This window comes from Schistocerca nitens, chromosome 1, assembly GCF_023898315.1.
Source record: "Schistocerca nitens isolate TAMUIC-IGC-003100 chromosome 1, iqSchNite1.1, whole genome shotgun sequence".
NCBI classification, from domain to species: Eukaryota; Metazoa; Arthropoda; class Insecta; order Orthoptera; family Acrididae; genus Schistocerca; species Schistocerca nitens.
The window spans coordinates 80259507-80403685 of NC_064614.1; the positions used below are offsets into that span (position 1 = coordinate 80259507).

At 42.4% G+C, this 144179-nt stretch overlaps 1 pseudogene; it reads left to right on the forward strand.

Moving 5' to 3' along the window:
* Window positions 1–73445: 73445 nt before the first annotated feature.
* LOC126207325 (5S ribosomal RNA) lies at window positions 73446–73563 on the forward strand (annotated as a pseudogene).
* Window positions 73564–144179: the final 70616 nt, after the last annotated feature.

A 144179-nucleotide genomic window follows, 5' to 3' on the forward strand; every position in this document is an offset into this window, starting at 1 on the left:
GGAATCATATTTTGGGATTTTCAATATGATTTCGGTAGTTAATTTTCCGTCCGCGGCTTATTAACGAGAAGATCATACACTGTTTCAAGAGTAAGTTACAAGAGGTGGTGTGGGATGATGTATGTATAGATAGAGATGCTATTGTGAAATTCAGTGTATATCCCTTGATAAATTTGTATCAAGATTTCAAAGTAACTTTTCCAATAAGTCCATTAAAAAAAGAAGTAATACATGCATAACTAAGGAAATTATTGAGAGGGAGATCTGTGTAAGTGCCACAATAAGTCGAGATCTGACCTTAGATTCTACAAAAAATACTGTAATTTTTTAAGGAAAGTCATTAAATTCACAGAAGTGTGCAGTATGTCCCGACAGGTGCTATCAGTGCAGATAATTAGGTTAAAATATATCTGATACTGTCAAACAGGAGACAGGATAGTAAGTCATTGTACAAAATACCATAAGAGGTAGACTAAATGACAGTGTTGTGACTCATAATTCACAGGAAAAAATTTGATTAAATTGTTCGGATGAAGAAGGAAGAGAATATATTAAAATGTCAGTCCACAAAACTAAAAGCAACTGGAAGTAGCCCCAACATGCTACACTGACATTAATGGAATCACAAAAACACTAAAAAAGGAGCTCATTCGGTGCTCATGGATTTTCAAGCAGAATTCGAAAAAGTCGTTCTAACTTAATAACCAAAGCCTATAATTATATGTGTATATTTTTCCAAACTGATTGGAGTAGGTAATTATTACACGTCTTTATTACAGAGAGCAGAGAAAAGATGTAAATTTTAATGCCCCATTTCGTTACTGACATCTTTTTGCCACAATTCAAAAAAGTTATGAACTCAAGAGTAGTCTCATATCTAAGCAGAAAATTAGCATATCACAGTTTCGATTCCAGAAGGGTTACTCAACTATTTAGTCATGCAGTCAACGAATATTATAAGCCTTAATTAATAAAATATGGCCAGTTAGAATTTTCTGTGATCTTCCCAAGGCGTTTGATTATCTAGAACATTTTACACTTTCAGAAAAATTTAAGTTATACGGCACTAATGACATTACACTCAACTGGTCTGAAAGGTATTTAACATAAAGAATGCCGAAAATTGTACTGAATAATGTAAACAGTGTTGGAAAAAGAGAAAATTTCGGTGAGTCCCACGGGTTTCAATTCTGGATACACTTCTATTTCTTAAATATGTGAATGGCGTTCCATGTAATTATCAATAACCATAATCAGTACTTTTTGAAGACAATACTGCTGTTGGAACAAATCCAATTAGGGAGAAAATAACAGAACAGTTAACTAATGCAATTTCTTGTAGAGTTATTAAGTGGTTCTCTGAACATAGACCCTCCCTAAATTTTAAGAAAACACACATTATTCAGTTCTTAACAACAAATAGAGCCATACCAACAACTGATATACTACATGAACAAACTCAGCAAACACAATGGAATGCTTTCAGTCTACAAAACTATAAGCATCTGGAAGTAGCCCCAACATGCTTCATTGACATTAATGGAATCAAAAATTTTTTTAAAAAAACTAGTAGAAGCATATTACCGTACTTATCAATAAATTAAATTCAGATACTTATGCTCTTCGTTTATTAGTCTTGGAAACAAACGAATCAGCCTTGTCATATCATATTTCACGTAGTAATGTCATATAGAATAACTGTTTGTGGTATCCCATTACTTAGAAAGAAAGTACTGATTGCATAAAAAGGAACTTTAAGAATTACATACAGTGCTCACCCCCTGTCGTCGTGCAAGTATCCCTTCAAGGAGTTAGACCTTCAAACTCCACCATTATGATAGATATATTCGTTAATGAAAATCGTCATAAGTGACAGATCACGATTTAAGAAGAATAATTATGTCCATACCTACAACACTAGAAGGAACGACCATTATTACCCGTTACTGAAGCAGGCACTCGAAAGGAGTTCAATGTGCAGCAACGAAAATTGTTGATTAACTGCTCAGTAACATAAAATATCTGACGTGTAGTAAAGCAGTTCTTAAATCTAACCTTCAGTCATTTCTCCTGGCAACTTCTTCTGTCCCATGGACGAATTTTTATTTTGGATATATCCCTTAAAATGACCTGTTACGCATTATTTTGACAAGTGAATCGAACAAATGATTCATGGAACATGTAACTAAGTGACTAACTTCCTAACTGCATGTACTTAGAACGTAGTGTCATTCGTGAATATTAAATACGAGACTAAGTAGTTAAAGCCCTGAAGAATTCACAATACCTTACACAATGCACCATGATCAAGCGCTGGAAGGACGGAATCCCATATGCTCTGAAAACCAACGTCGCCTCAAATCACGGCAGACAGTATGGGTGATTGTTATGGGCGAAACAACCGGTTTTCGGCTACACCGGCGTTTTCATCTCCAGTTTAAGCTCCCTCTTAAAACCGCTCCAAGTAATCGGTTTCTGAAATAACCTATTTTCAGTAGTTTATTCCTACTATTTCCAAAAATAAACGTAGATGTTTCACAAATGCTGAAAAATTTTACGGATCCCTCAGATTCTTGCTTTAAACGTTATATATTACGTCTGTGTTTAGTATGATACACTGATAGGTCAACAAAAGACTTCGAATTTTTTCGTCCTTTCACTTAAGCATTTATACTCAACTATTGCTTTTTAGCTTCTATATTCATCATATTCTTGTATATGAAGATGGATCACTGCTCACCAAACCGGTGAAATGGAAAATGAGTGTATCGAAAACTCGTGCCGCCATTTATGACTAATTGCTATAGGCAGAGCTCTCTGAAAGCAAATTCTCTGCATGGAAAGAAGAATTTTTAACATCTTCATTGCAGCCTATCGTGGTAACATCGTTTTTACACTTACAGAATAAAACCAACCATATTTCATGGTGTGATACAAAAAACAAGAGTGACGAAATAACTCATGCAAATGTGAAACAAAAAACACCACATATGCGGAAAAGTTAAATTGTGATTGCACGTGTTATGCAAGCGATAATCGCAGCAAATTTACATACTGCAAAGCCCGCAACATGCTACAACAGTGTCCAAAATGAAGTAAAACAGCCCACAGGAACAAACTTCTCTGGTGAAGTAACGTTTTTTTTTCCTGTTTTAAAGATTTTCTTTATCATTTCTCCCTGCACTGGTAAATATAACGACGCGTTTATAAACAGCGTTAGCCTTCAGATACCCTCCAACCTGTGTGTAATTTGCTAAACCTATTAAATGCTTTATTCACCGTAGGTAAAAGATCCGACATTGTAAATCAGTAGGTAAACAACAAGTCATTCACTTATGTACACTAACAAGGGAACCTCCCCATCGCACCTCCCTCAGATTTAGTTATAAGTTGGCACAGTGGATAGGCCTTGAAAAACTGAACACAGATCAATCGAGAAAACAGGAAGAAGTTGTGTGGAACTACGAAAAAATAAGCAAAATATACAAACCGAGTAGTCCATGGGCAACATAGGCAACATGAAGGATCATGTGTGCTCAGAAGCGCCGTGGTCCCGTGCTTAGCGTGAGCAGCTGCGGAACAAGAGGTCCTTGGTTCAAGCCTTCCCTCCCGTAAAAAGTTTAAGTTTTTAGTTTCAGACAATTATCAGAGTTCAGGCACTCACACATAATCAATTTCGCTCTCCAAAATTCCAGGACATGTTCAGATTTGCTTGGACTTATGCAGGATTTGACGGTCTACACACCGAAAAATTTGAAAACGTTAAAAACATATGTTTTGACAGAGCACAGAGAAAACTGTGCGAGTGTGAAACTGTTGCATTCATTTGTTGCAGTTTATGTGACACACTCTTATGTTTTCATCACTTTTTTGGGAGTGATTATCACATCCACAAGAAAACCTAAATCGGGCAAGGTAGAAGAATCTTTTTACCCATTCGCCAAGTGTGCAAGTTAGGTGGGTCGACAACATATTCCTGTCATGTGACGCACATGCCGCCACCAGTGTCGTCTAGAATATATCAGACGTGTTTTGCTGGATCAAATGTTTTCGGTTCCCATTGGAGAGGGCACGTCCTTTCGTCTACCAATCGCACGGTTTTGCGGTGCGGTCGCAAAACAGACACTAAACTTATTACAGTGAACAGAGACGTCAATGAACGAACGGACAGATCATAACTTTGCAAAAATAAAGAAAGTAAACTTTTCGCTAGAGAGTAGGCTTGAACCCAGTACCTCTCGCTCCGCAGCCACTCGCGCTAACCACAGGACCACGGCGCGCCCGTGACCATATTAGCCTTGATGTTGCATATGTTACCCATGGACTACTCAGTTTGTATATTTTGCTTATTTTTTCATAGTTCCATACAACTTCTTCCTGCTTTCTCGACTGATCTGTGTTCAGTTTTTCAAGGCCTATGCACTGTGCCAAATTATAACTAAGTCTGAGGGGGGTGCGATGGGGAGGTTCCCTTGTAAGTAGGAGAGAGAGGTGGGCTCTAACGCTTACACTATAACTATCATCGATGTCGATGGAACTCATTCTGATACGCAGAGGTATCGCTCAGGAATGCTCCGTGGAAGTCACCTAGACTTGTTCACAAAACCAGTAGAATGAGGGTTCTTATAAATGCTATTTACCTTTGGATGTTTAAACTCTGCCTTCAGAAAAACACAAAGTGTTTATTTCTCTATTTACGCACACATGTTCTGAGAGATTGTACCAACTGCCGTCTGTCTCGATTTATTTCTGAGACCACATTACTTCTCAAAAGCGGATTTCCACTGGTTGATTTGTTTTTATACTTTTTATCGTTTGACAGCACGTCGTCTTTTACGTCCAGTTGTGCATCTTTGGCGTGTTTATGTTTCTGTTATAATTATATGCACTGATCCTTTTTACACATCAGTCTTACCAGTTTTGACACGGTTTTTATACAAAAACGAAGTTTTAGAGAAAACGAATGTCACCGTGCTCATCAGCGTTTCCTCAAATCTCGTTTTTGTCTAAAAAATGTGTGGAAAAGGTGAGGTGAGACTGAAGTATAAAAACGTGTGCAAAACAGTGTGCATAACTACAAACTGAAAAAGGAAATACCCCAATGATGTACAACAGGACGGAAAACGCTATATAGTGTCAGACGATAAAAAGCGTACAAATCCGCGTTTCGTTAGTAACGTGGTTTCAGAAATATATCGAGACCCACAGAATGTGACACATAGATGACAAAATATGTTTGGAGAAATAGAAAAGGAAATATTTTGTGTTTGCAGAAGGCGTAGTTCAAAATTTCAAATTTAATTCGCCAACACGGGCAGAAATGTTAGTCCCAGTAAGATGATCATCTCAAAGCCATGCCAAACATCGCTTAACTCGTTTGAAAACTAGTCATAAATGTTACTTCGTTTGACTTATTTAGTTGCGTAACGTTTCTTACTCTAGGAGCACAGTTTCAGTCACTGTGTCGAATTAACATCTAAAGACCAAGCAAAATACTTAATGCAATAAACTGTTAATGTCTAAAAGAGGTTATCCAAAATGTCTGTGAAAATTTTTTCTTTCAAATTATCTACTCTGGTGTTATTGTTTAATTTTTCACTCCCTGCCTCTACAGGCAGAGCTGACTGTTCGAGTAATGAGCCTTTGAGCCAAAGTCTAATGGAGCTGGTAGTGAAGTAGAGAGAATAACAAATGGCCATTTCTGGGAAAGAATGTCACTTCTAGCATTTGCCTTGCAACCAAGGGAAACTTCCCATAAACCTCGATGAGGCCCAGGGGATAAGAACCTTTTTTAATTTAATTCTGGGACGACACGCCCCTCACAAAAGATATGAGACACCTGTGTATGACTTGATCGACATATTCCTTGCACCTAACCATACTTCACATATTGCCGAGTGGTTTTAATTAAAGTGCATCTACTCACAGAGATCCAGTCTATGCTTTAGTTATAATATGGCAGCCAAACGTGGTACATACTCTAATATAGATATTCTAATATGTTAATGCGGATCCGGTTAACGCTCGGGAAAAGAATCCAATTAAGGCCACCAGGTGCAAATATGGCTCTGTGAATGCAAAAAGATGTTTCTATATGTAATGGATTAGGCACGGGACTTGGGCAGAACAGGTCAAACAAGTGAGAAAGGCATAATTTTGATTATAATATTAACCGCTACTTACACAAGTTGTTCAATGCGAGCGCCGGAGACGTTGAAGAGATGCTTTATCCGTAAAACCACATGATCAACAGCTGCTCACAGCAGTTTCGGTGGAATCTGAGAAACGGGTTCCGTTATACTATCATTCGGATCCGGCAGAGACCGAACGTGTCCCGGGTAAACGTGTTCCCTTAGATGTACCAGAGCCAAAAATCACATGGTTTCAGGTCAGGTGATCTTGGAGATAACACTTTCCATGAAGGTTGCATTAAGTAGATCTTTCACTGGGTTAGCAACACGAAGTGTCGCCCCACATTGCATGAAAACATAGGTTTCCACACAGGTGCGCTCTTACAAAGCACGAATCATGTGCTGTACACGGGAGTCTGGGTGTATTCTCTTCAAAGAAGAAAGGAGAATAAAGGTGCTTGGGAATCTACACCACACATACGGTGACTGCAACGGCACTTAGTGCACGCTACTTAACAGTAGCCAAGTTTCATCATTTTGTGTTTTCACTGCGCCCTGTAGTCTAAAATGTACCTCGTCGCTACATAAAGTATTGCCCGGCCACATATCATCAACTTTGATAAATGCCAAAAACCGAACAGCAGATTCAGAACATTGCTGCACATCAAGAGGTTTCAGTTATGCACACTCTCGGTCTAGTACAGGGATCAGTGTAAAACAGACCGCATAGCTTCCCGTATTCTTGACATTGGATGGACAATTCCCATGACACTGCACGAGCACATACTTCATGGTCAGTCACAGCAACAGAAACCTAGTCAATAACTTCCACCGGAAAAGGATACCTTCCCCTTTCCGGCGCCACAACAAGCTCTCCCAAGCTGTCGAATTTCATTATCATCTTCTTTAAAACATTTAAAGACATCGGGCCTGTCCTCAGACCTTTCAGTAGGCGATAATTTTTATTGCAATCATGTAATCGCTGCCTTTCTCATAAAACAGTTTCACTAACAGTACACTGTCTCTCTTCTCAATAGACGTGCTGTTCACTCACGCTACGGTTTGTCAAATGGCATCGTGGGTGTCACACTGCTACACAATCAGCGTACAGCGCCACATTTGCGTCTGATGGTTACAATTGGCGCTAATTTTTTCGAGCATACATCGGTTCTCCATTAACCCATTAGCGTACCTATTTGGTATCACTGCCATACGATAATTACTGCTCAAAATGAATCTCGCTGCGTAGATAAACTTTAATTATAACAACCTGGTTATGTGTCCGGACAGCCCATACAAAGTTTCAGTGATTTTCATTCTCTGCTCCAAGCAGCAAAGCGGGTTGTTAGAGATACGGACCTATGACAAGACACGTAATTCTTTTCAGCCAGTTCTTGCAGTAGGCTAGGAGAGAGACAGACAGACTACAGTAAAATTAAGGAAGAAGAGATTTTCACTTCCGGGATGCGTCTGTCAACCAAGGGAACACTCGAAAAAATCATGATCGGAACCCAGGGCATCGCAATGTATTTTAATTTATTTCTGGGATAGTATTACCATTACAACTGTGTGCGTGTGTGTCTGCTTGCGTGCTTATCTGTTTCAGTCTCAGTGCGCTGTCAATTGTTTGTTGCAGGACTCTACACATTGCGTTGCACAATATTTCACTAAAGAACATTTTATATGGGCTGCAGGCAAATGGTATGGAAGAGAATTTAAGTGCTTGAGATGTGATGTTTTAGAATGATTCTGGAACTTAAGTGGGCTTGTAAGTAAATAAAGATCTCTATAAAATTTGAGATGAAAGAAAAGAGGGGAAAATACTGAAGAGAATAAGTGGCAGGATGGTTGGACATGTGTTAAGACATACGTAAATAGTTTCCATGGTGCTACAGGGAGCCATAGATGGCGAACACCGTGGGGAAAAAAATCGATGGGCGACAGCAGTAATTCCTGCTGCGAGATGAACAGTGGACAACAGTTCGTCATTCTGTGGTATTGCTGCTAGCGTCGCCGGGATCTTACTGCTGTTATGCGAATATCCAATCAATGGGCGCAAAATGACCATAGTCTCCACGTTGCACGATAACAACGGTTCCACGCTACTATTATCCGAAAGTACAGACGTATTGTTCGCTTAGCTGTCAGTATCGTAAAGCCGCGGTATTAGCTTGTTTGCAGCACGAAAGGTATCCACATGGACAGTGCGAGCTATGAAGTACGATGAACTGTCAAAATGCCGACCATTGTTGTGACTTTCGTTGAACGACAGCACAAAGGGTGAGAGAGCAAGCCGGCAGTAGTGCGTCTACTGACAACACTGTTCATAAAACAGCACTAAGAGGACTTTGCCGACGAGATCGATTTCTGTGCGCAGCTTCGAGATGGACATATTCGTATGTAGAGTCTCCGAGGAGAATGAATGCTTCATGAGTCCAGGATCTTACACAATGGCACGAAGCATTGGTACACAAGACGATCACCTCTGATGGATAGCAGCCATTACATTCCCGATGTTTTCAAGCAGATTGATGTGTCTGATCTTCGACACAGTGATAAATTTATTTTTCCTTAAAATAATGAAGATGTTTTAGAGCCAATACAGAGGCTTAGCGACAGTCATTATTCCCAGGCACTATTCGCGAGTGGAACAGGTTTGGAGGGATCAAATAGTGTAACCGAAAGTACCCTCCGCCACACACCATTAGTTGGCTTGCGGAGTATAATGTAGATGTAGATATATATGTCCATACAGTGCTGACCATTTCGGTTCAGAGGGAATTTGATTGTTTCCCTGAGTACCACCTTCTCCTGATCTCTCACGCACTGAAAGCGTTTGGTCATGGATTGACAAAGAGAGTTGAAGGAGAACGGAGTGATGCATCTGTATTTGTCATGTAGACTCATTTCTGGTCAGCGTGGTTGGATCCAGTATTGCTGCACGAGGCAACAGTTCTGCATACTAAATTTTGCATCATGTACACCTCCATCTCACCCACAGTTTCAGTCTTGTAGAGTGTGTACGCACTCCAAATAAAATTTCGTTTTTGGTCATCGATCCTGGTACTGAAGTTTAGATGGTTAACTTTGTAAAGAGGAAAAGCTGAGTAATCACTGTAAATCAGAATCGTGTTACCTGTTAAGAACACGTAATGGAGCTAAAATAAGAAAATAAATAACATAAAATCTCGGCAGTTGCGAGTAAGACTCACGCAGTGAGGGTTCTGTACAAAATTAATTATGTACGTACATAGTTCAAGCTTTCGGCGAACGGAGGATATCGGCAGTTTTCGCTTGTTACTGACAGTGATACTGGAAAGATATCGGTACCAGTGATTCCAAGACTTTGAAGAATGGTTCTGTTTTAAGTTCGAAATCGGATAACAAATGACTAAAAGGAACTTTTTTTTGTGATATAATTACTAAAAAATACAATTTCAAATTTTTTTCCTTTACTTGTGCTGAGAAACCTTTCATCTTGTCTAATTTAATGATTCTATAGGCTCCGAGGAATGAGTTTACAAGTCCCAAAATTTGTGATCTAGATGGCCGAATCTTTTGAATGCATTGACTTAGAAGCTTATATTTATTACACCGCCAAGTTGCTATAGATCTTAGTATGTGAGATAAATTTCAACTTAATTAACTACCCCTTACTAGAAAAACGGAGCTTAAAAGATGGAGAGACAAACAGGCAGATAACAAATGAGAGTTTCCAGTTCAAAGTTGAATAAGAAATGACACAAAGAACTTTGGTGTGGTATAATTACAAACTAACTATTTTCTGATCTTTTCCTTTCGTTGTACTGTGAAACCATGCTTCTTGCCAAATTTCATGATTCTAGGTAATCGGGAATTACCTGTAGGTTTTGGTGAGTGGGTTTACAAGTATCAAAATATGTTATATAAATGGCCGTACCTTTTGATTATATTGACTTAGAAGCTTCACACTTTTACATCGCCAGGAGACTGTAGACCTTAAACTGTGACGTAAGTTTTAACTTGATGCGTGTCTCCTTTCCTGAGACAAAGGGTTCTGAACAGTCGAACGGACGGACACGTAAAGAACCTTAATTAAATAGTACCTGTTTTTTAAAGTGTACAATAATGATTAATATTTCGTTTGCAGGTTTTTCTATCAGATTTTAATTTTAATTTTTTGTGGTAAGACCTTGTGGGACCAAACTGCTGAGGCCATCGGTCCCTAAGCTTACGCACTACATAATCTAACTTAAACCAACTTACGCTAAGGACATTACACACACTCATGCCCGGGGGAGGACTCGAACCTCCGACGGGGGGGGGGGGGGGGAGCCGCGTGGACCGTGACAAGGCGTCATAGACCATACGGCTATCCCGCGTGGCTTTCTATCAGATGATTGACAACTTTTGTAAATAAGAATAAATTAAAAAAAACTTTGACATGATAAATACGCTTCGTTCTCCGACCATTGAACTTAATTGAAGATTTCCAAGGTTCCTATAATTAATTTGAAGTGGTGGTCGTGTTATTACCAAATTCTAGTCCAGTCTCTTCCACTTTTGAGTATTCCCGTAATGACAAAACCGTTGATGGATATTTATAACAAACTTATCCGTTTTTGTGACATTCCACTGACTCGTAAACAGTGGAAGTAACTGACTGAGATGCTCATGTGATATTTAGAGGCCGCTTTTAACGGAACGGTTCCTTGGCACTTGAGTTGGAGCTGGAGATTTGGCGCTGGTATTGTGGTTCCACTACACATACAGTCCCCAAAACCGACGAAGACAGATCACACAGTGGGGATGTAGTGAAAGCTTGTCAGATGGACGCATCCTCCTGCTTCGTTCGCCACTTTACCGGTCGCTGTCTCCCGTAGTTATTAATTCAGAAGCACTACGCCCGCAGGGCTCTACAATCCTCGTGGCGCATCGAATTGCCAATGCTTTCAGGGACTGCTTGAGACGGTCGAAAGTCCGGGTGAGTTTAAAAAGTAAAAAAGAGAACAGGAGAACTGAAGCAGAATACACTCTGAGAATCAAAAGAATCAACATGAAATAAACTCTGTTGCTTATCTGAAAATATAACGGTAACACAAATGATAAACAGATTCATTGTCACTATTGTGGATGATGAAGAGCGACTACAGTTTTAATTGGCGGTTTATTTAGGTATGTTATGAAAAACGTTCTTTTTTTTTAAAAAAAAAAGGGTAATGGATATAACACTTCTCTCATAAACACCAGTTGAAAACATCCAAAGCAGGCTGAAGCAGCAACCATCACCATTGCATGTTACAAAATAACTGCTACAATTTACCAGTCGTTTATTTGTCGGTGAATTGTAATGTAAATCTGTACATTTTTTCAGATCACATGACATAAAAATATCCTTCCATACTCACAAGAAAACATAAAATAAAATTAATCAGAGTAACGTATTCGCTGGACAGTGGCATCCAAAAGTCCAGCCTATACACACTCACATGCTCTTGTGAGAAACTAGGAGAAAATTTGCAACCCGCTACGATGAACATACGGATGATTTCTGACTCAAAAACTTAAGCAAGTCCAATTTTGTCTCATACATCGCCCATCGCGATTACTCTGGTACACATTGCTGACAGAGGGTTACAGATGAATCGCCTTGAGCAGTTATAGACTTACATTTACGAACCACGAGTAAACATCAACTCAAGAAATCATTTATGAGTTAAATGAACCAATACAGAACATTTTCCTCCAGAATTTTCAAGACAACCTTGCACCAAAACAACTTCAGAAAATACAGTAATAAGACAGATTCATTCTCCTGCATAATTTGTTATTCTATCAACACACAATTACAAACAATCATGTCGGAGGAAAATCTGCAACTGAGCATTATACCACAAGTTGAAAATACCGCTACATTTGTAAGGTTCTTTTATTTAGCACACGACCGGTTTAGGGCTCTTATACGCCACTCTTCAGGTGTCGTAACTTGGTGCTGTGACTCCGAACGCCGCGGTGGAAGAGTGCAAGACGCGGTACAAGATGCTCTGCGCTCCTTGGTAGCACATCGCGTCTTATACTCGTCCACCGCGGCGTTCGGGGTCACAGCACCAAGCTACGACAACTGAAGATGGGCGTATAAGAGCCCTAAACCGGTCGTGTGCTAAATAAAAGAACCTTACAAATGTAGCGGTATTTTAAACATCTGGTCCCGGGTTCGATTCCCGGCGGGGTCAGGGATTTTCTCTGCCTCGTGATGGCTGGGTGTTGTGTGCTGTCCTTAGGTTAGTTGGGTTTAAGTAGTTCTAAGTTCTAGGGGACTTATGACCACAGCAGTTGAGTCCCATAGTGCTCAGAGCCATTTGAACCATTTTTTAAACATCTGGAATAAACAATTAGTAATTCAAGTAATGTACAAAAGTACCCTCTCAATCTTTTATTCACGAAATAACCATCTCACTCTATTAGTTTACCAGTAACCGTTGTTCGTTTTTGCTTTATACGAGGTTCGTCCGGAAAATACGTATAAAGGTTAAATAATGTCTTTATGTTACAAGTTGCTGGTGGGACTACTGCTGTAATCAATCCCATCAACGCTCAGTTAGAGTCAGAGCACTCTGCGTGAAGGTGGGAGTGTGTGGCAGCTTGTTGACAGTTGCCCTTTTTCACCTGCCGTCGGCATGAAGCTCTCTCTCATTGAGGAACAGTAAAGCTAGGCAAGAATGGCCGTGAGATTTTTGAGTGTTTGAAACAGGTTTACGGAGACAATTCTCTGAAGGAACCAACCGTGAACAAGTGGTTAAAAAGGTTTCGGGATGGCTGAGAAGAAGTGAACGATGACCCCCGCCCAGGACGCCCGTCGACATCGAATTCCGATGCAAACGTTGAACGAATTCGAGCTTGTGTTCTTAAAGACCGTAGATTGACAGTCAGAATGATTGCTGACAAGCTGTCAATCCCCAAAACAATCGTTCACGAAATCCTGACACAAAAACTTGAAATGAAGAAATTGTGTGCGAAAATCGTACCGAAGCTCTTGACGCCAGAACAGAAAGCAAAGAGGGTTGAGTGCTGTGAGGATTGGTTGGAAGCAGAGGAACGAGGGGACTTTCTCAACCGAGTCATCACTGGAGACGAGTACTGGTTTTACGAATTCGATGTGGAGCTCAAATCTCAAAGCAAGGAATGGAAACCAGCAGGAGAAGCGAGAACAAAAAAGTCGTGGAAATCAAGGTCCAATGTGAAGACAATGTTTATTGTTTTCTTTGATTCTAGGGGCATTGTTCACAAAGAATTTGTCCCTCTCGGCCAGAGAGTGAACGTAAATTTTTACGTTGAAGTTCTGACACGTCTCAGAGCTCGTGTGGCCCCTAGTTCGACCGGAGTTGGCAAAAGGGGGCAGGTGGATGCTTCATCACGACAATGCGCCCGCTCACACGTCGCTCGTTGTGCGCGAGTTTTTGGCCCGAAGCTCAATCACCGTGACAGACCACCCGACTTATTCCCCCGATTTAGCCCCGTGTGACTTCCTCATGTTCTCGAAATGCAAAATGATGCTTCGGGGGCGGCACTTGGGAGATGTGGAAGCCATCAAGACGGAAACGACACGGCAACTGAACAACATCAGAACTGAAGACTTTCAGTAATGTTATCAACAGTGGAAACGGCGTTGGCAGAAGTGTATCGCGTCTCAGGGTGAGTACTTTGAAGGAGACCATATTGTAATACCTGAATAATTGTCAAATAAAGTTATTATTCAAATTTTATACGTATTTTCCGGACAAACCTCGTACTACCATGGCTCCATAAACGCCAGCGTAATTCACGTACACACGTAGATCATTCAATGACCATCTATGTCCGTCACTTACTCCAGTAACTCATTCACTACATAATTATGTAGCAAACATTTCACTCTGTTTGTTCATCTCTACATTTTTGATCCGTATTACTTGTATATTCTCAACGTATAAATAACCCTACATTTTGTAATGTCGTCTTGCGTGCGTTACCAATGCTTGTAATTACTTTATTCTGCAATTTAATGCATCCGACGTCAAAGGCCACGACGTGAAAAGAGTGGTATGCAACAGCTTCATACTCTTTGTACTTACGTTTACTGTTAGCTTACTTTGAAACGAGACGCACCTTCATCCTCTCTCTCTCTCTCTCTCTCTCTCTCTCTCTCTCTCTCTCTCTCTCTGTGTGGGTGTGTGTTTGTGTGTGTGTGCTGGCAGAAATGTATCTTATCCGAATAAATTTTCCATGGATATCATGAGTTAATGCAATGCAAGTACCCTAAAACACAACGAGTTTCTCGTTTCAGACACATTGCTTTAACTAGCGCCTAAATTTTCGTTGTTTTCACCAGCACTACGATCGTAGCATCTACCTGCAGGTGCTACAGAAAATAATGGTACTACAGCATCTCCGTCCGATGATGAGCCTGCAGTGCCACTAAAGCTAATCTAATAAGTCGTATTTATTTCAAAAAGTCACTTCCTGTATATCATAAGTAAATAAACCGTCTTTAAAGGGAGTCTTTATTTCGATAACTCGCACTCACGAATGTTCATAGACTGTTACAATGATAAACTTGTCGCCAACGACGGGGTATTTTTGTTTGTTTATGTACCTTGTTTACCTGGGCTATGGGCTCATTGCGCCTCAATCAACACAAAACCTAGCATGTGTTGATGAGCAATTTGAAGTAAGATTTTCATGTGCGTTTTCTGCTCCGTGCAGACAGTGTCAGTGTGGTCTCACACCACGAAGACCTTGATACAGACTCACCACAAGTTACTATCCACGTGATGCTGCTATTCCAGAACATGCAACAGGCCATGGACGTAATGTTAGACTAGATTCCCGCCGTCAACACCATCAGCCTGAAGCTGTCCAACTGGCTATCCCGCGCTGATTCATTAATGGGGGAAGGGGTGGGGGGGGGGGGTGGGGGCAGCCGGAAGATCGGACCCTTGGCGAAGTATGTCGCCAGAACGGAGCAGCATTTCGTAGCCCATGGTATCACATGTAACACCCAGCAGTTCACAACCTTCTTGGCCTGTGCACGTCCCGAAATGATTTACTGCAACAACTTAGTCCTGAAATGGACCCAATCGACGTCTTAAAGACTTACTTACCATAATATTCCGACTCTCAAGTGCATGTTGTGGCGGTGTGGCATAATCTTTTAGCTGCCACAAGCTTAGTTGACAATCTTAAGTGTATAGTTAAACTGTAAGATTTTAACCCCAGTCTTTCGGTTCCAGTGTACTAACACGACAGGTAAAATAATCCTGTGAAGTTTTCCATGACAGAGACTTGATTCTTGTACATTCACCAGATGAAGGACTCCGTAATTACTACCTCAAACTCAAGCATTCCACGTTTACGCCTTGCCTCCCCATCATTAGGACTTTCGCACAGTCTCTGTTTTCATCAGCAATATTACACGACATTTCGCATGTGTTTTCAGCCCACTCGCCGACACGAGCACCAGCCACTGTCTTCACGGCATTCTGATTCACCCGAGACGGCCAAGTCCTAAACTCACCGAGCGAGGTGGTGCAATGGTTAGCACACTAGACTAGCATTCGGGAGGACAACGGTTCAAACCCGCAGCCAGCCATCCTGATTTAGATATTCCCGGATTTCCTTAAATCGATTCAGGCAAATTCCGGTACGGTTCCTTTAAAATGTCACAGCTGACTTCCTTAGCCATCCTTCCCTAATCCGATGGGACCGATGACCTCGCTATTTGGTCCACTCCCGGAAATCAACCAACCGACCAACCAAACCAGCAACCAACGTCCGTCGCCAGTAAAGGTCACCGTCATGAAGCAACTGCTTTGTTAACCACCCACGCAAAACAGTGTTGTTATCACCAGGCTAGATATTCTTCCTGTGGCAATACAAAACACAAGGCGGAATTTGGCCAGTCTTGCTTCAAGATGAATGTACATTACGACCGCACTAAGGCCCCTTCCTCTGGAGTTGAGGAGGTGCCTCAAGTACGCACTACACCATTTACATGTTCACGATATGCTCCCTGTACCTGATAGCCTATTAACACTTATGGTGGAAGTGGACACAGTTCCTCTCGAGTTTCACGTTGACACGTTTCTTCCACACCTATCATGAATTTTCACACTTATCGTCGTTTGGGCTCACCTCCGCTGCAGCAAGCCTCCAGACGCCTGCGGTCTGTCAAAGTAAAAAGACAATTTACGCTTTTCATTCATTACCCTCTATTGTCTTCAAGACACGCAACTTGCTTGTAAACACTGGAGGAGTTACAAACATGCTTGATTTTTAATTTAATGCTTTGAGTTTGGCAGAATACGACTCCACCACAACATTCATCCTTCAGGGGATAGCTGCTACATATTCGACCTATGCTCCATAAGGTCTCTTTCTTCTCATTCTGCCATCAGGGTCACGGACTGTGAGACTCATGTCACACTCCTTCCAACAGCCATTTCCCACTCCTTCAAAACACAGAATGTTCCATTCGCTCTCGGGAATAAGCTACAGTTAGAATTACAGCACCTCCGAGAAGAAGGCATTCTCACTGCAGTCACAAGCAGTCAGTGGGCCACTCCCACCGATCTTGTAGAAAATCCTTTCAGCTTGAATTTGAAGTGGCTTCAAGACCAGAATCAACGCTCAGTCTGTCACTGGTGCCTATCCCTTTCCGAAAGTGGACGACATTGTGGCTCAACTCGCGAGATGCAAGATTTTCGCCAACATCGATTTTCACCATTCTTACCTAGAGCTCCATTTGGACGAGGTGCCATGGAGCATTCTGATCGTTAACACTCCGTTCGGGATATTCCACTATAACAAGTTCCCTTTTGACATTGACAGTGCTCCACCTATTTTTCGAGAGTATTTGGAACAGCTGACACAGGATGCACCCGGTAAAGTAAACTATTACTATGGCATACTAGTCATCAATAAAAACGCAGAGAAATTGACTGCTTCCTCAGGTGGAATAACTTGGTCAGTTTCTCAGTGCTTCAGGAGTACGACTTGTATCACAATATATTCAACTCATCCAGGAACATCTAGTCCTGAAGGAAATTAAGCAACTACAGTCTGTGCTCGGCCAGCTTAATTATTATCGTAAGTTCATCCGACATGCCTCGGCCATTGCACAAGCACTCAATCAGTTGTTCCCCAAACATGTGAAGTGAAATGGGACTCCTGCCAGCGATGAAGCCTCCCGAGATCTCAAGTAAGCTCTGCTCTGTCTGACGTACCACCCATCAGAATGTTTAATTGTACCAGTTGATGCTTCTGATTACGGTTTGGACACGGCGTTATCTCACGAACTAAATGATGTGAAACGTCCTATTACATTCACATCCATCATAACTCAACTAAAGCCAAACAAAATTGGTGGCCCTGGCTATTGCGTTCTCAATCTAAGTGCACTACTGGCCTTTAAAACTGCTACACCAAGAAGAAATGCAGATGATAAACGGGTATTCATTGGACGAATATATTATACTCGAACTGACATCTTATTACATATTCACGCAATTTGGGTGCACAGATCCTGAGAAATCAGTAACCAGAACAACCACCTCTGGCCGTAATAACGTCCTTGATACGTCTGGGCATTGAGTCATACAGAGCTTGGATGGCATGTACAGGCACAACTGCCCATGCAGCTTCAACACGATATCACAGTTCATTAAGAGTAGTGACTGGCGTATTGTGACGAGCCAGTTGCTCAATCACCATTGACCAGACGTTTTCAATTGGTGAGAGATTTGGAGAATGTGCTGGCCAGGGCAGCAGTCGAACATTTTCTGTATCCAGAGAGGCCCGTACAGGACCTGAAACATGCTGTCGTCCATTATCCTGCTGAAATGTAGGGTTTCGCAGGGATCGAATGAAGGGGACAGCCACGGGTCGTAACACATCTGAAATGTAACGTCCACTGTTCAAAGTGCCGTCAATACGAACAAGAGGTGACTGAGACGTGTAACCAGTGGCACTCCATACCATCGCGCCGGGTGATACGCCAGTATGGCGATGACGAATACACGCTTCCAATGTGCGTTTACCACGATGTCGCCAAACATGGAAGCGATCATCATGATGCTGTGGACAGAACCTGGATTCATCCGAAAAATTACGTTTTGCCATTCGTGCACCTAGTTTCGTCATTGAGTACACCATCGCAGGCGCTCCTGTCTATGATGCAGCGTCATGGTTAACCGCAGCCATGGTCTCCGAGCTGATAGTCGATTCTGATACAAACGTCGTCGAACTGTTCATGCAAATGGTTGTTGTCTTGCAAACGTCCCCACTATTGACTCAGGGATCGAGGCGTGGCTGCACGATCCGTTACAGCCATGCGGATAAGATGCCTGTCATCTCCACTGCTAGTGATACGAGGCCGTTGCACTGCTTTTGGTTCCTCGTAAATCAGGGCCACTGGGGACTTGTACTCAAGACGCCAGTGTCACGTAAATATCTGCACTGCCGAAGGATCGATTCAGTTATTGCCAACATTGTGGTGGCATGCGAGATCTGTCAAAGCAAACAGGCTGCACACTTTCACAGATATTTCCCTTGACCAAATACTTCAGTTCCCTGTTCCTGACTCCATTTCATCTTTAGACACTCCTTCCTAGAATAACCATGATTTATCCTGGTTGCCATAGAAACCAAATTCCCCTAAGTTCGTCGCATGTCTTCAAGGTTACAAAATATCCAGACTCTGGACCAATTTTCTGCTTGGTACCGGCTATGCAGCCTCTGGGACAGATCTTTTCCACAAAAGGACTCATCGAAACCAATGACAATGGGCCTCAATTCACATCTTCCAAACTTACCTGTTTTGATTGTTCCAATGCCATTGCTCTAGGGCACACAGCGTCTTTTTCACCCGACATCCAATGATCTACCGGAACAGTTTGGTCGCATGTACAAGCTGCAGTAAGCGAAGGTACGCCCTCCTCACAAATTCGAGGAAGCCGTCACTCTGTTTTTGGCATCAAAGAGGCCCACCCACCAGGACGACGGCAGCCCGACCAAAAAGTTGTATGGACGTCACGATAACTCCGAATTCTCCATCCCTCATCCTACGAGCATTTCTTCTCTCCATCTGCGGCCCCTACGCCACATTTACTGCTATTGTAATAACATTTACTGCTCCCAGAATAGATGAAACACCTTTTAAGTGTAATAGTAAAGTATCCAGGGTCAAAGATGACATCTGGGAGTTGCTTTCTTCTGCAGAAATAGCCGCCGATGATTGTGGCAGAGGTCATCCATTTATTGGGACAGGTAGATGTACGACTATATAACGGTAGCGTTTGTCGCAACCATATCAACCAGGTGCTCCCACGATGGGCGAGGCATGACAGAATCTCTGACCAGAGAGTAGTTTATTGTTAGTTGTTGCTTGTCGCGAGTCTGCGCGAGTCGACAGTAGAAGTCAGTCTGCGCTTGTCTGCGCAAGTCGGCAGTAGTAGTCAGTCGGATACAGTAGTAGTCGGTCGGCTTTAGTACCGAGTGGACGGTAGTAGTCGGCGGGAGTCGGCATGCGTCGGCTGTGTGCTCTGCTCGCGACTCTGGTCAGGACTCTGGAGGATGAGTATTGTTGTAGAAGGTAAAGAAGCAGCCTTGCGAATAATTAATAATGTATGTTAATTGTAATTTAATTTGTTCAGAAAAAATGCCCCAATAATAATTTTTTTTATAAAGTAACTCTTTTAAAGAAAAGTATTCATTTCAATTTAAAGAATTTTTCCACTCTTTTGAAGAAAAAGCATTCACTTCAATTTAAAGAATATTTCCTATGCATTCCTTCCAAGAATATATATATATATATATATATATATATATATATATATATATATATATATATATATATATGTATATACGCCAGCATTGCACGAAACTGTGTCGATAGATAAGAGCAGATATAGATGCAGTTTTTATTGAGGTAAGAATTTTGCTTTTGTTATTCAGAATACAGGGCCGAAGGTCAGCGCTGCTGTCCTTATAAAATTTACCAGATATTATTATTTCTGTTGAGAGGTTCCATTTGGTTCATGGTTCATTATTTAATTAATATTATTGTGTGGTTTTTGGTTAATTTTCATTCCTTAATTTTTGTGGGGAGGTTACGCATGGTTCCATTTCACATTTTTTATTTAACATATTTTTGCTGGGAGGTTATATTTGGCTCCATTTCCATTTAACAAAATTTCGTGTGGAGAGGTTACACTTGGCTCCATTTTATTGTTCATCATTTAAAATTTCTGTGGAGAGGTTACACTTGGTGACCCTGCCAGGATCGTATTTCTTTGTGAATCTTCTGATAAGTAGTCATATATCTGCTCTTATTTACTTAAACGTAGTTAGCATTTGGCGCAATGCATTTACTAATTTGTCACTCTTTCTTCCACAGATCTTCGGCAATTTGTTGCTCTTTGTTATTATAGTGTTTGTTGGATTTTTCATTGTCTTTGTTTCATTTGTGAATAATTTTGATTTGTATAAACATGCCGTGAAAAACTAACAGTACATCGCGATGTACAATGAGTGAAATAGCCGACTCAAATAACTTGACCGATAGTACTTGCGACACTCAGTGTAATAATGACAGTTCCCCATTTACAGACAATCAGTGCGTACCGACCACTTGTAATGATTTTTATCCTAGTGATGAACAAACGAATTCGATTGTGTCCTCTGTTAATTTAACGACAATTGATGACGCAGGGCGTTCTGTTGCAATGAGCGCTGCCCAGCTGGACACACCCGGTTTGCAGGATTTACGTGACGAACAGACAAATTTTTCTAGTGAAAATGAACGGAGTAATCAGAGTACGAAAAAGTTATTTAATTCCGATTTAGGGACTAACAGTGCACATCCGATGGCGAACATTTTCAAGAATCACAAAATGACCGAATGGATACACAAAACGCGACAAAAGCAGATACGCCATCAAACTGCACAGAGAATAGAGTAGGTAATATTGGCTTGGATCAAATTATGGCAATATTGCTACAACAAAATGAAGATTCCAAACAATCGAGAAAAGAACAAAACGACAACTTTAAACAACTACTTAATGAACATTCCAAACAACAGAAAGAAAGACAAGAGAAGAATCACAAACAACTTAATGAAAAATTAGACAACAATTCCAAACAGTTGAATGAAAAATTAGACAACAATTCCAGACAGCTTAGTGAACAGATTGCAGCTGTTGCCGCGCAGTGTCATGATACTAAAGAACAGTTACGTGAGGAAATTGAGGCTTGTGCTAGGAAAAGTAGTGAAGAAATTAGATCTGTTGCTCAAGAATTAAGGGATATGCAAACAGCTACAAAAGAATCACTTAGAGGCGAAATTAGTGCAGTCGCTAAACAATGCTCTGAAAACACAACACAGTTACGCGAGGAGTTTAAATTAATGACAGCAGAACTTTCGCGCACACTGGATGCAAAAGTAGACGCGAAATTCGACCAACAAAACAGTCAAATTGACGAACGTTTTAATCATCACCTACAAAACAGTGATACGCGTTCCCGTAAATTTATACAGGAACAGAATAAAGTAAAACGACAAGTCATGGAAACAATTACTGCACAGAGAGAGGAAGATAAACGTAAATTGTTTGCGAAAGCAAAAACATACGTAGACAACAATATTGCTACAGTATCGGACGAAATTAATGCCATTAAACAGTTGAACACCGAATTGCGTGATGAAATTTCCGATCTTAAATCAAAAACAGATACACACACAGTAGATTTTCAAACAGTGACCGACAGACTCGAACAATTAGAACTAACACAGGATTCCGATGACATCAAAGCTGACGTTAAAAAATTGAACGAAACCACACGTAAAATACAAAAACAAATTAATGCTTGTGACACCAAAAACGATGATCAGGTAAAAATACTGACTGAAAAATATGATGAATTGGCCAGTCGCATTGACGTTATTGAAAGTAATAATGACAGCAAATCAGACGACACTTCACCGATTTCGTTTAATCAAACACCTGAATTCCAAAATCTACAGCAGACAATCAGTGAGATAGATTCGTCTAATAATACATTACATAGAAAATTGTCAACTTTACAGCAAGAGGTAACAGAGATGAAAAATGTTTCTGCGTTTAACACACCACAGCAGACGCCACTTTGCGAACATTTGTCAGACTCACACAGCGTGTATAATTTAGGTAATTTACAGAGAGTACGTGACTTAGATTCCGAACAGTCACAGACAAATAGATTCTCATACAATCGTGAACCTGTTCAGATATACAGAGACGATAATTTTGATTACAAACATTTTCTATCAGTGAGAAGATTTAAACTATTTAAAAATGACAGAACACAGATTCACCCCCTGGATTGGATACAACAATTTAGCTTTGCTTTTCCACCGACTTGGCCTGTAACGCACAAACTTGAATTTATTTGCAGTTTTTTGGAAGGCGAACCGGCAACTCGTATGAGACCGATCGCGAGACAATGCTACTCGGTAGAAGAATTTCAGAATGCTTTTCTGTCAGCGTATTGGTCGAAGACGACACAGCGCGGAATTAAGGATCAACTAATTAGTTTACCAAATTACGAGAACTCAAATTTTTCCACTGCCACGCAATTTTTTGAACACATGGTCCAACAAAACCAGTACTTAAGTGAACCGTACAGTGAATCTGCACTTATTCAATTATGTATTTCTAAATTACCACGATCATTAAGAGTGTCACTTTTAACGGGTCAGCAGAAAGAAAATATTTCGGCATTCTGAGATCTGTTACAGCTTTTGGAAGTGCAGCAATCGGATTATTCCTTTATAAACAAAAATTTTTCGTATAATAACCAAGGTCAACAAACATACAGCAATTACGATCAGCCACGCAATTTCAATAGTAAAGGTAATAGACGCTTTAGGAACGACAGCTACCAGAACTTTAATAACAGACAAAATTTCAATTATCAGTATCGATAAAGTTATCAGCAAGAGGAACCACATTTTGGTAACAATAGACGTTTTTCCCAACAACAGCAACAAAACCAACCGGTTAGCATACCTAACCAACAATGTAATGCACAAGGTCAATCAAACTTTAATGTTTCACCGCGTACACGTATAGCCTCAGCTCCAACAAATAGTAACGCGAATCAGTACGTACAGAAAACACACTATTTCAATTCCTATCGCAATGCGCCGTATAGAAATGACTGTCATGACAGACGTAAAAACAATGAGCACAATTTTCAGCGTACGTATAATAACAGTCGGTCTTATCAGCATCAAGAACTTCCTCCACAACATATAATCGTGAATGAACCAGACAGTAGGTATCATCCAGAGCGTAATACGTCTGGAAGAAATAACAGAACAGTTCAAATAGTCGAAATGCCACAGCATCCTCCCGAAAATAATAACACGTCAGATAGAATTTGACTAGATACTGTACAGGTTGCATCTTCCAGCAACGTAAGCAATACTTCAGATACACAGAATCTTGTTCACGAAAATGTTATTACTTTTGACGACATCCGAGACACTCTTTTGCAGGAAAGACCAGTTGTTCAAAAAACCATTTCACACCCTGTCATCGAAGTTAAAATTGGATCATCAAAATTTTCAGCAGTAATCCATTCTGGATCACCTATGTCAGTTATAAATGAAGAAACTTTCAACGAGTGTAACAAAGAGAATACCTATCCTACGTTACCATTAGGCAAAACTAAAGTGAAAGGAGCAGTATCTAGTAAAGGAGTAGACGTAAAATTACAGACACATTTATCATTTTGTATTGCAGGTCATACATTTCACTCAAATTTTTGGATTGTTCCGTTATTGACGACAGACATTATATTAGGTACGAATTTTCTGTTACAACACGATGCCATTATTGACTTTCAAAATTCCTATTTAATGTTGAAGGATGAAAATGTACAACTGGCTTTAGAATTTCAGCACTCTTTATCTGCAGAAGAACAAACAATTAATCGGACAGAGGTCATTTCTGCATCACGTAACATAGACTGTAATTCAACATTCTTCACAGATACGTACGTACACAACTATAATACTCCAGATGAAACCGACTATGACGTTATACAGATGATTTCTGATAAAGTTAAACAGAGCAGTGAAATAGAGACGACGAACGCACACAACTACACAAAATTCTTTTACAGCAAGCTCCAGTTTTTGACAACGTTCCCGGTACTATGTCCGGTTTTATGTATGAATTTCAAATTAAACAGCACGACACATTTAAAGCCAAACATTATCCCATTCCACATATTCACAGAGAATAAGTTAAGAAAGAATTGCAAGCTACGCTTGACCAAGGAATTATTGAACCGGCAGTTAGTCCGTACATAAACCCGCTCCATATTGTTAAGAAAAAAGATGGTTCACTTCGCCTCGTACTTGAATCGCGGCACATCAATGACATTATTATTAATGAAACAGATCGCCCACAGACACTAGAAGAGCTTCTACAAAAATTTCATGGTACTGCTATTCATTCCACATTAGATTTGAAATCTGGATTTTGGCAAATTCAGCTCCATCCGAACTGCAGAAAGTACACAGCATTTCTCTGTTTTGGTGACTGTTATCAATTTTGTAAATTACCGTTCGGTTTAACTATTTCTTCAGCAGCTTTTATTCGCGGTTTGAATACAATACTTCCGACAGAAATTAAAGACAGAATCACAACGTACGTAGACGACATTCTTATTGCAGAAGCTAACTGGTCTGAACACAATCTGATTCTTGAACAACTGTTGCAAACTTTTCGTGCACAAGGACTTACAGTTAATCTCAGTAAATAGCACTTTGGTAAAACTTCTGTAAAATTTCTTGGACATGTAATTTCAGCAGAAGGCATTACGCGTGACCCGGAAAAACTTCAAGCTCTACGTGACATTACTGTTCCTACGACGAAGAAACAACTACGCAGTTTTTTGGGTTTAATTAACTTTTTTCGTAAATTTATGCATTACTCTGCTTTAGATACCCCCAGATTATGTCAATTGACACGTAAAAACACTATTTGGTCTTGGGATAGGCAAGCACATTCTGAATTTGTGACCCTGAAAGAAGCCTTGTTGAATGCACCACTTTCATCGCACCCAGATCTTAACAGAAATTCTTCCATTGCTACCGACAGTTCTAACACCGCTTTAGGCGTACATATTTTTCAGGAAATTGAAGAAGATGGTTGTACAGTAATTAAAAACATCGCTTTTGCAAGTCGAATTCTGTCACCTGCTGAACGAAATTATTCTGTTACTGAACTTGAAACATTATGTGTTGTATGGGCTTTTACCAGATTTCGGCATTTTCTTTATGGAAGACATACGACCGTTTACACAGACCACAGAGGGATACAGTTTTTACTTTCGGCTAAATTTATACACGACAGATTAAGAAGCTGGAAACTTTATCTACAGGAATTTAATTTTACAATTGTTCACATTCCCGGCACACAAAACATTGTTGCAGATGCACTATCCCGTTCTCTCAGCAACAATCAGCAAGACATCGCAACCAACTTCTGCAAAGCAAATTTCAGCGTCATGTACATTCAACAAGTTGCATTTGAAAATTTCATTTCGTCGTCATTACAAGACATAGCACAAGAGCAGAATAAAGACAACGTATGGAAAGAGATTAAACACCTTTGGCAAGATAAGAATAATGTTACTATTAGAAACCATTACACTGTACGCAATGACATTCTGTTTCGCCGCTCTCATCCTGACAGCAACAATTGGTTATTATGCATTCCTGACAAACTTGTTAACAAATTAATCTGGTATACTCATTTAAGTTATGCACATTACGGAGCTAGAAAGTGTTTTCTTATACTGAGACAGAACTGTTATTTTACGAACATGGAGAAACGTATTCGACGAGTTTTAGCGTCATGTAAAATCTGCCAGAAAGCTAAATCAGACACGACTTCACATATTCCTCCATTACATCCCATTTTACCTGTTAAATTGAGACATATGGTCGCTGTAGACATTTTTGGTCCGATTCCTAGAACTAATAGAGGTTTTTGCTACATCTTTCTCACTGCTGAACTCACTTCAAAATTTGTTACCTTCACTCTGTTACGCAAAGCTACTGCTAAAACTGTTTCGAAAGCATTTGTAAAACATTTTCTATTTCATGTAGGGCATGTGTTGAAAGTAATTTCCGACAATGGATCACAGTTTCGATCTGCTATATGGACGCGTATGTTACGAGCTAGAAACATTTCTCCGATATATATATCCAGGTACCATGCTTCTTCGAACCCTTGTGAACGATTAATGAAAGAAATTGGTAAACTGTGTAGAATTTACTGCCATAAAAAACATATTGATTGGGACACACACATACTCTCATTCCAAGATGTAATTAATTCCATACCGAATGAATCTACTATACTATCTCCGTCTTTATACTGAAAAATGTTGAACCACCTAACAAAATTAAAGAATTAGTAACATTTCCTACATCTCGTCGACTACGACAACATGAAATAACTGACATTGCGCTGAACAACATCAAACGTGCCGCAGAGCGCTGGAGAAGACAGCAAAAACAGGTTTGTATATGCCGTGACTTTCACATTGGACAGAAGATATTAGTACGTACCCACTATTTATCCAATAAAGGAAAAGGTAGGTGCAGTAAATTTGAACTTCTATACGCAGGTCCATATCGGATTCGCAGCATTCCTCACCCCAATGTAGTACACGTCGAAACATTGAGAACCAGAAAAACCAAAGGAAACCACCACATATCGAACGTCAAACCATTTATTGAATGAAAATACTTTATGACACAGTAATGCCATTTCCTAATTTTCTATGACTGCTTATGCAATTATATTCACATGAACACTTACTGATGATTGTCGCATTTTTTCTTGGCAAGTGCCCGGCAAGGTAAGGTTAGCAGGTCGCTTTTCTTGTCGTTACACATTAGACAGTGCACATTTTCCAGATAAAATTACGTATCTTACGAATAATTATGCAATTCTCTCTAGTGATATATTAATTTTATCAAATTTTCTCTGGATTAAAGTCTTCAATTCTCGCCTCTATTAACTACTCAACATACAAGCTGTACACAAACAAGATCACATTTCTTGTCGTTATACACCGTAGACCGTGCATATTTTCCATATTTTTCTGTATGTGTGATTGCTTTCCTGTTTTCTTTGTATGCACTATGAAATGTTTAAGATATAACAAACACCAATTGACTTTAACATTTTGCCTTATTGTAGCTAAACATCGTGACTACTTTACTTTTTTTTGCTGCTACATTGTGATACACTGTGTACATTTTTGCTTTTGAACACTGTCGATGTTTTTGACATATTACGTTTTCTGTCATGCTATGCTGTATCCTCAATTATGTTACTATAAACCAGTTTTTATCTAATGGGCATATGAATTAAATGCAAGACATTAATCTTTGTTCATCATTTTCAGAAAGAAATAACGTGCAAACGAAATAAATTAAACAGAAATGGGAATTTCACCTTCGGAATGAACGAAAGAGGATGCAATACCTCGTGATGAAGAGTAAATGGATCAGAATTAACAAGCATTAACAAGAATATACTATACAGATCGTAGAATAGCAGTCTAAATGGCTCTGAGCACTATGGGACTCAACCGCTGTGGTTATCAGTCCCCTAGAACTTAGAACTACTTAAACCTAACTAACCTAAGGACATCACACACATCCATGCCCGAGGCAGGATTCGAACCTGCGACTGTAGCAGTCCCACGGTTCCGGACTGCGCGCCTAGAACCGCGAGACCACCGCGGCCGGCGATAGCAGTCTTAACTAATTTTTTCTTTCAGAATACGAGGCGATTGATGCAGGCTGTCAGACAGAACTACACATCTTAGTTTTAGTGATGAAATATGCTAGAAATAAGGAATAGTTGTATAATTAATAATGAAGTGACTTTTTTGCAGATGATAATGAATGGTGATGAATAATGATGAAGAATGTGCTACTATGGATAATGAAGTTTTTCTTTACAGGTGATGATAATAATGGAGTTACGGTGATATGGATAATGAAGCTTTTCTTTGAAGATGAAAATAATGATGAGGTTTATATATTTGCTGTTAGTTAAGAGATGCTATGTAATTATTTCAGTATTTGTTGTAGTTAATTTTGACAGTATGTGTTATATCGTATGGTATGATGACTGAAGGTTTTGGAAAGGACAGTTAGAGAACATATATATTTTATACACATTTCACTACCTGTTAATTCGAAGTTCATTACTTTTCAGCATAATATGCGTTTCTTCTTTCAGCTCAATAATCCATTCTGTATTTTTTCCAGGAGAAGCTTTTCATGATACTTACTAAACCTGTTATTTATTAAACCTGTTCTAATACTTGCATTTTTTTTACCCAGTTGTGTCTATCATTTATAAATGTGATCACATATACTGCCTTTGTTTCATAACCTTGCTACAGCTGACTGATGACGAAAGACATTATTACACATTTTCATTTGCAGCAATAACTCAAAAGCAAACAAAGTAATTACCAGTCCCAAATAATGCTACTAGTTTAATAGAGTTCTGAATAATACTGATCAGCTCTGAATAATATGTCACTTCAATAATGACTTCTGAATAATACAAAAAAAAATGCTTTGTAACTGGCTAATGAATGCCACTGTTTATTGTAATAAGATGACATATGATACCAATGGTTACTATAATTAGACTAATTATGTATAAATACTATGCCATTCATTAGCTCCTGTTTTCAATGATGACTTCTGATGTTTTGTAACTGACCAATGAGAGCCAATGATTACTATAACGAAGTGAATTATGCTAATACTATGCCATTCATTAGCTCCTGTTTTCAATGATGACTTCTGATGTTTTGTAACTGACCAATGAGTGCCAATGACTACTATAATTAACTGAATTATGTTCATACTATGCCATTCATTAGCTTCTGTTTTGAATGATGACTTCTAATGGTTTTTAGCTGGGCAATGAGTGCCAATGTTCTCTGTAAACAAACGATTTATGAACATTATTCTGTAATACTACATACATGGTACAGAAATGTTCAGTAACTGGGCGACGAGTGCCACCAATTACTCAAATCAGTTGTTAGACTAGTGTAATTCTCAGTGAAGATTACTATGTGACTTAATGTCCTTCACCTTCTGACCTATTTACCAGGAATTACTGCAATATCCATTTGTCCTGTCTATCCTCATGATCATGGAGCACTATATTTGGTTTTTGCACTAATTCTACGTTGGTCTACTTTACAAGAACATGTGTTGAGACGACATGCTGTCCACCACCTTGAGTGATGGAGATGTTATTATGGTCCCACTGTTTGGTGTACCTAGTGTATTACCAAAACGACTGCATGGAATATTATTACGACATTTCAGTGTCTTGGCTACACTGATTAATACTTCAAGGAAAAGAGCTTCAGATTGTCTCACTTGGTGTTGTGCTTCTGTAGAAAGACATGGACTTTCAGTGCAGCTGCGTGCAACCTAAAGTGCTACAACCATGACGCAATCCTTCCCATTCCTTTCCTAATTCTTCTAAAATGAAAAAGACATATAGAGTGCGTGTGCACTTCATTTCATTTGTTAACAAGATCAGCTGTCCTAAAAATACTAAAGACTTCTATAGTGCATGTGCACTTTATTTCACTCCTTGATATGTTTTTTTGTTGTAAAATATTAGAGAGTTTTACAGTGCGTGTGCACTTTTGCCATTTGTTAATATGATTTGTACTCATTGTGTATACATTTTGTGATTCCCAGATATGTTCTGTATTACAGTGCGTGTGCACTTTCGTCATTTTGTTAACATGATTTGTATTCATTGCATATACATTTTGTGATTTGCTGATAAATTCTGAACTACAGTGCGTGTGCACTTTTGTCATTTCTCAATATGATTTGTACTCGTTGCCTATACATTTGTGATTTCCTAAAATGTTCACTACTACCGTGCGTGTGCACTTTTGCCATTTGTTAATATGTTTTGTACTCATTGTATATATATTTTGTCTTTGCTTGATACCTTCTGTACTCAGTGCATGTGCTAAAAATGGCTCTGAGCACTATGGGACTGAACTGCTAAGGTCATTAGACCCCTGGAACTTAGAACTAGTTAAACCTAACTAACCTAAGGACATCACACACATCCATGCCCGAGGCAGGATTCGAACCTGCGACCGTAGCGGTCTCGCGGTTCCAGACTGCAGCGCCAGAACCGCGCGGCCACTTCGGCCAGCAGTGCATGTGCACTATATTTTATTTCATGTTCTGCACCTATATACATGTACATATTCTGTGATTGTAAAGTTAATTAATTAAGAAAAATTTGTTCCTCATGGCAAGTCCAATTGACTCACCATCGCTGCCAAATTTTTGCCCCCCCCCCCCCCCCCCCCCCGTGGAGGGTTATGTAAGGTGTATGCTTCGCCGGCGATGGGCGAGGCTTGACAGAATCTCTGACCAGAGAGTAGTTTATTGTTAGTTGTTGCTTGTCGCGAGTCTGCGCGAGTCGACAGTAGAAGTCAGTCTGCGCTTGTCTGCGCAAGTCGGCAGTAGTAGTCAGTCGGATACAGTAGTAGTCGGTCGGCTTTAGTACCGAGTGGACGGTAGTAGTCGGCGGTAGTCGGCATGCTTCGGCTGTGTGCTCTGCTCGCGACTCTGGTCAGGACTCTGGAGGATGAGTATTGTTGTAGAAGGTAAAGAAGCAGCCTTGCGCATATTTAATAATGTATGTTAATTGTAATTTAATTTGTTCAGAAAAAATGCCCCAATAATAATTTTTTATAAAGTAACTCTTTTAAAGAAAAGTATTCATTTCAATTTAAAGAATATTTCCTATGCATTCCTATATATACGCCAGCATTGCACGAAACTGTGTCGATAGATAAGAGGAGATATAGATGCAGTTTTTATTGAGGTAAGAATTTTGCTTTTGTTATTCAGAATACAGGGCCGAAGGTCAGCGCTGCTGTCCTTATAAAATTTACCAGATATTATTATTTCTGTTGAGAGGTTCCATTTGGTTCATGGTTCATTATTTAATTAATATTATTGTGTGTTTTTTGGTCAATTTTCATTCCTTAATTTTTGTGGGGAGGTTACGCATGGTTCCATTTCATATTTTTTATTTAACATATTTTTGCTGGGAGGTTATATTTGGCTCCATTTCCATTTTTATTTAACAAAACTTTGTGTGGAGGGGTTACAATTGGATCCCTTTTCTTGTTTATCATTTAAAATTTCTGCGGGGAGGCTACACTCTTCATTTTCTTCCCGAGTCGAACACACCTCTCCCAGAACTCTGGACGGCATAGCACAACCATAGCAGCCACGGTGTCCACACCCTCCGGTCTATGTTGATGACAGCTGTCACTGGGCCGAAAAATACTTTGGTGGACACCGACCACAGCCCAATGGGATCACGAGTCCCATGGGTGACCAACAAAGAGGCGACAGGTTCGTCGGCCATCGACACTGCAGTAGTGTAACAGTAGCCTAATGTGGATGGTTGGTTGGTTCGTTGATTGGGAGGGTAAGGGACCAAAGAATGAGGTCACAAGTCTCTCCACCGTCGAAGGGATTACATCAACAGACGACAGAGCTCCAATCATACACGCTGCCCAGTGCAGCAGGTGACAGGCGGGCTCCGCTAGAGGTCACCCGTCCCGCGGACATCTTTGCGTCCACGGGCCACGTGGTCACCAATTAGTTCCTCTAGTGTATCTACATAAAATGAGTATTTAGAGCGGGGAAAAGTCGCTCTGAGGCATATTCCATCTAACTCTAGGCCAGGCACCAGCAGCACCGGCCAAGGGAGACGCCAGGAACTGCCTACGTCTTCACCAGGACTTGGCTTCTGCGTCGGAGATGACCAAGAGCCTGGAATCGGCTGTCGCCTTTCAGTTTCTCATTGTGTTCTACTTCCTAAGGTATATTAAAATTTGTCTGTTTCATTATTACGCCCTTCATCCCTGAATTCGGAAGTGTATAATTTCAGTGTTAATTACGAATTTTTGCTAACTATTGTAGCGATTAACTTTTCTACAACGGAGGAGCTTTTTACTTCATGTACTTTGCAGTGTTCTCATTGCACCTCGATCGGCGTGAGAATTAGCACTTACAATCCAGGCGTTAAACTCTATTGGTCCAGGGGAACCACTATAAACCGTAATCTACATGGTGACACTCAAATTCGAAGCAAATCTTCCAAAATTCAAAATCAGAGTCTTAGCCAAACGCAGCTTGTCTCCATATGTATGAAATAGTTAAAGTCATACGCTCTAAGCTTAATTCAAGCAACTGCATACAAAACTGGTCATATATATTGCTGGTCACTATTTTCGTTTCTAGAAAAAATGTATACTCACCACGCCATGTTGGATGGTACTTTGTACCATCGATAGATACATTGAACATCCTATTCAGTTCGGGATTGAGTTAATTTAAATGGACTTCTTTAAACCTCCATACGCTTTATGATCTCTCTTATTCTCAAGACAGCTACTCGGGACAGACCATGAAGATAGAAGAACCAGTTCACTCGCAAAATTTCACCTGCATAGCATTTCGTTTCTTCCAGCTATTCCAGTTCTCTGTGATACACTTCCGTATGGACTATACCGACCTGTTGCATACCATCAGGGCTTTTCTGAATTTCTCCGACGCCAAGTCTTGCTCATACACAGCCCACTCGCTGGAGAAGTAATCTATAATTGATCGCAATAACATCACGTGTGCTTTCCTTAACAGACGCTCTGCACTTTTCTAGCGTACTGTCAACCAGTTTGTGCTTTCCCCTCAATTTCTATGCTATTGATCCCGTGTGTTGGTTGCATGAAATATCGCTTCCTAATATTATGCCGAGGTATTTGAAAGGTGTGCCAGGCTTCAAAGATTCGCAGTAATTTACGGTGTTTCAGAAATATTGATCCAGTTTCACATGGGCATATCTTCTGCATGAATGAGGAAAGGAACTTCGAATACATTTAAACTGAAAGTCTATCTTGGAGCCTTTTGTAAATTTTCCGAATGAATAACCGCCTGTCGTGGTCTACAACGTAAACTATGGTCACCCACTGGCTCGTTTAATTCACAATGAACTTCGAGTAGAGATGGTGACAACATGACAACAAATGATGTTCTCCAGTTCTGTAGGTGCAATTCAGTTACAACTGTGCGGCGTGATTTTCTGCAAAAACACTGCAGTGTACCTCCTACAGCTCAAGGGGCTTACGAATCTACACATTAAACCATTCGCCTTCACGATCACCTTACGTAGCGGTATAGGTATTTATTTTGTGAGGCTATTGGAAGACTATGTCAGTGTACCTCCCATTGCAACAGCAGTGATACATGAATTACGAGGGGCCTTCAGTACGTATTGCAACAATTTTTTCTGAGAACACGTTGGTTTTATGCAGGGTTGCGATTCGCTATATTATTCCTGACTCTTCTGGCTACAAAACCTTATTTTTCAACATCATCTCCGTCCAATGCAATGGCCTTACGCCAGCTTACTGGGAGGGCCTGTAATCCCGCATGCTGCCACTTTAGTTTTCGACGCCGCAGTCAACGTCTTGGTACATCAATAACCTCCCATCATCCACGAACTGCTTCCCACCGAGTGCATCCTTCATTTGGTCAAAGAGCTGGAAGACGGAAGGTCCCTGCAGTAGGAGGAAGAATAGTACAATGAAGTTTTGTCAGCTTCTCTCGAGTGCATAGATTTCTGTGGGGTCTTGTGTTGTCATAAAGAAGATGTTCGTTTGCCAGCCATTGTGGCCGAGCGGTTCTAGGCGCTTCAGTCTGGAACTGCGCGACCGCTACGGTCGCAGGTTCGAATCCTACCTCGGGCATGGATGTGTGTGATGTCCTTAGGTTAGTTAGGTTTAAGAAGTTCTAAGTTCTAGGGGACTGATGACCTCAGAAGTTAAGTCCCATAGTGCTCAGAGCCATATGAACCATTTAAATTTTCGCTTGGATTTTTGTGACGACGAACCCGCTGAAGTCTTTTCTTCAATTTCCTAAGTGTAGCACAATACACTTCCGAGATGATCGATGCACCATGAAGGAGGACATCAACCAGAATAACCGCTGCAGAGTCGCAGAAGACCTTCGCCATGATCTTACCTTCTGAGTGTGTTGCACTATCTTCTTCTCCGGAGGAGAGGTGGTGTAGCGCCACTCCATGAATTGCCGATGCGGTTCCGGTTCGAAATGATGAACCAGTGTTTCATAGCTCCACAAAAAGTTGTTACGATCAGCCTCGTAATGCGCAAGCAATTCCCAATGGATCGCCCTTCGTGGCTGTTTATGTTCTTGTAATAGGAGCACTCCAACTGGCTGACGAGTGCGTCAGCACTACCGACAGAAAAGTCCAGTTGAGCAGCGAGGTGTCATATTCTTAGTCGATCACCTCGAATAAGAGTGTTCACAAGTCCCGACATTGTATGAATGACAGCTGTATGCGGTCAGCCGGCACGCGGGAGAATCAATAGGTTTGTGCGCTTCGCCCAATGACTCGCCGTGCTTTTGTTAACTGCCAGGTCCCCGTAGTGATTCTGCAACCACTTATGAATATATCTGAGTGCTCTGTTTTCCCACCAAAGTACGATCAATCACAGCTCTCGACTTGGAATCCATCTCCATTACAGACCCTGTTTAGAAAGCTACATACAGTGTCGCCATCTATCGGAACTTCATAAAACAATAGAGGCTGAAGTGAAAATATTTCACGATATCACACAAAAAATTCCTCGTTTTTTCAACCGAATTTGGCCAAGAAAACAAATTATTGCAATTGTTATTATGCATTAATTACACATACCCCACATTAAATATGAGAGAAATTTTTCTGTGGTCTGGAGGCTACATTGAACAATTTATTTGGTCCTAAACACACCTGTAGTAAGTACCCAATGGTTATATATGCATACATAATTATATGCTTCGGAAATGGGGTGTTTCTTTCTAAAAAAGAAGTAATCTTCCTCGTAACTCAGAACTTACCTCGAGTATGTGTCTTTACTCGTGTTGAAGATATAGTCCTGTGAAATTGGATTTACGTCTTTGAAACACCTTCCATTTGCAACATGATACCTTCTGTTTAATGAGTCACGCCTGCAAAATACTAAAACGAATTCTTTACAGACGAATGGAAAAACTGGTAGAAGCCGACCCCGGGAAAGATGAGTTAGGAAATGGTTCAAATGGATCTGAGCACTATGGGACTCAACTGCTGTGGTTATCAGTCCCCTAGAACTTAGAACTACTTAAACCTAACTAACCTAAGGACATCACACACATCCATGCCCGAGGCAGGATTCGAACCTGCGACCGTAGCAGTCGAACGGTTCCGGACTGCGCGCCTAGAACCGCGAGACCACCACGGCCGGCGATAAGTTTGGATTCCGTGGAAATGTTGGAGACAATACTGACCCTGCGACTTACCTTAGAAAATAGATTAAGGAAAGGCAAACCTACGTTTCTAGCATTTCTAGACTTACAGAAAGCTTTTTACAATGTTGACAGAAATACTCTCTTTCAAATTCTGAAGGTGGCAGGGGTCAAGTACAGGGAGCGAAAGGCTATTTACGATTTGTACAGAAACCAGATGGCAGTTATAAGAGTCTAGGGCATAAAAGGGAAGCAGTGGATGGGAACGGAGTGAGACAGGTTTGTAGCCTGTCCCCGATGTTATTCAATCTGTATATTGAGCAAGTAGTAAAGGAAACAAAATTTGGTGTAGGAATTAAAATACATGGAGAAGAAATAAAAATTTTGAGGTTTGCAGATGACATTGTAATTCTGTCAGAGACCGCAAAGGACCTGGAAAGGCAGTTGAACGGAATGGACAGCATCTTGAAAAGAGGAAGGATGTAAGATGAACATCAACAAAAGCAAAACGAGGATAATGGAATGTAGTCGACTTAAATCAGGTGATGCTGAAGGATTGACGTAAGGAAATGAGACACTTAAAGCAACAGGTGATTTTGCAATTTGGGGAGCAAAATAACTGATGATGGTCGAAGTAGAGAGGATATAAAATGTAGGCTGTCATTGGCAAGGAAAGGGTTTCTGAAGAAGAAAAGTTTGTTAACATCGAGTACAGATTTAATTGCCAGGACGTCTTTTCTGAAAGTATTATATGGTGTGCAACCATAAATGGAAGTGAAACATGGACGATAAATAGTTTGGACAAGAAGAGAACAGAAGCTTTCGAAATGTGGTGCTACAGAAGAATGCTGAAGATCAGATGGATAGAGAATGAGAAGGTACTGAACAGAACTGGGGAGGAGAGCAATTTGTGGCACAACTTGACTAGAAGTAGGGATCGGTTGGTAGGACATTTTCTGAGACATTATGGGATCACTAATTTAGTATTGGAGAGAAGCGTGGAGTGTAAAAATCGTAGAGGGAGACCAAGAGATTACACTAAGCAGATTCAGAAGGAAGTACTTGGAGATGAAGAACCTCCCACAGAATAGAGCATCGTGGAGAGCTGCTTCAAACCAGTCTCTGGACTGAAGACCACAACAACAACTTTCTGTCGTTTACGGCTATCACCTTCAGTTTATTCACATTTCAAGTAATATGTCCTCTATTACATGAAGTGGTAAAAACCGACAACCTGCCCTTCCTTAGTCCGCCCCTTTAGCTGAATGGTCAGCGTAACGGACTGCTGTCCTAAGGGGCACAGGTTCGATTCCCGACTGGATCGGGGATCTTCTCCACTCAGGGAGTGGGTGTAGTGTGGTCTTCATCATCATTTCATCCGCATCCTGCACGCAGGTCGCCCATTGTGGCGTCGAATTTAATAAGACCTGCACCAAGACGGCCGGACATGCCCCGTAAGAGGCCTCCCCGCTAATGATGACAAACGCTCATTTCCATTTTTTGCCCTTTGTTACAATCATCCGGCAATGGAATGAAGTGTGCGTATGGCATTTCTGGCAGAGAGTCCCTTTCTGGGTAGTCCGGCCGCCTGGTGAAAGTCTTTATTTTATATGGCGCCATTTAGGCAACTTGTACCCTGACGATGACGAAATTATGATGAGGACAACACACACAACTAGTCCCGAGAGGATAATGTCACTGACCGGCCGGAAAACGAGCCCGGACCCTGTGATCGAGTGTCCGTAATGCTAACCACAAGAAAATGTTCAAATGTGTGTGAATTTCTAAGGGACCAAACTGCTGTGGTCATCAGTCCCTATACTTACACACTACTTAAACTAATTTACGCTAAGGGCAACAAACACCAATGGCCGAGGGAGGATTCAAACCACCGGCGGGAGGGGACGCTCAATCCGTGACATGGCGCCTCAAACCACGCGACCACTCAGCGCGGCCTAACCACAGCAGCATGAGATGCTGACGATTAGCAATGAAATTTTCCTATGGGCAACAGTTCCATCAGCGACTAGTTTGAGACCGATCCTGCCTTACCTGAGAAACAGTTTGTCTGTTTTGGCACCTTTAGATGTCATATTACGCTTTCGGCGAAGTAGACGATGTAACTGCTGCTTATGATGAACATAAGGAGGAACTCCATGTGATCGGGCAATGATTATGTGATACTTTGTCTAAGGCTGTTTGGAAATGCAGGAGGAGCAACCAAGTGGTTTTCCTTGAAGCCGCAAGGATACTTTGAGCCAAATCTCCTGCTGCTTCACGACTAGTTTATTATTTTAGAGCTTAAACATGTGTTCTTGCAACACAATGGTATTAGCAGCACGAATATGTTGATCTGTGCTTCAATCATTTGCAGCGATCCTACAAACAAGAGTGAGCTGCTGAGAATTTTTCCGGGTTGTATGGCCGTGGTCCATGGAACTCTTCAATTCCTGACGTTTTGTCCAAGGCTAGGCTGGACATCTTCGGATCTTCGGAGGTGCTCCTGGTTGTGATGAGTATTGCCGACTGACGAGTCAGACGTCGAAGAGGGGCCTGAATACCGTGGAAAGTGGGCATGGTCTGGATTTCACGTGATAGCAGAGATAAACCTCGTCAAAGATAAAGATTTTTTAATAATAGATTGTAGTACGTCAATGGCAAAAACTTCACACTAGGAAAAACAGACAAATCAACCGCGGCGAAACATGCTCTACAATCAGGTGATCACGTAGTGAAACTTTCGGAAACTGAAGTTTCATGTACTATGACGAACTGTTATCCACGGCTATATAGAGAAGCCATCGAAATATATAAACATGGAGATAATTTTAACAGAAAAGAAGAAATCATGAAACTCAGTGATATATGGACTGTGGCGTTACAGAATCGATGAGAAATTTTTATCTTTCACATACTATAATCGATATTTAAAAAATTTTTATCTTTGACAATGTTTATCTCTGCTGTCACGTGAAGTCCAGACCACGCCCACTTTCCACGGTATTTAGGCCGATGTTCGACGTCCGACTCGTCAGACGGCAAGACTCAGCACAACCAGGAGCACCTCTGAAGATGTCCAACATAGCCTTGGACGAAACGTCAGGGATTGATGAGTTCCATGGAAAACGGCCATACAACCCGGAAAAATTCTCAGCAGCTGAAGCATCCGGTCGTGGCAGCCTTCATTGTATGATTGAACAAGAGTCAGTTGTGCTCCACCCAGCCAGGGGGACAGTCTTTCTACTCAAGAGATTCTCGCTAAATGTGAAATATGAAACAGGCTATTTTCTAGTGAATCTTGCGCAAAAGGGAGCACGAGCAGCATCACGTTTTGGTGCTTTACTCGCTTTAAGAGAGTAATCGTCTTTGAAAATTAAAAAAAAAACCTTTTTTGCTTAAATGTTCCATACGATGTCTGCTTTGCCGGCCGCTGTGGCCGAGTGGTTCTAGGCGCTTCAGTCAGGCACTGCGCTGGTTCCTCGGTCGCAGGTTCCAATCCTTCCTCGGGCGTGTGTGATGTCCTTAGGTTAGCTAAGTTTAAGTAGTTCTAAGTCTAGGGGACTGATGACCTCAGATGTTAAGTCTTATAGTGCTTAGAGCCCTTTGAACCATTTTTTTGATGTCTGCTTTCTTGCAAGGTTCATCCCAACTTCACCTGAAGCTCCGTTATCGAGTTGCAAATCGATTTTTGAGAATGTGTCACCGATACCATTCACAACGGAAAAAGTAGTCGACATGTAATTTCATCGACGGTCTAACAGGCATTATAGAAACTATGAACGTTCTGTAACGAGCGATGACAGAAGTTGCCAAAGAGGCCTGCACGATCATCATGGCCACAAACAACATGGAGGACCTCATTTTGGATGTGGAAGGATTGCTGAATGGTCCACGGATCGATGACTAGGGGCACTTTTATCTTAATTACCAAATATGTAACCCAAAATTTTAAAAGCGTTTTTCTCGAAAGCGTATTTTTCAAATTTACAGGAAACATAATCTGAGAACGACACACACGGTTTTGGGTGGAATTTGATGCCGATGTTCTAAACTGAATTCTCTGTCAGCGTCTGTGGCTGTTTCGCGATGTTTTCTAAAGTCTGTTTTCGGTGCCCGGTTTTGTCTCGATTTTGAGAGCGAAGACAATGACTTTTGTTTCAGTACGTCATCATTCTGTTAGAGCTTAATATTTTTCAGTTATCCTACGTATGTTGATACAAAGCATATTTAAAATGACAAATGGTTCAAAGCACTATGTGACTTAACTTCTGAGGTCGTTAGCCCCGTAGAACTTAGAACTACTTAAACCTAACTAACCGAAGGACATCACACACATCCATGCCCGAGGCAGGATTCGAACCTGCGACCGTAGCGCTCTCGCAGCTCCAGACTGTAGCGCCTAGAACCGCTCGGCCACACCGGCCAGCTTAAAATGACATATACAATATTGTTTTGTTACGGGTTCAATTGTAGGGCTTCGGGATTTCCCGCCAATGTCCAGTGTTCCGGCTCCTAGAGGTTCTTCCACCTGGTGCAGCGGTTACAGGGAGCATTCGACGTGAACACGAAAATTATTTCATAAAGACAAACGTGTAAGGAATAAATTTATATCATCAGATTTAGATTACTTGAAAGAAATCATGAAAATCACCTAATTCTCAAGCGTTCAAAGATGGCAATCCCCGTAAGTAAATTCCTAGGGAGCTTTTTACCATTGAGATTGTTTACTTCAATGTGACCCATTTGTGAGTTCACAGTTTAAATCCATAGTACTTCAAAAAATTTCGACTCACAATACTTTTGTAACAATCACTATGTTCCGTATTTTTCCGAAGAGTGTTTCTAGCACAATTTATGAGTTTACATAGGAAGTGCAGCCTACAATATCGTGATGTTAGAACAATATTAACACGTAATAACGACTCACATAAATGAATAATGGAAACAGAATAATATAGTATCCTGAAAAAAACACGTTACATATCAATGATATTCGTAAGTGGTTTACATTATTGTTCTGTCAGAAATCGCAGTTCCGATGCAGTGGCGTCATCTTGCTGCCATGTGCCGTATATACTAGGAAACAAAAGTAAATTTCCGTAGCGCAGTTACTTGTAAAAACATTATCTTCCTGCAGTCTGAACAAACCACGCGTCTACACTCGTCCAGAATTCAACGCTAGGTAACAAGGCAATTTTACGAGCGATTACGCATATTATAGAAAGCACTGTTATTCCAAGCTTTCGTTGGAACATCGAGGGTCATTCCTTGCAGAAATTGCTGCCTTGTATTTTGATGTTTAATTAAACAGTCGTAGCACACATTTGAGCTTCTCATATGTCTTAAACGTCTTTCGGTGGCAACTCTGAGCAGGACCTTGTGTTTGCCACTTGCACTAAATTTCTATGTTAACATGCTCATGTACTTTGACCGTTTACGGATACGAAAATACACTCCACACGGATTCGCTTACATTATCTGCAGAAACTGAGGTCGCTCTGTTCCTCCACGACATCCAGAGGGCCGTGGTATAACAGCACCCAAGTTGCTGCTGTCTTGTATTTAGTTACAGTCTTCTAGCGTTGCAACCGTCCTATAAAGAACGATGTCGTCTGTGAACAACCTCACATAGTTCTTGACGCTATCGAATAGATAGTTTACATACGTCGTGAGGTTTAACAGATCCCTAACAATTTCTGTCTTCCGGAAGTCATTAAATACAGTTTAACACTGTTGCTTAGTGGACGAAACACGAACTTATCGAGAACCGGACCACCTTGGCAACTGGATTCAGGACCTCCTAGTAGATAGATTTCTACACGTCGTTATTAACGGGACAAAGTTGTCGGGAGTGAAAGATTATCTCAAGGAATTGTTAGGGATCTGTTAAACCTCACGACATATGTTAAGTATCTATTCGATAGCGTCAAGAACTATGTGAGGTTGTTCGCAAACGACATTGTTCTTTATAGGACCGTTGCAACGCTAGAAGACTGTAACTAAATACAAGAAAATCTACATGAAACGGACATCTGGTGCAAGAAGTGGTAGAAGATCCTCATAGTTTATAAATGTAGTGTACTGAGCGTAAATAGCGAAGAGAACCATAATTGTCTGCTTATATTATTGGCGATAAGTCACTGGAAGCAGTGACGACCACACGCAATATAAAAGTAACCAGGCGGCCTGACCTGAAGTGGAGCAACCTCATAAACCTAGTCAGGAAGAGCAGATTCAAGGCTGGGATTAGATGGGAAAAAGCTAGGGACATCCATAAGTTGTTTAATGAACATTCTTTCTTCCACCACATCGGCACGAGTGGACATGGCTAGGAAAGCATTTCGTTTGATTAATTGAAGGGGTGGTCGGATGCCCTTCTTGTCGCCATCCGGTCACCCCTCCACTCCCCCCCCCCTCTCCAGTACCATTACACGCACAGGACAGAATTATGGTACCCCAAGTGACTGTATGTGGCGATATCTTTGAATAAGTGAACGAAAGTTTTCTAAGCTTTAGCGAATCGTTTAACTCGGGTGAGGCCTGCGTACCAGCTGGGTACTCACCTAGTGGACTGTGGGAAACCGCCTAAAGGTTACATCCAGGCAGACCAGCACACTCACCCTCGTTGTTATTACACCGAGCGGATTCGATTCGGGGCCGGCGCATCTCTCAGTTCCGGAACCAGTGCTTTAATAGGACTGGCTATCCAGACGGATCAGTTGCTTACTGAACACTCCAACTGAATATTAAGAATTGCTCGTTAGTCTGAAACCCTTTCTAGGTGGGTTCAAGAGAGAGTATATGGATGGTTCAAAGAAGAATGATGCATTTTCTCGTGGGTTCGCTGAGTAAGGGTGGCCACGATACACACACGCTCCGCACTCTCCAGTGATGGAGGCTACAACGCAAGAGTTGTCTACCACAGAGAATTGATATTGTATCATATTATGTGTTAACGGGGGACCTAGAAACGACGGAGAGGTTCCGTCTCCGCCCCAGCTGTAGGGGTCCACAACCCCACGACCACTACCACAGGCCACTTCAACCCTCCGCCGCCCCATACCAAACCCAAGGTTATTGTGCGGTTCTGCCCCGGCGGACACCCCCCCCCCTGCCCCCCCGGGAACGTCTCACACCAGACGAGTGTAACTCCTATTTTTGCGTGGTAGAGTATTGGTGGTGTACGCGTACGTGGAGAACTTGTTTGCGCAGCAATCCCCGACATAGTGTAGCTGAGGCGGAATAAGGGGAACCAGCCTGCATTCGCCGAGGCAGATGGAAAACCACCTAAGAACTATCCACAGAGTGGCCGGCTCACCGGACCTCGACACACGTCCGCCGGGCGGATTCGTGCCGGGGACCAGGCGCACCTTCCCACTCCAGAGAGCCGTATGTTAGACCACTCTGCTAAAGAGGCGGGACAGAATTGATATTACTTTCCACATATTTCTTACTCCAGTGTAGTGAGCCGTGCGCGAGGTCATATCAATCCCCGCGCATGAGAAAATTCTTTACTTTGCACCGTTTAGCTACGGCCTGCTTGGCGTCACGAGTGGTGGTGTTTGGGCAGCTCCGCTACGGATTTTTAAGCACGCACACAGCTCCGACGCGAACGGTTGGCGTTTGGCTGTTTGATCGAACATTGATAGGTATCGTGGGTTGTAGCTCGTAGCCATGGTGGCTGAAAAAGTTTGCGTCGCGGACCGAGTCATAGCCTGCCGGGTGTTACAACTTATTGAGAGTTGGACTGCGAGAGTGTTGTTGCTGCCTTGGGTAGTGGACATGGCCACATGTACTGTCCATGACTTGCTCCGGTCTGATGCAGGAACGACGGTGAGGAACTTTTTTTTTTTTTAATGTTGGTCAGGATTCACCAGACAACACCTTCATGCCTGGGCAGTTACTTTTGAGTGTCGTTTGTTATTTTGGCATTAAACCGATACACAGCGCACTCATGGCAGTGTTTAACCGATGCGTTTGAGTGGATAAGCATCTTTGCGATAGGAATCTTGGAAATGACATAATTTCAGAGACTTTACTACTGTGTACATAGAATGAAGCAACGACTGAATATTTGTAGCAGGGCGGTAAATCGAACCCCGGTCTCCTGTATAGTAGGCATGTCCGTTAGCCGCTAAGCCATCTTATCACAGCTGATCGCAGAACTGCACAAATTATCCCGGCACGCCTCCCCACCCTCTCCATCAAAATTCTCAGTGTCTCTGACATTGTGTCATTTCATCCACAGCGTCTCTGAAACCGTATCAGTTCATTCGTATAAGTACATGCACCTTGGTTTCAGGCTGTATCCCCCATTAACGTTCGGTGCTGAGCTGCTAATTCAGAAGGTGGAAGGGCTTGGAAATTCTATTCGTGTGCTAGGGAGAATGTAAAGTACACTGGGACGGCAGTGAGTCTGGATTGAGGAGGGAGCTGTGCCAGAGTAACCGTGCAGTTGTGCAAACTGATGTGCCAAGATGGCTTAGTGGTTAACGCACCTGTCTAGTAGGGAGACGCAGCTTCTATTTCCGGCCTTGGTACAAATTGGACGTGTTCATTACTTTATGTGCGTGTCACTGAAATAGCAATTCCTTTTGGTGGCTTCACAGCCAAATATGAAACGTTTAAAGATTAATACTATTTTTTTCCACCCGGTGATTGATATTGCTTGGTGCAAAAGATTTTCTGCTTGCTTATCCAACTGCATACGGACACTTTTTAAAAATTTTTGGTATTTCCTAACGCTTCTGTCTATTCTGTATCGTGTCTGCTTCGCACACACACACACTCAAAACAATATATATACGAGGGTAATCGCAAAAGTAAGGTCTCCAATTTTTTTTACAAGTACAGAACTGTGATTGTGTGGCAGTTGGTGACACTGTTATGAGGAGTGCTTCATGCGCTGTGTGTAAACATGCGCCGGCCGGAGTGGCCGAGCGGTTCTAGGTTCAAAATGGCTCTGAGCACTATGGGACTTAACATCGATGGTCATCAGTCCCCTAGAACTTAGAACTACTTAAACCTAACTAACCTAAGGACAGCACACCACACCCAGCCATCACGAGGCAGAGAAAATCCCTGACCCCGCCGGGAATCGAACCCGGGAACCCGGGCGTGGGGCGGTTCTAGGTGCTACAGTCTGAAACTGCGTGACCGCTACGGTCGCAGGTTCGAATCCTGCCTCGGGCGTGGATGTGTGTGATGTCCTTAGGTTAGTTAGGTTTAAGTAGTTCTAATTCCTAGGGGACTGATGACCTCAGAAGCTAAGACCCTTAGTGCTCAGAGTCATTTGGACCAATTTGTAAACTTGCGCACGCCACGCTGAGGCACTCAGTCTTGGCTTGGCAGCCGTTGAGGATGGAGCTCCCGTTGGATGTTACCTCCAAGTGCGAATTGCGCGCAGTTATTCGGCTTTTGAACGCAAAGGGCACTGCGCCGATTGAAATCCATCCTCAATTGACGGAAGTGTATGGTGAGTCGTGAATGGATGTCAAAAATGTTGGTAAGTGGTGTGGAGAGTTAGCAGCTGGTCGCCCGAAATTTACGACGAACAAATGAGCGGGAGAACGTCAATTTCTGAGGGGACAGTATTGAAGGCTGAGCAAATCATGCGTGAAGATCGGCAGATCACCCTGGATGATTTCTGCACATTGGTTCCTGAGGTTTCCCGAAACACGGCTCATAGAATTTTAACGGAAACATCAACTACCGGAAGGTGTGCGCAAGATGCGTGCCACGCCTGCTGACTGAGGACCACATACGGCAACGAGCTGATGCTTCCCGCACATTTCCTCACCGCCTTGCAGCCGAACAGGACAACTTTCTGGACTCAATTTCCACGGGTGACGAAACCTGGGCATACCGCTTTACACCTGAGACCAAACAACAATCACGCCAGGGGCGGCATCCTTCTTCGTCAAAGCCGCGGAAATTCAAACAAACACAGTCTGCCGGTAAAGTAATGACAACCGTTTTTTAGGATCGGAAAGGTGTATTGTTGGTCGACTTTATGCCCACTGGGACCACAATTAACCCTGACAGGTACTGCGAGAATCTGAAAAAAAAACTCAAACGGGCAATTCAGAACCGGAGAAGAGGAATGTTGAGCAAGGGCGTACACATTCTCCATGACAACGCTCGCCCACACATCGCTCGGCAAACCGTTGCTCTCCTGCAACAGTTTCAGTGCAACATAATCACCCACCCATCCTATAGTCCTGACTTGGCGCCCATTGACTATCGCTTGTTCCCTAGGTTAAAAGAATATTTGGCCGGAAAGCGATTCAGCTCCGACGACGAAGCGAAAGAAGAGGTTCATAACTTTCTGAAAAGCATGGCGGCGAGCTGGTATGACATGGGCATACAAAAACTGCCACAACTTCTACAAAACTGCACAGACAGAAATGGTGATTATCTCGAAAAATATATGTTCAAGGTTCAAGCTGTAAACTGATGTAATCCGTTGTAGAAATAAACAGGTTTATGTACTTATAAAAAATAGGAGACCTTACTTTTGGGATTACGGAGTTAAGCTCTGTCGAGCTGGGCTAGCACATGGATGTGTGACCATACGGTCCGCTGAGCCCTGCTGGCAAGCAGGGTCTCCGGTGAGGCCAATTGAGGAGCTACTTGATGGAGAAGTAGTGACACTGGACGCAAAAGCAGACGGGAGACCGGTGTGCGTACCAGATGACCCTCCGTATCCGCATCCGGTGACGCCGAAGGGCTCAAGATAACACGGCGGCCGGTCGGTACCGTTGGGCCTTCAAGGTCTGTACGGATCGTGTTGTGCATTTCAGAATCTGTTTGAATAATGTCTCAGGATCTAACGATTTGTTTGCGAACTTAGCCTCTGTGGCGAACAAGTATCAAGGTGTTTGTAATTAAACAAATCGCTCTCTCGGATAAATCAACAAACAAATTTTCTTCGTATATTATTTTATTTTCGTTTAACACCGTATTGCGGCCAGGTCTTAGCTTCCTACCAGTTCATATACTTCTACTGAAATGACCACGAGGGGAGAATAAGATATACTAATGGACATATCTTGTGACTTTACGAGTAGTAATTTTTCACTTGCAAAAGAACAGGGAAGGGGGAAGTGACAGCGTCAGAACTAGCATCCGACACACAGAATACAGATGCAGCTGTAGATGTAAGTAAGGCGATAACCCAAGATGACTCATAGTGCGTTACCGCTCCGTCGCTTCAGCCAAACGTCTAATCAAAAGCGGTGATCCATATGTTGTAACTCAAACCACTATCTGAATCTTTTAGTAGGGTACTTGTGAACTGGGAGGCCAAATAAATATGTGACTAGCCAATAGTGTATCAATAGCCGCGTGACAGCAGCGAGTTAAGTTAGTCTACTACTTTGCAGAACAGCTGTCTTAAAAACATGCGCGATCAAGTCTGCGCTTTTCTCCATCAGTTTGTCAGTTTGAAAAGTAGTCCTCCCTTGAGATAAGAAAATTCATGTACGAAATTTTCCCAAATCTTGGTGCTAGTGGCGAAGTAATCAGAAAAAACCTTTTTGGTTCACTGTATAGTCGCACACCTGACTACCAGTTTCGGTACCAAGTACCATCATCAGGGCATCTCTAATGCGCAGTCGTCAGGCTAGCTTCCGAAGCAGGTATATCGTGTCCTAGTATGTAGGGCTGCTGTTAATAATTCATTCGTTTTCGTGGTTTTATATTTATGAAAGTATTCGTGTACAGATATGATTGATGCACGAATAGAACAGAAACTTACACACTTTGTATTATGCCCACCAGTTGGCTTTGACAAAATGGCGACAAACAAGAAAAGAGTGTTTGTATGTTGGAATTTGCGAGGTGTGTACCTGTAACAACAGTGTAACGTATATTCAGAAGGAATTTAATAAAGAACTGTCGTATAAACTGTGTTTGCATCAACAATTTAGGGTCATTATAAACTGAAAAGTACCGATCGACCAAGTGCGGCAGAGTTGGAGAGGATGAGGGTCCGCACAATCCACGAACTTGGAATACCGTAGCAAAGGGCGGGCAAGATTTTGCGGCGGCGATTAAATTTCAAACTGTACCGTCTGAGCTCATGCGACAATAAAAACAGGAAGATTGTGGCCGGCGCATTCAGTTCTGTATAACAATGAATGAAATACTTGAGAATAGACTTTTCGCCATCAAGCTGATATTTAGTAACAAACCAATCTTCCGTTCATCTGGAAGATTATTCGCCACAGTATGAGAAGAGCGTGGGTCGCAGACAATGCTCATGAAATTTTGGTGCGTGAACAAAATTCGTCGAAGGTTAGTGCTTGCTGTGTTATGTCACAGACGAAGCTGTATGGGCTGGTTTTCGTCTGTGAGAAGATTGTGGCCGGTATCTCTTACCTTGATATGTTGCAGTTGTGGTTGTTCCCACTGCCTGGCTGTTGATCCCGAGAACTTCGTCTTGCAAGAAGAAGGGGCACTCCCTTTCATTGGAGTCTCGATGTTGTTGCCACCTTAACTTTAGCTGTGATCTGGAGTGCGATTTCGTATGACAGCGCGAGCACTCTCGATGTTATCCTACGCACCCACCCTGTCTGCAGATTTGTATGTCAACCTGGTAATTCGACCTGTTGTTTTGCGATTCATTAACAGCAGTCCAGAGCGTGTTTTCCAACAGGATAATTCTCGTCCACATACGGCTTTTGTAACCCATATTTCTCCACAAAGTGTCAACATATTACCTTGATCTGCTCCATTACCAGATACGTGTGCAGTTGAACACATGGGGCATCGTCGGCCGACAATTCCATTGTCACTCACCGACAGCAATAGGCATTAACCGCGTCACAGAAACTGACATCCGGCACCTGTAAAAACAATGCATGCACGTTTGGGTGCTTGCATTCAACATTCTGGTGCTTCCACGAGTTATTAATGTACCAGGATTTCTTATCCGCAATGTCTCACCTCCCGCTTATTTTGACCTGTAATCTTGTAATGTTAATCACTTACGTATGTTACCTAGCAAATGGATTTTTTTTTCATTAAACCGGGTCGATGACCAACCGCCTGTGCATGTATGGCTAGTCTTTTTTTTACCACAAAAATGCTTTTGTCGTACACCCAACGAGGTTTTCTGGTCTCTTAGCCATCGTGAGTGGCCGCAAGTTTGGTAACTTCCGGCCCCCCTCCATGTAGCCCGTCCCTGCTACGTGGAGGTTGACCAGTTTCTGCGTCTTTCACGTATTTACTATTGGATGATATCACATTTTTACGTACATACATTAACAGATTTGAATACCCATATGGAATACACTTACTACCTGTTTTACGAAAAATGCTATGAAACAATGAAAAGAAAACTGAAACATAAATTCATGCAGGCAACTATTACATCTAACTTACCATCTATATATAACCTATTGGGGACTTGTAAGGGTGGTGTTGGAAATTCTGTAAGGTGTTCAGGAAGGGTCTGTCTGTCCCCGTCTAGCCAGCAGGGGTTAGAGGGCTCGGAAAGTACTTCGAGCCATCCATTCCCTGCCCGCAACGCACGTTTAAAACATTAGTCGTAATTTTCTATATTTAGTTGGGGCTGAAGCCAGGCAAAGTCCAGGGTGTTGAGAGTCGTTATTGTGTTAGACTGAGTGACGTATTATTAATATTATCAGAGTTTGTGTCTGCCTCAATGTCTATGACATTCTCTTCGTCAGAGCTGGTAGTCGCCCATGGTTCCATATCCTGTGTGTGTTGTGTCTGTGGTCGCAATCTGTGGTACGGCCTTGTTTGATTAAAGATTTTGCGGAGTGCCTGGGATACTTCGTTTGTCACCCGGTTAATTTCCTGCCATGTGTTCTCATTCCTGCTAGCTGTGTTTATGTCATCCAACGTTTCTATCTGTAGTCGTGTAGGTGTTATGTCTTCGGTATGTAATGGGCAGTGAAAAACTACATGTTCTGGTGATCCATTTACGACACATATACAGTTGTGACTAAGGCCGAGTCCCACGCGTTGGAGGTGCGCGGGGTATGGACCGTGACCCGAGAGAAAGTGAACCATGCACCTACTTGGGTTAATATGTTTCTGATGTTCGGGAAAAATTGATAGACTCTGCGGCCCTTGTTGTCCATGTCCCATTCTCTCTGACATGTGTCCACCCTCCACTCAATAAGTTGGCGTCTATCATTCAGGTTGTGCCCTGTGATCTCTGTCAACTTGTCGTGTCTTCCTTTCTTTAGCCAGTACATGGCCTCCCTCGGTCTGATTGTTAGGTCAATGGGAAAGATTCCTAGGACTGCACAAAGCGCTGCCAGTGAAATGGTAGCGAAGAGCCCTGATAGCCTTACCAGTGGGCTTCTTTGCCCCTTCCTAAATGTGTTCCTGTAGGTTACTATGCGCCACCTATGAGCCCATGTACTGGCCGAAAAGCAGACAACGGACACAAAGAATGCACAGTGATAGGTCCTGAGTGTTGGCAGTGGTAGTCTGTACTGTGCGGCGTTTAGTCTGGCGAGTTTATGCATTATTTTAGTCACTTTGTCGGTCATAACTTTTATGTGTTCGTTGAACGTCAGTCTTTCATCTAGGTGTACACCTAGGTACCATGTTACGTGTTGTCTATGTTCTAATTGTTTATTTTAACTGTCAGATCTATTCCTAACGAACCTTTCAGTAGAATGTAGACTGTTTTGTGCAGAGCCATTTGTAGTTTATTGTTTATTGTGTAGCAAAGGGATTCCCGAAATTTTATTATTCTATATTAAGTACTTTTGGTATTGCGATTTTTTTCCATTAGTGTATATTTCAATTTATTCTATGTTCCTGCCAACTAATCGGTTGATATTTATTTACTTTTTAATGTGGTGTTCCAGTTAATAGCTCTTCGTTCTTTTCTTCCTCAAGAAAATGCTGTCCAATGGCACTACATTCGTCATGATGTTCATGGATTGATTGAAAATCGTGGCACGACTTGCTGTACAGCCGACTCGGTCGCGCATGTGAAATAGCGAGGCTATAGTCATTTCAGTAGCCGTTTTGGAGTTCTATATAAATATTTCGTGATGACATTCACTACCTATGTACAAGTGCGCCAGGCAATTAGCCCACACCCCTTTACCTCTCCACAGCCTTTGTTTCTCCTTCTGGGCATCTCGTTCCAAGATAAATGTAAACATCTTAATTTACTGTAAGTTTGAACGTGACAAATATGACATTTGCGTCTCGTGAGCTTTGTGCCATATTGTGTGAATCAGGCGTAGATTACGATCACACATTAGAAAAGTGTTCCTGCTAGAAAAGACATATAAGCATTAGTTAGCGTCTCAATTAGATAATGAATTGACATCATTTAGTTATAGTGTGATGAACGCAGAGGAATTATGGGCTAAGTTTAAATAGATTTGCAAATCGTTCTCTGGAGAATAATGTGCCTAGTAAGGGGTTCAAGGACGTGGTTTAACGATGAAACTCGGAAACTGCTGAGGAAGCAAAAGCTGTTTCACTCTCTGTTCAAGAGAGAACGCGCGAATGATGGCCTGCAAAATTTAGTAGTGATTTGTGCGCCTACGAAAAAGTCTATGCGAGAAACATACAACTATCACCGTCATACCATAGCAAGATCTGAACTTTAACTACCAGTTGGTTATAATTAAAGTGCAGTTACTCAAAGAGATTCATTGTGGGCTTATTTATCTTGTGGTAGCAAAACCTGGTAGATATTCTTATGTGTTAATGCGGAACCGATTTATTTTCGAATAAAACCTATCCACCTTTCACTGGATCATAGTCTGAGCCTTTACAGCACAGATCTGATTTGGTTAATGTATCGTTCGTTGGCCCGGTCACTTCTATTGTCATCCGTTTACCGGATTCTTGTCTCCCCATGTAATTCTCAACATGCGTGTAACCGTTGCTTAGTACCCCTCAGCTTCTGAGATACTTGCATTGAAATTGGGTGTATCATTCGTGAAAATCGAAACCGGTACTAGTCACTGACTATAAATTTTCATTTTAAGAATATCATAAGTTTGAGTTTGAAAACTCCATCCCTTTCTCATTCCATTGTTTAGTTTAGTGTCATTCAATTCAGTTGCTGTCTTCATTAGCCCTAAGTACAAAAAATTCGTCAACTATTTCTGTGATATCGGCTTTGAATGTGAGCCGTGGCGGCTTTCTCGCAATATATCGATATCTATTCTTATCATCTTTGACTACCATGTTGGCGTTGGAACGCAGCGGCCTCTGGTGTGGCGGCTCCGGGCGTGCTGGCGCGTTTGGTGGGGAGTATAAGCTGAGGAACGAAGCTGTAACGAGCTTTCTGTGGGGATTCTACGCTATGGCGTTAGCTGTTAACGGGCGAGCAATATTTGGGTCATGTAATCCCGTGTATGTTATCGAGTACCGACGTGGTTTGTGCTGTGATTTGTCAGAGGAGCGCCGAGCTATGAGGGCAGTATTTACTGCCAGTTTGGTCGGTCTTCCTTCTGTTTAACATCTTGGGTTGTCGGGTGTTCTGCACGGTATTTCGGTAGCGAGTAACTCGTTACCTTCATAAGGTGCGACTGTCTAAGGGCGGACCTGATGAAGGTAACGAGTTACGCTACCGAAATATCGTGCAAGTACGACGCTGATATCAGCCAGAACACCCGAAAACCCAAGATGTCATTAGTTCGACAGGAAAGCCTCAAGAATTACTTCCTTGTGTTTGTTGGATATGGACGCCCGTGTCTGCATGGCATCCGAAGGGCAATGGGATTGCAAGATCTTTTAGACATTTTACGAGTACAGTGATTCATTGGCTGATATCTTATTATAATTTGTTTCATGTGTCAAACTTACGTGTCAGTGCTGCTGGTGAACCTTTAGCCAATGTAAAGCGCCGTATTCCAGAAGAAAGGTTATTTGGAAGGTTGGTAGTGTACATTAGTATATGCGTTACCTGTTCTTGTCCGCCTCTCATTAATTTTTCTTATTTTTGAAGTAAATGATTGGTCATGTAATTCTCAATTGGAGGAGCAGTGAAATGTTTAGCATTACCAGTCACCACGAGTTTGGATTCTTTACGCCAGAATGTGTGTCGGTCTCGCTGTTTTATTGGCCTATTTTCAATCTGCTTTTTTTCTGCTTTCCTTGAGGCTAGTGGTAAAGGACTGCTATTTAAGAAATTATAGCGAGTGATGAAAAAGTCAGTATAAATTTGAAACTTACTAAACCACGGAATAACGTAGATACAGAGGTAAAAATTGACACACATGCTTTAAATGACATGGGGTTTTATTCGAACCAAAAAAAAGAACGCCCCATTTGCTAGACACGTGAAAGATCTCTTGCGCGCGTCGTTTGGTGATGATCGTGTGCTCTGCCCCCATTTCGTTATGCTTGGCCTCCCAGATCCCCAGACCTCAGTCCTTGCGATTTTTGGCTTTTGGGTTACCTGAAGTCTCAAGTGTATCGCCATCGACCGACATCTCTAGGGATGCTGAAAGACAACATCCGACGACAATGCCTCACCATAACTCCGGATATGCCTTACAGTGCTGTTCACAACATTATTCCTCGACTACAGCTATTGTTGAGGAATAATGGTGGACATATTGAGCATTTCCTGTAAAGAACATCATCTTTGCTTTGTCTTACTTTGTTATGCTAATTATTGCTATTCTGATCAGACGAAGCACTATCTGTCGGACATTTTTTGAAATTCTGTATTTTTTTTTGGTTCTAATAAAACCCCGTGTCATTCCAAGCATGTGTGTCAATTTGTACCTTTCTATCTACATTATTCCGTGATTTATTCAGTTTTCAAATTTATACTAACTTTTTGATCACCCGGTATATAACGTCCGTTCTACTTGAATGACTCAGATAAATTTTAGTCTGTTCTAGGATGAATTTATCTGTCCGAACCGCTGTGGACTAATGCGTGTACGGATATGATTTGAATGTCATGCTAGTGTCCTTGTGGCCGCTTTAATGGTTTGCTAAAAAAAAATCCTGATACTACTATCTTATGGCCGAAATAATTTATTTAAAAATACTTGTACTTGGTTTTTTTGAATCTTTGGTTAACTTATTAAAAAAGCTGTGGAGTTGTCGTGGTTTCCGATAAGAGCTCAGATTAATTAAGTGTAGAGTAGAGTTATTTATTTGATGCACTACTGTGTGTTGGAATTCTGTCTAATAAAATTATTTGTGGTGCAGGGAACTGTCGTTAATAACCATTTGTACTCCACTGTAATTTGTAATTCTGTCAGAGACAGCAAAGGACTTGGAAGAGCAGTTGAACGGAATGGACAATGTCTTGAAAGGAGGATATAAGATGAACATCAACAAAAGCAAAACGAGGATAATGGAATGTAGTCAAATTAAGTCGGGTGATGCTGAGGGAATTAGATTAGGAAATGAGACACTTAAAGTAGTAAAGGAGTTTTGCTATTTAGGGAGTAAAATAACCGATGATGGTCGAAGTAGAGAGGATATAAAATGTAGACTGGCAATGGCAAGGAAAGCGTTTCTCAAGAAGAGAAATTTGTTAACATCGAGTATAGATTTAGGTGTCAGGAAGTCGTTTCTGAAAGTATTTGTATGGAGTGTAGCCATGTATGGAAGTGAGACATGGACGATAACTAGTTTGGACAAGAAGAGAATAGAAGCTTTCGAAATGTGGTGCTACAGAAGAATGCTGAAGATAAGGTGGGTAGACCACGTAACTAATGAGGAGGTATTGAATAGGATTGGGGAGAAGAGAAGTTTGTGGCACAACTTGACTAGAAGAAGGGATCGGTTGGTAGGACATGTTTTGAGGCATCAAGGGATCACAAATTTAGCATTGGAGGGCAGCGTGGAGGGTAAAAATCGTAGAGGGAGACCAAGAGATCAATACACTAAGCAGATTCAGAAGGATGTAGGTTGCAGTAGGTACTGGGAGATGAAGAAGCTTGCACAGGATAGAGTAGCATGGAGAGCTGCATCAAACCAGTCTCAGGACTGAAGACCACAACAACAACAACAACAACACTCCACTGATGGTACGTGTTACCTAGGATCGAGCCCCACTTACGCACGCCCCGTCGGCTTGCTTAGCCGGCTGTTAACGCCATTTTCAGTGCATATGCTCGGCAGCTCTCGCTGCTGTTTGTCTTTCGCGCTGTTTCCCCCAACCGTAGGTGCACTACTTACTGTTGCTGCTGAAGTTTGGGTTATACGTCGAATAATTCTGAAATTGTACCCATTAGCTTGTGGCCTTGACGTTAAGTAAATTCTGATGTGTGCTGCTAATTTGTTGTAAATTAACTATTCAGGTGTTACTGGAAAATATGTTAAATATTCAATTGATGTGTGTTTCTCGTTTAAAGCGTATCTTGCCAAGATATTGGTTTTAGATTGTTTTTCATTGTTCCAAATATGGCTTTAGGATTTTTAATCAAACAAATTTAATCACGTTGTTTTCCCACCATTTGTTAATTAAGGCCTTCCTGATGTGTACCGCTGTTTACATTTACGTCTTCCTTTATTACGACTTTACCCTTATGTCATTGTGTATCTTACATAAGGCGTGTCTTGCCTTAGGGAATATTAAGTCGTCGTGGGTTAAAGTTGACTTTAAATTCTCTGTGAATTATTTAAATTGGCATTGAATTTTAAACGAGTCTCATAGTTTGACCTTTTAATTAATTTAAAAATGAGCTTAATTGGCTTCTAAGCGATTAAAACTGTGTAAAATAAATTTGTTCTGCAAGTGAATGAAGTGTGTAAAATCCCCACTGGTCCAACCCTTTCCGATTTTCCTACCTGGCTGAATTAAGAGGCAGTAATTATTACCATTTCAGAATGAAAAGGTTGCCTTTTCGAAGTACTGATTGTACATGTGAGATGTATGCCGGCTTCTGTCGATACCTGACGAGAGCGGAAAAAAAGTGAGGATTTTAATGCTGCAGCGGTCGCGTTCTACCTGCTGTTTACCGGTGTGTGGAGCAACGTGAGGAAAAGAATTTTCAAGCAGTGCCGTCCGGCAGTGTGCTGCATCGCTTACATTTACATTGAAGCGCCAAAGAAACTGGTATAGGCATCCTTACTCAAATACAGACATAATGTAAACAGGCAGAATACGCGCTTCGACGGCAACGCCTATGTAAGACAACAGTGTCTGGCGCACTTGTTGGGTTGGTTTCTGCTGCTACAGTGGCAGCTTATCAAGATTTAAGTGAGTTTGAACTCGGTGTCGTAGTCGGCGCACGAGCGATGGGACACAACGTCTTCGAGACAGCGATGAAGTGGGGATTTTCCCATACGAACATTTCACGAGTGTACCGTGAATAGCAGGAATCCGGTAAAACATCAAATCTCCGACATCGCTGCAGCCGAAACACATCCTGCAAGAACGGGACTAACGACGACTGAAGAGAATAGTATAACGTGGCAGAAGTGCGACCCTTCCGCAAATTTCACAAGCTGCGACTTTGCTGCAGATTTCAATCGTGGGACATCAATATGTGTCAGCGTGCGAACCATCCAACGAAACATCATCAATATGGGCTTTCGCCGGCCGAAGTGGCCGTGCGGTTAAAGGCGCTGCAGTCTGGAACCGCAAGACCGCTACGGTCGCAGGTTCGAATCCTGCCTCGGGTATGGATGTTTGTGATGTCCTTAGGTTAGTTAGGTTTAACTAGTTCTAAGTTCTAGGGGACTAATGACCTCAGCAGTTGAGTCCCATAGTGCTCAGAGCCTATGGGCTTTCGGAGCCGAAGGCCCAGCCGTATACCCTTGATGACTGCACGACACAAAGCTTTTCGCCTCGCCTGGGCCCGTCAAAATTGACTTTGGACTTTTAATGACTGAAAACATATTACCTGGTCAGAAGAGTCTCGTTTCAAATTGTATCGAGCGGATGGGCGTGTAAGGTTGTGGAGGCAACTCAAAAATCCACGGACCATGCAAATCAGCAGGGGACTGTTCAAGCTGATGGAGACTCTGTAATGGTGTGGGGCGTGTGCAGCTGGAGTGATATGGGACCCCTGATACGTCTAGATACGACTTTGGCAGGTGACACGTACGTAAGCGTCCTGTCTGATCACCTGCACCCATTCATGTCCATTGTGCATTCTGACGGACTTGGGCAATTCTAGCAGGACAATACGACGGCCAACACGTCCAGAATTGCTACAGAGTGGCTCCAGGAACACGCGTCTGAGTTTGAAAACTTCCGCTGGCCACTAATCTCCCCAGACATGAACATTATTGAGCATGTCTGGGGTCCCCTGCAACTTACTGTTCAGAAGAGATCTCTACCCCCTCATACTCTTACGGATTTATGGACGGCCCTGCAGGATTCATGGTGTCAGTTCCCTCCAGCACTATTTTAGACATTAGTCGAGTTCTTCTGTGTGCTTGCAGGGGCCCTATACGATATTATACGTTTACCAGTTTCTTTGGCTCTTACGTGTATAACCTCTGCCGCGAAATGTTTAAACTTGGCTGCAGCTTTACCTGTGATTCTCGGCCATCTCGTAAGTGCAGCATTATTACGCTGCACTTGTGAGCCCCGATTTGCTAGTCTGAGCCAATGGACCATGTTCTGTTGAAGACCATTTTTCATTTTACCTTCCCTGCCCACGTTTTGGCAATATTATAAGTATTTCTGTTGAACTTTGTTTTAGGTGGCTTTTGTTGTGGTGAAACCAGGTTGTATTCTCGTTACTTTTCAGGAGTCTGTTAACATTAAGTACTAGCCAACTAGGCATTCATGTTACGTAAGCTCACTATATAAGTACCTTCGTATTATTAAGTCAAGTGTACCACCAAGCACAGGTTAACAAGTGATTATTTTTGGCACGCATTTCATGTATTAATGCGCATTGAATGGTTAATTCGGTGTCCTTTGATACAAAGGAGCTGGTTATGAATTGTTGTTTCTTTGGAAACCTGTTTATCAGTCTTCCTACTAACTGAGTGCTTAAACCCGTAGCTGAAGTGCATTACTTTATTCTTTTATATATATAATTATAGGCCTATTTCGCTTACGTCAATCTGTTGTAGAATAATGGAACATGTTTTATGTTCTCGTATTATGACGTTCTTAGATAATACAAATCTCCTTCATCATAACCAACATGGATTCCGCAAACAGAGATCATGTGAAACTCAGCTCGCCCTATTTGTCCAAGAAATTCACAGTGCCGTAGACACTGGCGAGCAGATTGATGCCGTATTCCTGGACTTCAGGAAGGCATTTGATACGGTTCCGCACTTACGTTTAGTGAAAAAAATACGAGCTTACGGAATATCGGACCAGGTTTGTGATTGGATTCAGGATTTCCTAGAAGAAAGAACACAACATGTCATTCTTAACGGTTCAAAATCTGCAGATGTAGAGGTAATTTCGGGAGTACCGCAAGGAAGCGTGATAGGACCTTTATTGTTTACAATATACATAAATGACTTAGTTGACAACATCGGTAGCTCCGTGAGGCTATTTGCAGATGACACGGTTGTCTACAAGAAAGTAGCAACATCAGAAGACTCGTACGTACTCCAGGAAGACCTGCAGAGGATTAATGAATGGTGCGACAGCTGGCAGCTTTCCCTAAACGTAGATAAATGTAATATAATGCGCATACATAGGGGCAGAAATCCATTCCAGTACGATTATGCCATAGGTGGTAAATCATTGGAAGCGGTAACGACCGTAAAATACTTAGGAGTTACTATCCGGAGCGATCTGAAGTGGAATGATCACATAAAACAAATAGTGGGAAAAGCAGGCGCCAGGTTGAGATTCATAGGAAGAATTCTAAGAAAATGTGACTCATCGACGAAAGAAGTAGCTTACAAAACGCTTGTTCGTCCGATTCTTGAGTATTGCTCATCAGTATGGGACCCTTACCAGGTTGGATTAATAGAAGAGATAGACATGATCCAGCGAAAAGCAGCGCGATTCGTCATGGGGACATTTAGTCAGCGCGAGAGCGTTACGGAGATGCTGAACAAGCTCCAGTGGCGGACACTTCAAGAAAGGCGTTACGCAATACGGAGAGGTTTATTATCGAAATTACGAGAGAGCACATTCCGGGAAGAGATGGGCAACATATTACTACCGCCCACATATATCTCGCGTAATGATCACAACGAAAAGATCCGAGAAATTAGAGCAAATACGGAGACTTACAAGCAGTCGTTCTTCCCACGCACAATTCGTGAATGGAACAGGGAAGGGGGGATCAGATAGTGGTACAATAAGTACCCTCTGCCACACACCGTAAGGTGGCTCGCGGAGTATAGATGTAGATGTAGATGTAGATATTGGTCTTAAACTGCCTTGGTAGCTCTAATTGCTTAATTCAATCTGTAACCCTAATGCTCAAGACCTTTAATACCTCTTTTAATTTAATTTCAAGTGATGGTTGGTTCAGAGTGTTAAATTAACTTTAAACTATTATTTGAAGATTGTGCCAAATTTCTTCGTGGAGGCCTCTAGAAAATAAAAACAATTATTTTTGCTTCTCCCCTGCTTCATACTGTTCCTAACACGGTAAATAACCTTTACCTTGTTAACATTATTATTTTGTTGCTGTAATATGTTTTCAGTTCTGGTCGAGCGTGTAACTCGCATTGCATTACATATAGATCTTTGACTTTGCAGCATCTTGTGCGCTACCATTACTCTTTGGAATTAAGCTGCAGAAGAGGTAAACAAAACAGTATCGTCAGAAATACAATGGTGATTCAGTTAAATTTCATCAACAAATCTACGTTTGCGATTATCCAGTTCAAATAAACAACATCTTCCTTTAAGTCTGATAAAAATGCTTCATGCATTAACTTCACACAGCTTCTTTATCATTTCTGAATTTCGCCCTATCCTTTAGGAATGATCCATGTGTTAAATATGTTAATTATTTAAAATGTGTACGGCGATTATTTATTAAAGAAGTCTCAGTAACTTTCATTTCATTCGGAAGTTTTGTACTTGTTTCTCTCATGTAGCAGTTATATTTCTGTGTTCTGTGGACAAGAAATAAATAGTACACCAGTTACTATTTCAGTTAATTTTTTTCAAAGTGACACGCTTGTAATCTCCAGAAAGTTTCTCTGTTTTCATACAAACCAGTGTACTGGTTATGAAACTGCTTCTATTCTCTGTGTACCAGCATTTTGCAGAATCTGTTCTCTGTACGTACGATGGCCGCAAATGTTTGCGATATACGGGAAAATATTAATTCGCACATTTTATGTCTAACATTCGCTAAAACTGAATATAAATACACTCATTGTGTTCTACGGTATCCATAATGAACAATATTCAGTTTCGTTAAGATATTGTCAAATAAGCCTCACTATTCATGGATAACGAAAATGAACGACCCTTTATTGATATAGCCACTAAATTCTTCCAATGTCATCGTAGAGTTTCTAGTAATACAACAAATACCAGGCAACAATTTTTATAAATAATCGTATTACAGAAACATATTCAACGGAAACAGACTTTAGGTGTTTATCGAAGCAGATGCGAAAGTGAAAACGTAGTTTTGCACAACCGGTGGTCCGTTTAGTCTATAAGAAGGCAGTATAGGCAAGTGCCCCAGACTTTGTGCTCTCCGCATACAATAGATTCATTATCCAGTTCAGTATATATTAAGCGGAGTTACGAGAAACGGTGCCTGACTTAATTAAAAATCTGTAGAACTAAATGGGGTAACATCTTCTGTGCTGGTATAGAAGAGGATATAATTTTGTAGTAATTAAACAGCAGTTAAATTGTCACGTTAGTTTATTGTCATTAATGGCTTTTACTAGTAGCTGTTAATCAGGTTCAGTGAAAATTTCTACCTCTAGTGACTTTCTGTTGTGTGTCTCTCCAGGACAGAATTCACTGACGTCCAAAATAACGTAGTAGTTGGTGATGCTGTATGTGAATCCGAAACTTCGAGTCCATGGACAAAACGATATTAATAAATATTTGGTAAGGACTGTAACAAAAATTTATTACGATTACGAGAGAACATTCCGACAATAATACAATAATTCGCAAAAAATTAGTTTCATGAAACAGTAGAAAGAGATTACCGACTGAAATAAAATGTCATATAAGCCAATGCAGACTCATTTACGATAATTTTATTTTATATTTCGAATATGCAGTAATATGTGTGTTAGCTTCGAAAATTAACTGACTTCGTTTTTATAGCCTTTGAGAATGTATTCTGCATCAGGAGGAAAAACCGTAATAACGGAAACAAAGCGCAGACCTTGGCATAATGCCCATAAAACCAATGTAATCAAGGATACAAATATCCGCGACGAAAGTATCCGCTGTATCTACATGTATCTACATCTATATAAATACTCTGCATGCCACCGTACGGTGCGTGGCGGAGGATATCCCGTAGAACTTCTAGTCATTTCCTTTCGTGTTCCACTCCCAAAAACCAAGGGAACAACTACAGTCTGTACGTCTCCGTATGAGCCCAGATTTCTCGTATCTTGTCTTCGTGGTCCTTACGCGAAATGTACACTACTGGCTATTAAAATTGCTACACCAACAAGAAATGCAGATGGTAAACGGGTATTCATTGGACAAATATATTATACTAGAACTGACATGTGAATACATTTTCACGCAGTTTGGGTGCATAGATCCTGAGAAATCAGTACCCAGAATAACCACCTCTGGCCTTGATACGCCTGGGCATTGAGTCAAACAGAGATTGGATGGCGTGTACAGGTATAGATGCCCATCCAGCTTCATCACGATACCACAGTTCATCAAGAGTAGTGACTGGCGTATTGTGACGAGCCAGTTGCTCGGCCACCATTGACCAGACGTTTTCAGTTGGTGAGAGATCTGGAAAATGTGATGGCCAGGGTAGCAGTCAAACATTCTCTGTATCCAGAAAGGCCCGTACAGGACCTGCAACATGCGGTCGTGCATTACCCTGCTGAAATGTAGGGTTTCGAAGGGATCGAATGAAGGGTAGAGCCACGGGTCGTAACACATCTGAAATGTAACATCCACTGTTCAAAGTGCCGTCAATGCGAACAAGAGGTGACCGAGACGTGTAACCAATGGCACCCGGTACCATCACGCCGGGTGATACGCCAGTATGGCGATGACGAATCGAATACACGCTTCCAGTGTGCGTTCACCGCGATGTCACCAAACACGGATGCGACCATCATGATGCTGTACTCAGAACCTGGATTCCTCCGAAAAAATGGCGTTTCGCCATTCGTGCACCCAGGTTCGTCGTTGAGTACACCATCGCAGGCGCTCTTGTCTGTGATGCAGCGTCAAGGGTAACCGCAGCCATGGTCTCCGAGCTGATAGTCCACGCTGCATCAAACATGGTCGAACTGTTCGTGCGGATGGTTGTTGTCTTGCAAACCTCCCCATCTGTTGACTCAGGGATCGAGGCGTGGCTGCACGATCCGTTACAGCCATGCGGATAAGATGCCTCTCATCTCGACTGCTAGTGATACGAGGCCGTTGGGATCCAGCACGGCGTTCCATACTATCCTCCTGAAGCCACCGATTCCATATTCCTCTAACAGTCATTGGATCTCGACCAACGCGAGCAGCAGTGTCGCGATACAATAAACCGCAATCGCGATGGGCTACAATCCGACCTTTATCAAAGTCGGAAACGTGATGGTACGCATTTCTCCTCCTTACACGAGGCATCACAGTAACGTTTCACGAGGCAACGGCAGTCAACTGCTGTTTGTGTATGAGAAATCGGTTGGAAACTTTCCTCATGTCAGCACGTTGTAGGTGTCGCCATCGGCGCCAACCTTGTGTGAATGCTCTGAAAAGCTAAACATTTGCATATCACAGCATCTTCTTCCTGTCGGTTAAATTTTGCGTCTGTAGAATGTCGTCTTCGTGGTGCAGCAATTTTAATGGCCAGTAGTGTATGTTGGTTGCACTAGGATCGTTCAGCAGTTAGCTTCAGCTGTAAATTTTTTCAATAGTGTTCCTCGAAAAGAAGGTAACCTTCACTTCAAGGATTCCCGATTGTGTTCCCAAAAATATTTCCGTAATACCTGCATGCTGCTCGTACATACCTAGCCACACGGAGTGGAAGCGCGGTTTGAGGCGCCATGTCACAGATTGCGCGGCCCCTCCAGCCATAAGTTTCAGTCCTTCCTCGGTTATGGGTGTGGGTGTTGTTCTTAGTACTAGTTACTTTGGTTCCTTAGGAATTCACAGACATTTGAACATTTTGAACATACCTATAAAATATATGGCATGTCGCCTCAGGACCTGTGCAGATCTCAAACGCTCGAGCTGTCCTATATGCGGCCTCCTTTGCAGATGAAGCACACTTACCCAAAATTCTCCGAACAAACAGAAATCGATCATTTGCCTTCCCTACCACGGTCCTCAGATTCTCGTTCTAATGCAAATCGCTGTGCAACGTTACACCCAGTTATTTCAACGACGAGACTGTGTTATGTACCAAACAACTAATGCTGTACTCGAGCATTACTGGTTTGTTTTTCCTGCTCACCTGCATTAACTCCCTTTTTTCTGCACTCAGAACTATCTGCCATTTATCACACCAACTATAAATTTGGTCTAAGTCGTCTTGAATTCTCCTTCAGTCACTGAATGACACAAACGCATCATCAGCAAACAATCGCAGATTGTTGCTCACCCTATCCGCCAAATCATTTATGTATATAAAACATGGAAGTGGCCAAATCACAATTCCCTGAGGCACTCCTCACGATACTCAGTCACGTAATTGTTTTGTTTCCATCATGCAAAAATTATTTCATATTTCTGAAGTAGTTTTAGTGGCATAGGGTTCTGCGTCTTTAACTGAAACTTTTGTTTCTCTCAGGGTTACATACTGTAGTTTTTTTAACTGCTTAATTCTAAATTATTGCCAAACAAGGCCAGCATGCAAACACATTTTAATTGTCTTGTGTAAAGTGTAACGCTTAATAAATAATCATATAAAACACGGGATTGTTGAGAAGTACTTCTGGTTTCTTACAGTGAAAAAGTTACAATACATGGAAAAAAATTACACATAACCGTGAACAGAACATCCGTCCAAGTTTCGATTCGTTATACGCAGTATGGGGTAGTAGCAATAAGGGGCAATATATAGACAAATCGGCGGCTTCGCTCTGCCACATCGAATTTGTTCACGCGCATAGACAATGAACGTGGGAAAATACCGTATCCAGCGAAGTGTGTCCATGTCCTATATGACTTTTCGTTTTTGCACAGTCGCCTTCCGAATCCCTGAGTGTACTTAGGAATTACTGTGTATATTTCATCCAGTCCGACTAATATCCCCACTCTTCTGGTTGTCACCGATCCTTGCAGGGCATCGGATCTATAGTTTCTCTTACTCTATATTTGCCCAACTCACAGGAACGTGCTTACATTCCGCACCCATAGAGGAAAGCCGGTACTTCACCGACTTTAGGCGGGTCGATCACGACTGCATGGTGGTTCGTGTGCTGGACATTTCCACTGTTGATTGGCTATTGCCACTATATTGTCGTATGATTCCATGTCGTGGCCAAGTGGGAAAGTTCTCCTTTGTTCCTTCTACTTCTGAACGTTTCCTGCAGTGCAAAAAAATGGTTCAAATGGCTCTGAGCACTATGGGACTCAACTACTGTGGTCATCGGTCCCCTAGAACTTAGAACTACTTAAACCTAACTAACCTAAGGACATCACACACATCCATGCCCGAAGCAGGATTCGAACCTGCGACCGTAGCGGTAGCGCGGTTCCAAGCTGCAGCGCCTAGAACCGCTCGGCCAATCCGGCCGGCTTCTGCAGCGCGCGGCTGGCTGTTAACCGGAAGTTAGCCTAAGTGAATCAGTTTCGGACGCACGACATCGAGAGCTGTCACAGAGAAAGAGCTTATTTGGCGAGAACTTTATGTTAATATTGTGTCTGGGTATCTCACTGGCACTGAACAATTACCGCTACTTCACATGCTTAACATTTTATGTGTGTGGTTATCAGTTTTATTTGTTGTGAGTGATGTTTTCCTTACGTGTGTGTGGGTCGAATGTTAACAGTTCAGTCCTGTATTAAATCTTTTAAATTATCATCTCAACTGCAGACCGTTTACAACAATTTTGTCTATTTTAAGTTGTTATTATTTCAGGAGTTTCAATCCAGAGACAGTTTCTGAAGCACTTAACCATAGCTCTTGTGCACGTTTGCTGTAATCCTTCTATGTTCAAGAGTAAATAATTGGTATCTCCTGTGTTTTAGTAATCAGATTGTATCACTTGTTTAAGCTGCCGTTTAAACGTTCTAGATGCTCATTTTAACTGTGTCACTGCTTTCTGTTGTACAGGGTGGACGAGAATTTCCCGTAAACCCTAGTATCCATTGCTAATTGATTTGATTTGATTTATTTCATCACGACTACTTACTTACGTATTAAGAGATCAATATGTAGCGGGAAGAGGTAGAAGGCACCGTATTAAGACTTGTCCAAGCTTTCCAAGTGATTTATTGTTTCCAACTACAGTGCCCCCATCCCTCTCCATCTGGGTCACTGGGTCCCACAATGCTGAGGACACCACTTAGCTGTCTGCAAAATGGCTTGGCGCGGAATGGCTGCCTCAGTGACCCATGCACACACTGCTGTGTCCTGCCTTGTACGGCAGCAGAGTTGCATTGTTGTCATGATGCCGGCAGTTGACTCAGTGGTATGTGTTCCTGCCAACTCACAAGGGGAGGCCGCCAATTGTGAAATTCAGATTCGATTCATACTGCGCGTAATAAAAGCTCATGGCCAGAGGTTTAATGTGGCAAAGCACCAAGATGCACTTCTCAGCCGTTGTCGAGAAAATCGACAGTTAAAAGAAACCGTTGTGGTGAAATACTCTCTACGATTAATGATTTTCTACAGCCTCATAGCGCAGCGGTAAGCGCCGGGGTTCAGAATCCGAAGGTCGCCGGATCGAATCTCGCGCCACGCAATATTTTTATTATTAGTTTTTTGCAATTCAAATATATATATATATATATATATATATATATATATATATATATATATATATATATATAAACTATTAATGAATTGCTTATGCATGTTGGTGAAGGCGGATCGCTCTCCAATTGTACCGCCTCCATTTTTTCGTTTGTTCAACAGGGTGTACCAAAGCTGTCCCGTCCGCACTGATTTTCGACGATGTTATAAGTTGCGCTAGGGACCGCATCTACCTTCTTTCGAAGTTAGCAGGCAACTACGCTGTTATGGGGCTGCTCGTTTCGGCCCATTCAACATCTGTCCTTCAAGTGTAACGAGCGAGTAACGGAGTTTATATTTCATACCTGCCACAGCAAGTTTGTGTTCGTGAGGTCTCTATTCTAATTCGAACGTTTGACTTACGCTATACGTATTCGTTTCTACGTCTTCCGTTAACTATACGTGGTTAACATTATGAAGACAATTAATAACATTTGTGAAATACAACTTTGTTTGCGGAAAACATAATGATGTTCGAAGTCGCCAGTTTTTCCACGACAAATGACTTTCAACAACTTATTGTATGCATAATTGTTGCAACTGATTGCCGGGAATTTACAAAAAACAAATACTAAAAAAAAAATTTGCATGCAGCGAGATTCGATCCGGCGATCTTCGGATTACGAACCCGAGCGCTTCCCGCTGCACCACCACGCTGTAGAAAATTACTAATCGTAGAGAGTATTTCACCGCAACGGTTTCTTTTAACTGTCGATTTTCTCGACAACGGCTGAGAAGTGCATCTTGGTGCTTTGCCACATTACACCTCTGGCCATGAGCTTTTATTATGCGCAGTATGAATCGGATCTGAATTTCACAATTGGCGGCCTCCCCTTGTCAGTGCCGCTTGGTGTGAGCCACAAGCAGCCAGCAGCATGCTTCTCGCCAATGTTGCTAAGATAGCAGCGACAACAAGCGCCTGTGATCCGGAGTCCGAATCTGTGGCCCCCGCCTTAGGAAGCCTCCAGCGGGTGTTGGAAGCTAGGACGACTGCCCACGGTAGCAAGCCATGGAGTGGCCCGCTGCTGGTTGGCTATGGACCTAACACAGCCTCAAACGGTCGAACCGGCGACCCGCCATGGACTGGAATGCTGGCGCCCCATCTGCTGCTGTTTATAGCTGGTGGTGTGACATGCCCCACTGTCCAGGAGAGCTGCCACACTTGAATGAACCCCATTAGAGACCAGCACCTATTTATACGTGGCTGTGCACCTGTGTTTTCCCATATACGAGGTGTGGCTAGAAAAAAACCGGACTAGTACTGGTGAAACAATAAAACGAATGCAGTAAGGCTGAAAATCGCGTGGCCTGTTACGTGACTCTCGCTCCGCCTACTGCTCGAGTTTCATCTGCCTCCTGCACTCAGTCTGCCCGTGGCGTCTGTTTTAAGTAGTTGACGTTTTGTCTGTGCGTCGGAAAATGTAGAGTGTACGGAAAGAACAGCGTGTTAACATCAAATTTTGTTTCAAACTAGGAAAATCTGCAAGTGAAACGTTTGTAATGTTACAACAAGTGTACGGCGATGATTGTTTATCGCGAACACAAGTGTTTGAGTGGTTTAAACGATTTAAAGATGGCCGCGAAGACACCAGTGATGACACTCGCACTGGCAGACCATTTTCAGCAAAAACTGATGCAAACATTGAAAAAATCGGTAAACTTGTTCGACAAGATCGCCGTTTAACAATGAGAGCAGTGTCTGAGTTAACAGGAGTTGACAAGGAAAGTGTTTTTTCTGACAATGGTCTGCCAGTGCGAGTGTCATCACTGGTGTCTTCGCGGCCATTTTTAAATCGTTTAAACCACTCAAACACTTGTGTTCGCGATAAACAATCATCGCCGTACACTTGTTGTAACATTACAAACGTTTCACTTGCAGATTTTCCTAGTTTGAAACAAAATTTGATGTTAACACGCTGTTCTTTCTCAACATTTTCCGACGCACAGACAAAACGTCAACTACTTAAAACAGACGCCACGGGCAGACTGAGTGCAGGAGGCAGATGAAACTCGAGCAGTAGGCGGAGCGAGAGTCACGTGACAGGCCACGCGACTTTCAGCCTTATTGCATTCGTTTTATTGTTTCACCAGTACTAGTCCGGTTTCTTTCTAGCCACACCTCGTACACTGCTTAACGTCACCTACTCATAACACGCTAGGTTGGCCAGTGGCCCCTTCTGCCTGTGATTTGTGACATGAAAAACTGCTATGTAAACTCTTTCAGCAATTTGACGGTCCTGTGGCCTCTATTCTACTCCGCAACTGTTGGTATGCGTAACTCAGTGCAATCTGGCCCACACCTGGCCGTAACTTGTGCTCAGAACATTGCACCCAACTAATTTCCCTCTTCCTAAACGGTTGTGCCGCTACAAATATATAGGTACGTTCCCCGTCACGCTGTAAACACATTTCCATAGTCCTTCATGTTCTTCTTGACATATTTTTCAGCATATCCAGTGTTATAGTGCGAAATGCACAACAACATTGCGCAGTTTTTCGTTTGTAGCATACCTACGTGCAGATACTTTTGCGTTAATGATTCACCAGAAAGAATTGTCAGGTGTGGTGAGGTCAGGACTTCTTGGCCATTTGAAGGGAGCTGGTGTTGCTGATGAACCACGACTTAGATTAGATTTTGATTAGATTTACTTTCATTCCAATTGATCCGTAGTGAGGAGGTCCTCCAGGATGTGGAACATGTCAGAAAAACAACTATACATGACAAATATTTACAACTAAAACAAATAAGCTAATGTACCATTCCACAGGTCCCAAGTGGAATGATCGTCATTTTTTAATGAACACTAAGAGTCATTTTACAAATACTAATGCACTTGCAGAAGTTAGATTATACTTACACACACACACACACACACACACACACACACACAAAGTTTCAATGAACACATTACTGCACTGAAATTGTGCAGAAGTTATGTTGTACTTATATACAAATCAGTTGGTTTTACTAAGAAATTCATCAATGGAGTAGAAGGAGTTGGTCACCAATAAATCCTTTAGGCTTCTCTTAAACTGAATTCCATTGGTTGTTAAGCTTTTTATGGCTGCTGGCAATATTATTCATCACCCTTAAAAGTGTTCATTTGGGAACTTGCGCACTGCAAGAGCGTCATAAGAAGGCTCTTCGCCTTGTTGCAAACATATGCATGCTGGAAAGCCCCTTTCCTCAAGCAGAGATATTAATCGTGTTTGTAACATGTGTAAAAATTTTCCGCTAGTCACAGTCCCTTAACAAAAGTATGGTACAAGTAGATGTTGAGCTGTCATTGCTGCCCATATCATTACGCTAGACTGTGTAATGAGAATTCTCTTTGGCCCCAAAGACAATATTTCTAGCGCTTGAGCTGCGATATATGTCACATTCATCTGAAACGTAACTTTGGCACAGTTCATTGCATTTGGAAATTGAGTTAACAAAGGACAGTATGCTAAAACGCGCTAATACCGCTCTGTATCCGTTAACTCTTTAACGAACGTCGATCGGAAATGTCTGACCTTACGATCTTTTTTCGTGTAATCTCGCACTGTTTTCTAGGACGTTTACAAGTCGACTTCATAGGATAAAAGCGCAAGTACGACTTTCCCAATCCAGAAGCGTTCTCTTTCACCGTGTAGCCTAACTATGTCTTTCCTGGATTGCTCCCTTAATCTTTCTCACTGTCTCCCCTGTATGTTGTCGTTCTCGCACAAGTCACTTGTCACTAAGCTCTCATCAATAGTGTAACTATGGATGTTGATATCTGGCTTGCCTACGTATTGAAACTGGATTGCGACTGTGACTGTGAAAACATGCAAACATGAATTCCATCAATTGATAAGAAGTAGCATAACCACCAAACATCATCAAATTTGATACTAAACAGGGTTTATAGGGATACAGGAACTTCTCGCCCACACTGCAGGTCTGCATTACTTGTTATTCTGATGGTTATTACTATCCCAAGGCTCCAGTGTGCTGGTTTTGTCAATAGAGGCAAAGGTGGAAAAATGGGCTCCTGCTGGTATTATGGGCCCCTACATATTTGGAAGTACAGGCCACGAATTCTAGCGGAGAGCACATGAACTACTAAAACTAGTTGCCAAACTTCACTGTACAGTGCGCAGACGTAGTAGCTGTCATGGTTTGTGAGTAGTTGTGCTGTGAATTTTTTCGCTGTCATCAAAAGTTTGAAAGGTTAGTGTTTACTTGAATAAAACTCAAATTTCTAACATGTTATTAGTAAAACTAAGGTAAGGTACGTATTTGGCTTGCTGTTGGGATACCGTTTTACGTTAATTAACGTCGGTTGCGAACCAAACTAACCGTAGGCAAAATCGTTTTTCCCAAGATGGCGAGGGTGAATATATGGGCCCCTTTTGCTGCTGGTATTATGGGCGCCGTAAAATCAATCAGTTTTTATGGGACCATTTACAAATATTGCTACTCTTTATGTTTCAGATGCCTCGAACACATTTTTTACCCCCAAAAAAATCGAAACGGCAATCGTGGGGCAAAGCAAATATGGCAAATGCTATTGTAGCTATTAAAGAGAAAAAAAATGGGGTTGAAAAAAGCGGTTAAAGTGTTCTCTGTCCCTCGTTCTACGCTCCAAAGGCTTTCCACCGGCTTTACCACAGGGACTTGAGGACGAACTGGTTAAATTCTTCTCATTATGGAATCCAAATTCTACGGCCTTACCAGAAATGACGTCAGGCGCGTGGCCTACCAGCTTTGCACAAGAAATAAAAAGTTGGTGTTTCTGTCCCTGATGTTGACGACGCTGTATGTCTATTTTGTGAAGGGATTTTTTCAAAGGACGCAAAAGATGAACTTTGGGTCCAGTGTATAGCCTGTGAGATGTGGGCTCACAATGAATGTGCTGGATGCGAAAAAGATGCTTATGTGTGTGACTACTGTAAATAGGCTAGGCGTAGGCTGTGAAAATCATCCCACCAGTAGACTAATTAACAATGTTCAGAGTGAATCTTTCTTTCATTATACAGAACAATTTTAAATGGTTCAAATGGCTCTGAGCATTGTGGGACTCAATTGCTGTGGTCATAAGTCCTCTAGAACTTAGAACTACTTAAACCTAACTAACCTAAGGACATCACACACATCCATGCCCGAGGCAGGATTCCAACCTGCGACCGTAGCAGTCGCACGGTTCCCGACTGCGCGCCTAGAACCGCGAGACCACCGCGGCCGGCCAGAAAAATTTAATAAATTTTTTTTTCAAATTTTTGTTTCTTTTTATTTGAAACAACCTTGGGGCCCATATTACTAGCACAAATTCTTGACACAGCAAAATGCAGAGTATCAGGAAAAAAATAAAATTTTGTTTTAAATATTAAAAAGTTGGACCAAAACATGTCGTAACTATTGCAGGACATACTAGAGAAATGTTTTATGTTAATTTCAGGTGATTATACTGAAAATAAAAGGTGTTATATAAAAAAAACAGAGTGGGGGCCCATTTATCCACCTTTACCTCTACCAGTGAACCAGACATACTCGTTAATTTCTTGAAGTAAAGTTTGTTTGATTTATTCACGTAGGAAAACCGTTTTATTGTTTGTTAATGTCCGCCTGCTTGGCTGAGTGGAAACGTGTTTGCCTCTCATGTAGCGGGCCCGGATTCGATTCCCGGCTGGGTAGAAGGTTTTCTCCGTTCGTGGACTGTGTGCTGTGTTGGCCTCATCATCATTTCATTCTCATTACCGGCACGCAAATCGCCCAATGTGGCGTCGACTGAAATAATACTTGCACTTGGCTGCCGAACTTCCACGGATGGTGCCTCCCGGCCAACAATGCCATACGCACGTTTCATGTTTATTAATTTTATCTTGTCTGAAGTAACGTTCTTTTATATGTAAATGTGGATATTTGTTTTTCAAGGAACTATATGCTTCTTACCTTGGGTAGACGAAAAAGCTAATAAAGCTTTGTCCTAATTTCCTGGTCAAAATTTTGAGGGTAATTTTATAAGTCATGGGAACTACTGCATATCATGCGAACACATGGCATCGCTCTAATCACAGTAAATACATTCGAAATCCTGCCGTAAACAGCACCGAAATCAACAGACAGATTGTTAGCCCATGGGAGGATGGCTCGGTACCAGCGAGTGAAACCTTCATCGTTAGCTTGGCCATGCTACAAGATGGATGTCAGAAGAGTGCAATATAGAAAATACGTTAAAACTGCCTTTCTCGCTGGCAGAAATGCTACTCATTGTGATTCGGAAATACGAGCAGCTGTGGGTGATAGTGAAAAACCCGGCACTGCTGGATAATGCAATCATACTGCATGATAACGCTACAGGCCACACAGCAGACATCATCACGAATTGAGTACAGCTTTGGAGCGTGAAATTCTCCGCCACCCACCCTACACACCAGACCCCAGTCTATGCAACAACGACCTCATTCCGTATCTGAATGAACCGTTGTGTGGGAAGTGCTTTGCAAACACGGCGGGTATGGTATTCCGGTGACTAGTGGCACACACATTGATGGCAATGATTATTGCATTCAGCGCCTTCCCCGTCGTTGACAATGCAGTTTGGATACACTGGGGTTGGAGGACAGTAGCTGATGTTGACTTATTTTTGTCCCAATTATACTCGTGCACTATAAATTTACAGAGAGTTCCAAGGCGTGTGTGGCATTTTGTGGTATCAGGTGGTAACACGCTACGGGAGTCATGGCAACTGACCTGCAAGTTATCGTGAGACACCTATAGCGGTCGTGCGGGATCCGGCAGACCCAGTGGAGCACATTCGCTGAGCCACACCTCAGTGGCTCGGTATCCCTAGTGCCCCCTGCCGCCACAGTATAGGAGGGCCAGTGGCAGCGACTCAGTCCACCGGTTCTCGGAGCCACTTCGCAACAGGATGCTAAGCAGAATTCACTTAGTCGCTACTCTGACTCCATCGATGTTGGTGTTTTAATGGCTGGACTCCGTTCCTTGTTATGTTATTTGAAATGCTTCGTTCACTTGGAGAAATATAAGTTAAGTAAACCTGTCATGTTATCTTGTTTGCAAACCATTTCTGCTTCTGTTCAGCTTTCCTCTACTTACCGTTGTGCACCAGGTCTTACTCAGCATATTTCAGCCTTTGCTTCGACCTGCTGTACTGGAACCCTCTTGTATGATTTTGTATGTCTATCCTTGTGATTGGAGCTCTGGGGGACTTTAGCCACTCACTCATGTATTAAAATGAAGCACCTTACGCCGTCCTCATGATGTCATTTATTGTATAGCTACCAGTTTCGGTGCTTCAGTGCACCATCTTCAGACCTTAGCTAATGCTGAGTATTAACACCATCTGTATACATGATGCATCAGTGGAAACATCTATATCTAGCTTTCGCAGACCACCTGTGATTGTCATGTTGTTTGTCCAACCATCAACTATCAATTCAAATGGTTCAAATAGCTCTGAGCACTATGGGACTTAACATCTGAGGTCATCAGTCCCATATAACTTAGAACTACTTAAATCTAACAACATCACACACGTCCATGCCCGAGGCAGGATTATTCGAATCTGCGACCGTAGCGGTCGCGTGGTTCCAGACTGTAGCGCCTAGAACCGCTCGGCCACACCGGCCAGCAACTATCAGTTCAAGGTGGTGTTAACACTCAGCATCAGCTAACGCCTGAAGATGGTACACTGAAGCATCCAAACTGGTAGCTATACAGCAACAGACATATAAGGACGGCTGTAGGTGCTTCATTTTATTACCTCTTTTATGTTGACGTTCAGATACACACACCTCTACCGGTTCGACGCCTATTGTGGAATTACCATGTTGTCTCATTATTGTCATATTCCATAGTTACCACGGAGCAACGGCCTTGCCGCAGCGGATACACCGGTTCTCGTGAGATCACCGAAGGTAAGCGCTGTCGGGCGTGGTCGGCACTTGGATGGGTGACCATCCAGGCCGCCATGCGCTGTTGCCATTTTTCGGGATGACAATTGAGGAGCTACTCCACCGAATAGTAGCGGCTTCGGTCAAGAATACCATCATAACGACCGGGAGAGCGGTGTGCTGACCAAACGCCCTTCCTATCCGCATCCTCCATTGAGGATGACACGGCGGTCGGATGGTTCCTACGGGCCACTTGCCGCCTGAAGACGAAGTGCTAAATAGTTTCCATGGCTTATCGAATCACCCTCCTGTTCCTGGCACCTTACCGCTTACCAGTCTCCTACCTATCAGTTATCACCATTGTACTCTCCCATCCGACCCTCCCTTCGCATCACCATTTATAGAACATAATTTTCGCTCAGAGTACAGCGAACTGGCACAAGGAAAGAATCCGACAATACCGCTGTGTCAACATGGACTTTGGTTAGATGTACTGGAAAACGAGGCCACAGAGAGTTCGTCAGATCGAAGCTGCAGACGTCGATGTAACGTTGCTGTAACGCGATTGAGCCATTAGTGGCAGCGTCCGGTCTCAGCCGGCTGATTGCATAGATCACGGGCGCCGGATCTCATTTACGGAGCCGCCGCGCCTGGAACGTGCAGCAGATACGGCGCGCTGGAGGCGGCTGGGGCGCGTTGCGGCTCGCCGAGACGTGAATACAAATCGCGGCCAGCGCCGGCCACCACTTTGGCAAACAGTGGTGGCGACTGCGGTGGGCGGCGCGGCAGTTCGTTCATTTGGCGCAGTTGGGTGGCGGCGGCGGCGGCGGCGGCGGCGGCGGCGGCGGCGCCTGGCGTCTCGCCCTGCGCTAACGATGTGCACACAGCGCCGCGCCGCGACGCTCGCCGCCGCCGCCGCCGGCAGGGCCGACTAATCCGCGCGCAGACGGCGTGCCATGCGGGCGGTGAGGCGGGGGGATTCCCCTTTCCCCTCACACTCTCTATCGTGCTGCTCCGCAGAAATTACTCCAACACGGCCTCTCCAATCTCGCGGCGCTGCGCAGCTGTCGCGTGGGGTTAATTAGCGACATCGGTGAGGGAAAGCCGGCCGGCAGTGGTGAATGGCATCAAAACAAACCAATCTTGTCATTCTTTCGAGGAACCGGGATGCAGTAAAGCGCTATCCGCAAGACCCACAGACTCTCAAAATTTCTGAGGGAATCGGCCAGCGTACATTATTTCATAACTGTAGGGCTTAAGTGTAGCAACAGAGGTTTTATAACAGAAACCGCATCACTGTTTAAATAGAGGGTGAAGAAAAAACGCTGCACTTGGCCGTCGGCACGCGATTCCTCATCCCAATTCAAGATAGAAGTGTATAAAGCAAAATGTTGTACCGTCAATAGGTTTAAGAGAAATGCGACGTAAAAGACGAGGCTCTGGCAGTATTTAACTGCGTGCAGTGTGGCCAAGAACAGGTACCAAGAACTCTGTACTGTGTCAAAACTGTCCCTTTAGCTCATAGAGAAGGGACAGTGCCCTGGAGAACGAATACGCTGACTCGTCAATGTTCGAGTCACGTTTACGATCAATATTTCTTTTCCTGTTGGAGCATCAAACTTTATCCAATTTACACCTCCATAAAGCAGTATCTCGTATATTTGTTTCTGTTACTGTTATGTTCATTTAAACATTAAGACATAACATGAAGTTCTTACAAATGGAAACGATCACATTGGTTCATCCATGACACAAATGCAGTATTTAATAACATTTGTAATTATTAACTGTATACATCCAATTTGTTATAAAAATTTAAATAAAGTATGTTTCATGTTTGTAAAACCAATAGTTAAAAAGGTTTTCTGTCAAATATCCTGCGTATGATATATGTCTGAAGAACGATATTTACATGGACAAATAAATACATAAATCCAACAGTAAATAAAATTGGATTCACCGTCTTTATCTAATGAGGCAAAAAAAATACAATAGGTACGCTACACCAGATTGCATAATGCTACACACGTATGATGTCTAGGCTTATTTTCAGCAAGTCGGTACATACACGTAAAAACAACGTTTACTTTACAGAAGATGTTCGAAGTGACCACCTTGCATTTGCAAACACTTCGCCACTTGCTGGCTCATCCTTCACTGGATCCCACGCAACACACTGAATCCACCGCTGCCGAAGCGGCATGCACACGATCTATTAGCTCGTGTACATCCATGGGTGGAGTACTAAACACTTGTAGCTTTAAGTGTTTCCACAAATTAAAGTCCAGCAACGTGAAACCATAGTTGCCAATGCGTCAGGCGTAGTACTGCAAAGAAAAATTCGATGCAGGGGGACATTCAACTTGTCCGGCAATAGATAAGGGCCCAAATACACACCTCCCATGACTCTAGCGCACAGGTGTATGCCAAAGCGTGCCTGAAAGGCACATTCACGGTTGACATGTGGGTTATAATGTGACCAACAATGGCTGTTGTGAAGGGCGAAAATTCCTTCACCAGCGAAACTAGAGTCATCAGTCCATTTAACGTTGTATACAGAACTTTCGTTATCTTTCACTCGATGCAAAAGTCATACACGAAACTGTAGTTGTCGAATGTGATCTTCTGGCCGCTGGTGTTGAGTTAACGTGTAATGATATAGATGCAGTTCTCCATCGTGTAACACTTCAAGAAGAAGTCTTTGATACAGCTGGAAATGCTTTCCAGTATCATTGGTACTCCGCCGAGGTGACTGGTGCACTGTTTCAAGAAACTCATACTCTGTTTGTGGAGTACGTCTAGTCCATGGACGACTTTCAGTCCATTACTTGTGGACGAAGGTTCTGGTCTGCCGAAGGTGTTGCTCCAGGCGACGGAAACCATTCTTATCAGCATGGTGCTTTTCGTGGTACCATGCAACATACACACGAGTAGCACCTTGGTTATTGGATGCACCCAGCACCGTAAGCAAATCGACGCTTTCATCGTATGAGTACACCATAGGAAATCCGCCCTACAAAACCTTTACAGGACCAGTTATGGTTAGTAAACATATGAATGCAGATTAATTGATCCCACTGTCATGCAACAGGCTATTTTCACGTGCCAAAATGATGTCCTGCTCATAAACAACGAGAACCAGGGAGAGGACGTCTAAAGACAGACAAGGAAACACACAAGGATTGGAACCACAGCTTTATTATCGATGTGGGAAAATGTCGTTTGGAAATTTGTGGAAAGGGCTTATGGGGCTAAACTGCTGAAGTCATCGGTCCCTAAGTTTACATACTACTTAACCAACTTAAATCAACTTACGCTAAGGGCGACACACACACCCATGCCTGACGGAGGACTCGAACATCCGCCTGGGGAGGAGGAGAGGCAGTAGGGGGGCGGGGGAGTCGCGAGATCGATTCGATGTGGGTTTGATCTACCAGCAGTCTACGAACTGAGCTACGACGGCTGGTACGGTAATGCCGGGTAATAGACATTCCTCTGTACGTCCTGTGCGCTGCCCGATGCGACAGTGTAGCCAACTTATCGTTTTCATACACGTGTTTTCAAAATGCACACGATTTTGGTAGATAAGCTTTGGTCTTGAATCAGGATGAAGAATGGCTTGCCGATCTCCAAGTGCTGCATCTTTTTCTTCACTCTGTATGTGTGCCGGAGCTTGGATCGTACTTGCAACCTTGACTCGTGTCAATTGCCATTACCGAATACGGTATCCAAACACCACTCACAATTTCTCCTCTCTACTTCTTTTCTATTAGTACTAGTCATTCATTTTCTCTAATTTCGTAAGTTCTCCTGCTTACTTTCCTGGTCTGTCACCCCTTGTTGGAATGACATCGTAGGGGAACTGTACAGTCACTGGTTTCATCTTCCATTCTGCAACGGAATGTGCACTGTTGTGAAAGTTCCCGGCAGATTCTCACCAAACTAGAGTCTGGAAACGTCCGTCTCGGTCGTTGAAACTTGGTTCCTGTAGAAACTGGACATTCTGGATTTTGTGAGTTTTTTGTTTGTTGGTTAATTATGACTTTTAAGAGTAGAAAAGAGAACAAAAATAGCAGCACAGTATGTGGCAGTCGATGACTGAACACGAGTACTAGTGGGTCACGCAATTCCGACTATAGAAAGCAGTACTGTCGTGCGGCGCGAAGCACAAGCAAACTAAAGAAAGCAGCCTTAACGAAGTGAGAAAATTTATGACGGTAATAAACCTTACATTCAGAAGAAGTAGAATGATAGCCCATACAAGTAATAGTCGATATCTAAAGTTTCAGAAGTCCATGTGTAAAAGTACAGAGGAAGGACAGCCAATATTGTGTCTTAAGGGTTATCGAATCCACATTTGAAAGATACTACATATAAGAGGCCGAAATGAGCACACGAGATTCCTTGGTACAAGAATTATCGAGGACGTCCAGTCTATTTGCCGCAATTCTTGCTCGGAAACTGAAAAGCTCTTGGATAAACATATAGCTAATTTAGTACGTCACCCATCGGCGTAGAGCGCGCTACGTCCTGAGTGAAATTACTGAATATTAGCTAGAGAACTTCTAACTCTGAAAATATTAGAGCGTGACAGAAAGAAAAGAGACATTTGATAAAAATCCTACTTGTAAAGTATATAACTTACAAAGCTAAGAATTTTCACGTGGTTACTGAAGATTATAAGAAGCCATACTGCTCCTACACCATTGTGGTAGAGGAGCCCTTTGTGTAAAAATCGTGGAAGCTGTTGCACCCAGCTATCGTAAGGCTTGCTTCTCGGCATCTTAAGAAGAAAAGAAGGGAGGAAAGAAATTTAGTGTTAAACGCCTTTTCGATGATGAGATCATTGGAGCGACAATCTCGGATTTGGGATGGATAGGAAAGCAAATGGGCGGTGCCCTTTCAGAGGAGGGATTCCGGAATTCGTCCTAAGCGGTTCAGGGACACCTAGGAATATCTAAAACGTGATGGCCGACTGGTGACTGTAAACCATATCTTCCCGTGTACTGTCGAGGAGGAGAAATGGCGTCAAATTCTGAAATGAGCTACACCCATCTCTTAATGGCAGTCCTTCTCACGGATTTAAGAATGTCTCCTTCTTCCCGGTCTATTACACCAAAACAAATCGTTGCTCGCTCGCTAACAGATCGACTGTCTATTACAGAGACAGTCAATCTATTAGTGAGCAACGATATGCAAGCGTTCGTGGGTCTGTGATTTACAGGAACGCCGCATATAAGGAATCGTTGCCTGATGTTGAAGGGCGGTTCACCATTCAGCGTATACGCTCGAAAAAAGGCTGCTCTGAATGTAACGATAGACCACAAACTCCCTCAAGGTGTACCATGTTCAACATCTTTTATCAGGTTCTTGTAAATCGATACACCGAGCATCGCTAATGATGCCGGTGTTACTCGAACACTTCGTACCATCTAGAAGAGAGGTTCTGTACACCCACTTTTGCAATTTAATGGAAGAGTACAACTGCAGCACAAGTCTAAAATAAATACCACATTTAGTGGTCTTGCTGGTTTACGAAAATCTAAAAGTATTACACATATTACGTTGGCAAGTATTTATGTGACGAGGAGAACGCAAGTGCCATCAACCGATTTCCTAGAAACGTCGCTCAGTGGAAGAGGGGTCAAAATAAGCGAACACTTCTCTTGAGTTTTCCGTAGATATTCAACCAATTTCGAGGTAATTTTGTGCCTCTTGGCGAGTTAATAAGCCAGTAGAAGTGGAGAGCAGAGCAGCTAGCGTCGTGACTATCACTTTTGAGTTCCATGTTCGATAACCGATTATTACCTTTATTTTTGTTTTTCATCTATCCTTGTCCGTAGAAGATAATTATACGAATGTTTTCCAGTGTACATCGAAGTAATGTTGTCTGTACTCATCTACTAATTGTATGTCTGGTGAATAAATTTAAAAAGAACAAAGAAGATACAATATATGAAGGGAAACATTACTTGAAAATATTTTCGGTAAAATTCTTGTACTGTATCTTGATTTGTAATCAATTGCAAGCGCCAGTTTTCGGAAAATTGATCCGTTATGCTTGGTTCGCAGCAAAATTTTTGCCATCACGTGAAATGTTCAGCAGTGTTCACGTCGTTTCTATCCCAAGTGAGATTCATACGAAAAACGTCACTATGACAAATCTACCTTTTTACAATGCTTTTTGTAGTGTTACTTAAACATCGATAGTTGGCGTTCCGATATTATCGATAATAATTTTTGGAACTATCGATATATCGATTAACTATCAATTGCTTTGGGCAGGTATTTCAAATTAAAAATAGCTTTCTAAGAATTTTTATTGCTTAAAAGACAACAATACAAGATATACAAGTCTTATAAAAAGTAAGGTATTTTAATTCTTCTCATTTAGTCTGTTGCGTTTTTTAAGCAATTATATACACTGCCTTGGAGAAAACCCTCTCTGCAGGAACTGAAGTCGCTGGACACCATAAAAATTTAATGGCCATTACACGCAACATACTATTAGTTTGTGCACAATATTCTAATACAGAAGCATGGTTAGACGTATCAGTAGACGTATTAGCAGTGCTCATGGATGCTTCTTTTTCAAGTATTATTCTTGTAGTTGATGCGATGATAGCAACATACTCTTTCTCAATTTCTTGTGCAGCCTTCTCTGCCTCTTGAAATGTCCTGAAACAAATTTTTTAAACCTAGGATCCAATAATGTCACAAACATATAAACAGTCAGTGTGTTAAATGGTTTCACTCTTTCATTGACTGATTTAATCAAGGAATCTAAAACACTTCGTCCTTCATTAGTTGTTAAGGTGCCTTAAAAGTCCGAAAACGTTTCAGCAATACCTCGTATAAGAGGTATAATTAAGGAAGCAGTGCTGTATGACTCCCCTATGAGATTGTTGTTGTTGCTACTTTAAAAGGTTCAAGAAGGTCTATTATCTCTTGTACAGTTAAGTAATTTTCTGCTGTGAATGTAGGCGATGCTTTTGTAGTTTCATTGCTCGCAATCTCAAGCTCACCTCGTGCTTCCAAAATGCTTTTGAGCATGTGGCATGAGCTGTTACATCGAGTCGGCACCTCTTGTACCAGTCTCATTTTTTTTCCTCTGCTCATTTTTAACACTGCGCAGTTTGTCACTGGTTGATATACGGTCGTGAAAGAGTGTCACAATAGCCTTTGTTTTCAATAAAATTTTGGAAAGTGCTTTTTCCCTTAAACAATCTTGTACTGATAAATTGATGCAGTGGGCAAAACAGGGTGAATGTCGAATCCTTAAGATTTAGGCAGCCTTTTTGTAACTGCCGCGTTGTCTGTAACCATTACAGCTGTCTTATCAAGGATATTGTGTTCTAGTAAGATTTGATTGATGACCTGAAAAAATGAAATGTTAAAAGTTTCCTGCCAGTATGTCAGAAATTTTGCATAATGTTGTCAAAAAATTTCTTTCTCTTCTGCCTCTTGCTATCTGAAAAATTACTGTCATGTATAAAAAATAATTTTCATAAAAATTGGGCCAATATATTAATTGTCGATGTTACGTTGAGCTTCAGCGTATTAGAAAGCAGGAAGAGGAAGAAGAAGAGGAGGAGGAAGGTCACCATAAGGAATAGGTATGTGAGAGAGGACGCGTTTACTGGTCTGTCACGTAATTCTCCTACCTCAGGTATGCATGCTTTCTGATGAACTACAGCTAATACGGTATAAACTGCACGTGGAAATAACAAGTTGAAACTGCATTGAAGAGATCAAGGGTGACTTCTTCACTCATTATGTTTTTCCTTGGCTATGTTGACACTCAGTACAAAACAAAAGCCGGCCGTGGTGGCCATGCGGTTCAAGGCGCTGTAGTCCGGAACCGCGCGACTGCTACGGTCGCAGGTTCGAATCCTGCCTCGGGCATGGATGTGTGAGATGTCCTTAGGTTAGTTAGGTTTAAGTAGTTCTAAGTTATAGGGGACTGATGACCTCAGATGTTAAGTCCCATAGTGCTCAGAGCCATTTGAACCATTTTTGAACAAAACAAAAGGATCATCGCTCGACTGCAATGCTACAGTTACTACGTCTCTGAGGTCGGCAGCACTTGTGATCTTAGTGCAGTAGACATAAAGAGTTTAGCTCGTAGAAATTTTGTTAGGTGTTTCGGCTTTCGTTGGTGGAAGCGCATGGAGCGGTGTAAAGTGAACAATACGGTATTAATGAAGGATAATGAAAGGTGCGGCGAGAGATAGCAGTGCTGGCACCTTCACCCATCATACCAATGTATTCCTATAATATACCCGCGCCGCTCAAAGTTTGCACTTGACATAAACTGATAGATAGCGTTTCAAATGGTTCAAATGGCTCTAAGCACTATGGGACTTAATATCTGAGGTCATCAGTGCCCTAGACGTAGAACTATTTAAACCAAACTAACCTAAGTGCATCACACACATCTATGCCCGAGGCAGAATTCGAACCTGCGACCGTAGCAGCAGCGCGGTTCCGGACTGAAGCGCCTAGAACCGCTTGGCCACAGCGGCCGGCTGTAGATAGCGTTTCGTCGGCTTCACTGTAGTGGCGATACAATAGCTTCAATTACACAATATCTGAGAGTTATCTATTACCACTGGAAAGTTCAGATTCGATTAGTAGGGCTTATATTTACTGCTTGCTATGTTTAGTCGTTTTTGGCAAATATATGCATTAATATTGACGCTGTTTTATAAGTACCTAAAGTTTTAATTCTGTTCCGATTCGCTAACACAATGGAAACACTTCCGCATAAATCGCCACAAAAGCAAGTTGTTTACATACTCGGAAGACAGCAACACAGTAATTGTAACCCTACTGCCAGCTGATTTTGCTATGCTGTATAAATTTTGGTTCAGACGATGTTCGAGTTCGCATTCGTTTCCCACTTGCTAGTCTGCTATTCCACAAACTCTCAAGTGAAAACTTTGGGCGCAGAAGTAACAATATTTTGAGAAAGCACATTATAGAAATATCTACGTTAAATGTGTTGCTTATTTATAGTAATGAATAAGAAAATACATTAAGCTTGTTGTAACGTACTTATTCAATGATTTGTTATGGTTGGCAGCGTCCGTAGACAGAACACAAATGACACGACGGCTTCAGATTTCTGTCGACAAGAGCGGTAAAGGGAAGTGGTGGCTGGTAGTGTGGTGGGGGGGGGGGAGGGGGGGTGACACTGGCAAGAAATACAAGTTACGTCGACTTCACTTATATCGACATGTACCGATCACAAGAATGAAACGAAACTCAACATGGCACTGACGAACTAAAGAAAGAAACATTTTAAAAAATTTGAATTACATTTGCACAGATTCTGAGTTGTGATGACCAGCAGTTATTGTCACTTTTAATACGGGTGAGACAAAGTTTTCGTGTGTAATATAGTAGCAAGTCCAAATTTTCCAAATGTCCGTTGTAACACTAAAAAAAATTACATTTTCTAAGGCCTTTCTCTAATTTATTTTTCATCTCTTCCTATAGTTTTGAGATCAGTTAACGTTCAAATGTGCCTTTATCTGGCAACTCATATCTGCTGGCTACGGCGTAAACAACTTTTTTCAAACTCTGATGGTCGGAAGTTCTGTACGGCAGCATATTGATAGCAATCATTTGTGCATAAAGAGTATCAAGTTCTTTTTCTATTTCTGAACTGGCATCGTACAACTAACTTCTGTTAAAATAATTTTTTACAGAGCTTATCGATTCTTTTGGTAGCACCTCTTGCACTTCATTTAGCTCACAACTTGACCCCTCACCTTTCAATTCTATTATTAATTTGTGGTTCCTAGTTTTTCACCACGTTTCTTTGTAGTGGTCTCTTAAATTAATGCTATTCACTGATCATTTTTATAATCTTTAATGCAAGTGGTACACTATAAAAACTGACTATTATCGCCTAATATCTTGAAAATATTCCACACAGATGATTGATTTGTACGGTTCATTTTCAAAAGGATAGCAAAGAACTCTGTTTACGCACCTCTTACAGAAACAAAATAATCTTGGAAGCGCGGAATTTTCTCAACCAACAGAGACTATCGGTTCCGTGTGAAAAGTACTGACCGTTTCATGTCGGCATGATTCGGAACACTTCTTTGCTACTGTGCTCTTTGTCTCACTGCTGCCAAAGCCAGTGATTCAACAGTTGTGGCACTATGGTTGCGTGGTGAAGAATAATCCTGTTGCTGTGTGGCGTTTAAATAATGAAACGACTGACGAAGAAGACATTGTTGGCACATTGAGGCCACCTCCTACGATAGAGGCAGAATTCATCCTACTGAAGCTCGAAAAATTGTTAATCAGGTTACAGAATGATGTAAACTCGTAAAAATGGAAAAAAAATAAAAATAATGGTGAGCTTATTTACCCGCTGCACAAGTTTCAAACAAGGGGTTTCAATATTAACGGGCAAGAGCTCAAGATATATCTACAGGATTTGGAGTTTTGCAAAAACATTCCTGGACATTCACAGTCAACTCTTGGAAAGAAGAGATTAGTTTTGTCTCACATCCACTGATTTCGCCCGAATTACTTATGTGTATGCACTGCAATGCTGTGAAAGCAGATATCATGCAAATACAGTTGCCCATTTTAATGATTGTGTCCAACCACCATACAAAGAAAAAAACTTGACCCTCGATAGGTTGAGATTCTACTATATTCAGTTTTGCCGGAGCTGGTGTGTCCTTGAAGAAACAAGCTCCGCTAGTCGACCACAACATCAGCAACCAACATATGAATGATATTTGTGCTTCTGCAAAAGCAGAAGTGACGCAGGGGCAATAGGATTGCTTCAGTGTTTTGTGTTTCCGAATCACTTTACAGGTTAAGGTGTACAACTGAAAACACTTGTAAGTACAATGAGGACTCAGAAACGGAAGATACCAGTAGCAGGTGTGTTTAGTTAATAACGACAATAATTGTATTTATTTTAAAATGCAGTACGTACTACAATCAGAAACATATAACAAATCCTTAAAACGTCATTTTTTCCTTTATTAACTGCGTTGTACTACAACACCCTTATTTGCATTTGTGTTCCTTGCTACAACTAAGTAAGTTCACACATTTAAAGATGAAAATCAGTATTATGCACATTCACGAATCCATGTCATTTATGTGTGTAGTTTTTACCATAAGCATGTGATCGGTACGATTGTAAGTAGGCTGTTTTTTTTTATATTGGTAACGCCACGTATCGCTCTGAATGAAAAACACTGGCTGTGCTGTGTGCAGTCTGTGGCTAGTTTGCATTGCTGTCTGCCATTGTAGTGTTGGGCAGCTGGATGCGAACAGCGCGTAGCGTTGCGCAGTTGGAGGTGAGCCGCCAGCAGTGGTGGATGTGGGGAGAGAAATGGCGGAGTTTGGAAATTTCGAAGACTGGATGTCATGAACTGCTATGTATATTATGATTTTTCAACACTATTAGGTAAATACATTGTTTGTTCTCTATTAAAATCTTTCATTTGCTAACTATGCCTATCAGTAGTTAGTGCCTTCAGTAGTCTGAATCTTTTATTTAGCTGGCAGTAGTGGCGCTCGCTGTATTGCAGTAGCTTCAGTAACGAAGATTTTTGTGAGGTAAGTGATTTGTGAAAGGTATAGGTTAATGTTAGTCAGGGCCATTCTTGTGTAGGGATTTCTGAAAGTCAGATTGCGTTGCGTTAAAAATATTGTGTGTCAGTTTAAGCACAGTCATGTATAATTGTTCAAAGGGGACGTTTCACGATATGCGCACGACCATGAGTAGTCATCACTGAAAGGCAAACAAGAAAATTCTCTCTTTCACAACCACTCCCCACAGCGACCAATCTATTAACAACAGAGTTTATAAACAACTTGGATTGGCTAAGGTACCACCACATTTCTTGTTGATTAAACACCTCCATACAATCTAATTTCCCTCTGCACTCCAAACGCCATGGAGGTAACAGGAACCGACAATTTTTCAGGCGCCAGTTGAAAAAGAATTACGTTATAAACGATAGGACTATCGATACTTAAACCAGACTCCGTTAGTGACAATAGTGCAGATAGTGCACTTTATCCATATTTAGTAACACTAGGTTGTGGTGTTCGGAATTTTTATGTTTCGAAAGCTTCTACAATCAATATCATCCAAGTGAATGCACCAAACCATCTAAAAGAATAAACATAAAAATAAAGTATTAGAATTAAGAACTGATATGCGGATGAAATGTAAGAATTTAAGAAGATTGTGACCCCTGAAAATATCATATATTATATAATAAATGTATGACACTTATTGTGAAACCCTGTTGTAATTTTACAATTCATATAACGCACTTTTATGCCCTAACTTGATAAGAAAATTTGCTTAGTAACATTCTACAGTGAACGATAGAGAAATGAAAAAATAAAATAAAGAAAAACACTAATCGGGCTTCGAACACGGGGCGCAAAAGTGAAAGACCACCACGGTAACTACTGCGCCACCAGTTCTGCTAAGCTTATACCGCACTGAAAGGCATCTGCATTGCGCTGAAATTTTGAGGGATCGTTTTTCAGAAACGGGCGAGTGTTTATGGATAAGCCGAGAGACGAGTTCTTATTTTGGTTCTTCTCCAGCTGAGGAAAGTTGCTGGGAGGATGGATTATGGCACTTGCCGTGTTCTCCCCGTGGACGTATGCAGCCCAAAGCCATGAAGAGTTTTGAAACTGAAAATTTATTTAGAGAACCCCGTATGGTTGGTCATATTCCGCGGCCTCCTCAAGAAGCTTAAAAAATTAGGGAACGTATTATATCCTTATAGTATTGGGAAGCTGTAACTGACTCACGATTTATAAAACATGTTAACGTTATGTCCTCCAGGATACAGGGTTGGGAGTCAGGCCTGCGCAGAGATGACAATATCAACATTTACAGAGGACGACAGTGTGAAATACGTGTATCGACATGCAGGGCTGCGTGCTCGCATTGTCATTAATGAAAAAATAATGTACCTGATAAATCCGATTTGTCGCCAAAGTTTCGTCGCCGGGAACGGAATTGTCAGGATTACGAGCGTTACTCTCGTGTAATGTTAAGCTAGGTGTGATTTTATCCGTTTGTGATGGACTCGTGCCCACTGAATGGCACCCGAAACGGCTTCTGTCGTTCTACGTGCTGTGCTTAAGCCCGAAAATTCTGATGAACACTCTTCTTGTATGACCTTGTGTCATATTTTAGATATAAATAATCAATGACTGACTTTAAAGTTATTACGAAGACAGTGAAAGGTTTTTTTTATATAAATCGTTTTATTTTTTTCGGAACATTCGCCTGCGAACCAGTCTTGGGATCATGCTTTTCACTCTAACGTTCGTACTCCTAAAACTATGTTTTGGAGGGTTTCAACAGCGTCTTGAGCTGATGAAATACGCTGTAGCTCAAATGGTCGTTTGTTGTACGGGAAGTCGTTAAGACATAAATCTGCGCTAGATGGACAGCTGTAATATTTATTTTTGAGGCTATCGGACACAATTAAGGGCAAACCTTACAGGGAGAACACACTTCGTATCTAAATGATTCTCACCATGTTGCCCCCCGCCGGTGTGGCAGAGCGGTTGTAGGTGCTCCACTCTGGAACCGCGCGACCGCTACGGTCGGTGGTTCGAGTCCTGCCTTGGGCATGGATGTTTGTGATGTCCTTAGATTAGTTAGATTTAAGTAGTTATAAGTTCTAGGGGACTGATAACCTCCGACGTTAAGTCCCATAGTCCTCAGAGCCATTTTTTTCATCATATTGCCTAATACGAACACGTGTCCCTTTTACTTTATGAATATTACGGTTCCTCAGTTCTAAATCGGAAAATACGTAAGCTTGAAAGAATAAGCTTTATTGAGCTTTTGGCACGTAATACATCCAGGTAATGCCTACGTTCATCCACTCTTGTATGAAAAGTCACGCAAACTCCACTTCCGTGCTGAAGTTCCATTGTTGCAACATGTTTCCTTGTTAATTTATCACGTTACCACTGTTCACGAAAGCAGTTTCATAGCTGTCAGATAGTAATATGTCCCGAAAATGGAAGTTACTGACCAACAAAGACGATGCAGCTTCATTGGCTGATTTCGTAAGCAATTATGTGCCCCTTTCCGAGATTAAATCGAATCCCTTTCATCTAACAACAAATGTAATATTTTTAATCTCATTTTTATCAAACTCTTCACACTATATATACACTACGTAACTGCACTTGACTGCTCCCTACGAAATTCTTATGACTTAGGCATTGCTGATCTCAATAGCGAGACACCATCCTTTCAAAAAATCTAACAAAAAAAGAAAGTGGGTGTGCACTCAACTCAGAAACCTCCAGGAAACAGAGCAATGTGCAAGGAGTATAGTTTACTGCATAATAACACCAACGATACTAATATTCCTAATACAATGAGTCGTGAGTTCGATGTATTTCACCGTTAAATAATGTACCGATCACCGTTCTGTTTGACATCTGACAGTATCACGATGAAGAGTGCTGCTAAGCTTCCGGTGCTTTTCCCTTATTTAACTTGTTGAGTACCACGTGGCCGCCGGCAGAGCAGCAGAGTCTCACACCCCATTTCGTATGGCCGCCGGAGACCACAAGCTTCACTCTGTGTACTACAGTATATCTTCGCATGACGGGTTCACAGTACACTCATAGTCTCATACCATTTCTTGATGGAATGTATAATGTGACTTCTAATTACGATCTAGGTTTAGAGATAAGTTTAGCCGTAATCGCAGTCGTGATTTCTGACAGTTCGACATGCAGCAGATTTCTTGGAACTCTGAGCATTAATCCGTATTTCTTTAGTGAGCTGAAGACCGTGTACAGGAAACGGGGCACAATATCTTGCGCTACGGTCGCAGGTTCGAATCCTGTCTCGGGCATGGATGTGTGTGATCTCCTTAGGTTAGTTAGGTTTAAGTAGTTCTAAGTTCTAGGGGACTGATGAACTGAGATGTTAAGTCCCATAGTGCTCAGAGCCATTTGAACCATTGAACAATATCTTGTTCGTCTTCTAGGAGCCAACAAAGTTCACCACAATTTCACCGTCCAGTATCAGAAAACATTAAAGGTCAGTGTCAGACAGTTTTTACAATGGAAAGATAACAGACATAGAAAACTGCGAAAGAGATGTCAGGAGTGTTACCTGATGATTTATGAAACTCATGGAAGGTCTGGAGGTTTGAGATGAATGAAGAAAATAGGCGCATGCTGTTACACCTCTCCCCACTTTATCAACGAACACAGCGATTACTATTACCTGCATTCGCAGTTCCACTCGCCTGCTCAATAAGCTGTGTACCGTATACTTAACCGTTTACTTTCTTTTCGTTTATAGCTTATCTACTGATTACAACTAGTTTTGTAAACTAATCTGCAGCAGTCAACGAAGTGCCCAATTTCACATGTTACATTGAATAGGTACACATTACAGGTACTGTAACCTTTTTTTTCAAACTTTTGGTCTGTCAGGGACTTGTATGAATAATGATGGAGTTAAATAGCTTTAATTAACGTGATTTTGAATTTATTTGCAATATGAACTGACCAGTCCTTGCCTGTCCTTTCCTGATAGCGCGTCCGCAGGTGGCTAGTATTATGCACATAAATGAATATTTAGTGGAAACAAAATAACAAAGAATGTAGTCGGCACAGTGGCGGAGTTAAGGGGGACAGCTTCAGGCGTATGACGAGTCGGAACGAAGAGAAAGCCTGTCAGTTCGTGTGACGGTAGGTGAGAGATGTATACTGCAGTGTTGCCTACAGAAACGGCGCTGTGAGATCGAACGGGAGGGTTCACTCAACCGTAGCGCTCTCGATGGCAATAACATAGCAAGCACGAGTAAATCGGAGCACCCAGTTTTTCTGCCTGTATGAGAAAATCTTTTCCCGTCCGTGCGAGGCGGTGAAACTGCAAAATGTTTCGTGTGTAACAGGTAAGTGCAGAGTATTAAGAAGTGTAATTTACAGCGCCATTATTCTGTGTACCACGCGAATGAATATAAGAAATGTCATGGAGAAGAACGTGACGCAATAATAACCGGAATTAAAGGAACATGCTGATGTGGAGGACAATCAAAGTAGCGAAGGATTCATCCGTATGAGGTACAGAACAGCACTTCCTGTAGCACAGAAAGTAAGGACGCTTACTGAAGGAGATTTTGCGAAAGAAGTGATCGTGATGGCCGCTAATGAAATATATCTGTATTTGGAAGACGACCTTGAAAGAGTAAGTGTGTCTCCTAAGACTGTTATGCAACGTATTCAGGAAATAGATACAGATATCCAATAGGAAGTAGGTGTTCGGCATGTAGGTTTGTGTATTATTCCTTAGCTGTCGGTGAGAGGACATTTTCAGTGGTGTTGAAAGAGCTGTTGAGAACACTAGCCTGAGTCGGAATAAGCTTGTTTCTGTCACTAAAAATGGGACTCTATCTATGATAAGAGCCAATGCTGGATTAGGCTGACAACACCGTTTAAAAAACGTATGAAAAATGTTCGTGGTGCTCTTGATCTCGTTGCAAACCATTGCATTCTTCACCAAAAGAATCATTGCGTCAAGTATATTGAAGTTAAAGTTATAGTGGAGACCCTAATACAAGTTACAGATTCCATCAGGTCAAGAGACCTTTGAGCGCACAGCTCGTGATCTAGTGGCCAGCGTCATGTCTCTGGATCACGGGGATTTTGTCTGCCCGGGGACTGGGTATTTGTTTTGTCCTTAACATATCATTATTATCATAGTTTTTGACAGTGACGAGATTGGATTGTGTAAAAATTGGGCTGTGTAAAAACTGGGACTTTGTACGGGAGTCCGCAGCTCGTGGTCGTGCGGTAACGTTCTCGCTTCCCGCGCCCGGGTTCCCGGGTTCGATTCCCGGCGGGGTCACGGATTTTCTCTGCCTCGTGATGACTGGGCGTTGTGTGCTGTCCTTAGGTTAGTTAGGTTTAAGTAGTCCTAAGTTCTAGGGGACTGATGACCATTTATGTTAAGTCCCATAGTGCTCAGAGCCACTTTTTTTTTTTTTTTTTTTTTTTTTGGTACGGGCGCTGATGACCGCGCAATTTAGCGCCCCATAAACCTAACACCATCAAGAGGCCTTAGACACAGAAAGTTTAAGACTTTTCTCGAAGAATGTGGCAGTCAGTTTAATGATCTCTCGTATCATTGTAATGTCCGCTGGTTGACCAGGGGTAATCCCGCCGGGATGGCCGAGCGGTTCTAGGCGTTACAGTCTGGAACCGCACTACTGCTACGGTCGCAGATTCGAATCCTGCCTCGGGCATGGATGTGTGTGCTGTCCTTAGGTTAGTTAGGTTTAGTTAGTTCTAAGTTCTAGGAGACTGATGACCTTAGAAAAGTGAAGTCGCATAGTGCTCAGAGCCATTTGAATTTCACCAGGGGTAAGGTGTTAGATGTACTCTTTGAGTTAAGAGGCGATATAGTATTATTCTTGATTCATCAAAATCAACCTGTTTCTCAGTTGCTAGAAAGAAACCTGGATTTGTGTTGTACCTTTCCTTGCTGATTTAACAGGTCACTCTTGAACGATTTCAATGCTTCACTCTAAGGCAAGAAACAACTGCTGGCTCGAGATGCTTCGCATTTTCTGAAGTCATCCTAAGTGCCTACTCCAGATATTAGTCTCACTGGAGAATATGTGCACATCCAACAAAATTTTCGCAACAGTTTGAAGCCAGACTTCCAAATGTAGATACATTGTCTACTATGTTTGAGCTCTTTGCAACGTCATGTTCAGAGGTTCTCAGCAACGTTCCAAACAGATATCAAACGGAGCTGTGAAATTCACAATGTGATGATTCGCTGAAGGACAAACATAACCACTAGGAGCCGGCCCGGGTGGCCAAGCGGTTCTAGGCGCTACAGTCTGGAACCGCGTGACCGCTACGGTCGCAGGTTCGAATCCTGCCTCGGGCATGGATGTGTGTGATGTCCTTAGGTTAGTTAGGTTTAAGTAGTTCTAAGTTCTAGGGGACTGATGACCTCAGCAGTTAAGTCCCATAGTGCTCAGAGCCATTTGAACCATAACCACTAGGAAAAATTGACTGGTTTCTACAAGAATGCTTCCTGAACAGATTTCTTAGGTTGTACACACTTGCCGCACGGATATAATGTATGTTCGATCCGACATGTGTGCAAACAATTCTTCTCTGGTATGAAACTAGCAATGTCCAAATCCCGAAGACTACAAATATTCGAAACATTACGTGATAACACTGATAAACTAGTTAAATAAACACGAAACAGAAAATGCCGGAGAAGGCAATTTAACTGTTCTGTAAAGCTCTCTTCTAAATTGTAACGAAAACGGTATCATGTTCTGTTCTGTCTAAGTTATAACGTGAGTGTGCTTCTCATTCATCTACAGTGTTGTATACATTTTCACAGCATAGAGCCGAAATGCAGTTCTTTATAATCTATAACCGTTATTTAATTGAAACAGTCAGCACTAAAATTATTGTATCCAAGTCTTTAGTTGTGTCATTATCACCCGATCCGTTTTCTCTCTTTCCTAAATTGCTGCATCTCACTGGCATCTTCCCCTGCAGTAGCTGTAGAAAGGGCGGTTACTTCACATGCTTTACTCTTCTTCCATACGAGCATGTACAACGGTATGTGCTGATGTCACACCGGCGTTACTTGTCGTCCCCTTTCGTACATTGTTCATTCATAACACAAAGAAGAAATATGATGGACTTACATGAAATCATTAAGCGTGTGGAGGTTTTGCACATCAGAGTTAAAACATTAAGACCGCAGCTAAGGAAAGTTAAGATTGAATGAATAGGGAATAAATTTGGCAGATTCCCCAATTAAGTCAGTTACCTTGAGAGCAGATCTCAAGTCCAAGAGCAGGCTGTGCGTTACCATTAAAATACTTCTGCGGTGCTGATATACTGCTCGCTACAGTTTATCACCAGGTCGACTACCACCCACATATTGTCAGTTGGAAGTAAATACACTTTTGATGCATTCAAGTCATATTGACACAATAAATTACACTCCTGGAAATTGAAATAAGAACACCGTGAATTCATTGTCCCAGGAAGGGGAAACTTTATTGACACATTCCTGGGGTCAGATACATCACATGATCACACTGACAGAACCACAGGCACATAGACACAGGCAACAGAGCATGCACAATGTCGGCACTAGTACAGAGTATATCCACCTTTCGCAGCAATGCAGGCTGCTATTCTCCCATGGAGACGATCGTAGAGATGCTGGATGTAGTCCTGTGGAACGGCTTGCCATGCCATTTCCACCTGGCGCCTCAGTTGGACCAGCGTTCGTGCTGGACGTGCAGACCGCGTGAGACGACGCTTCATCCAGTCCCAAACATGCTCCATGGGGGACAGATCCGGAGATCTTGCTGGCCAGGGTAGTTGACTTACACCTTCTAGAGCACGTTGGGTGGCACGGGATACATGCGGACGTGCATTGTCCTGTTGGAACAGCAAGTTCCCTTGCCGGTCTAGGAATGGTAGAACGATGGGTTCGATCACGGTTTGGATGTACCGTACACTATTCAGTGTCCCCTCGACGATCACCAGTGGTGTACGGCCAGTGTAGGAGATCGCTCCCCACACCATGATGCCGGGTGTTGGCCCTGTTTGCCTCGGTCGTATGCAGTCCTGATTGTGGCGCTCACCTGCACGGCGCCAAACACGCATACGACCATCATTGGCACCAAGGCAGAAGCGACTCTCATCGCTGAAGACGACACGTCTCCATTCGTCCCTCCATTCACGCCTGTCGCGACACCACTGGAGGCGGGCTGCACGATGTTGGGGCGTGAGCGGAAGACGGCCTAACGGTGTGCAGGACCGTAGCCCAGCTTCATGGAGACGGTTGCGAATGGTCCTCGCCGATACCCCAGGAGCAACAGTGTCCCTAATTTGCTGGGAAGTGGCGGTGCGGTCCCCTACGGCACTGCGTAGGATCCTACGGTCTTGGCGTGCATCCGTGCGTCGCTGCGGTCCGGTCCCAGGTCGACGGGCACGTGCACCTTCCGCCGACCACTGGCGACAACATCGATGTACTGTGGAGACCTCACGCCCCACGTGTTGAGCAATTCGGCGGTACGTCCACCCGGCCTCCCGCATGCCCACTATACGCCCTCGCTCAGAGTCCGTCAACTGCACCTACGGTTCACGTCCACGCTGTCGCGGCATGCTACCAGTGTTAAAGACTGCGATGGAGCTCCGTATGCCACGGCAAACTGGCTGACACTGACGGCGGCGGTGCACAAATGCTGCGCAGCTAGCGCCATTCGACGGCCAACACCGCGGTTCCTGCTGTGTCCGCTGTGCCGTGCGTGTGATCATTGCTTGTACAGCCCTCTCGCAGTGTCCGGAGCAAGTATGGTGGGTCTGACACACCGGTGTCAATGTGTTCTTTTTTCCATTTCCTGGAGTGTATTATGTCTACATTATTTTACATGATGCTAAACATATTAAAATGAGTGCATCCCACGCTGGTCAGTTTACAACTCTACATAACATTCAAACACACATATTACACTAAATATTAGCGAAGGCGTGATATGGTGTGATCATGCCCAGCATATAAATTAGAAAATACAAATGAAGGGCCTTATATGAACAATCGCTTCATTATCAAAAGAAAGGGCAATTTCCTGCTCGTCTACCTATGCTCTTGGTTTTTATGTGGGGTTTACCAAAGCTGAATCACAGTCGTCCCTCCTGGTGATCTGTCTCAATCAAACTGATAATTTTGTACAGAAATGTCTTACATACTGAAAACAATTACGTCTAGGCCAAAGGTAAAGCGTTACACATCATGACTTTATGGCAGCAATGTGTAGATTTCCAGTCCGCTCACTTTGAGGGTTTTTAATCAAATTGCCACTCTGGATACAGTTAAAACCTCGACAGAATTCACTGTGGAGTTCGAGTCCTGTCTGACATACTGCTTTGACTGGGGCAGTATTGGTTTACAATAGCATATTTATAAATGTTTTCGCTATCATTTTATAAATGAGTGAAGTCAGTAAATCTATGGTTCACAAAATATCGTGCTACACTGCATTGAAACGTGGCGTTGAGAAGCACAATTTGATGTTCACATCTATTATGTAAGTTCATTACATACCATTGTGGTATTTTTGTACGTAATTAAGGTGAGTGACTTTCTGAAGCTGCGATATTTAATCAGGATAGTACGAAACTCAGAACCGAAAGAAAAGATAGGCAAGGAGATTTTGTATCATCCAAACTTGTCGCAGCATCTCTATAAGACATTTTCTGGTTCACAACTGTGAAAATTAAGGTGTAGTACAGGTTAACGGTGCATATGTGGGGTATATGTAATTGATTGACCAAGTCATACAGAATAACAGATGTTTACAGACAGGTGTTAAAACTGTTAAAAATAAAACTGAAAGAAAAATCCAATAGTCCACTGTAGCTGTATTCATTTAAGTGGATTAGAGACTTGCCTCTGGTTTGGTCACGACATTGTACTAATTAATGATAGATACCATAACACTAAAATAGTGTAAGTTAACGATCAATTTATACAAATAGTTGATTAATGCTTGTATTTAGGGCTGTTGAAGACAGTGACTGGACTGACAAGAAAGGGACATAAACGCAAGATAATCAAATTACATGCTGTAAGTTATCAATTACCAGTTTTAAACTACGGGTGTGAGACATGTATTTTAATGAGAAAATCATGCAAAAAAGCAAGCGAGCAATCGAGTGGTGGTTGTTGACGAAATAGTCGGGTAGATGAGAAAACAAATAGGCTAATCGAGGAACGGATTGGAGTAAAAAAATGGCTCTGAGCAGTATGGGACTTAACATCTGAGGTCACCAGTCCCCTAGAACTCTGAACTACTTAAACCTAACTAATCTAAGGACATCGCACACATCCATGCCCGATGCAAGATTTGAACCTGCGACGGTAGCTGTTCCGCGGTTCCAGACTGAAGCGCCTAGAACGGCACGGCCACACCGGCCGGCGATTGGAGTAAAATAAATACTTTTCATTGCAAGGAAAATGAAGCAGCAATGGGCGGAACATGTGGGCAAGCGAATAAGTGTAAGAGAGATCAAAGAAGATCTTTGCAGAAGCCAATAGGTGAGGCCGCACCGAAAAGACGACCTAATGGAAGATTCGTTGATGGCATCAGAAAACATGCAGGAACTACGTGAAATTTATAACTGGATTTCTTAATCCACTAAAACATCTGCAACCGAACTCTTCGCTATTTATCGATTGTATACTACAGAAACGCCAAATTTTAGTAACCGACGAAATTTCTTTGGACTAGGTTTAGATTTTGGACTGGGTTAAGACCACCCAATATGAAGGACATATGTATCATATTGCAGTCACACCCTACTTGACAATGCTCCAGGTTCCTCTGTGTCTACATTGGTCTGGTGTAGACTACTTGCACACTGATTAAAGTGTTATTGTTGTCTGCGCGGAAAAAAAAGAAGAACGTTGTAAAAGTTTCATTTGCGCGTCGTGTAGTGGTTAGCGTCACTACCTCTAGTTCATGGGGAACTGGGTAAGATTCCCGGGCGGGTTGGACATTTTCTTCGCTCGTGAACTTGTCTGATCATTTTATCTCATCTTCATCGACGCACGTCTCTCCAAAGTGATGTCAAAGGGAAAGACTTTAACCAAGCAGCTAAAGAGCCACTGACGGATCCCTGTTCAACAATGCCATACGATCATTTCAACTGTATTTTAAGATTGATGACTTGAAAAAAATAACTGCTAAAATTTCATTATAAGGAACATCTGATACTGGAGTTACTTGCAAAAAATTGAAAACATCGTCATTTTATTGTTAAATTTCATACCGAAACTCCGTTCTCAAAGGAAAAATTGTTTATTAGAGATTCAATTTCGTAGCTTTTTTTAAATTTTTTATTTTAATGAAATGGAAAGTAAACATTACGAGCTATGTTTCCCGTCTGTCAATTTCTTTTTTGTTTTTAAACTTATCATGTAACTGGTGTGACAGATTTGATGTGGCCTGCCCCAACTTTCTCTCTTGCGCCAACTTCTTCCTTTCATTTCCACCCAAAGTCTTCAGTTACTTGTTCAATCTGTTTCCCCCACAGTTTTTATCCTCTATAGCTGCCTACGGTACAATGGTGGTTGTTCCCTGATGCCCTAACACAAATTCGATCATTAGACCCTTCTCCTTGTCAGTGTTTTCCAAACATTACGTTACATTAATATTTGTTCCACAAATCATGAATACGACATTTCGTAATAATGTGAAACGTGTCAGCTTAGATAGGTTTTCATTGTAAGGCGTATGCTTCGCCGGCGATGGGCGAGGCATGACAGAATATCTGACCAGAGAGTTATTTATCGTTGCTAGTCTGCGCTTGACCGCGCGAGACGACTGCAGTTGCGTGTAGCGAGTCGGCAGGGACAGTTGCACTCTGTCTGCAGTAGTGAGTTGTACTGAGTCTGGTGTAGTAGTCAGTCGACAGTAGTAGCGAGTGGACGGATGTACTGAGCGGGCGTCAGCATGCGTCGACGGCGTGCTCTTCTTGTGACTCTGGTCAGGATTGTGGTGGAGGATGAGTATTGTTGTAGAAGGTAATGAAGCAGCATTGCGCACATCTAGTAATGTATGTTAATTGTAATTAATTTGTTCAAAAAATGCCCCAATAATAATTTTTTATAAAGTAACTCTTTTTAAAGAAAAACATTCATTTCAATTTAAAGAATACTTCCTATGCATTTCCTCCAAGAATCAAGATTAAATATACGCCAGCATTGCACGAAGCTGTGTCGATAAATAAGAGCAGATATAGATGCAGTTTTTATTGAGGTAAGAGTTTTTTGCTTTTTTTATTCAGAATACAGGGCCAAAGGTCAGCACTGCTGTCCTCATAAAATTTATCAGGTTTAATTATTTCACAGGGCCGAAGGTCAGCGCTGCGGCCCTTATAAAATTTACCAGATATTATTATTTCTGTTAGGAAGTTACATTTCCTACATGGTTCATTAGTTAATTAATATTATTGTGGGTTTACTTGGTTCCATTTTGCATTATTATTTTATATATTTCTGCGGGGAGGTTACACTATCACATAAAAATTAAGGAATGAAGATTGATCGTAAACCCACAATAATATTAATTAACTAATTCACCACTTTTTGCGCCAAAGCCAGATCTAGCCCACAATAGTGACGATCACCCTTTCTTCTAATGTTGTAGCTGCGCACTTCGCTATTGTTTTTGAATTGGGAAGGGTTTTAATAACAAATATCATTAGTGAATCTATGTATTGCGAAGGTACTATCAAAATCCTGAGTTCCTTATTTAAATGTCCGCAAGGTGAGCTTGGGTATGCTCCAGCTATTATTCCGATTACACACTTTTGTGCAATGATAACTTTCCTCTTAATGATAAATTGCCCCAAAAGATGATACCATATGAAAGCAGTAAATGAAAATACACATAGTAGTGTAATTTACTGATATGTTTATCACCAAAATTTGCAATAACCCTAATAGGATAAGTAGATGAACCAAACCACTTCAACAGATCATCAGTTTGTTTCTTCCAATTCAATTTCTCATCAAAGCACACTCCCCCAAATCTTGAATGTTCTGCTTTGGCAACAGACATATGTTCGAAGTCTATATTTATCAGTGGTGTTATGCCATTTACTGTACAAAATTGAATATACTGTGTTTTCTCAAAATTTAGTGAGAGTCAGAATCCGCTAAGGATTGTGTAACAACTCACCTGCCTAAGCAATTAGTCCTTAAAATGGATGGCACAGAAGCGTCGTGCCTATACTAGTCCGTCCGCAGCTCGTGGTCGTGCGGTAGCGTTCTCGCTTCCCGCGCCCGGGTTCCCGGGTTCGATTCCCCGCGGGGTAAGGGATTTTCTCTGCCTGGTGATGACTGGGTGTTGTGTGATGTCCTTAGGTTAGTTAGGTTTAAGTAGTTCTGAGTTCTAGGGGACTGATGACCTTAGCTGTTAAGTCCCATAGTGCTCAGAGCCATTTTTGAGCCTATACTAGTTAATCAGTCTAACAGTCATGGTCGGTCCTCGCAGCCGGAAGCGAAGCCCTGGTGAGTAGGATGGCAGCGGTGAGCGCTCTACGCGTGAGCCTGCCTGGAGCCACTGCCGGTGCAGATCTTGCTGGTAGTAGCAAATACTCCAGCGAGGCCCTAGAGGGTTGACGCAGAGAAGGGTTTCGTTTGAACAGCCGTTGCACACGACTCAGTCGATGAGAGACCATTTAAATTTTTCTGAAAGACATTGTTTGCAATTTCCTCAGATAATTGTTGTTTGTTGGGTATAATTACTATATTTATATGTATTATTAGCTAAGAGAACCAGCTTTTCATCTTCATGAATATAGAGCAGCAAGTCATTAATATACAGGGCGAGTCACCTAACGTTACCGCTGGATATATTTCGTAAACCACATCAAATACTAACGAACCGATTCCACAGACCGAACGTGAGGAGAGGGGCTAGTGTAATTGTTTAATACAAACCATACAAAAGTGCACGGAAGTATGTTTTTTAACACAAACCTACGTTTTTTTTAAATGGAACCACGTTAGTTTTGTTAGCACATCTGAACATATAAACAAATACGTAATCAGTGCCGTTTGTTGCATTGTAAAATGTTAATTACATCCGGAGATATTGTAACCTAAAGTTGACGCTTGAAACCTCCGTCGTTCAGTTGCGTTTTGTAACAAACACGGGCCACGGTCGGCGAGCAGCATCTGCAGGGACATGTTTACGATGACGACCGTGTTTACGAGTGTCTCTGTAGTGCACTGTTGTGGTTTGGTCTAGCTGTCGCAGTGTCCGCATGTAGCGCTTGCTGCTATTGTTATTCTGCATTCGTCTCCGCACGCAGACCAACTGTAGTACACCGTGTTACCGGACGTCTGTGATAGTGTAGTGTTGTAGGAACTGTGACCATGGTGTATTCGAACTCTGAAAAGGCAGAGATGATACTCATCTATGGCGAGTGCCGACGAAATGCAGCTGAAGCCTGCAGGGTGTATGCAGAACGGTACCCGGACAGAGAGCATCCAACGTGCCGCACATTGCAAAACATCTACCGCCAACTGTATGCAACAGGTATGGTCGTAGCACGCAAACGGGTCCGTAACAGGCCCGTCACAGGAGAAGCGGGTGCAGTTGGTGTGTTAGCTGCTGTTGCCATGAACCCACACATGAGTACACGGGACATTGCGAGAACCGGTGGACTGAGTCCAAGTAGTGTCATGCGCATACTGCATCGTTACCGCTTTCACCCGTTTCATGTGTCGCTACATCAGCAATTACATGGTGATGACTTTAATCATCGAGTGCAATTCTGTCAATGGGCATTAACAGAGAATGCGTTGCAGTTCTACCTGTTTACCGATGAAGCGGGTTTCACAAACCACGGGGCAGTGAATCTACGGAACAAGCATTACTGGTCCGTGGACAATCCTCGCTGGTTCAGACAGGTAGAGCGACAGCGACCGTGGACTGTAAATGTATCGTGCGGAATCATTGGCGACCACCTCATTGGTCCTCACTTCATTGCAGGGGCCCAAACAGCTGCAACATACATCGCGTTTCTACAGAATGATCTGCCAACGTTGCTCGAAAATGTCCCACTGGAAACGCGTCGACGTATGTGGTATCAGCATGATGGTGCACCTGCACATTCCGCAATTAACACTAGGCTGACCCTTGACAGGATGTTCGACCGGCGTTTCATAGGACGTGGAGGACGCATAAATTGGCCAGCCCGTTCTCCTGATCTTACACCTCTGGACTTCTTTCTGTGGGGTACGTTAAAGGAGAATGTGTACCGTGATGTGCCTACAACCCCAGAGGATATGAAACAACGTATTGTGGCAGTCTGCGGCGACATTACACCAGATGTACTGCGGCGTGTACGACATTCATTTCGCCAGAGATTGCAATTGTGTGAAGCAAATGGTGGCCAGCACATTGAACATCTATTGGCCTGACATGTCGGAACACACTCTATTCCACTCCTTAATTGAAAACGGAAACCACGTGTGTACGTGTACCTCACCCCTCATGGTAATGTACATGTGCGTCAGTGAAAAAGACCAATAAAAAGGTGTTAGCATGTGGACGTAATGTGCTGTTCCAGTCTCTGCTGTACCTAAGGTCCATCACCATTCCCTTTGGATGCCTATGTAATCCAAAATACACACGATCGAACAGCGGAGGAGTGGTACTCAAGCGTCAACTTTAGGTTACAATATCTCCGGATGTAATTAACATTTTACAATGCAACAAACGGCACTGATTACGTATTTGTTTATATGTTCAGATGTGCTAACAAAACTAACGGGGTTCCATTAAAATAAACGTAGGTTTGTGTTAAAAAACATACTTCCGTGCCTTTTTTTATGGCTTGTATTAACCAATTACACAAGCCCCTCTCCTCACGTTCGGTCTGTGAAATCGATTCGTCAGTATTTGATGTGGTTTACGAAATATATCCAGCGGTAACATTAGGTGACTCACCCTGTATATTAAGAAGATTAAGGGGCATAAGATTAGACCCTGTTGTGGATACCTTTCTTGATAGCTCCCCAGTCAGACGACTCTGCTGATTTTTGCAGGCTCTCTGTGCTTTTAATTTCAACCTTCTACATTATACCAGTTCAATATGAATTAACCCGCTTGTGCACTGTCCCACTCATTCCACAACACTTAAAGCTTATCAAAAGAGTTTCATGATTCACACAGTCAAAAGCCATTAAGAGATTACATAATATCCCAGTGGGTGATGTTCGGTTATTCAGTGCATTTAATATCTGATCAGTGAAAGCATATATAGCATTTTCTGTTGAAAATTGTTTCTGAAAACCAAACTGACATTATGTTAGTACCCCATTTTTACAAATATGTGAAGCTATCTTTGAATACATTACTTTTTCAACAATTTTGGGTAAAGCTGTCTGAAGTGAGATTGGGCGGTTGTTGTCAGTTTGATACCCATCCCCTTTTTTAAGTAATGATTTAAGAATGACATATTTCAGTGTAAACCGAAAAATGCCTTGTTTCAATGAGCTACTACTAATGTGGCTGAGAGGCTTACTTAACTGTTGGGAAAAAGCTTTTATTACTCTGTTGGAAATGCCATCAATTCCAGTACTTTATTCGCAGGTTCTGCGGAAAGTGTCCTCATTTCTTATCATATTAGTTCACCTAATTTTCAACATTAATCTCTAGCATCACATCTCAAACGCTTCGATTCTCTCCTTTCCCAGTTTCCTCACTGTGCATAATGCTCTTTCGCACAACGCTGCGCTCTAGATGTACTTTTCCTTCTTCTCCAGATTAATGTCAATGTCTGATATTGTTAGTTGCCTGAGTATTAATCCCATTTGTAAAGCTGTCTTCTATTTCTGTTATTACTTCTTCTATGTATAGCCTGAACACTAGGAGCGATAGACAGCACCCATGCCTCTAGGTTTTCCAGATCGTCAGTGTGTTTCTTCCAATTCAATTTCTCATGAAAGCACACTCCCACAAATCTTGAATGTTCTGCTTAGGCAACAGACATCTGTTCAAAGTCTATATTTATTTTTATGTAACTATTGTCTATTACTCGAATTTGCCAATACCTTACACGTATTTTTCTGAGAATTTCAAACATCTTGTACAATTCTACCTTGGCCAGCAGTTTTTCCAGGTTTGTAAAGACTAAGAATGTGTTTTGATTTTTCATAAGTCTTGCTTCCATTATCAAACGCAACGTCAGAGCTGCTTGTAGGTGCCCTTACCTATCCTCAAACCAAGCTGATCGTCACCTAAGGGAGGCTCACTTTTCTTTTCCTTTATCCTGTATATTATTCTCGTTAGCAGCTTGCATGTTTAGCTAGAAGTTTTCACGCTTGTCTGCCCTTCCTGCAATTGTAACTGCACCGACGACATCTTTTCTGGAAGTCTGATGGTATATCTGCAGTCTCATATAATCTGAATAGTTGATTGCTTACCAGTTCGTCTAATGACTTAAGAAATTCCGAAGTAATTTCATCTATGCCTTCTATCTTATTCAACCGCAAGCCTACGAAAGCTCTGCCAAGTTCTGACTGTAAAGTTGGATCCCCTATTTCTTTCAAATTGACTTCCATTTCTTCTTCTACTACGTCAGCACCTACTTCCTGCCCCTTGTATAGGCATTCAGTGTATTCTTTCCGATAGGCTGCTCCTTACAAATCAATTTAATAGCATCACTAAAAGGTTGAGGAATCCCTACAAACCCTACCTTATATGGACCCTTACGAATTTTAATATACTCTAAAACCTTTCGCTCTAATAAAGCTAAAAAAGCCACACCAATTAAAACACAACTAACCAATAAAAGAAAATTCAAAACAAACATAAATAAATAATAACTTCTGTTTCCTGCAAATCCTATAACATATTCTCATTTCGAATATAATAAACTTTCTTTGGACTGGGAAGCTTATGTGCACGTATCAACATGGTTTTAAAAAGCATCGCGTTTAGAAAGCATCATTCGAGCGAAACAAAGCTAGCCCATTTATCTTTTTCTGCTATAGAGACGACTATGGATGAAGAGCTACAGGCAGGTCCCAGATTTCTAAATGTCCGGAAAAGCATTTGGCACGGATGCCCCATTGCAAGCTATCCGCTCTCCACTCTACGTTTAGTCGTGGAATTTCTCTTGCATCCTAAATGTTTTTGCTTTTACGTAAGCGGCCTTCGCATTTGCAGTGGTAGGAGACATGGAACATCGTATAGGTCCGACCAACGACACTGAGTCAGAAAATAGTTTCTCACTTAGTAAATACTTCACAATTTGCACTGATCAGCCAGAACATTATGGCAACAGACCTATTATGGACAGTAAAACCGTCCAGGCGATAGCTGCGTCACCTGGCGATGTATGACTGCTAGTCAGACACATGCACTGTGCATAGAGTATCAGGGAGCGTGCTGTCCGCGAGCAGAATGGGGAAGGAGCGAGAACTACCTGAGTTTGACCGATCGCAGATTGTGATGACGCGGGGCTCGGCTCGAGGAGTGCTCCGTTAGAGGAGTGCTGGGGTAGGTGACTTCAACACGAAATGAAACCAAGGCGAAATCACGTGCAGACGTCGTGGGGTTGGGAGGCCACCCCTTATTAGATGTCGGGTGTAGCAGGCTGGACACACTGGTAAAACAGGATGGGCAGCTAAATGTGGTGGAACTAACATCAGACTTTAATGCTGAGAAAAGTAGAAGAGTGTCTGAACACACAGTGCTCCTAACTATGGGTCTCCACAGCTGACAAGCCATGCATGAGCCAATTTTAACACCACAGCATCGGCAGCTACACTGCTGGCCACCGTAAATGCAACACCAAGAAAGACAAGAGGTAGCACAACAAGATTTATTTTGTAGATAACATGTTGACCAAGTATCAAATGATTACGTTTACAGACGTCTGTGACATGTGGTTCCTGCCAGAATCAGTAGCCAGAGTAGCCGCCATTGTTGGAGATCACCGCTGCCACACATCTCGGCATTGAGTCAAAGAGACGTTGGATGTGTTCCTGGGGTACAGCAGACCAAGCAGCTTCCACACGTTGCCAAAGATCATCTGGTGTGGCAGCTGGGGATGTAATCTGGGTCACTCGTTGAGCAACCATGGACCACATGTTTTCTATCGGCGAAAGATCCGGAGAGCGAGCCGGCCAGGGAAGCAATTCAATCGAAGAACCTTTGGACAATGCGTGCCACGTGTGGTCGTGCATTATCCTGTTGAAATATAGCTGTGGCAGAGCCCTGAAGGTAAGGAAGGACAACCGGCTCCAGCACCTCGGATATGTAGCACCGGCTATTTAAAGTACCGGCAATGCGTACTAGAGGCGTGCGAGAGTAATATCCAATGCCGCCCCATACCATAATACCCGGTGCAAGACCAGTGTGGCGGTGCATAATGCAGCTGTCCAGCATCCTTTCTCCACGGTGTCTCCACACTCGAATCCGACCATCGTGGTGCTGCAGACAGAAGCGTGCCTCGTCAGTAAAGACAACGTCATTCCATTCTGCCGTCCACATCCGTCTGTCATCACCCCATTGGCGACGGAGACGTCTGTGGTTCTGCGTCAATGGTAGACGAAGCAATGGACGTCTTGCGGACAGACCACTCTGCTGTAAACGGCGTCGAATGGTACGCCCAGACACTGGATGATGCGTTACAGACGCAATGTGCTGTGCTATGGTTCGGGATGTCACTGAGCGATCCGTCACTGCCATGCGCACAATTTGCCTATCAGTACGTGCAGTGGTGCACCGAGGTGAATGCGATCGACCACGTCGGTCCGTCGTACCCTCCTGCATCCAACGGTCACATATCCGCATTACAGTTGTTTGGTTTCGTCCAACACGACTAGCGATTTCTCTGTATGATAATCCACAATCTCGGTAAGCCACTATCCTTCCTCTGTCGAACACGGATACTTGATCAAAAGATGTTCGCTGTTGTCTACGATGCGTAACTGATCGTCTTGTGAAACAACCACAAGGTAAACACACGTGCCGAACGTACACTCGTCGAAATCGCCAAGCCTTAAATGGCGCTATGAGGTGGCGCCACAGGCGCGCATGAAGTGCGTCTGCGCTGAAATTCTAATCAGTTGCATATCTCATCGCTCCAAACCCATGGTGTAAATTTCACTTGATTCGGATGCTTCCTGCAGGGTGTTGCATTTACGGTGGCCAGCAGTGTATAACTGAAATTAGCACGTGGCAGACCGTTGCATTGTCTGATAAATCCTGACACCTTCATCATGCCGATGGGAGGCCGCGAATCCATCCTCTTCCAGGTGAACAGCTGCTGGACGTCTTTGACGGTGGAGGAAGACAAGATGGCGGCGGCTCGATTATGCTCTGGGGAACATTCACGTCAGCATCCAAGGCTCCAGTGTAGATAGTGCAAGACACCATGACGGCCAAGGAGTATGGTACACTGATTGCAGAACATATAGACCCCTTCATGACAATCATGTTTCCCGACGACATTGGCATTTTTCAGGAAGGCAATGTGCCGTGTCACAAACCCAGGAGTGTGACGAAGTGATGCGAGGAACACAATGGCGAGTTACTACTGATGTGCTACCCCTCCAACTCTCCACATCGGAACCTGATCGAACACACCTGCGATGTGACAACATGACATCAGAGCTCATTGCTTCCTTCCGAAAATTTACGGGAATTCGGTGACTTGTGTGGGCAGATGTGGTGCCAGCTACCTCCAGCGACCTACCAATGCCTCGTTGGTTCCATGCCACGAAGCGTAGCCGATGTTATCCGTGCCATAAGTGGACATACCGGCTGTTAGGTAGGTGGTCATGACGTTCTGGCTGATCAGTCTAACTCGTTTGTTCTAAAAATTTGCTAAACATTTGTTATTGCTAAACATTTGAAGGATTAGAAGTAACAGCCTCAGGAAGAATAATAGTTACTATCAATAATGAAGTTATCTACTGCCGGTAGAAGACTTAAAAGCGCGGGAGTGGAGAGGAGAGGGAATTCCCGTTATTAATTGTATTACTATTCCAAAGAGATATTCCCACGTTAAACTATCTTCTACAACGTCATAAATAACAATTTCGTTAATAAAGAGAGTCTGGTTCCCTCAAAACTATTATATACGTTGTACTATCACTGCTTTACTGCGTAACACTACCATGTGCATGCTTTTCATTGACCGTTACAGTGAATCACTTATGTTAACAACTCATTGCGCGTTAGCGGTACGAAAATGCAAAATAGGCTCTCACATTCCGTTATCTTACAACGAAATTTAATTTTGAAACGGAAAGGCACTTTCGCTCAGTTAATGTCACAGAGATCTTTCCTGGCAGAGGGCCTAATGTTTATCTTAGCTTTCCGAATGCACTACACACATAATAGTGCAACATTTGTGACAGAAAATCAGAACAAATAAAATCGTGGCTGGATGTTTGTTGTTCTCCGTCTTAATCAGATAATTTCTATGCATTGCAGCGTGTTCACAATAAGTGGCCTCATAAAACTGTTAGGTCCGCACATATCTTTGCTACACCCACATAAACCTCTGCAATTCAGTGTCCAGCGCATGACTGACGATTCGTGATACGGCTATAGCCGGCACTTCCAGCTACTTTCACGAATAGAGAGGAAGAATGCGACTGTATACGAGGTGTGGCTAGAAAAAAACCGGACTAGTACTGGTGAAACAATAAAACGAATGCAATAAGGCTGAAAGTCGCGTGGCCTGTCACGTGACTCTCGCTCCGCCTACAGCTCGAGTTTCATCTGCCTCCTGCACTCAGTCTGCCCGTGGCGTCTGTTTTAAGTAGTTGACGTTTTGTCTGTGCGTCGGAAAATGTTGAGTGTACAGAAAGAACAGCGTGTTAACATCAAATTTTGTTTCAAACTAGGAAAATCTGCAAGTGAAACGTTTGTAATGTTACAACAAGTGTACGGCGATGATTGTTTATCGCGAACACAAGTGTTTGAGTGGTTTAAACGATTTAAAGATGGCCGCGAAGACACCAGTGATGACACTCGCACTGGCAGACCATTGTCAGCAAAAACTGGTGCAAACATTGAAAAAATCGGTAAATTGTTCGACACTTTCCTTGTCAACTCCTGTTAACTCAGACACTGCTCTGATTGTTAAACGGCGATCTTGTCGAACAAGTTTACCGATTTTTTCAATGTTTGCATCAGTTTTTGCTGACAATGGTCTGCCAGTGCGAGTGTCATCACTGGTGTCTTCGCGGCCATCCTTAAATCGTTTAAACCACTCAAACACTTGTGTTCGCGATAAACAATCATCGCCGTACACTTGTTGTAACATTACAAACGTCTCACTTGCAGATTTTCCTAGTTTGAAACAAAATTTGATGTTAACACGCTGTTCTTTCTGTACACTCAACATTTTCCGACGCACAGACAAAACGTCAACTACTTAAAACAGACGCCACGGGCAGACTGAGTGCAGGAGGCAGATGAAACTCGAGCAGCAGGCGGAGAGAGAGTCACGTGACAGGCCACGCGACTTTCAGCCTTATTGCATTCGTTTTATTGTTTCACCAGTACTAGTCCGGTTTTTTTCTAGCCACACCTCGTACTTCTGTATGCGCCCCCATTTCTATCTTACCCTCGTGGACCTAACGAAAAGAACCGAGGTGGAGAGCACAATTAGCTTATGATCCGTCTGAAATAACTATAAAGATATCTTGTTTGCTTTGAGTTTCGCGCTAGGTCTGCGACACTCCCGCAGTATTCAAGCTTCGAGTACATCAGGAATTACGTTGACCCCTTAGTTCAGGTCAGTCTGATAGCGATCAGAAGTATTCGAAGAGAACACGATGTAAGTAGGCTGTTTAGGTTTTTATGTTGGTAACGCCACGTAGCGCTCTATATGAAAATCACTGACTGTGCTGTGTGAAGGCTGTGGTTGGTTTGCATTGTTGGAATAGTCGCCATTGTAGTGTTGGGCAGTTGGCTGTTAACAGCGCGTAGCGTTGCGCAGTTGGAGGTGAGCCGCCAGCAGTGATGGATGTGGGGAAGTGAGATGGCGGATTTTTGAGAGCGGATTATCTGGACGTGTGTCCATCAGAGACAGTACATTTGTAAGACTGGATGTCATGAACTGATATATATAATATGACTTTTGACCAATATTAAGGTAAATACATTGTTTGTTCTCTATCAAAATCTTTCTTTTGCTAACTGTGGCTATCAGTAGTTAGTGCCTTCAGTAGTTTGAATCTTTTATTTAGCTGGCAGTAGTGGCGCTCGCTGTAATGCAGTAGTTCGAGTAACGAAGATTTTTGTGAGGTAAGTGATTTGTGAAACGTATAGGTTAATGTTAGTCAGGGCCATTCTTTTGTAGGGATTTTTGAAAGTCAGATTGCGTTGCGCTAAAAATATTGTGTGTCAGTTTAAGCACAGTCATGTATAATTTTTCTAAGGGGAAGTTTCAACGGAATACTTTGCATGAAAAATTTGCACAAGCGTTTTGGCGGCACTGGCTTGGAGTTTCCCAGAATTCTCTAGCAAATATTTCATTCTCTCTGTTTAGCTAATACGGCATAGAGGTTCTATTTCGTATTTCATATTCACCGTCCATCCAAAGAATTCCATGAGTGCTTTTATTCCTGACGTACAAGCGATGTCAGCGCAGTAACTACGGTGGCAGCTTGAAATAACAACTTACTGTAAACATTCGTGAATTCAATCGGTCAGCCGGCCGGAGTGGACATGCGGTTCTAGGCGCTACAGTCTGGAGCCGAGCGACCGCTACGGTCGCAGGTTCGAATCCTGCTTCGGGCATGGATATGTGTGTTATGTCCTTAGGTTAGTTAGGTTTAATTAGTTCTAAGTTCTAGGTGACTGATGACCTCAGACGTTAAGTCGCATACTGTTCAAAGCCATTTGAACCATCAATCGGTCAATTGTGAGCAGGCAGTGTTAGTACTCGACGTGTGGTCCTACTGTGTAGCAAATCGCAATGGAGCAACAATCACGTGTTAAAGCCATTCTCCACGATGTTTTGAAGAAGAGCAAATTGTGTCCATAGTTTGTCATGCACGCCTTGACTCTCAACGAAAAACGTCACGCAAACGCAGATAATTGTTTTCTGGAAGAAATCATCGCGGATGACAAGACTTAGTGTTATCAGTTCGAAACTACCATAAAACGATACACTGCAGAAGTTCACATGAAGGGCCAACGCTCTGACGACATAACCGACTTTCCAGCTGGTGTGAAGCGTGACCTAAACAACATCCCAAAGGAGGATTTTTTTTTTTCACAGTTTCACATGGTTGTATGAGCGGTCTGTGCGCTGTACGTAAGTGGGAAAAAGTGTATACAACACATGAAGCATTAAAACCACAATCTTACCTCTTATCTATTTTTTCTTATACGATCTCGCAACTTTGGCATTCATCATTTAGTGCTAACGTTTAGGCAGTATTAATAGCCAGAAATTTATGACTGCTCTGGGTTACTGTAACGCAATAACATTTTTCGCTAGCAAAAGATATTCGTAGATTATAGAGTGGAGTATTGTCAATGATTCATTTTATCCCTGTGGACGTTTTGCCCATGTCTGACTTGTTAGCCAGTCAGCAGTTAACAGACTTCATAACGATTTAGTTTACGACAGGTGTAGCAGACTGTGTGAGCTTCGCTTGCATAACGATTTTCAGCAGCTAATAGGGCGAATCCTGACCTAGATGTGTCTCACAAAGTACCGAGCCTGGTAGAGGCCCATCTACTGGTTAGCATGCATGATCGAGCTTGATATACTATGCCACAGTCTTTGGCCTAGACCGTTCAAAGAGGCTACTGATAATGACTATTCAACTGGAACGTTGTGAACACGAAAATACATTCTCTGAACAAAAGTATCCTGGCAGCCCTACGTAATAAAGAAATAATCACTGCATGTCATGAGCAGTGGGTCGTACAAACATACCGTCATTCGACCATCGGACAGACTCGCGTATGGACGACATAGTTAAGCATACCTGGTGTAGAGAAACAACTGAAAGATTTGAAAAGAAATTAATCACCAGGTCCGGATTTAATCCCAGTTCTATTTTACAAAGAGTAATTCACGGCAATGCTTCCTTACCTAGCTTGCATTTATCGTGAAACTCTAGCGCAGCGCAAAGTCGCAAACGACTGGTAAAAGGGACAGGTGACCCCAGTATATAAGAAAGGTAAAAGAACGGACCCACAAAATTACAGACCAATATCCGTAACTTCCTTTTGCTGCAAATTCTTGAAGATATTATCAGTTCGAATGTAATAAATTTTATTGAGACTGAGAAGCTTATGTGCTTTAGAAAGCATCGCATTTTAGAAAGCATCACTCGAACGAAACACAGCTTGCCCTTTTCTCTTTTTCTGATATACTGAGGATTATGGATGAAGAGCAACAGGCAGATTCCATATTTCTAAATGTACAGAAAAGCATTTGACAAGGTGCCCCATTGAAGGCTGTTAACGAAGGTCCGAGCATATGCAATAAGTTCACAGATATGTGAGTGGCTCGAAGGCTTCTTCAATAACAGAACCTATCGTGTGGTCCTCGACGGCGAGTGTTCATCAGAGACAAGAACGTCGACAGGAGTGCCCCAGGGAAGGGTGATAGGACAGCACTTGTTCTCCATATGCATAAATGATTTGACTGACAGGGTGGGCAGTAAACTGCGGTCGTTTGCTGATTATGCCGTGATGTATGGTAAGCTGTCAAAGTTGAGCGACTTTACGAAGGTACAAGACGACTTCCACAAAATTTTCAGTTGATGCGATGAATGGCAACTATCCTTAAATGTGGAAAAATAGAAGTTAATGCGGATGAATAGGAAGATCAAACCAGTAATGTTCGGATGCAGTATTGCTAGTGTCCTGATGGACACAGTCAAGTCGTTTATTTAACGCTAAAAAGCGATATGAGGTGGAAGGATCCTGTTAGAACCGTCGTAGGGAAGGCGAATGTCGACTTCGGTTTGTTGGCAGAATTTCAGGAATGAGTTGTTCGCCTGTAAAGGATACCACATATAGAAAGCCGGTGCGACCTACTCTTGGCATTGCTCGAGTGTTCGGGATCCATACCAGGTCTGATTGAAGGAATATATCGAAGCAATTCAGAGGCGAGCTGCTAGATCGTCACAAGTAGGTTCGAACAAAATATAAGTGTTACTGAGATGCTTCGGCAACTCAAACACTATTGAGAAAATTTAGAGAACCGGCATTTGAAGCTGACCGCCGAACGATTCTACTGGCGCCAAAATACACTGCTGTGAGGATCGCGAAGATAAGTTACGAGAAATTAGGGCTCATACTGGAGGCATACAGACAGTCGCTTTTCCCTTGCTCTGTTTACGAGTGGAACGCGAAAGGAAACGACAAGTAGTGGTACAGGGTACCCTCTGCCACCCACCGTACGGTGGCTTGCGGAGCATCTATCTAGATGCCGATGAAGATCCGCCACTAGAAACGGAGACAGACGGGACGCAAAGTGTGGCTAGCAGAGCAGCAGTAACAGCAGCATAGGTCAGCCAGGAGGGCTGTGTGCCTCCCAGTGAGATATGGCCATTGGATATCACCAGAGCGACAAAACCATTACGGATATTTGAACCCTACTAAAGATGCCCAAGTCGACAACGAATACTCACAGTTAAACGAGAACTAGACAGACCTTATGTATTGACGAACTCGTTCGCCGATCATTGCGGAGGGCGATTGGGAAAAGTCGCATTAAAATAACTTCTCAGTTCCAAAGTGCTTCGAGAAATCCAGTTAGCACAACGTTCTTATGTAGGGCGTCAATAAAAAAGCGATACAATGGTCGATCAGTTCCTGGTAAGCTATACATTTCTGTAGTCAATTACAAGAGAGGCTTGAGTTGGTGTAAAGAGCACGTCACTGTAGAAAGGGTGACGAGTGATGTTGAGTGATGAATCACGTTATACCCGCTGGCAGTCATGGAAGGATCTGAGTATGGCGAATGTTAACGTATGGGGATGTTTCTCGAGGTTTTGGTGTGGCATCTTTATTACGCTGACGTAAACTCTAATTGCATAAGGAAATGAGCGTATTTTACAGCGCCCCCCCCCCACCCCCCCACCCCCATACCATGTACCTTGCCGTTGGTGGGGAGGCTTGCGTGCCCCAGTGATACCGATAGCCGTACCGTAGGTGCAACCACAACGGAGGGGTATCTGTTGAGAGGCCAGACAAACGTGTGGCTCCTGAAGAGGGGCAGCAGTCTGGATGGTTGACTGATATGGCCTTGTAACACTAACCAAAACGGCCTTGCCGTGCTGGTACTGCGAACGGCTGAAAGCAAGGGGAAACTACAGCCGTAATTCCAGAATGAGATTTTCACTCTGCAGCGGAGTGTGCGCTGATATGAAACTTCCTGTCAGATTAAAACTGTGTGCCCGACCGAGATTCGAACTCGGGACCTTTGCGTTTCGCGGGCAAGTGCTCTACCAACAGAGCTACCGAAGCACGACTCACGGCCGGCACTCACAGCTTTACTTCTGCCAGTACCTCGTCTCCCACCTTCCAAACTTTACAGAAGCTCTCCTGCGAACCTTTCAGAACTAGCACTCCTGAAAGAAAGGATATTGCGGAGACATGGCTTAGCCACAGCCTGGGGGATGTTTCCAGAATGAGATTTTCACTCTGCAGCGGAGTGTGCGCTGATATGAAACTTCCTGGCAAATTGGTAGAGCACTTGCCCGCGAAAGGCAAAGGTCCCGAGTTCGAATCTCGGTCGGGCACACAGTTTTAATCTGCCAGGAAGGTACAGCCGTAATTTTTCCAGAGGAAATGCAGCTTTAGTGTATGGTTTACTGATGATGGCGTCCTCTTGGGTAAGATATTCCGGAGGTAAAATAGTCCCCCATTCGGATCTCCGGGCGGGGACTACTCAAGAGCACGTCGTTATCAGGAGAAAGAGAACTGGCGTTCTATGGATCGGAGCGTGGAATGTCAGATCCCTTAATCGAGCAGGTAGGTTAGAAAATTTGAAAGGAAAATGTATAGGTTAAATTTATATATAGTAGGATTTCGTGAAGTTCGGTGGCAGGAGGAACAATACTTTTGGTCAGACGAATACAGGGTTATAAATATAAAATCAAAAAGGGGTAATACAGGAGTCGGTTTAATAATGAATAAAAAATAGGAGTGTGGGTAAGCTACTACAAACAGCATAGTGAACGCATTATTGTAACCCAGATAGACACGAAGCCCACGCCTACTACAGTAGTACAAGTTTATATGCCAACTAGCTCTGCAGATGACGAAGAAATTGAAGAAATGTATGATGAAATAAAAAAAAATATTCAGATAGTGAAGGGAGATGAAAATTTAATAGTCATGGGTGACTGGAATTCGGTAGTAGGAAAAGGGGGAGAAGGAAACGTAGTAGGTGAATATGGATTGTGGCTAAGAAATGAAAGAGGAAGCCGTCTGGTGGAATTCTGCACAGAGCACAACTTAATCGCAGCTAACACTTGGTTCAAGAATCAAAAAAGAGGGTTGTATACGTGGAAGAAACCTGGAGATACTGACAGGTTTCAGATAGATTATACAGGGTGTTGCAAAAAGGTACGGCCAAACTTCCAGGAAATATTTCTCACACACAAAGAAAGAAAATATGTTATGTGGACATGTGCCCGGAAACGCTTACTTTCCATGTTAGAGCTCATTTTATTACTTCTCTTCAAATCATGGAATGGAATCACACAGCAACAGAATGTACCAGAGTGACTTCAAACACTTTGTTACAGGAAATGTTCAAAATGTCCTCCGTTAGCGAGGATACATGCATCCACCCTCCGTCGCATGGAGTCCCTGATGCGCTCATGCAGCCCTGGAGAATGGCGTATTGTATCACAGCCGTCCACAACACGAGCACGAAGAGTCTCTACATTTGGTACCGGGGTTGCGTAGACAAGAGCTTTCAAATGCCCCCCCTAAATGAAAGTCAAGAGGGTTGAGGTCAGCAGAGCGTGGAGGCCATGGAATTGGTCCGCCTCTACCAATCCATCGGTCACCGAATCTGTTGTTGAGAAGCGTACGAACACTTCGACTGAAATGTGCAGGAGCTCCATCGTGCATGAACCACATGTTGTGTCGTATTTGTAAAGGCACATGTTCTAGAAGCACAGGTAGAGTATCCCGTATGAAATCATGATAACGTGCTCCATTGAGCGTAGGTGGAAGGAACATGGGGCCCAATCAAGATATCACCAACAATGCCTGTCCAAACGTTCACAGAAAATCTGTGTTGATGACCTGATTGCACAATTGCATGCGGATTCTCGTCAGCCCACACATGTTGATTGTGAAAATTTACAATTTGATCACGTTGGAATGAAGCCTCATCCGTAAAGAGAACATTTGCACTGAAATGAGGATTGACACATTGTTGGATGAACCATTCGCAGAAGTGTACCCGTGGAGGCCAATCAGCTGCTAATAGCGCCTGCACACGCTGTACATGGTACGGAAACAACTGGTTATCCCGTAGCCCTCTCCATACAGTGACGTGGTCAATGTTACCTTGTACAGAAGCAACTTCTCTGACGCTGACATTAGGGTTATCGTCAACTGCACGAAGAATTGCCTCGTCCATTGCAGGTGTCCTCGTCGTTCTAGATCTTCCCCAGTCGCGAGTCATAGGCTGGAATGTTCCGTGTTCCCTAACACGCCGATCAATTGCTTCGAACATCGTCCTGTCGGGACACCTTCGTTCTGGAAATCTGTCTCGATACAAACGTACCGCGCCATGGCTATTGCCCCGTGCTAATCCATACATCATCTGCCAAGTCCGCATTTGTAAACATTGCACTGACTGCAAAACCACTTTGGTGATGAACACTAACCTGCAACGTATTGATGTGCTTGATGCTAGTACTGTAGAGCAATGAGTCGCATGTCAACACAAGCACTGAAGTCAACATTACCTTCCTTCAATTGGACCAACTGGTGGTGAATCGAGGAAGTACAGTACATACTGACGAAACTAAAATGAACTCTAACGTGGAAATTAAGCGTTTCCGGACACATGTCCATATAACATCTTTTTCTTTATTTGTGTGTGAGGAATGTTTCCTGAAAGTTTGGCCGTACCTTTTTGTAACACCCTGTATAATGGTAAGACAGAGATTTAGGAACCAGGTTTTGAATTGTAAGACATTTCCAGGGGCAGATGTGGACTCTGACAACAATCTATTGGTTATGAACTGTAGATTAAAACTGAAGAAACTGCAAAAAGGTGGGAGTTTAAGGAGATGGTACCTGGATAAACTAAAAGAACCAGAGGTTGTACAGAGTTTCAGGGGGAGCATAAGGGAACAATTGACAGCAATTGGGGAAAGAAATACAGTAGAAGAAGAATGGGTAGCTTTGAGAGATGAAGTAGTGAAGGCAGCAGAGGATCATGTAGGTAAAACGACAAGGGCTAGTAGAAACCCTTGCGTAACAGAAGAAATATTGAATTTAATTGATGAAAGGAGAAAATATATAAATGCAGTAAATGAAGCAGGCAAAAAGGAATACAAACGTCTCAAAAATGAGATTGACAGGAAGTGCAAAACTGCTAAGCAGGGATGGCTAGAGGACAAATGTAAGGATGTAGAGGTTTAACTCACTAGGGGTAAGATAAATACTGCCTATAGGAAAATTAAAGAGACCTTTGGAGAAAAGAGAACCACTTGTATGAATATCAAGAGCTTAGATGGAAACCCAGTTCTGAGCAAAGAAGGGAAGGCAGAAAGGGGATGTCCTTAGGTTAGTTAGGTTTAAGTAGTTCTACGTTCTAGGGGACTGATGACCATAGATGTTAAGTCCCATAGTGATCAGAGCCATTTGAACCATTTTTTCTTTAGCAGAAAGTTGGAAGGAGTATATAGAGGGTCTATTCAAGGGTGATGTACTTGAGGACAATATTATGGATATGCAAGAGGATGTAGATGAAGATGAAATGGGAGATATGATACTGCGTGAAGAGTTTGACAGAGCACTGAAAGACGTGAGTCGAAACAAGGCCCCGGGAGTAGACAACATTCCATTACAACTACTGACAGCCTTGGGAGAGCCAGTCCCGACAAAACTCTACCATCTGGTGAGCAAGATCCATGAGACCGGCGAAATACCCTCAGACATCAAGAAGAATATAATAATCCCAATCCCAAAGAAAGCAGATGCTGACAGATGTGAAAATTACCGAACAATCAGTTTAATACGTCACGGATGCAAAATACTAACGAGAATTCTTTACAGACGAATGGAAAAACTGGTAGAAGCCGACCGGAAGATCGGTTCGGATTCCGTAGAAATGTTGGAAGACGTGAGGCAATACTGACCCTACGACTAATCTTAGAAGCTAGATTAAGGAAAGGCAAACCTACGTTTCTAGCATTTGTAGACTTAGAGAAAGCTTTTGACAATGTTGACTGGAATACTCTCTTTCAAATTCTGAAGGTGGAAGGGGTAAAATACAGGGAGCGAAACGCTATTTATAATTTGTACAGAAATCTGATGGCAGTTATAAGAGTCGAGGGACATGAAAAAGAAGCAGTGGTTGGGAAGGGAGTAAGACAGGGTTGTAGCCTCTCCCCGATGTTATTCAATCTGTATATTGAGCAAGCATTGAAGAAAAGAAAAGAAAAGTTCGGAGTAGGTATTAAAATCCATGGAGAAGAAATAAAAACTTTGAGGTTCGCCGATGACATTGTAATTCTGTCAGAGACAGCAAAGGACTTGGAAGAGCAGTTGAATGGAATGGACAGTGTCTTGAAAGGAGGATATAAGATGAACATCAACAAAAGCAAAACAAGGATAATGGAATGTAGTCTAATTAAGTCGGGTGATGCTGAGGGAATTAGATTAGGAGATGAGACACTTAAAGTAGTAAAGGAGTTTTGCTATTTGGGGAGCAAAATAACTGATGGTGTTCGAAGTAGAGAGGATATAAAATGTAGACTGGCATTGGAAAGGAAATCGTTTCTGAAGAAGAGAAATTTGTTAACATCGAGTATAGATTTAAGTGTCAGGAAGTCATTTCTGAAAGTATTTGTATGGAGTGTAGCCATGTATGGAAGAGAAACATGGACGATAAATAGTTTGGACAAGAAGAGAATAGAAGCTTTCGAAATGTGGTGCTACAGAAGAATGCTGAAGATAAGGTGGGTAGATCACGTAACTAATGAGGAGGTATTGAATAGGATTGGGGAGAAGAGAAGTTTGTGGCACAACTTGACTAGAAGAAGGGATCGGTTGGTAGGACATGTTTTGAGGCATCAAGGGATCACCAATTTAGTATTGGAGGGCAGCGTGGAGGGTAAAAATCGTAGAGGGAGACCAAGAGATGAATACACTAAGCATATTGAGAAGGAGGTAGGTTGCAGTAGGTACTGGGAGATGAAGCAGCTTGCACAGGGTAGAGTAGCATGGAGAGCTGCATCAAACCAGTCTCAGGACTGAAGACCACAACAACAAACAACAACAACAATATATAAAAATAACAATGCACTAGTCATAAAGTTGCATCTGTGAGGCAACGATCTGCGGACAACAAAATTCCTAAAACTGACGGGCCTGACCTGATTTCCGACCTGAATACGTTTGGATGGGTTAGAACACCGACTTCACTCCATACCATTGGGTCCAACATCACTACGCTCTCTGGTTTCGGCTCGTGAGAAAGAATGCGCTGTACTTCCTCCACAAACTTTTAGGCACAGAAAGGGAACCCCAGTAGAGTTCAAATCGGGTAAAGGCGTAGGATAGGTACACTCAGTAATAATGTGCACTAATAGACACCCATCTACTTTTAATCAGAAGTGTACCAACGTTAGTTCTTGATTGTATAAATTTCAGTCAACAGCATGTTGTAGCACACAGCATACGTACCGTTTCATTTTTTATTTACACTATGTTACCAAAACTATCCGGACACATGGCTGAAAATAACTTACAAGTTCGTGGCGGCCTCTATTGGTAATGATGGAATTCAGTATGGTGTTGGCCCACCCTTATCCTTGACGACACCTTCCCCTCTCGCAGGCATATGTTCAATCATGCGCTGGAAGGTTTCTTGGGGAATAGCAGCCCATTCTTCACGGAGTGCTGCACTTAGGAGAGGTATCGAAGATGGTCGGTGAGCCGTGGCAGGAAGTCGGCATTCCAAAACATCCCAAAGGTGTTCTACAGGTTCAGGTCAGGACTTTGTGCAGGCCAGCCCATCACAGGGATGTCATTGTCGTGTAGCCACTCTGCCACAGGCCGTGCGCTATGAACAGGTGCTCGATCGTGTTGAAAGATGCAGTTGCCATCCCCGAATTGCTCTTCAACAGTGGGAAGCAAGAAGGTGCTTAAAACATCAATGTAGGCCTGTGCTATGATAGTGCCACGCAAAACAAGAAGGGGTTCAAGACCCCTCCATGAAAAACACGACCACACCATAACACCACCGCCTCCGAATTTTACTGTTGGTACTACACACGCTGGCAGATGATGTTCACCAGGCATTCGCAGTACCCACACCCTGCCATCGGAACGCCACATTGTGTACCGTGATTTGTCACTACACACAACGTTTTTCCACTATTCGATCGTCCAATGTTTACGCTCCTTACACCAAGCGAGGAGTCTTTTGGAATTTACCGGTGTGATGTGTGGCTTATGAGCAGCCGTTCTATCATGGAATTCAAATTTTCTCACCTCCCGCCTAACTATCATTGTACTTGCAGTGGATCCTGATGCAGTTTGGAATTCTTGTGTGATAGTCTGGGTAGATGTCTATCACACATTTCGACCCTGTTCAACTGTCGCCGGCCTCTGTCAGTCAACAGACGAGGTCGGCCTGTTGGCGTTTGTGCTGCACGTGTCCCTTCACGTTTCCACTTGACTATCAGATGGGAAACAGTGGACCTAGGGATGTTTAGGAGTGTGGGTATCTCTCGTACAGATGTATGACACAAGTGACACCCAATCACCTGACCACGTTCGAAGTCCGTGAGTTCCGCGGAGCGCCCCATTCTGCTCTCTCACGATGTCTAATGACTACTGAGGTCGCTGATAATGGAGTACCAGGCATAGGTGGCAGCACAATGCACCTAATACGAAAAACAAATGTTTTTGGGGGTTTCCGGATACTTTTTATCACATAGTGTATTTTACTGCCACTTAACAATGTAGTGTCCTGCTGACTGTCTTTCGGATATCTGTTTGTAGTTATTCCTCCTTACCTATCTGTTAAGCCCAGCGTATGCCGTAATCTGTTTAAAACACTCTCGACTCTTCGGTTAATCCCTACTACAATTCATGTCGACCGTTCATTCCAGCTAAACAATTTCTGGACGCCATATTTCATCCGACCGTTTAATTTATGACATTTCAAGTGATTCCATGTTTTCCTGCCCATATTTACGGATAGACTTCTACTTCAGAACCACACTTTCATAAGCGTCTATACCAGTGCTTGATACGTTTAAAGCCTTTTTATTGACGAATACGTTTTTCGCCTGTGCCAGTCTACTTCTGCAATCTTCTTTTCCTCGGTCATCGTGGGTAATCTTGCTTCCTACATCTGAGAACTACATTCACCTTACCCATCAGTATCTCTTTTCCAGTTCTGATATTAAGTAAACCGATATTCTCCGGCAGCGTAATGCATCCCACGTCGGGCAGTAACGAGCAAGTGCAAAAAAGAAGGTAAACTTGATGTTATATGATAGTAGCAAAACTAAATCGGACATCGTACTAAAAGATGCAGGTTCTATTTGTAATGCAATTCTCAAACAGCAAGACGCGATCCGTTATCGGTCTGATTACTTTCGTACAACGGGCACTAATCTTCCAGACAAACTGTGTCTAAAACAGGAAATGCACAGCATAAAAACATATGATTCGATAAAATTAGAAACCTTCAGTTAACATTTCTTGCAAAATGAGATATGGAGAATTATGTATCTTTAAAGGTAGCGACACTGATTGTGACAGAGACACCTCATGTCTGCTTAATGGTTTCCGTGTTATGAGATGGTAAATTTTACTGTTTTTTTCATTTTTTCTGAAACGCCGCATGTCCAATGACATGCACCTGACTGCTAAACACCTGTCAGTCAGTAATACACATAAATGTTATATGACTGTATTGCGACTAATATTATACTTAGTAGTCATTACATTATTACTTGTTTAACTGTTACTTCTCATTGTTAAGGTATTTCTAATACGAGTGGCGTTCGCATCAAGCGGACATGTGATATTGTAAAGGAAGTGAGACTGAGAAACAGATAACATGCAAACTGCAAGGGGAAGGACGTTTTGCCAAAATCTAATGGATTACATTGCTGCACACATTGTACACTACTTTGTTCTTCTTACAATAATGAATCGCACTTAAGTGCCATTTATTGCAATTTGTTTTATGTAGAAACCCTCAGGTCCACACATTTCAACAGAAACCCCTCAAGTACGTAAGGTATAAATATTAATATTTCGGTTCCTATAATAGGTACGTGCTATCTTTTGAGTCTAGAATAACGTACTGTGTAGCAGAAAACAGGGAATATTTCTCAACAGCTTTCAGTTATTGGTCTTTCTGATAATCACGCTCTTGCTTATCGTGGAAAATTTGTGCTCCTGGACGTAACAAGTTTCTCATTTTATCATTTCATATGGGAGGACTCTATAGGTGACTACATTAATGGTAGACAAGTTGTTATTCAGAGCAACATAAAGTACAAGACCTGCCAGCTACACTTATCTACGTCTGTACTGCAAGACAAAAGAAGCGAGAATAACCGGAAGGAGTGTCTTCCCTCAGCAAAATTCTACTGTTTTAACAAGTGACAGTTTTTTCATATCGAGACATTTATCTGAATTTATTCATTTATATAAACTGTGTTTGCTTTTACACCCTTGTCGGAGCGTCTATTTACTCTTTTGTCTTCGCTCGAATAAATATAAAATGCCAGATTATTTTATTTCTTATGCTTTAGTAAGCATATTTTCCATTCCTTTCAACAGATCTACTTCTGCCTTACATTCTGCCAGATAGTCGATGTCGTCTGTATCTACGAAAACAGAAAGTAACTATTCAAGGCTTTTTACTTGTAGAAGCAAGTAGACATTGCACATTCAACAGAAACCACAATAACATCGAATGCGTGTCAGGGAGGCTTTACTCCGCCGATAATATTCTCAATGCATTTTTTGTCGTGATGTTCACTCCGAAGACTATTTCGCAGCTCTTTATCTCGGATCTGTTCATTTCTGCATATCTACTGCTACCTACATGCACCTGACTTGCTAATTGTTGTCAAACTTTCAAGTCCTCCTAGAACTTTTACCTCCTAGTCTTCTCTCCGTCATGAAACCTATACATGTTATAAAAATAGATGTATGTTTTTTCTATGTATTTATGTATGTTCCACATCTCCCCGTAAACCACTGGATTGATTTCAAGGATCGCAGTGGGGAAAGACCTACGTACTTGTCAAAGGGATGGAGGTAGAAGTATAACAGAAGTGAAGACCACGTGTTACTCACCCTGTATTTGAGAATGAGAGCGCATAGTTACTTACAAACAGATTCTAAACATAATTTCAAATGATTACGAAACTTTTCCCGCTGGCAGCTGCCAGATATAATGACGAAAGGAGAAAAGTTAATCGCTCGCTACATTTTTGCTACCGTGCACTAAAACTGCTTGAAGTTTCAATTACGTCTTTATTACTAACAGCCTTCGTGACACGTTTTACAACAATATTCACATACACTACTGAATGTACGTGAAAAATTATATCATCGTACATACACTGGTTTCCAAAATTAAAGCAATAAACGGAAGTTTTGCAAGGTAGACTTTATTTTGTCATAGAACAGTATAAACAGGTGGCAGTGTAGTAGAAACGACGTAGGGAATACAGAAGGTAAACAACTGCAACATGCATAACAGTAGACAAAAATGTTCTTCGCTTTCTCCATCCTAACGGATTTGCACACACATTCGGACAACTTCTTAATGTGCTCAGTATGGAGTGTGACCACTTCTGGCATCAATACAGGCCTGACAACGTCGGGGAATGCTGTGAACGATGTCGTCAGTATCACGTTGAGGCACTAACGCCTATTCTCCCTGCTGAGCTGTTGGAAAGTGGTTGTTGGATGCTGACGTTCTGCAGCCCGTTTCCCCAGCGCATCCCCCACATTATCTGTGGGATTAAAATCAGGAGAGCAAGCAGGCCGTTTCCAAGAAAACATCAAGAACCCGTGCTCTATGAGGTCGAGCATTATCTTCCATCAATATGAAATCTGGGCGCACATCACCTCGCAGTAACAGCAAATGAGGCTCCCAGATCTCGTCACGATACCTGACATGAATTAAACCTTTTTGATTCCCTGCACAATTTCATGAAGGGGTGTTAGAGTGGTCAACGTAATCCCTGCCCACACCATTAGTGACCCTCCTCAATGTCGGTCTCTTTCCATAATGTTCGGGTATCGAAATCGTGTTCTACATTCTCTTCAGATTTGAATCCGTCGAGAATCACTCTCCAGACCAAATCGGGAGTCATCTGTGACAACAACATTGGCCCACTGTTCTACCGTCCAGGTGGCACCTTGACGATTGCAAACTAAATGTTCCCCTCGGTGAAGACGTGTCAGAGGTACACATACAGCAGATCTCCGATAGTAAAGGCCACTCTGCCGAAGCCATCTTTATGTCGTTTGCATCGATACAACACGTCCAGCGGATGTTGCGAGGTCAGGTGCCAGTTACCGTGCAGTACTAAGGCGGCACCGTCGTGCCCTTACAACAAAATAAGGGTCCCCTCTTTCTGATGCAACACGTGGTCGGCCCTGCCCTGGATACAGTTTCGGTCTCTGTAAACTGTCGCCAAATCCGAGAAGCAACAGAAAGACTCACTTTAAGCCATCGGACCACATCAGTTTGCTACTGTCCTGCTTCCATCTTTCTATGGCCCACCAATGCAGCGAGTCAGGCAGGCCTCTTCCCTGCGTCATAATGCACCGTCTGTGACTGTGTACTCAGCGACTGTGGATGTGGAACCATCCGGAAAACACTACCTCGTTTGGTAGATGCCCCGACTTCATCGTTGGTGCTGCTCTCCGTTCACTGGAATGCCATCCTCCGTGCAGAACACGATCATATGCACATGTGTTGTATGACTCTAACGTGAATTAGACACAGGACTGGGAAATAGAGGCTTGTTGCTTTAATTCTGTACACCACGATAGTTAAGGAGATGCGAACCACTGCCGTCTCACGCATGGCCTTTAAATTTCTTGATTCATTGCTACTAATTCTATTCACAATACATTTCACATACAGTAACCACATACACTGCTGAATGCACGTAAGAAATTATGTCATTATACGACACATAGTTCAAGAGATTTGACGTCATAAGCATCGAGTTGCGTGAAAAAGGAACTGCAGGACGAAATTAACGGGAGTTACAGGTGAAATATGTGTACAAATATCTGTGAAATATGTTGTGTGACATGTATGTATGTGGGACAAGCTGCGAAACTTTGTGCACCAGTTACTCACTATCTGTAAAAAATACTGTGGGGAAAGAACCAGAAATCTCCTATTTTGATGAGGGTGATAACGTGCAAGAAAAAGGGGAGCAAGAGATGGACAGAGACTGAAGAAGCATATGTACAGAAGATGGACAGAGACAGAGGGGAGTAGCAGATGGTCAGAGAGAGAGTGGGAGAAGGAGATAGGGAGTGGGTGTGGAGGAGATGGACGGATGTGGGGGGGGGGGGGGAAGAAGATGAACAGGGAGGAGAGTGCAGGATTTGGTTTGAGAGAGAGAGAGAGAGAGAAACAGGCAATGGACTAACAGAACTGGAATAGCTAAATATGAGCAACGGCTACACAGCTGGTTATCGATAAATGTGCTGTCGGCCTGTGATGATAAAGCACTCTTCCACATATTGATTACCGTATAAGATGTGAATGCATATCAAAGCAGCTATACTATAATACAAGGGGAGTCAAAAAAGACTTAACAACCTTGGAATTTATTGAGATAACTTACAGAACCAGTAGAGGAGTCATTTTTAGCAGATAACGTCAAGTTTGATTCACATAGTGCATCAGTGCGTGATTCCGCCACCAGGAGAGCGCCAGCTTAGTGCACAGTTAAAATGGCTACTTTCACTGTTGCGGAGTGTGCTCGCTGTGTGTTGTGATTTCATGAAAAGAACTCTGCAATAACTGTTCAACAATACACTGGAGAACCTCCAAGCAGACTTGGAATTCATTGTTGGCACAAGAGCTTTTTGAGACGGATTGTTGACTGTGACATGATAAAACACTAGGCCGCTCTCGTGTAGTTTATTTTGTCGAACAGATTATGGAGAGCTTTGCCCACAGTCCACAAAAAAATCAACGAGACCTGCATCTCGCGAGACTGACAGTCCACAAAAGACTGTTTGGCGAGTACTTTGTAGACTTTTACACTTGAAACCATACAGATTCCCAATTACGAAATACATTAGGGATGGAGAAAACTGTCACTGGTGGCGTGTGTCTGGATAGGCTCGAAAACTTTTTAATTCAATGGATCAATGAAGTCGACTGACATGGGACGGTTTACTGCCTGCATTTCCTCAAGGAAGTTTGAGGTTTCCTCGATAACCAATTCCCAGGTTTGTGGACTGGCCGTGAAGCCGACCTGATAAATCGAATCTAGCCTGCCATTGTACAAGATACGCCTGATTTGCTGCAACGAGTGTGGAAAGAAACTGACTACCGGCGGAATGTTTGCCAAATCACTAATGGTAGTCACACCGAACCAAAATGACGCTCGACACTGTTATGTGAAACTTGAAGTTATTTGCTAAAGAGTGAAGATTCTGTAAGCTATCTCAATAAATATGTATATCATTTCAAAGTTGTAAAGTTCTTTTTGACTCACCCTGTGTGAAGCTGATCGCCGATGCCAGTAATGCGCTTTACAGAACATAGCAGATGTATGTCACACTTCTGTGCGAGCCAAGGTCTGCTCAGGATATTTGTAATTTACTATGCTTTAATAATCTCAGAATGTAACTGCAGTACACAGCATGTATTTTTAATATTTGTAATATGTAACATGAAACTCAGACCCGCCGGGTTAACCGAGAGCGGTAATGCACTGCTTCCTGGACTCGTTTAGGAGCGCTGGACCCGGATCTAATCCGCCTGGCGGATTACCAACAAAGGCCAGTGTGTCGCCCAGCCAGGATGTGGTTTTTAGGCGGTTTTCCAAATCTCACCAGATGAATACTGGGCTGATCCCCGCGCCCCTCCTCATTTACACGACTTGCAGACATCTGAACATGTTCGCACTCTTCCATGGATTACACTAGATGCAGACTGCTGGGGGTACACTACTTCCGTCCCAGAGGACATGGGGTGGTGACAGGAAGGGCATCTGGCCCTCCCTTAAATTAACCTTGCCAAATCCGACCCTAACCATGCCGACCCTGCGAAGCTGCGGAACAAAGGCACAAGCACAAAAAGAAGTGTGACATGAAGCTCCACTGTTCGTTAATAAATGGCCTTTCAGTTAAAACTGAGCTTTGACAACCATACCTAGTCATTGTCCGGCACCAAAGTAGATCACTAAAGCGAAATACACAGTCACTGCAGGAATTGTAAGTGTAGGAGGAGGAGACATCCTTACAAGCCAACAATTCCTTACTTATTTTTATTAAAATGAAATTCCTCCAGGTGTACTTAAGTTTCGGCGTTGCGTCATGCCATCTTCAGGTCTGTATACTTTGATGAAGTCAGTTGTGTGTGGCTCAGTCTAGAAGTCCGCGGTGAGATCAACACATGCTCCACATGGATGGCGGGCAGTAACTAGTGTCACATACAACTGATTTTATCAAAGTGTACGGGCCTGAAGATGGCATTGACGCAACGCCGAAACTAGTAGCGAAGTATATGAAAAAACTTAAGTACAGCTGGAGGAATTTCATTTAATAAAAAATTATACCAGCAGTTTACCACCATCATCCAGTTTAAATATTTATTCTTCCCGATTCGATTTAGTATGTTTTTGTTTGTTACCCAATGTACCCAAGGAACTATCTTGCTAAAAGGCTAACCCGCTTCACGGTCCATCGTTCATGATGCACGATATCAGTAGCGGCTTGTCCACGGACAAGGAAAATTTAGTTTTCAATATTTCATATCATTATCGACCGAATTTAAAAATGGGAAACGCTACTCATTAAGAGGTATAACCTCATGTTAGAGATTTAATGCAGTAAGACAAATACCACCAGTAGAAACTGTGTAACTCACCGTGCACACATTATTCGGGTTATATTCGTTAACTGTTTGAGAAGAGGAGCACTTAGTGACTTACAAACAACCTTTACATATAATTTCATACCTTTACGAAAGGTTGTAGAGAGCTTCAGGGAGAGCATTAGGGAACGATTGACAAGAATGAGAAAAAGAAATACAGTAGAAGAAGAATGGGTAGCTCTGAGGGATGAAGTAGTGAAGGCAGCAGAGGATCAAGTAGGTAAAAAGATGAGGGCTAGTAGAAATCCTTGGGTAATACAATAAATATTGAATTTAATTGATGAAAGGAGAAAATATGAAAATGCAGTAAATGAAGCTGGCAAAAAGGAATACAAACGTCTCAAAAATGAGATCCACAGGAAGTGCAAAATGGCTGTGCAGGGATCGCCAGAGGACAAATGTAAGAATGTAGAGGCGCATATCACTAAGGGTAAGATATATATTGCCTACAGGAAAATTAAAGAGACATTTGGAGAAAAGAGAACCACTTGCATGAATATCAACAGCTCAGATGGAAACCTTGCTCTAAGCAAAGAACGGAAAACAGAAAGGTGGAAGGAGTATATAGAGGGTCTATACAAGGGCGATGTTCTTGAGGACAATATTATAGAAATGGAAGAGAATGTAGATGAAGATGATATAGGAGATATGATAGTGCGTGAGGAGTTTGACAGAGTACTGAAAACCTAAGTCGAAAGAAGACTCCGGTAGTAGACAACATTCCATTAGATCTACTGACAGCCTTGGGACAGCCAGGCCTAACAAAACTCTACCATCTGGTGAGCAAGATGTATGAGACAGGCGAAACACCCTCAGACTTCAAGAAGAATATAATAATTCCAATCCCAAAGAAAGCAGGTGTTGACAGATGTGAAAATTACACATCCATCAGTTACATAAGCCACGGTTGCAAAATACTAACACGAATTCTTTACAGACTAATGGAAAAACTGGTAGAAGCCGACCTCGGGGAAGATCAGTTTGGATTCCGTAGAAATGTTGGAACACCTGTGGCAAAATTGACCCTACGACTTATCTTAGAAAATAGATTAAGAAAAGTCAAACCTACGTATCTAGCATTTGTAGTCTTAGAGAAAGTTTTTGACAATGTTGACTGGAATACTCTCTTTCAAATTCTGAAGGTGGCAGGGCTAAAATACAGGAAGTGAAAGGCTATTTACAATATGTACAGAAATCAGATGGCAGTTATAAGAGTGAAGGGGCACGGAAGGGAAGCAGTGGTTGGGAAGGGAGTGAGAGAGGGCTGTAGCCTATCCCCAATGTTATTCAGTCGGTATATTGAGCAAGCAGTAAAGGAAGCAAAAGAAAAATTCGGAGTAGAAATTAAAATCCATGTAGAAGAAATAAAAACTTTGAGGTTCGCCGATGACATTGTAATTCTGTCAGAGACAGCAAAGGACATGGAAGAGCAGCTGAACGGAATGGACAGTGTGTAGAAAGGAGTGTATCAGATGAACATCAACAAAAGTAAAGCGAGGATAATGGAATGTAGTCGAACTAAATCGGGTGTTGCTGCGTGAATTAGATTAGGAAATGAGACGCTTAAAGTAGTAAATGAGTTTTGCTATTTGGGGACCAAAATAATTGATGTTGGTCGAAGCAGAGAGGATATAAAATGTAGACTGGCAATAGCAAGGAAAGCATTTCTGAACAAGAGAAATTTCTTAACATCGAGTGTAGACTTAAGTGTCAGAAGTCGTTTCTGGAAGTATTTGTATGGAGTGTTGTCATGTATGGAAGTAAAACGTGGACGATGTATAGTTTAGACAAGAAGATAGGAGCTTTCGAAATGTGGTGCTACAGAAGAATGCTGAAGATTAGATGGGTAGATCACATAACTAATGAGGAGGTGTTGAATAGAATTGGGGAGAAGAGAAATTTGTGGCACAACTTGACTAGAAGAAGGGATCGGTTGATAGGGCATGTTCTGAGGCATAAAGGTATCACTAATTTGTTATTGGAGGGCAGCGTGAAGGGTAAAAATCGTAGAGGGAGACCAAGAGATGAATACACTAAACAGAGTCAGAAGGATGTAGGTTACAGTAGGTACTGGGAGATGAATAAGCTTTCACAGGATAGAGTAGCATGGAGAGCTGCATCAAACCAGTCTTTGGACTGAAGACCTCAAAAGCAACAACCTTTAAGAAAACAGTGACACAAGGTTTAAAGGAGGAAAGCCAATCGCTAAAGATTACGTTTTAATTTATTACTACCGCATTACTAATTAGACTCTCATAACAATTTGTCGTCAGTACCCACATTCATTATTGAATATGTCATCAAAATTATATCACTTCACGACACAAAGGTCAGGACATATGACGTCATAAACATTGAGATGTGTTAAAAAACTAGCCTTTGCTCAAAACGTGGGGAAAATTACTGATCCACTGTCTGACAATGGTAGGATTCAGAGCCTTCCAAATATTTACACCTAGTTCTAACCTTTCTTGTCTTTTACATGTTTAAGACAAAATATTTTACACATCAACTGATTCGTAAAGTTATCAGAAGTTTGAAGCTGTTTTATACTTGGGAGTTCATTTCTTTACAGAGTCGGTGATTTTGCTGGATTTTAACTTCCGAATCTGCTTGTCATAATTGTCTGGTCCACTGTTACTTCAGCGACGTCTGATTGTGTAGTTCTTAGAAACGTTAGTTTCCAGACACACACCTTTCACAAATGAAGAACCCACGGAAAAAAGGGTTAAGTCACATTGTGCACATTTTTCAGCAGAGAAGATAAAACTTTAACGATTATACAAATATACATAAAAATCTCCAGTCAAGTGTAACCAATTTAATTATAACGTGTAATGTAGTGGATGTAGACCTTGTGCATTAGAAAAAAATGACAACTGAAACTATATGGTAAAAGGAAACACCACATGCAAAAGGCGTATATCTTTACCACAAAAAAGAACGTGGTAAGTGCATCACTTTTTGGTATGCTTTCGTCCTTTTTCTGTTGTTTAGCATTGGATTATTGTTATTTGGTGATTTGTCTTTCAAAATGTTTCATGTTACAGAACACCATTATATGCTCGATGAGCCAATAACAATTTGTCAAGTCCTTGCGGTTGATACTCAGGTTCGACGGCTGTTTGTAGACCAACAGAATGTTCCCTAATGTACTGGCGTTCAGGCTCCATTGTAAGTAAATCTGTATTTGAACAGCTTATCTTCCTTCGCATTCTGGAGCTTCTCTGAGCTGTCGTGTCTTGAGAGAACACTTCGTTTGTAACATACTTTTAAGAAAGACCCGTTGAGCAGCAATAACTTTGTAAGACCTTGGATTCACTCGTGCAGCTTCAAACGTATTTTGGTAACTCTGCAATAACATTCTTTTTTATAAATTTTTTTTATCACGTTCAGTTTTAGAATGTTCTTTTATTCGATATACTACTTTGACACTATCTGATCTCTTATTGCTATAAAAGAGAGACTGACAGTAAACGAACACAGCGTAATTCATAATATATCCTGAGCCTAATCACAGAATATTACACGAACCCTTACCTTTGGCTCAAGGATTTGACTCAAATAACAGTGCAAAAAGTAATAACTTCATTCGCTCTTTTTTTTATAGGTATAAAATATTGCACCACTGTTGGAAATCTGATGAATGTTGAAAGAGCAAAACGATTGCTCCATGCCAAGCAATGAAGACTTTTTGGCAAACAAGAATTTCACCCTTGTTATCATTTCGTTTCATTCTTACAGTGTATCGTAATCAACAATCTCTGGCATAGGAATTGTTATGCTTAGGCCTTCTATGAGCTAATGATATCACAGAAATTAAGCTGGTTCTATATTAAGATTTGTCCTTCTAGCCACGTAACAAATCGATAAGCTGTCCTCTCTCGTAGGATTGATTTGCTTGAAACACACAAACAATGAGCATTTGCAGTCACTGCCTAACTCATCAGACATTATTCATTACAACTTCCTCTCGTTTTAGCTGATTGATCAACAGGTGGCATTTCACCTTCACCTTTTCATGACCCACACATTTTGAAGATCTAAAGAGGACCACGTTACTGTCACATTTCAAACTGAACACTACTGCTGTAAAAAACAATACAGAGTAAGAAACTACATCTACATCCATACTCCGCAAGCCACCTGCCGGTGTGTGGCGGAGGGTACCCTGAGTACCTCTATCGGTTCTCCCTTCTATTCCAGTCTCGTATTGTTCGTGGAAAGAAGGATTGTCGGTATGCTTCTGTGTGGGCTCTAATCTCTCTGATTTTATCCTCATGGTCTCTTCACGAGATATACGTAGGAGGGAGCAATATACTGCTTGACTCTTTGGTGAAGGTATGTTCTCGAAACTTTAACAAAAACCCGTACCGAGCTACTGAGCGTCTCTCCTGCAGAGTCTTCCATTGGAGTTTATCTATCATCTCCGCAACGCTTTCGCGATTACTAAATGATCCTGTAACGAAGCGCGCTGCTCTCCGTTGGATCTTCTCTACCTCTTCTATCAACCCTATCTGGTACGGATCACACACTGCTGAGCAGTATTCAAGCAATGGGCGAACAAGCGTACTGTACCCTACTTCCTTTGTTTTCGGATTGCATTTCCTTAGGATTCTTCCAATGAATGTCTGACATCTGCTTTACCGACGATCAACTTTATATGATCATTCCATTTTAAATCACTCCTAATGCGTACTCCCAGATAATTTATGGAATTAACTGCATCCAGTTGCTGACCTGCTATTTTGTAGCTAAATGATAAGGGATCTATTTTTATTTGTATTCGCAGCACATTACACTTGTCTACATTGAGATTCAATTGCCATTCCCTGCACCATGCGTCATTTCGCTGCAGATCCTCCTGCATTTCAGTACAATTTTTCATTGTTACAGCCTCTCTATACACCACAGCATCATCTGCATAAAGCCTCAGTGAACTTCCGATGTCATCCACCAGGTCATTTATGTATATTGTGAATAGCAACGGTCCTATGACACTCCCCTGCGGCACACCTGAAATCACTCTTACTTCGGAAGACTTCTCTCCATTGAGAATGACATGCTGCGTTCTGTTATCTAGGAACTCCTCAATCCAATCACACAATTGGTCTGATAGTCCATATGCTCTTACTTTGATCATTAAACGACTGTGGGGAACTGTATCGAACGCCTTGCGGAAGTCAAGAAACACGGCATCTCCTGGGAACCCGTGTCTATGGCCCTCTGAGTCTCGTGGACGAATAGCGCGAGCTGGGTTTCACATGACCGTCTTTTTCGAAACCCATGCTGATTACTACAGAGTAGATTTCTAGTCTCCAGAAAAGTCATTATACTCGAACATAATACGTGTTCCAAAATTCTACAACTGATCGACGTTAGAGATATAGGTCTATAGTTCTGCAGATCTATTCGACGTCCCTTCTTGAAAACGGGGATGACCTGTGCCCTTTTCCAATCCTTTGGAACGCTACGCTCTTCTAGAGACCTACGGTACACCGCTGCAAGAAGGGGGGCAAGTTCCTTCGCGTACTCTGTGTAAAATCGAACTGGTATCCCATCAGGTCCAGCGGCCTTTCCTCTTTTGAGCGATTTTAATTGTTTCTCTATCCCTCTGTCGTCTATTTCGATACCTACCATTTTGTCATCTGTGCGACAATCTAGAGAAGCAACTACAGTGCAGTCTTCCTCTGTGAAACAGCTTTGGAAAAAGACATTTAGTATTTCGGCCTTTAGTCTGTCATCCTCTGTTTCAGTACCATTTTGGTCACAAAGTGTCTGGACATTTTGCTTTGATCCACCTACCGCTTTGACGTAAGACCAAAATTTCTTAGGATTTTCTGCCAAGTCAGTACATAGAACTTTACTTTAGAATTCATTGAACGCCTCTAGCATAGCCCTCCTCACACGACATTTCGCTTCGCGTAATTTTTGTTTGTCTTCATGGCTTTGGCTATGTTTATGTTTGCTGTGAAGTTCCCTTTGCTTCCGCAGCAGTTTTCTAACTCGGTTGTTGTACCACGATGGCTCTTTTCCACCTCTTACGATCTTGCTTGGCATTACTCATCTAACGCGTATTGTACGATGGTTTTGAACTTTGTGCACTGATCCTCAACACTATCTGTACTTGAGACAAAACTTTTGTGTTGAGCCGTCAGGTACTCTGAAATCTGCTCTTTGTTACTTTTGCTAAACAGAAGAAGCTTCCTACCTTTTTTAATATTTCTATTTACGGCTGAAATCATCGATGCCGTAACCGCTTTATGATCGCTGATTCCCTGTTCTGCGTTAACTGTTTCAAATAGTTCTACATCTACATCTACATTTATACTCCGAAAGCCACCCAACGGTGTGTGGTGGAGGGCACTTTACGTGCCACTGTCATTACCTCCCTTTTCTGTTCCAGTCGCGTATGGTTCGCGGGAAGAACGACAGTCTGAAAGCCTCCGTGCGCGCTCGAATCTCTCTAATTTTACATTCGTGATCTCCTCGGCAGGTATAAGTAGGGTGAAGCAATATATTCGATACCTCATCCAGAAACGCACCCTCTCGAAACCTTGCGAGCAAGCTACACCGCGATGCAGAGCGCCTCTCTTGCAGAGTCTGCCACTTGAGTTTGCTAAACATCTCCGTAACGCTATCACGGTTACCAAATAACCCTGTGACGAAAAGCGCCGCTCTTCTTTGGATCTTCTCTATCTCCTCCGTCAACCCGATCTGATACGGATCCCACACTGTTGAGCAATACTCAAGTATAGGTCGAACGAGTGTTTTGTAAGCCACCTCCTTTGTTGATGGACTATATTTTCTAAGGACTCTCCCAATGAATCTCAACCTGGTACCCGCCTTACCAACAATTAATTTTATATGATCATTCCACTTCAAATCGTTCCGCACGCATACTCCCAGATATTTTACAGAAGTAACTGCTACCAGTGTTTGTTCCACTGCTACCAGTGTTTGTCACCAGAAGGTCTAATACGTTATCGCCACGAGTCGGTTCTCTGTTTAACTGCTCAAGTTAGTTTTCAGATAAAGCACTTAAAAAAATTTCACTGGATTCTTTGTCCCTGCCACCCGTTATGAACGTTTGAGTCTCCCAGTCTATATTCGGCAAATTAAAATCTCCACCCAGAACTATAACATGGTGGGGAAATCTACTCGAAATAGTTTCCAAATTACCCTTCAGGTGCTCAGCCACAACAGCTGCTGAGCCAGGGGGCCTATAGAGACATCCAATTACCATGTCTGAGCCTGATTTAACCGTGACCTTCACCCAAATCATTTCACATTTCGGATCTCCGTCAATTTCCTTCGATACTATTGCACTTCTTGTTGCTATAAACACGCCTCCCCCTTCACTGTCCAGCCTGTCTCTGCGGTATACGTTCCAATCTGAGTTTAGGATTTCATTACTTTTTACGTCTGGTTTCAGCCAACTTTCTGTCCCTAGTACTATATGGGCGTTGTGACCGTTCGTTGATGAGAGCAGTTCTGTGACCTTTCTATAGACGCTCCTGCAGTTTACTATTAGCTCATTAATATTGTTATTCCCTGTTGCATTTTGCCTACTCCTACCTTGCCGCGTCTCAGGAGGCGTCTTGTCGGGCCTAGGGAGGGAATTCTCTAACCTAAAAAACCCCCATGTGCACTCCACACGTACTCCGCCACCCTTGTAGCCGCTTCCGGCGTGTAGTGCACGCCTGACCTATTCAGGGGGACCCTACATTTCTCCACCCGATAGCGGAGGTCGAGAAATTTGCACCCCAGATCTCAGCAGAATCGTCTGAACCTCTGGTTTAAGCCTTCCACTCGGCTCCACACCAGAGGACCGCGATCGGTTCTGGGAACGATACTACAAATAGTTAGCTCTGATTCCACCCCGCGAGCGAGGCTTTCCGCCTTCACCAATTCCGCCAACCGCCTGTACGAACTGAGGATGACCTCTGAACCCAGACGGCAGGAGTCATTGGTGCCGACATGAGCAACAATTTGCAGTCAGGTGCACCCAGTGCTCTCTATCGCCGCCGGTAGGGCCTCCTCCACATCTCGGATGAGACCCCCCGGCAAGCAGACAGAGTGAACACTGGCCTTCTTCCCCGACCTTTCCGCTATTTCCCTAAGGGGCTCCATCACCCGCCTACCATTGGTGCTCCCAATAACTAATAAACCCCTCCCCCCGTGTGCCTGCTCGGACCTTGCTGAAGGAGCAGCCACATGTCCACTCACAGGCAGAGCGGGCCCTGCCGCACGGCCAGCCTCCACATTTACCCTCAGCCTCGTGCGCCGCGAACGCCGCTGAACCCGCCACTCCCCTTGTGAAGAGGGTGGCCCAACCGCGCCCGGTACCCGCGAAGATGTCTCGACAGCAGGGACAGTGGGTGAAGCATGTAACACCTGGGGTGTACCTTGCGACGCACCAGACTCCCCACTGCCGCTACACTCCGAGGCAGCAGCCTGAAGACGGCTGACCGCGGCCATCAACACGTTCAGCTGTTCGCGAACAGTGGCCAGCTCCTCCTGCGTCCGTACACGGCAGTCACACATCTTATCCATCCTAAGGAATCAATTTACTGAAGAGAGTTAATCAACTTTTAACTAGACTGCTAATTCACTAAAGTCGGCTGATTATTGACTAAACTGTGATTGCTAGCGACTTCTTGTAGAAAACAATGAAAATAGCATTACCTGTCTCTGTACTGTATTGAAAGCAAACACTAGCACTACTGGCACTATGGTTGACTAAAGGGACTCTGACTGTATTCAAAACAAACACGAAATCTATGGAACACTATTAATAGCACTCGACAATTAAAGCTTCCTAAAAGCAAAAACACACGGAGGAAGAAGTGACAACTCAACCAATCATATCTACAGCCGCAACCCAGCTGACCAAATATGTGTACTGTAAACAGTTGAAGCAAACTTTGCATTTGCAGAATGACATTTTCACTCTGCAGCGGAGCGTGCGCAAGTTCTGCAAGGTATGCAGGAGAGCTTCTGCGAAGTTTGGAAGGTAGGAGACGAGGTACTGGCGGAATTAAAGCTGTGAGGACGAGGCGTGAGACATGGTTGGGTAGCTCAGTTGGTAGAGCACTTACCCGCATAAGGCAAAGGTCCCGAGTTCGAGTCTCGGTCCGTCACACAGTTTTAATCTTCCAGGAAGTTTCAAACCTTGGACTTTCACCATTCCTTCCATGAGAAGACCGACCTAAAACGTTCTTTCTGTTACCACTAAAAGTGAAACCTTTTCTATTCGGTGCCTTGCTACGTTATTTGAAAGTCGTTTCAACTGCCTTGTCGTACCAATGGCTGGCCATCAGAACTCTCCATAAACTCATCTTTTTTAATGAAATGAACTTAACCCGTTTTTATCGTGAGGTCTGCAGATGCAGCGCTTTGCAAATAAATGACCTTGATGGACGTAGGTACAGACACATATCCGAATATCAAAATAATTTTTGTCGTTCTAACAATTCGAATACAGTTACTTCCCTTGCGAGTAGTTACAGATGGAGCACTATCTCTGAATAGTGTACAGGAGGGAGTCATCCATAGTCTCCTTGATACACATTTCAAAATTTGTCTCAAGTGATACTTCGGTAAAAGAGCGGGAAACAGATGGAAGATGCCTTAGCAATGATCTGAACTGTGCTCTCTCTCTCTCTCTCTCCGTCTATATCGTGGTTACCTGTTGTTGCCCATTCTGCCAAACCTATTTCAGAATCAAAGCAACATAGCAGAAAGCTGAATTTTTTAGTAGTGCTATATCACACACCACTGTAAGAGTCTTTACAAAATTTTGCCAAATTCAGTGCCACTGGAGGCATAATACTGATTTTACAACAAATCTGTACTTAAGAACGGCGTATAATAATCAAGGGGTCAGCGGAAGAAACTGTTGACCCTCAATTTAGTGAGTATAGCTCTGACCACTTTATCTCTTGTCTTTTCGAATGTATCACATCATGGTACCAAATAGTTCCGTTTGTAAAGCTATAAAATGCTGTGTACTTAAAAACTGCATTTAAGTTCTTATCTCTGAATTAGGCTGTTATGAATTAACACTTTATTCCCCTGCCCCCTTCAGTAAGCGTACAAATCTTTAAATGAATCTGGTACACACGTCCCTAACGCAGGCTGTATGATAAGCAAATTCTCAAATTTTATTTCAGTATTATTTTGGGCGAAGTCTGTTAGACAGGTAGTGAAAGCTCCGATTTGGGGTCGCAGCATGTATTCTGTGCAACGTTATTCTGGTACACTGAACATTCGTAGCCCAGAAATGGCTGAAATAACACAGAATACAGAATGCTGGAAGATCGAGGATAATCACAATTACCTTATCTACTGTAAAAATCTTACGTGTTTCACATACAGTTTTACATCCACATTCTTCATCTCCGATCTAACCAAGAGAATGTTTTCAAAGTTTTTGTACACATAAATTTTTGTTCCCCGAACCACGTAGACAGAAAACATTAATTTATTATGCGGTTAAGCAGTTAATAACTCTAAAATGGAATAATTAAATAAAAGGTTTCACACGAACGGATGTCCTTAGTGAATAAAAATTGTATTCCCAAACCAGGTTTGCTCTCTTCGGACATTGCATGGTAACCTCTTCAGTTTCGCATTACTCCGACATCTAGTGCAGGATCAGTAAACTCTCTCCGACTGCCATCTGTCAGGCGAATGCCGAACTGCGCCGGCCATGGACTCTAGAACGCCGAAGCGCCCAATATTTCCCCGCGGTACTTCGCACTTTTTTTATACAGCATTTCTGTGCTCAACTAATCTTGTTACACGCTGGAGGAGGTCAAAAGCTTTTAATTGTTTTTAGCAGGGCTTAAAAGGAGGAAATTTACAACTGGAATGGTTTTCAAAGCAACTGCTGCTACTTGTGGGAGATTAAATTTACATTACGAACAAGTCAGAAGCAGGATTTCCTAATGCTGTTTGGACGGTAATTAGTTTTAATTATGTAAGCCGATTAGTGAACAATGTTTATATCATTAAGGTTTTTTTGGTCTGTTTCCGTTGGAAGTCGTCGTGACGTTTGCTTTCGATCTTGTAAGACATTTTAACCGAGTAACTTCTTAAACGCGCCGAAATTTCATTTTCATGTAGAGCCGAAAACATGATACCTGCAGGCTATGTACAATAAGACTGTGCTATTAAAACTTATTTTCGATGGCATATTAATTATAAAGCATATAACTGTCATGAAGACGTTACAAAATTCAGTGGTCTGTAATATGCGACGAAGATAAACGAAAAATATCTGTATGACTGATAATAGTGGTCTATTTCTTTTCAGTAGTTGACCTCTTACAAACGAATTTAATGTCAACTACATTGCGTAAATGAGTGTGCTCCTGTGCTGTGGTGTTGTTTTATATGACACCTAGACAGCTCTTGATAATAAACAACGGATCTTCTTTCATTATTGTCGGGAGAGTATGTTATACGTCGCAGACTAGTTAAAGAACATGACTGCAGCTTCACCATACGTGGATACTCATCCAGTTTGTAATTTGTGGAAATGAGTAGTTCAGTAATATAGGCTACTGTTATGTGAGTTTACTACTGTTGTTGAAGATGTCAGAAATATTTTAGAGAGCGATAGTTTTCATTTGCTGTTCCTGATATTATTTCCGAATAAGTATAGTGTAAATTGATAGAACAGCAACCAAGTAATCATCAAATCATATATATTGCCAGGTCCGTCAGGTTACAAGATTAACAAACAGAATCTTCTCTGTAAAATAATCTACTAAGTAATCTCACGTGACACGTTTCTGTATCACTTAGGCTCAGTATTGTTAGCATGTTCATCGCGAATAACAACAGCATCCGACTATGTTGGATTGCAGGATTTGGATAAAAAAATTGTAGTTATTGGTTTTGGCATCCCAGATCACTAGACAAGCGCATGGTGCTGATGATGGGTGCATAGTATACTGTCTGTGCGAACAGAAAACTGAATGATCCTCTACCCGGTGACATGTGCAATGTGTGTCAATTTTTCATAATTTGCCAGTAATAAACAACTGAAAACTGACCTTTTTTTGAGTCAATCTGTTTAATGACACGAGTTCATTTTACTTAGTTGGGTAAGTGATCTGCAGAAACCGATAAAACAAATCTGATAACTATGGTGAAACATTGCTGCAATTTGTGCGTTAGTAAAACCAAAGATCTTATGTAAGTTGTTTCAAATTGACGTTTTTCATTAGTCTTTATAACGCTGATTGTTATAACGACATCTGTCTTCTCGGCGCTGGACGACAACGCCTGTCGGACGATGGGATGACTTCCTCGCTTCTGAACTTAACGGTGCTCAGATACAATATCCCACAAGCAGTATTAATGCGCCATACAATGCGTAAAACACTTGCCGCTTAATTTTGAGTGTATTTATCGAAAACACCCTTAGGCGATGTATCACACGCTGACTGTAAAGCGGAAACCAATATTAATGCTCATTATACTAATAAATTTCACGTTTGCTGATTTAATTAAAACTGAATGACACAAATTTTTTCGTGCCATAAAGGTTCACCTTTCTTTATTGAAAAGCATCGCCAATGGCCTGAAATACATATATATTTGTGTTTACCCTTTTATCGTAGTAGCCATTGTACGTAAATTGGGCTGAGATCCAGTTATGGCACTTTCTGATCATCTGTGACGTGGTAAGAGTTGCTTCTTAGAAAATTCGTAGATGCAGTCCTACAGGCGTTTTTTCTGGTCTTAAGAGTTGCTTTCTGCATACTGTGTTTCAAAATGGTTCAAATGGCTCTGAGCACTATGGGTCTCAACTTCTGAGGTCATCAGCCCCTAGAACTTAGAACTACTTAAACCTAACTAACCTAAGGACATCACACACATCCATGCCCGAGGCACGATTCGAACCTGCGACCTTAGCGGTCTCACTGTTCCAGAATGTAGCGCCTACAACAGCACGGCCACTTCGGCCGGCAACTGTGTTTCAGATCTGATTAGCACAACACCAAGAAATGAACACTCATTTACTTCACATTATGTTATTGTTAACAACTACCGAATGTGTGTTTGTGATATCTGTCGTCTGTGTGTGTGTGTGTGTGTGTGAGAGAGAGAGAGAGAGAGAGAGAGAGAGAGAGAGACAGACAGAGAGAGAAAGTGAGAGGGGGCGGAGAAGGGGAAGGAGGGAGAGAGAGAGAGAGAGAGAGAGAGAGAACAGGCATTTATGTAGCTGTGTATTTGCATCTCTTTTTTTCTACACTGTTGTGTGTGCGTGTGTGTGAAAATGGGTATTTATATTAGTATGGTTATATGTTTAACTGCATGCTGTTTTTGGTAGCTGACCACTCTTTAATCAGATTTAGTAGAAAGTCTATGCCTAGTTGCTTATCAGCTATTTCATTTTTTTTTTTTTTTTTTGTGGCTTTCCCTGCACTGGGATAAGGCATTTAGTGTGGTATTCGTTTGGATGATTTTCATGTCGTGTTCTGTGGTCGTCGGTTGACGTTCGTGGTGCTTTGAGTGCACTGTGTAGTCTGATTCAAAATTCCAACACCTAATGTGTTCTTTGTAACATGTTTTAACATTCCTGTACTCAACCACAATTTTGAAATTCAGTAACATTCAACAGTTGACAACAAGATCGATGAAACAACTTGAAGTGAATAGGTATTCATTTCTTAGTTGTTGTTTGGGGAAGGAGACCAGACAGCGAGATCATCGGTCTCATCGGATTAGGGAAGGACGGGAAAGGAAGTCGGCCGTGCCCTTTGAAAGGAACCATCCCGGCATTTGCCTGGAGCGATTTATGGAAATCACGGAAAACCTAAATCAGGATGGCCGGACGCGGGATTGAACCGTCGTCCTCCCGAATGCGAGTCCAGTGTCTAAGCACTGCGCCACCTCGCTCGCTCTTCATTTCTTGGTGTCTTTTTAATGAATCTCAGGAGACAGTGAGCAAAGAGTAGCTCGTAAAACAGAAGAACTATAAAATCCCATGAAGAGCAGAATCTTCTACGTTTTCACTACTGTTCCCTGATAGAAAACGAGAAAGTATCGGAATTGTTTTAGATCCCAATATACTGCACCTAATAAGTAAAACAAAAGAGTACAAGCACATGTAGAATATATCACAGGCCATTGATGATGCCTTTCTCATAATAAACGCGAAACTTGTGTGGCATGAAATAATTCGTATTATCCCATTGCTGCTAAGAAGGAAATTATTTTGATAATGACACACAACTGAGGATGGCAACAAACGTTAAAGATGTTACGACATTACCGGCAGTGCATTTATACAGGGTGTTTACTACTATGTCGGAGAGTTCTGGAGAATTGATAGAGGACTGGAAAAGAAGCAAAAAATTCATATATACAAATGTTAAGATTTTTTTTACGCTCTTAGTTATAGACAACTTTTTTTTTGTCATGTGTTCGGTTCATTTCTCTTTTCAGATTCCCATTCTGGTTCTACAGGTATGTTCTCTTTTCAAAATCTGTCTTCTGACTGCTAAATGAAAGGCTCAAAATGTTAAACCAGCTTTTCCCATATAAACGGATCTTGGTCTGCTCGATTTACTGAACTCAGTCCATTGCATTCTTTTTTCGGACATTTAAACGGAATAAGGTATCCAATAACTATTGAGAATATTGACATTCTTCGCCAGTATGTTCAAGAAGGACTTCATTGGATACAGCAGACACTTTTAATAGGGGAGCGAGAAAGATAATCCATAATGCTTCGTTTAGAAGCTTGTAGTACAGCCAATGCTACACATTTTCAGCATTTTATTAATCCATCAGAAAACAACACATGAAAAGAAAACATCCGTTGGAATCAGGCTGTAAATCTGAATACAAAAATATGGAAACGATGCAAACATTTAACAACAAAAGTGTCTGTAATTAAGAAAACAAAAAAATTGACTGTGTGTATAAATGAACCTTTTTGTCTCCACTATCATTTCCCAGAGGCTTCCCAAATACTAGTAAACACCATGTATATGTAACAGTTTCTCACGCACAGAGCATGTGGAATGGCAGAGTCGGGTTATGTAAAAATATGAGTATTTTAAATTTTCGAAGCTATGAATTCTTATGACCTTTCATTACTCAACATCGCATAATTTATTCATAATCTTCTTAATTAGTTTCGGCTAAGACAACTAGCCAGAATTCGAATCAAGAACAACTGCCAAAGTTTGTGTCCTCGGTGTGGCCAAGGAGCTTAAAACGCTTGAGAAAGGCAAGGCTTCCGGTCCATACTGTTTACCAATGAGGTTCCTTTCAGAGAATGCTGATAAAACAGTTCAATACTTAGCAACCCTATACAACCGCTTGCTCGTACAAGATCCTGATCCTTACCCAAAGATTGGTATGATGCACACGTCACACCAATACCCAAGAAAGGGAATGGGAGTAATTCGCTGAATTACACACCCGTATCAACAACGTCGATTTGCTGTAGACGTTTGGAAGGTATAGTGTGCTCGAACGTTGTGAATCACCTCGAAGAAAACGACTCATTGACAAATAACCAACAGAGATTCAAAAAATATCGTTGTTGTGAAATAACTCTTTATTCTAGCGAAGTAATAAGTGCTATCGACATGGGACGTCGAATTGGTTGTACATTCTTAGATTACCAGAAGTCTTTTGACACTGTTCAGCAGAAGCGACAAATTGCATATCTATGGAGTATCGTTTCAGTTGTGTGATTTCCTGTCAGAAAGGTCAGAGTTCGTAATAACTGACGGAAAGTCGTCGAATAAAACAGAAGTAATTCCTGGCGTTCAGCAAGGAAGTGTCAAAAGTCCTCTGTTGTTCCTTACCTACATAAACGAATCAGAAGACAATCTGAGCAGCACTCTTAGGTTATTTGCTGATGATGCTGTCATTTACCGTCATGTAAAATCATCAGATGATCAAAAAGAATTGCAAAATGATTTAGACTAGATATCTACATTGTGCAAAGAGTGGCAGTTGACGCTAAATCAGGAAAAGCGTAAAGCCATCCACATAAGCGTTAAAAACAATCCGCTAAATTTCAGTTACACGATACATCACACAAATCTAAACGTCGTAAACTCAGTAAAATACTTAGGGATTACAGTTACGAATAACTTAAATTGGAACAATCACATAGATAATGTTGTGGGGAAAGCAAACCAAAGACAGAACACTTAGAAAACTTAGAAAATGTTATAGGTGTACTTAAAAGACTGCTTACCCTAGGCTTGTCCACTCTCGTCTGGAGTACCACGGTGCGGTGTGGGACCCACATCAGACAGAATTGACGGTGGACATCGAAAAAGTTCAAAGTAGGGCAGCTCGTTTTGTATTATCGCGAAATAGGGGAGAGAATACCACCGACATGATACGTGAATTCGGGTGGCAAGCATTAAAACAAAGGCGATTTTCATTGCGGTAGAACCTTCTCATGAAATTTGAAAACTTTCATGTTGCCGCCCACCTGCAGCTATAGAAATGGTCATTATAATAAAACAAGAGAAATCAGAGCTCGAACGGGGAAGATTTAAGTGTTCGTTCTTCCCGCGCGCTGTTCGAGTGTGGAACGGTACAGAAGAAGCTTAAAAGTAGTTCGATGAACACTCTTTCATGCACTTAACTGCGAATTGCAGAGTAATCATCTGTATGTAGATGTAGGTCGTTTGTCGTATTTGATCTAGAGATGGTTAGCTGTTTTCGTCGAAACTACACTCCTGGAAATGGAAAAAAGAACACATTGACACCGGTGTGTCAGACCCACCATACTTGCTCCGGACACTGCGAGAGGGCTGTACAAGCAATGATCACACGCACGGCACAGCGGACACACCAGGAACCGCGGTGTTGGCCGTCGAATGGCGCTAGCTGCGCAGCATTTGTGCACCGCCGCCGTCAGTGTCAGCCAGTTTGCCGTTGCATACGGAGCTCCATCGCAGTCTTTAACACTGGTAGCATGTCGCGACGGTATGGACGTGAACCGTATGTGCAGTTGACGGACTTTGAGCGAGGGCGTATAGTGGGCATGCGGGAGGCCGGGCGGACGTACCGCCGAATTGCTCAACACGTGGGGCGTGAGGTCTCCACAGTACATCGATGTTGTCGCCAGTGGTCGGCGGAAGGTGCACGTGCCCGTCGACCTGGGACCGGACCGCAGCGACGCACGGATGCACGCCAAGACCGTAGGATCCTACTCAGTGCCATGGGGGACCGCACCGCCACTTCCCAGCAAATTAGGGACACTGTTGCTCCTGGGGTATCGGCGAGGACCATTCGCAACCGTCTCCATGAAGCTGGGCTACGGTCCCGCACACCGTTAGGCCGTCTTCCGCTCACGCCCCAACATCGTGCAGCCCGCCTCCAGTGGTGTCGCGACAGGCGTGAATGGAGGGACGAATGGAGACGTGTCGTCTTCAGCGATGAGAGTCGCTTCTGCCTTGGTGCCAATGATGGTCGTATGCGTGTTTGGCGCCGTGCAGGTGAGCGCCACAATCAGGACTGCATACGACCGAGGCACACAGGGCCAACACCCGGAATCATGGTGTGGGGAGCGATCTCCTACACTGGCCGTACACCACTGGTGATCGTCGAGGGGACACTGAATAGTGCACGGTACATCCAAACCGTCATCGAACCCATCGTTCTACCATTCCTAGACCGGCAAGGGAACTTGCTGTTCCAACAGGACAATGCACGTCCGCATGTATCCCGTGCCCCCCAACGTGCTCTAGAAGGTGTAAGTCAACT